This window comes from Ciconia boyciana, chromosome 3 (genome assembly GCF_034638445.1).
Source record: "Ciconia boyciana chromosome 3, ASM3463844v1, whole genome shotgun sequence".
Classification (NCBI taxonomy): domain Eukaryota; kingdom Metazoa; phylum Chordata; class Aves; order Ciconiiformes; family Ciconiidae; genus Ciconia; species Ciconia boyciana.
In genome coordinates this window covers 66,455,000-66,579,214 of record NC_132936.1, presented here as the reverse complement: position 1 = coordinate 66,579,214, position 124,215 = coordinate 66,455,000, and the positions used below count along the sequence as shown (strand labels likewise).

At 38.6% G+C, this 124,215-nt stretch overlaps 3 protein-coding genes across 19 annotated transcripts; 1 reads left to right on the top strand and 2 right to left on the bottom strand.

Moving 5' to 3' along the window:
- Positions 1-4,194: 4,194 nt before the first annotated feature.
- Positions 4,195-29,240, bottom strand: ABRACL (ABRA C-terminal like). 5 transcript variants are annotated; one of them, XM_072855969.1, is made up of 6 exons: positions 28,650-29,240; positions 27,377-27,508; positions 16,108-16,211; positions 11,483-11,546; positions 8,193-8,259; positions 4,195-4,785 (listed from the first exon to the last, which is right to left on the bottom strand). In XM_072855969.1, exons 4-6 carry the CDS (start codon positions 11,528-11,530, stop codon positions 4,601-4,603), a joined length of 300 nt encoding a protein of 99 aa, XP_072712070.1. In that variant the 5' UTR covers positions 11,531-11,546; positions 16,108-16,211; positions 27,377-27,508; positions 28,650-29,240; the 3' UTR covers positions 4,195-4,600. The 5 variants fall into 5 exon arrangements, with proteins under 5 accessions (XP_072712070.1, XP_072712073.1, XP_072712072.1 ...); XM_072855972.1 differs by lacking the exon at positions 11,483-11,546; XM_072855971.1 differs by lacking the exons at positions 11,483-11,546; positions 16,108-16,211; positions 27,377-27,508; positions 28,650-29,240 and adding an exon at positions 10,711-10,878.
- A 359-nt stretch (positions 29,241-29,599) lies between these two features.
- Positions 29,600-100,495, top strand: REPS1 (RALBP1 associated Eps domain containing 1). Of its 11 annotated transcripts, none has more exons than XM_072855963.1 (20): positions 29,600-29,961; positions 47,047-47,170; positions 51,549-51,745; positions 61,060-61,213; positions 67,787-67,914; positions 68,399-68,561; positions 68,871-68,934; positions 69,804-69,958; positions 75,225-75,343; positions 79,995-80,075; positions 83,180-83,267; positions 84,119-84,220; positions 88,342-88,414; positions 90,642-90,760; positions 91,516-91,580; positions 92,708-92,893; positions 94,352-94,447; positions 95,086-95,234; positions 95,888-95,993; positions 97,092-100,495. In XM_072855963.1, exons 1-20 carry the CDS (start codon positions 29,809-29,811, stop codon positions 97,158-97,160), a joined length of 2,391 nt encoding a protein of 796 aa, XP_072712064.1. In that variant the 5' UTR covers positions 29,600-29,808; the 3' UTR covers positions 97,161-100,495. The 11 variants fall into 11 exon arrangements, with proteins under 11 accessions (XP_072712064.1, XP_072712063.1, XP_072712065.1 ...); XM_072855962.1 differs by having other exon boundaries at positions 75,222-75,343; positions 79,998-80,075; XM_072855964.1 differs by having other exon boundaries at positions 75,222-75,343; positions 88,345-88,414.
- Positions 100,496-115,413: 14,918 nt separating this feature from the next.
- On the bottom strand, positions 115,414-123,097 carry CCDC28A (coiled-coil domain containing 28A). Of its 3 annotated transcripts, none has more exons than XM_072855954.1 (6): positions 122,993-123,097; positions 121,928-122,122; positions 119,059-119,222; positions 117,908-118,062; positions 117,237-117,259; positions 115,414-115,947 (listed from the first exon to the last, which is right to left on the bottom strand). In XM_072855954.1, exons 2-6 carry the CDS (start codon positions 122,083-122,085, stop codon positions 115,893-115,895), a joined length of 555 nt encoding a protein of 184 aa, XP_072712055.1. In that variant the 5' UTR covers positions 122,086-122,122; positions 122,993-123,097; the 3' UTR covers positions 115,414-115,892. The 3 variants fall into 3 exon arrangements, with proteins under 3 accessions (XP_072712055.1, XP_072712056.1, XP_072712057.1); XM_072855955.1 differs by lacking the exon at positions 122,993-123,097 and adding an exon at positions 122,602-122,798; XM_072855956.1 differs by having other exon boundaries at positions 115,933-115,947; positions 117,237-117,324.
- Between the last annotated feature and the right edge of the window lie 1,118 nt (positions 123,098-124,215).

Sequence of the window (124,215 nt, the reverse complement as noted above, 5' to 3'; positions counted from 1 at the left end):
GTCGCTCAGGTGCTCTGGCGGAGATAAGCATAATCTGCGACGACATCTAGGCTACATCGCAAGATAATGCTTCTTCTGGTGCGTTATCCAAAATAGCTGCCAGGAGACTAGCTTCAGCTGCTTAAATATGCAACTACAGTGCATTTATGGCTAAAGCTGTACTGAGGGTGGCAGAACTAAGCTGAACTGCCACCCTCAGGAAAACTTTATTAGAACAATTTCACATTAAGCAGTTTATGTAACTAGATCTTAAATACACCAGCTTTCTAGAAACACTGTCAGGCATTTACCCTTAACTAACCCATTCAGCTTTTTTTTTTTTTAAAAAGGAGTACCTGGAAATATTGACCATACAGATTCCTTGAAATCATTCCATTGGAGCAAGTCTTCAACCTGCTATTGATTTTCTTGGAGAATGCCATTTCGGATCAAAACGCTGAAGATATCTTGCCTTGAAAATCAAATCCTTAGGACATCTAAGTTGGTATGCGTGCTGGACCTTTGAGGAAAAGCAGACTTTTGTTATTTAGTGTCACCTGTAACATTAACAGTCTTGACTTGGATCCTGTCTGCATGTACTGAAAAGCACTAAGCAGTTCTTTTGTCCTTGTCTTTTTCTCTGGTACATAATAAATGCACCAAAGGGGACAGTTTGGGTCTTTTTCATAAGCTTAATGGCCAGTTTCCAAAGTAAAAATTGAGTGGTCTGTAGGGAAACAGAAGAAAAACAATATTTTGGCATATATCATCATCTTTTAGGTTGCAAAACAAAGTATGTCCTACTGACTTTTGTCCTGAAAGGTATTCAGGCTTAAATATGTCACTGGGTCACCAAACTGATATTCTTCAATCTAGCCAGATAACCTGTTCCAAATAGCTGTCAGAGCACTGAAACATATTTTTTGGTCTAGGGGGTTCATTTTCCTTCAAATTGCTTTGGTCATATTTAGTTCTACCCTTCGTGGCTGGCTTTGGAATGAATCGCTTTCTTATACACCAGAAAAAAAGATCCATTACAGACCAAACGTCCCATATTTGCTTGAGAAGGACACGAACAAGAACATGAATTTTGCAAAATTATTGACTTTGCCAGCTTCCAAAAGAAATGCATGTGGGGCTTTTTTGCTTTTTTTAAGTCCTTGAAACCATGATTCCAACCATGCAACTTCAAGACAGAGGATTTTCAGGCAACACTGAACAGGAATTATGTTGCAGGATGTAGACCAAACCTTTAGGACTATTCTTTTATACTAGGTGGAGGCGATAGAAAGATATCATTAATGGTTAGTGTTTTGATATGGAGCCATAAGGCCAGTCCTGTGGCATTCGTTGGTTCATGCTGCATCACCTTAGCAAAGGCTCTGCAGCTGTTCAAACATGCTTCATAGTCACTTTGTGCTGCTGGAGTAGAAGAGAATCTCAGCCTATTTCTGAAACATCCAACTGTTTTTAAATAAAACTGCTAAGTATCAGTGGCAATATAATCAGTTTTCAGCATGTAAGAACTTCCTGCTCCTCTTACTCTTGTTCTTTCATTCAAGTGTTTTTTGTGACAAACTAAGTAAAGATAACCAACTCTACACAGATATGAATGGCAAAAGTGACATTGCTGTCAGTGAGAGAAATCCCTTGAAGTGGAAAGAACACCTCCAGCAAAGCTTTGGAGGGGAGATGAGAAACGAGCAAAACACAACATGCATTTTCAAAATTCATTCCAATATGAGGCAGGCATGGAAAAGATAATATCACATACATTTCAACCCTTCCTTTGCTCAAGTTCCCAGCAAAAACCTATGCTCACAAGAGAAATAGCTGTGAAGTTTAAGATGGTACCACCCCTCGCCAGAGGTTACGCAAACCTGCGCCTCGGCGCCTTCACAGCTTAGTCAAAACTGCTTTGAAAAGCACATTTATCTCCAGTCACTGGATTTTGCATGGAAACAGCTGAGGTGAGTGCATACACTCCACTCCATCAGTTTCTCTAACAGTCCCTACTGAAGACATACAGTGGTAACATCTTAAATTGTACCAGCTAGATTTGCCTGGAGCTCATCTAACCTCTTCTTCAGGGTTCCACCATGCTCTCAGAGCTTACGTAGATGGAGACTGAATTAGCTACGCTACTCTTTCACTGATTTCCCAGTGAAATCGCTCTACTGACCACTCTTTTATGCTGTTGTCCAAGATCTCTGTATCTTCCTACTTCCCAACAGTCAGGAGAATGACTTGCTATTTTGAAATCACTGGTGCTCCTGGCTGACCTACAAACTTCCTTCAGACCATGGCTGGTAGGGTCATGAACCCACCACAGGGGACTGCTGATTGTCCTACTGTTTACAAAAATAGGTAATGCCTTCCCCATAGTTAGCTTTTCTATTATTGTGTCAAGTGCTCCAGGAACTACATCTTGTGTCCAGGCCATTTGCTGCGGTAGTTATTTCCTTAACAGAGGCGTGGTCCCACGCATGTGAAGCAATGTTAGTATTTGCTTTTGTCTGGAAAAAAAAATTTTAGAAAAAGTCATCAGCGCTTGTATATAACCTGAAGTGAAGAAGCGTACACATTTCTGGGGCCAGTAGACACATTAAGCACTGCACTGAGGGCAAGTTCTTGGATATACATCCTTGTTCATGTTGTTCCTCTTTGCTTTCAGAAACAGAGGGAAAACGAATCTCAACTCCCCCAGGCAGCACACAGTCACACTCTCCTCTGGTTGTTACAAATTTGTTTTAGCTCCAAGTTTCTCTCTCTCTTTCTACACGCTATTCCCAGAAGCCCTGAATACATTTATTAGCATTGGTAAGAGGATAAATCCAAAATGAGACATAAAGGTCTCTTCATAGTCCCATCTCAGCTCCAACCCAGCACTGAGCCTTAAATTTACTGGTACCTAAATTTTCAAGATGGAGGCGCCTTCAGTGCTTTAAAGAGCTGTTGTGAACATGCACAGAGAACTATATCCTGGCTGGGGCAGGCTGGTGCCCTCCCGTACCAAAACTGGCATCTCAAACAATCACAAAGGGCTTGGTATCTGTCAGCATACTCAGGCTATCCTGTGAACCCAGACAATGACTCAGGCTGTCAACAAAATAGAGGCAGAGGAAAACACAACTGTGTTGGTTGTAGAGACCAACAGAGACAGCTCTGGTAACGCAGAGCTGTCTGGTCTGACCCCCAATGCAGAAGGCTTGGCCTCAGTCCTCCTTCTTTCCACCTGTGGGGCACAGGGGTGCAGGCACTTGTCAGCTCAGGTCTGGAAGCAGAATAGCTGCGTTAGAGTGACAGGGCACTGGAGCCAGTCAGCTGTGCCGGGCTCCTACTCTGCTTCCGAGCTCCAGCTGGCTTGGACCCAAACAGCTCAAGTTTCGCTGCATATCACTTCCCTGCTCTCCAGATTCTGGGGCCAGCACAGGCAGAGGCAGCCCAGATCTGTTTGCACACAGGATTCGAGTTGTTTTCCTGTTGCGCGAAGCAGAGCAAACAAAGATGAAAGGGACAGCAGCTGGAATTACACAGCTTTGTAGAGATTCCATAACCATGCATGCATTTCCTGTATCTGGAAATAAGAAGACACTTTTCAAGCATTTTGCACTTGTAAAAGGCTGCTAAGTAGAGGGAAATTCACCCATCCTGCAACTTTAAGATCTGCAGCTGCAGAGCGGAAGCACAGAGCAGTAAGCAGTTTGCTTACCCACTGCTGCTTTCCCCATGCAGCAACTTTTTCTCCCTACTGGAAGGAGCATTTTTGCCAGCTAAGAAGAATTAGCAGTAAGCTAGAAAACAATCAAAAGGGCTTTTTTTTCCTCCCCTCCCATTTTTTTGCCTAGAGCGATTTAGAGAAAGTATGATTACTGTGGCAAAAATAATCACAACCTGAGGCTGCTGTACTACCTTCTGGTTAACACTGCATGAAAGCATTCAGGGAACTTCTCACCCACTTCCTTCAAAAGTCTAGAGGACAAAAAAACCGAAAGCATATTACACTGCCAGAGATGAATGCGGTACATCTATCATTCATGGCTTTCTGTGCACAATCTGGTCACTCTGAAGGACGGTCATTCTTCAACTGAATCATGCTGCAAAGTTATTCCTATCTTACTGGTGTGTTTTCTGTACAGTTACTTAACTATGTTCCTCACAGGAATTCATTTTGCTTTCATTTCAGGTTGCAAATAAAAAGAGAAACAACAGAAATAAGAATTATAAAAATTTAAGCATGTGTTTTTATTTTATACTTTCATGGCACATTTTGATTTGTAAACATTAAATTACCAACCAGTCCCCTTCTTCATATGTTGAAAATAACCACCAAACATTTGAGAGCATTACCTGAGATTTTTTTTAAAAAAAAAAAAAGAGAGGGAAAAAAAGAGAGAGAGAGAGAGAGAGAGAGATTTCTGGCATCTTTTACCTTACTCACATACAGTACCATTTTAGGAAGAATTACAAACAGGAATGTTTTCCAAAACAGGACAGTTTCCTTTTGACTATAAAGATATAGAAAATACATCAAAACACCTTAGAATGATCAGCCTTACTCAGAGGATGTTGCAAGTCACTGTCTCAAACAATTCTATTAATGCATAGTTGAAACACTGCATCAGTCCTGCAGTAGCATGATATCAACGTTGTCATGAACACCTTGTAAAAGTAGCTCCCCTTGGTAAGTGACAATCTTCCGTCGTTTTGCAGCCTTAAGAGTTCCCACTAGGGCTTCAAAGAGGTTGGCACACTTTTCATCAGCAAAGAGCACACCAAATTTCACGCTCACTTGTCCATCAGCATCTAAATCAAAGATATAACATGAAAACATGCAGATTTTCTTTCAGTTAGGAGATTACTGGGGAAAGAAAGTGACACGCAGTCAGAACGCTGAAAGTAAACCCCATGGTGTTTCCCAATGTATTGGAGAACATATTATGAATGCTGATGATAAATAGCAGGCAAAAATCCTGCCTGGTATGACTTTCCCTTTTTTCCAGAGACTCATATCAAGGACCACATATCTGCTATGTTTATTTTTACTGACGACTTTCTGAAACCTATGATCAGCACAGGCTACTGAACCTCTTCAAAGCATAAGGAGGAAATTAGTTTTAAATAATTAAAATATTTTTTCAAATATTTTTTTTTTCACTTATTAATATTTAAGGTTCACATTGAAAAAGGTGCAATGTGAATTCATTTCTCACACAAAGCAAGAATTTTAAAAATATATGTTAAGGTTAGCTAGGTTACTCCTAAAAGGCTGATGCAGTCATACAAATTGCAAGATGTACGTATCCATTTAGGCTTTGAAAAACTAATGGAACTGAACTAAATTGCATTAGAACTGAAATATATGAGCAGGTAGCACATCCACAAATTGCATAAATATTTATGAAGAAAGAGGAGTTTTAGCAATGAAAAACAATCTTCAGAGAAAAGGCTACCTTCTAAGCAAGTTTAAGGAAGGCTGGGACTACACCTATAACTCCTTTTAGTTTCAGTTTTTAGGATTAGTTTTAGGCATACAGATCAATTCCTTGCAAATAATACTATGATGAACAGAACTGAAGTGTATGAATGAGGCTGTCTTGGGCATAGTGATCACAAAATGATAAGAATTTTTGATTCTTGGAGAAGTAAGGAGGGGGGTCAGCAGAACTGCTACCTTGGACTTCTGGAGGGTAGACTTTGGCCTGTTTAGGAGACTGGTTGACAGAGTCCCTTGGGGAGCAGTCCTGAAGGGTAAAGGAGTCCAGGAAGGCTGGACATTCTTCAAGAAGGAAATCTTAAAGGCACAGGAGCAGGCTGTCCCCATGTGCCAAAAGACAAGCCAGCGGGGAAGAAGACTGGCCTGGCTGAACTGAGAGCTTTGGCTGGAAGTCAGGAAAAAAAGGAGATTTTATGACCTTTGGAAGAAAGGGCAGACAACTCAGGAGGACTACAAGGATGTAATGAGGTTACACAAGGAGAAAATTAGAAGGGCCAAAGCCCAACTAGAACTTGATCTGGCTACTGCCGTAAAAGACAACAAAAAAAATGTTTCTATAAATACATTAGCAACAAAAGGAGGGCTGAGGAGAATCTCCATCCTTTATTGGATGTGGGGGGGAAACATAGTGACAAAGGATGAGGAAAAGGCTGAGGTACTAAATGCCTTCTTTGCCTCAGTCTTTAACAGTAAGACCAGTTGTTCTCCAGGTACCCAGCTCCTTGAGCTGGAATACAGGGACGGGTAGCAGAATAAAGCCCCCATAATCTACGGCGAAATGGTTAGCAATGTATTACACCACTCAGACATACACAAGTCTATGGAGCCAGATGGGATCCACCCAAGGGTACTGAGGGAGATGGCAGAAGTGCTCACCAAGCCGCTTTCAATCCTTTGTCAGCAGTCCTGGCTAACCTGGGGAGGTCCCGGTTGACTGGAATTTAGCAAATGTGACGCCCATCTACAAGAAGGGCTGGAAGGAGGACCCAGGGAACTACAGGCCTGTCAGTCTGACCTTGGTGCCAGGGAAGGTTATGGAGAGATCATCCTGAGTGCCATCACGCGGCACGTACAGGACAACCAGGGGATCAGGCCCAGCCAGCATGGGTTTATGAAATACAGGTCCTGCTTGACTAACCTGATCTCCTTCTATGACAAGGTGACCCGCTTAGTGGATGAGGGAAAGGCTGTAGATGTTATCTACCTGGACTTTAGTAAAGCCTTTGACACCGTTTCCCACAGCATTCTCCTGGAGAAACTGGCTACTCATAGCCTGGATGGGCGTACGCTTCGCTGGGTAAAAAACAGGCTGGATGGCCAGGCCCAAAGTGTTGTAGTGAATGGAGTTAAATCCAGTTGGTGGCCAGTCACAAGTGGTGTTCCCCACTGTTTAATATCTTTATCAATGATCTGGATAAGGGGATTGACTACACCCTCAGATGGCCAGGCCCAAAGTGTTGTAGTGAATGGAGTTAAATCCAGTTGGTGGCCAGTCACAAGTGGTGTTCCCCACTGTTTAATATCTTTATCAATGATCTGGATAAGGGGATTGACTACACCCTCAGTAAGTCTGCAGACGACACCAAGTTGGGCCCGAGTGTTGATCTGCTCAAGGGTAGGAAGGCTCTGCAGAGGGATCTGGACAGGCTGGATCCATGGGCTGAGGCCAATTGTATGAGGTTCAACAAGGCTAAGTGCCAGGTCCTGCACTTGGGTCACAACAACGCCATGCAACGATACAGGCTTGGGGAAGAGTGGCTCAAAAGCTCCCTGGTGGAAAAGGACCTGGGGCTGTTGGTCGATAGCCAGCTGAATGTGAGCCGGCAGTGTGCCTAGGTGGCCAAGAAGACACTGAGCTGCTGTGTCCAAGAAGGGCAACGAAGCTGGTGAAGGGTCTGGAGCACAAGTCTTATGAGGAGTGGCCGAGGGAACTGGGGGTTGTTTAGCCTGGAGAAAAGGAGGCTGAGGGGAGACCTTATTGCTCTCTACAACTACCTGAAAGGAGGTTGTGTAGAGGTGGGGGTCGGTCTGTTCTCCCAAGTAACAAGCAACAGGACAAGAGGAAATGGCCTCAAGTTGTGCCAGGGGAGGTTTAGATTGGATATTAGGAAGAATTTATTCACCAGAATGTTTGTCAAGCATTGGAACAGGCTGCCCAGGGAAGTGGTTCAGTCACCATCCCTGGAGATATTTAAAAGACGTGTAGATGTGGTGCTTAGGGACATGGTTTAGTGGTGGACTTGGCAGTGCTACGTTAACAGCTGGACTTGATGATCTTAAAGGTCTTTTCCAACCTAAACAATTCTATGATTCTATGAATTCTGAAGTTCAGAAGTTACCAAAGAAGGAGTGGAAGGAAAAAGTGCAACTTTTTTCTTTGATGACTGTAGCAAGTATTGGAAGTCTAAAAAAAAGAGTAATTTTGCAGTTGATTTTAGTGGGAGCGGGATTTCAAGCCTACACCCTCTGTGCTGCAGAGGCTTAAACATTTAACTTCATAACAGAACTATGTTAAAGGATGGGATACAGGGAGTATTATACAGTCCAACATTAAGGATATATGCAAGTTTGCAGGTTACCCGAGCCCGCTTAATTAAATTTGCCAAGTTCATAGGTTGATATAACGTGACTACACCTGTATGACATGTATGTCATATACATACATGTATGTATAACATGACTACATCTGTACGGTCAGAGATATTACGATACTTACTTTTGGTTCCCAGCCGCCGAATCTCCTCAACTAAGAGGCTAATTTCATGTTCCACATTCATTGTGGTCTAAAAAGTAAAATAAATTTTGACAAAGTTATTAGGAGACCTGTGAATCCTTTGTGCCGTCCTGGCCTGTTCTCAGTTCATCAGGAATGTCACAGCACTTTGTGAATCCCAGTAGCCTGGAGACACAGGGCTACAGGATAATCTGAGATTTCAGTCTTGAACGGATAAAGAGCCTCCACACCTCCACATTTGAGGGGAAGTGAACAGAAACTACAACCTCACTACACTCTAAACACAAATATAAGGAGCTAATTTCAAAATATGAAAAATGTGGGAAGGTTGGTGCAGGGGGGCGGTTGTTTGTTTTAAAGAATGAGCTTAGGCTGCCACAGAATCAGAGCATCCTGGTAACATCACAAGTCATCAGGGGCTTTGCAACTTTCTATCCATGCCCTCAATAAAAATGGAACATCTTCCTTTAAATTCCACTTTGGGATATGGTATAATAGTAGATTTGTTTTTTTTTAAACCACACCACAGCTTTCCACTTATCCTGGCAACATACTGCAGACATCCAGTTGGTTACAGCAGGTCTATGCACGCAGTGCCTGACAGGACAGCAGCTACCGCACGCCTGCTACTGAGAGCAGAACTGAATCAGAGACAAACTATGCAAGTGTCCTGAGAAGGCCAACATTTATTTCCATTCATAGTGATCCCAAGGAACTGCTACACCGCCAAACATATCCTGTGCGCCTCTTTGTTGTGAAACACAGCAATTTTCACCAATCTGCACCAATGCCTTGCAACAGTTTAGCCATATGCAACTTAGTAGATGGCAACGCTACAGTCACATAAAACACTATTTGGCTACAAAGCATCCCTGGTTAATAAACGCAGGCACCTGAAAGGTGTTTTTGGATCTATGTGGCATCAACATAGATCAAAGTGGCATCAACACCATGAAACCTTTAGATGTGAAACTCCTTAAGTGAAAACCGGCATCAAGGTAAGCACAAGAAACTGGGCCCCACGGACAAAGCAAAGTGTCAAATGCAGCTTCCGCAGACGCTAACAGTGCAGCCTGGAACAAAAGCTATAGAGAGAGTTTCTGGAGCTGAGCACTGTCTGAAAGAGGCTCAGTGAGCCTGAGATAGTCTCTATTGTTCAAGAAACCAGGATTTCTGCACAGATCTGGTAAGTAAACGGAGTTAAAAAAATTGACATCTGCATACATGACAGACTCTTCCTAAGAGAAAAGCTTCCCCTCCTTTCTTTTTTTATTGAGTTAAAATAGCAAGAGTGACATAGTTCCACCTCCTGACCCCTCATGATTTATCCAAGAGGCAAAAAAACTTTGCAAGAGTCTGATTTTCAGATCCTGAATTCACTTGCAAAAATCTGTCTTTTTAACACGCAAAACTGAGCAAGCTTAGCATCAGCATGGGTTTCAGGCAAAGCCCCACGCAAACCACAGTTTCATCCCTAACGCAGACTAACACGTAAGATTGCAACAGGATGCGCTGCGGTGGTACCACCTCTGCAAGGCTGCCTTAAAAGGGCACAGCAACAGGACTGCAGAATTTTAATTGCCTTAGAGGAATTCTACAGACTTTTAGGTTTTGTTTAACTGAGCACTAAATATATTGTTACAAGCCACCAAGGAAAATATGACCCATCTACCAAAAAGCTTACGCTATCATTATTAATTTGTCAAACTGCCAATTTTAATATCCATCATTGCAACGGCGTAACTAGCTTCTCTTTAAAAATGTTCTTTTAACTTTAAAGGCGTTTTTACTTTAACTCCTTAAATTCGCGTTAATTTAAAATTCTTTTCCCTCATACACTGTCAATTTCAATAGCCACATTTAAAATTTTTAAAAAAATAAATCTACATTATTATGCAACACTTTTGAGATCCGAGAACTGTGGCTGTGTAAGCAGTAAGGAAGAAGGGATTCTAGGTATTTTAAGAACACTTAATATTTACTTTATATTGTCATATACTCAGCACACCAACTATCAAAAGTGCATGCCAACTATTAAACTCTAATATTTCTGATGCCAATACAATGCTGGAAGCCAGCATGATTTTTCCGTACGTACTACGAAAACTAAACTCCTCTCTATTTGCTGGAAATTCACCTAACTGCTATTTAGCACAAATACATCTTCGTAACCGACGGCACCGACCTCTCCCATTGCAGATACTGCAAATACCTGAGAAGATGGCTCCTCGGCGGGCCCGCGTTTGGAGCCAGAGCGCGGTCCCCTTCCCACCGAGGCACGCCCCGCCTCCCCGGGCTCTGCCGGGGCACGGCCGGGCCGGGGCTCCCACCGCCGCCTGCGCACGGCTCACCGGGAAACGCCCCCCCCGGGCGAGGGGCAGCCGCACCCGCCCGCCGCTGCCGGCGGCTGCCCGGGCAGCGCCTCTCTCCCCCCGGAGCGGCGGGAAGGACGGCTCCCCCCGCCGCGGCACCCCGCTCCCGCTCCCGCTCCCGCACTCACCCGCTGCCGTCGACCACTCTGGCCGCGAGGGGCCGCCGCCGGCGGGAGCCGCGTGAAGCAGCGCGGGGGCGACGGGGCGGGCGGCGGAAGGCGGGGGCAGCGCGAGGGGGCGGGGGCGGTGAGACGGCCTCCGCCCGGGCCTCGCCCCGCCCGGCCGCCGCGGGGGCCAGGCCCCCTCCCGGCGCTGAGCTGCCGGCCGCCCCGGTGCGGCGGCCGCGGCCATTTTGGGTTCTGCCGTTGCTAGCTGCTGCGGGAGTCGCCCTGCCCGCCGGGATCCCGCCCCCGTGACATGCGAGGCTGCCGGGCGGCAGCGGCCGGCGGGCACCCCGCCTCTGGCGCCGGGCCTGGCTCTCCCTCGGCCTCTCGCAAGGGCCTGGCCCTGCGTTCCCAGCTGAAGGACCGTGTCGTTCTCCCCCATGTGAGGACCTCACTCTTTTCCACATCAGCGACTCCCAACTTTGTGCCATCTACAGACTTCCCCAGCGCACCTCGTTCTTTTCGGGACAAAGGCATTCGTGAGTTTGTCGGTAAAATGCCTTCCAAGGCCAGCCCTTCAGCAACCCCCTCTTCAGTAAGCCAGCTCAACATAATACACTATGTTGCTTCAGTCACTTTCTGTTACCGTACCATGCCTCATACTCTCCATCTCCGCTGGCTTCCCCAGGTGCCACACCATGCCCCATTCTCTTCTTATGCCTCCCCCATTTGTTTTCTCCTAGAAAAACAGTTGTCTTTCCAGAGAAAGTGAATGAGCTAGGCTAACATCATTTACCTTAGATAAAGTCAGTTGCAGTTTATCCAATTTTTCATTCAGCAGCATGTCCTTGCACTCTACACTGTGGAGAGAATGCAGTTTAATTTTTTCAGTCTTGTATCTTCGTATTAGCTACTGCTGTTGTCTCTCTTGCTTCCTCTTCACCTCACAGAAATGTTTACATCTTCTCTCAAGGACACTGGCATTAAAACTGAGAGCTGCATTAACTCCTACAAAGCAATGAGGCTGCCGCCAACTTGCTAGTCAGAGGCAAGGCTCACACCAAATGTCTCCAGAAAATTCTCACTGCAGTTCACGGCTGTCTCTCCCACCTCCTTACCAGGCATGACTGGCCATAAAGCAGAGTTGGTATGAGAAGCTATTTCCAGCCCTTGCAATTCACATTTTCATGCATTAGCTTCTGAAGGTGAGGCTGAGATACTGTCTCCGACTGTGAGCTGTGCCAGTTAGGTCTGGTCCTTTACTACATTCTCCCATCCCTGGTGTGAGGATGAATAAATAGCTAACGGCACCTTAAACCACTACAGCGAGCTCTGCTAGGGCTTGTTTGGCAGACCCTGAGCTAGATAAATTAATTTGCACAGTGGACATGATGCCAAGATCACATTTTTATCACTCCAGGGACATATAACTGGAGTCCAAGCCCTTTGCTTTTCCGAGGGATTTTTTTGATGATGGTGTTTTTATTAAAAGATTAACTTTTCCTTAGAATAATCGCTATTTATCAGTAACAGACCCTTTGGTTAGTCAAAAAAACCCCATGCTGCTTTCTGCTCAAGGAGCTATATATTCAGCAGGTGATAGCACATCAAAACAGTTTTGAACAGATTAGCTGTTTTTAACATCAGTAAGGGGTGCTCTTTTCAAAAAACAAACCCTGTTAGGATTTGTTAGGAAAACAAGTTAAGATTGAAAGGACTACATTCCTAAGTTGATAATGAAATTAATGAAATCTAAATCTATCTGAATTTAATCAAAAGACAGTGGAGAATTCTCAGAAAAATGTAGTATCTGAACAGCATTGATGCTCTGGGATATGATGGCGTATGTGCTTATATTAAGGCATACTGCTTTTCCTAAGATCTTTGTTTAGTTGGCCAACATAATGCTAAATACTACAGTCAAAAGGATAGACTTTTAAGGAAAATCTGAAATAAACCTTTTAAAAGAGAATCTAATTAGTATGTTAGCAAACATGGCAAACATGGCAAATATTCCAGTTATTTAGCAGTATAGAATAAAAGTGCTTATCTTCATTTTTATTAACAACATGCTTTCAGTTGTATCATGCACATACTCTAGATTTCTTAATCATGAGAACACCATTACATTTGCACAAATAACATAGGCCTTTGCTTTGCATAATGTGATTGTTATTATGGATAATTTATGTTTGATCGAGTAATAGTTTGGGACTTTTCAGACCAAAGGTATTATTATTATTGTGATGAAATCTATGTTAGAAATTCTTTTCTAAGTCTGTTTTGAATCATAGCCCCTAATTTATAAGAAGCAGATCAACTATACATCTGAGAAAGATGAACAAAAATCTGCAATTCCTTATTTTCTTTTAACCCTTTTTTTGAGGAAGTACAATTTTTTTTTTTTAAATTCTGTCTTTTGAAAAGGAAGTGTTACTGTATGTATAGTATTGGTCCCCAGGTACACATCAGGAGATTATCGAAACACAGGATACTTTCATTACTATTTCTTTCACGGCCTTTCCTTGTCATGTAATGTTAAAATAATTCTAGGTAAGTAAGTAATCAAAACCATGTTACCACGACAATTAAGGGAACAGTGATGCTGCTAAAGTATGAAAATGAGCTGGTCAGCAGCAGGACTGGCTGATTATGTCCTTACAGGGGCAGCAGCAGAGAGCAGGAAATGTGAAAATTATGGAGATGGTGGTTTTCAGTTGTTCTGCTTCTACAAAATGATACTTTTAAAATAAAAAAGAAGTGCAAAATTGTCCTTTACAAGCTCAGAGGACAGACATAGAAATATTGCTCATACATATTTCATATCACTGGTTAAGGTCATCATTGGACTCATAATTCATTATGCATTTCAGCTGCATTTACTAAGAGTACTCCCCAAAAGTAATGAGATTCTGCCTTAAAACAGACTTTTCTAATTTGACCTTCCTTGGCATCTCACTGTATTGTTACTGTCCCCCCAGATGCACAGTTTTACATGAAGGCAGCCAAACAGAGGAATTATGCAACGCAAGATTTAAAAAAAATAGCTTGAGAACACCACAGCAGATGTACTGGATCTGATCAAACAATCAATCTAGCCCAACATTTTGCCTCCAGCAGTGACCAAGAGCAGGCATTTGGCAAACAGTATAATCAATGAAAACTATTGGTTGATCCCCTGGTTTCTCTCCTGGCTCCTGGCACTTACTGGAGCAAGTAATTATCCCATCTCCTGCTTTCTCCATTGCGTTCGTGCCTATAGCTCTCCCATCACTTATCTTATTTTCAAGCTGAAGAGCCCTAGTTTTCTTTAATCCCATGTAAAATTAATGCCTGTCCATGTTGGTCATCCTTCTTGTTCTTTATAATTTTTCAAATAATTCCACGTTCTTTTCTGGGATTGAATTAGTAGAACTGTCAGCATTATTCAGCATGTGGGTATAGTATATACAAAGACATAATGATGTTTTCTGTTTTGTTCTCACTCCTAATAATTCCCAACATTTTACTTGCCTTTTTGAAAAGTGCTGAGCACTATCCATAGTGGTTTCAAAAACTACTTCTGAAGTGGTAGTAATTAATTGTTCTGTTACAGACAATTAGGATTATTTTCCCCCCAGTATATTACTTTGCATTTTTCAGTACCGTTGGCTGGTTTACTGTGTGATTTGAAACAGCATCGCACAAACTTTGTCACCTCTTTTCCCATGTCATCAACGACAGCTTTGGACAACACAGGTCCAAACAGAGATGGTACTAAGAGCACACTAGTAACCTCTCTCCCTCATGGAAGTTGACCATCAGCTCTACCTCTTTGTCTCCTCCTACCTTTCAGCTGTTTATTGATTCTGAATGGAGCCTGTCTTCTTACGCCACGAGAAATTAGTTTTCTAAAAGTATTTAATGTTTACAGTAAACATGTTGTAAACATATCTGTTGTAACAGGTTTCTCCAGAGACAGGTGTGTAGCAGCACGGGCCAAGCCTGGAAAATGTAGGAGAAAGTTACAAGCCCATTTGCTAGGTAATAGCCATTTTTTCTGTTTTCCAGCATATAATAACTAAATATTCTCACTTTACTAGTATATCTTGATAACCAATGCTGTTCTTGTTTTGTACAATCCTGTTCTCTTGAATTTTTTTTGCATTAGATGTGCTTGTGAATAGGCAGACATATGCGCCACATGTGCATACACACAGTTTTCTGTTGAGATCCTCCCCAGCTAAAAACCATTAGAACTGCCACCGTGATTTGCAGATTTCACTGCTAGAAGAGGTCATCTTATCTGTCTTCTTACATAGTCCAGGTCTTACTTTGTTCTTTCAACACATTTTTGTTTTACTTGTTGATTTAGTAGAGACATGAATTCCTGCCACATGTGCCTGTGTCCCATCCCTTTGGCTTTAACACCAGCAACTTACACCTGCGCAACGTGCCAGAGATTCTCCTTACTGTCTCCAAAGCTGGACAGAAACTACAGTGCTGTGATTCAACCAGGAGTGTGCGTATGTGTCTTGTCTTAGCTCAGCCCCATCATGTATCTGTGCCGCCAGCCTGGTGTGAGTCACTTGTCAACATGGGTGTGCCGTATTATGCAACCTACTGTAGGGTTATGACTCAACATGAAGCTGTAAAGCCACCTCAGCCCAGGCTAAAACAGGTCTTTAAAAATATGTCTTTGCATCATTTCAAGATTTCAAGTGGTAGAGGATCTACTACATTACTTATTCCTGCGGACTTTGTAACACCACAGAAAAAGTTAGGTATCTTTTCCTAGAACAAGACAGGGCCCTTGGCTTCAATGAGAAAGAAAAACCCACAGCAAGTCAATGCTGTTATAGAAATCTGAGGGGAGTAAGCAATATTCAGAGAGTATGGTTGTTAGAGATAGTCAAAAGAACAACTCTTGTTTGAGACAAGCCAATCAACCAGGAAAATAGCACTCTATTCTTTTACGAACTCCATATCCAAAGCATGTCCATCATTCTTGGTGCAATCATTAGTCTTACTTGGCCACTCTCTCTGGTCTTAAGTCAGCAGTTGTTTCAAGGGAGAAAATTATTTTACCAAAATGAAAAGCACAGTGATGCTTTGGAAAACTTTCCAAGAACTTTCCTGTAAAGCCATGTTTTAAAATATTAATTGTATGGGCTCTTAGCTTTAATTTTCCTATAATGACCAAAAAAGCCCAAACCAAAACCAAAACAGAACAACAAAAAAACCCACTTTCTCTTCTCTCTCAGTGAGTTGAAAAAGTAACCTAGCAAAACATATGCATTTCTTTTAATGTAAAAGCAAACATGACAGACCAGCCTCAGAACAAGAGAGACTACAAATACAAACACACTGATGACAGTCTTGGCATTTGAACGAGCACTTCCATTGAGGTAAATGGAGTGATTCACTTACGCTGTTACTCACCTGTGTCTGTCCAGGAGAGGGGACTTATTTCAGAAATGGCCTCAGGGTATCATACCCTTCTTGTTATCCACTAGGTGCCTCAAACGATGTAATGCTGCTTCTTCCTAAATGAAGCATGTAAATCTTTACTACAGTTGAATAGAAAAGAGGAGTACTTAAAATCTTGATGTAAATCACCAGAATGACTTGCTCTACCCATAACCCAAGAGTAAACCTCTGTATTGAATGACAGAAAGATGCTGTATCAGTACAGGCTAAAAGACTGGGCCCATAATGTTAGTCATACAGCACGCCCTGTAAAAAGAACTACAGGATGACCCTAATCACATGTCTGAGAGTAGTTTCTTGAAAACTGTAAGACTGAACTAAAAACCTCCCTAAATACACGCAGTCAGAATTAGTAGGGGGTGTATTTTGAGATTGGGTGATGCTTTTCTACACAAGAGGATGTGAGGTAAAGAGGATGTGCGGTAACATCTTGAGGGAGCAGAAGACAGGTTACAAAACGAAAAATAAATATATAAATAGCTGATTGTATTTAATGTGTTTTATTGGTGTTCTTTGCTATAACAGCTGAATATTTCAGAGAGAGGAACATGAAGACTAATTACTTTCTCAGATTCCTGGTATCAAAAAATCTTTTGTAGCAAGGAAACAGCAGTACATCTCCTGATCTCCAGACAGCATGGTAACAGCTGAATCATCCAGACCCTCTGTCCTCTTGTTTGATATGCACCTCCCCTTCTCCCTTTCCCTCTACACATATACATACACATACTGACATTTTGGGGACTTTTTCAGAAAACCAAAAATACTGGCTTTGCATAAAGATGTCAAATAATGGTAGCAGAGATGACAGTTACATTAATATAGAATTACTATTCACATCCACATCAAATACAGCTCTAGGTGTAATATCTTTATTTATTAGTTTCATATAAATGTCCTTCCTAAAGCTCAGCCATTTATAATGACTCATGACAGAAGTACATCAAATCTTTTCCTGAAGGAAAACTTATTGAAATGGAACTGTGGATTGACATTTGTCAGAATGCATTTACTTAACATATGAAATCTTGTCACGGCAAAAGTCATTACAATAAATTTTTTGTTAGTGAAATGTCAAGACCTCCTGCTGGTCATGCAAGCATGGTTCACAGAAGTTTACAGTTGGCTAAAAAACATAAGAAAACTTTCTTTATCACTGGATTAATGACAGTTAATAATCATTTAATGCAACAATCCTGTTTATAAGCATTTTTAGGGATAGATCTGTAATTTTGCTAGTCTACATTCCAGGTTCTCTGCCCAAATACTGTGCTTAAGGTGCACATTGGGTCATTTGAATCTGATAATCTTTGCAATTACACTGAATTTATACTATATTTTGAAGTCAAGTACAGGAGCACTTTATTGGTTCCTGCATATGGGGAAATGTATTTTTAGGGTCAAATTTATATATAAACTACCTTTTAAGAATTCTTTTTTGGATTCAAGATGCAATGCCAGCTTTAAAATCCAAATTAAGTTCAAATTCATAACTGATCAAACTTTATTAATTTCACTGGCACTGCAGCCACAAGTCTTTTGATCCTAAATCATTTGATTTCCTGCTGTTTGAAACTGCAACACAGAACAATGATCAGACTCCCAACACAGCTTCCCATAGAGCACTGCTAATGGTCTCACCTATTGACCCAGTAGCCTAGGAGGAATTTCTGTCATGGTGTAGAAGGTCAAACTGTATGCTGATTTCAAATAGTAGACAAATATCTACCAGGGAAGTACTATGTGAACATAAAATTAATTTATGCTTTTAAACACACCATATGGTTTGATGACAAATGATGTGCCAGTTTTCTCCTTCATCTAACACCTAAGGTTTATGAATTTTCATGAATTTTTCATCTGCAAAGTTAATTGTGATTGTGAATCCCAAACTTCTGGGATAAGTCTTACCCTTTTTTATTTTTCCTCGAGGAAATTTTGTCCAAGCATCTCTGACATGTTGGAGAAGCTTAGATTTAAAAACATAATTAAGAAAATTAAGTATAACCATCTTCTCGTTTGGTTCATAGTTATCCTATGTAATTGTGTTACACATATATAAATAATATTTGCTTCAGAAGGTGTTGTGACATAGTATTTTGAAGCCAATATTATTTGTTCTCTGTCACACCAATAGCACAAATGAATCTCACTTCCCTTATGTTTACTGAAGGAAAGCACAAAAGCTGTCTTGCACACAGACAAGTGTTTTCTTTGTGAACTGTTACAGAAACTTCCCAATGCACTTCCTCGAATCCAAGTCTTCCTTACACAAGTTTAGACCAGCTTCAACTTCCTTCTTCTATTAGGAACCAGCGTATTACTCCATTTGAAAAAGTTCATCTCCATTCTGAATTTAATGGAAGCTCATAAAATAATATTAGATTACATGAAAGTATGCTTTTGATGGTCTGCAAATTTGTCAGAAACAAGTCGGGGATGGGCCTGATGATCCCAGAATTTATGTATTGCTCTAAAACCCATAAATAACTGTGTAATTACAGTGCTAACAGGAAACAGAAATGGGAGGGACAGTTTTATTTTTTTCTTTAGGCAATCAGTTGCATCGTAAATTGGGTAAAGTAAGTCAATGTAGGATGAGGAACTTCCCAGCTCCATAAACAAGGCATGCATGTCCATCAGAGGGAAAAGGTACAGGTGGGCACAGGTACACTATTTGGGATAAGGTACAGAGGAAATAGTAGCTGTCTTCCTCAGGAGTACATTCAGGAGAGGTGTGGGTCTTCAAATGGAGATAAAAAACAAAACAAGGACTTATTCTCAGTTATTTTACACAGTGACATAGCTGGAGCTGCAAGAGGACAGCTGACAGAAGTCCTCTGGCCGGAGGAAAACTGGAGAAACAGTCCCTAAAACAGAGGCAACTGATCATTAGGTCACTCAGTGGATCAGTTCTGTCTAGTATTAGGGAGAAATGCAAAGCCAAAGACTCCAGCCAGCCAACTTCCACTCTTTCCTCCTATTGAATCATTTTACTTGCCAGGGGAAGCAAAGAAGAAAAGAGATATGATGGGAAGATGTAATGAGACATTTTTGTTTTTCCTTAAAAGGGTGGGTTGTGAGCCTTCATGCTCTGATCTTTTAGAAGACTTCCCTTGACCTCAGTTGGCATTTTCTTAATGCAGAAGAAAGACTGGCCATGATGAACACTGTTTAAAATGGCTGGCATTGCACTAGGATGTACATCAGCCATGGAAAACTGTTTATCTGCAGATCCTACCAAAGCAGGACTGCTGTGAACTGCGTAGAGAACAATTAACAATCTCCCTGAAAACTCAGCAGGTGTTTAAGAAATCATTGGGTAAAGTGCAGTGGCTAAAATTTTGGGTAGGAGTTGAAAGATCCCTAATTTTCAGTCGGGCTTTTAAATTGTATTACCTGTGCATACACCTTACATCAGTATTCATCTCACCAGACTTTAGCTACCTGAAAGTAAGGCATCTGTTTTAAGTTAGTTACTTGACTAACTCTCTGCATGTATACATAGTTATGTCTCTACAGTAAAGAAGAGAGATAAAGACCTCACCTTCCAAAAAGCACTGGTATAGAGAGAGCTTCAATAAGTAGGTCAGAGATGACAACTCACTTTTAGATAGCTAAGGACACATGGAACAAATAATAGTTCTTTGGTCACAACTGTAGGCTAAGAGACATATAAACTAAAGTACCAAGGCTGTATTGTTGACCGCATTCTATCAATTAACCAAAGATTCTCTAAGCAAACACACAAATTATCCACGGTACTAACAGCTTCTCACAACAGCAAATAGTCATCAATAAAGACTTGGTACGTTGGTTAATTGGTTACTACAGATCAGAATGTTACCATCACAGAGGCAAACAGAAGGTGGAAAGACTAGTATCTCACACCAGAAAAATGCAGGCGTTTTTTCGTTCACTTACTTTCTAAGGAATACACATCCTTTATTTCATTACTGGGAAATAGAGTTCGTATGTGTTCCCAAGCTAAAAACTGACTGCACAGACTATTTTTCTCACAGGTCAGATGTGAGGAAACAGAGCCATTTCACTTCCTTCAAAATCTCTATATAAAGAGAAGAGGAAAATGGGACCAGACCTATTGTTCTTAGTTTCCTGCCTCCTTTTTCACTATGCCTCATTCAAAAAAGCAAGGGTCTGCCACTTTGAGTTCATCATCTCTATTTAGTGTATTTGGATATCTAATAATATATAAATGGCTCTTGTACTACACAGACAATATCAGAAAAGCCTTTATTTGATAAAAAGGTTGTACGTCAAAGGTAGCTGCTGCCTCTGTTTTTCTTTCATATAAAATATAGTAGCTCTCCATTCAAAGTGTTCTCTCTCTTCCAAGAGAATAAGATCAAACTATACAAATAAATAACCTGCCCACAAAATCCCAATAAACTATTTTTGGGTTTCTTTTTTTTCAGCTGTTTTTCCTAAGTCTTCAGTCCTTTGAATGGCTGGAGTATGATGATCAAATATAAACAAGAGAAAGGTCTGAGTTATGAAGTACATTTGGCCCACTCTTGGCTACACTAGTCCCAGGCTTTTTGCCAGGGTTGCAACAATTCCCACTGGAATGAACTGGGAAGTGGTACAAGAAGTTTCTGCTCTCACTCAGCGATGAGCTGTAACTAGAGATTGGGGGAAGCAAGCATGAGACCACTGTACGCTCCCAGCAGGCCCTGCTTTGCAATCCAGTGCTATTTCTTCTCTATGTACGAGATCCTCCACAAAGGAATTGCAGTGATCGTGCCCGAGGCTTGTCCTCTCTCAGTCTCTCAGCCATTTGTAAGACACCTATAGAAACAAGCACTACCCACACATCTCCCAAAGCTGGCCATGAAGAAACCTACTAGTACATCGCTCTCTGGGTTGGGAGAGGAAGAGGAGGGTGAGATAGCCTGCTACTTTCTAGCACCTGTTCAAGCTAGGAAATCTAGGCTGCCACCTTAGCCAGGTAACAGCAGTGCTTGGATTCCTGCAAAGAATCAGCATTGCCTTTTATCACAACCATTGTTGGATCTATTGGGGAGTACAGAAGAGATAGTAATTTGGGACATAACCTTTCAGTCAGAGGGGTGACTATACATCCTAATCCCTTCCTGATGAAATTATTTTCTCTGTAAGAGAGCCAAACTGCTCTTAGCCTGAAAGAAAAGGCGCAAGGGATGAGTAATGATGCAAAGAGCTGCTTTTCTTCACCTTTTATTTCACCCTCCAGTAAAAGAGATACACGCTTCATGCTCTCAGAGTATTCTCTCTCCTCTGTCACAGACACAAATCCTGGCAAAGGACTTTGGCAGGAAGCACACACAAGGGCACACACAAGTTAACAGTTACGTGAAAAAAATGTGTGGATAGTAAAAGACGCAATTGTCTCTCTGTATTTATGCACGTATATTCATTCCATCCTGCCAGTTTCTGATATGCTCATTTTATGATTCATTTCAAGAACTGTAAGATCTAAACCTTTTTCTAGAAGGCACAGGGAGAAATAACGTACTTGGCAATGATTCCACTTAAATTCAGAGAGCCATAGCACTATGTAGGCTTAGCACCCATTCTACCAAATATAGTCCCTCTAAAATGACTGGAACAGAACATGATGTTTCAAAAATAAAGAAATGTAATTTCTGTAGAACATTTGAATGTGTGTTAATTAAGTATATTTCCACTCTGCTCAAATAATAGGTTCAGTTCAAATAGCATTTATTGATTTTACATTACAGGACTGTCATTAGCATTTGCTAACTGAGTCAAGTTCAGCAGGAAGTTATGATGGTAAGAGCTTTGCTTCAGGAATTATTTATACACTAACAGGAAAACTACATCCTTCTTCTCTGACATCTTGAGTGTCTTAATGCAAACAGAAGAAGTTGCAGTTCTGTGTATGTTGTATATATCTTACTGTCAAACTCAAAATACAGGGTTTTTGTGAATAGGAATGCTAGTGCAATGAAAATACTGCCATATTTCAAAATCAATTTCTGCTCCCAAGTACACTAATGTAAATGCAAAGTTATACTCAATGTGTTGGAGTTATTCTAGCTTTACAACAATATACATAAGTTGGTGACATGGAGGTGAGGTCAATGACTTAAAGGCAAGTGGGGGTTTGGCTGTGGGGGTCAGGGCCAGCTGTGAGCCGGCTCCTGGCGGTAGCCACAGCCAGGGATAACCTCATCCCATGGGAGCTGCCTTCATCTGAGGCTCCGCTGTGGAGCCTGGCTGGAGCTCCAGCCCCACGGCATTGCAGCCCTGCCTGTCCCTGGCCGTGGGCCCCAGGTCCAGACCTCCCGGCCCTGCCCGGTGCCCTGGCTGGGGGTGGCGGGATGGGACTTCTGTCGGCAAAGATGGCCACTGCCTGTCTTGTCATCATGCTCGGCTCCCAGCTTCCCTTGCTAATCCCTGACAATAAATGTGGATAAAGAGATGTAATTGAAAATAGATCTTCAAAATAAGTCAAGATGTTCAGAAGAAAAAAAAGGAAGAAAAAGATAAGATGGGACAGAAATAAATAACATAAAAATTAGAAAGTGTGAAGAAATGAGAGTCTGTAAAACATATTAAAGCAAACCTATAGAGAGAGAGAGACCTTTAATTACTAGACTCCTTCCTACAGCCACCACAGATGGAGCATACAGCATTCTTAATATCCCTCCTATAACTGACTCAAACATCAGAGAAATGTTATTATAAGTGCAGTTTTTAACAAAAGAAGCAGATCTGAAAGTGCGTTGGGGTGTTTTTGATCTAGAGGACTTTAAGAAAAAGAAATAAACTAGATTACTGCTATCTTAAACAAATATAAGACACAGAACGAGTTCTAAATTTTATTTATCTTAACATATCAAGAGCAGCCCACATCACCATGGAGAAAAAGGAAGGGATTAAAATCCTTGGGAAACTGATCTTAATGGAAAACAGCTAAAAGAACAGGCTGAGTCAAATTCTGACCAAGAGGCAGAATCACACTGTGAAATAACAAACTGGTGAATCCAGAATAAAGAAGGTACCAAAGCACAAGGAAAAGGTGAGTTGGAGTACAAATCCCAAGACGATCAATATTGTGGAGGACTGTATTGCTAGTGTGAGGAACAAATATGTAGAAATAAAGGTTAAAGGGGGAAATGAAAATCCTTGAGTAACTGATTATAACTGAAAACTGTTAAGGAAAAAAATAGTAAGATGGAAACTAAAATATAAATGAAATGGAAAAGGAAAGATACATTTATATATAAAGCTAAAAGCAGAGAATAGGAAAAGGAAGGAGGGGTGAGTATGTGTGTAATATGGGAAAGAGATGTGAAATTTTGCTTTCAGCACTTCTTCCCACCTCGTAACCAATTTCTGACAAATTCAGTAATGTGCCAGAAGTTTCCTGAAGTAGCCATTAACAACCCTCCCAGATGGAGATCATTATTCAGTGGAATAATGATCCATTAGGAAGGGATAACATCCTCTTCCATCAGCAAGTTACAGTGCACTTCCACATTCAGGGAGCAAGAGGAAAGAGTAAAAAGTACGAGAACAATGAGAACTGCTCAAGAATCCGGGGAGACGGAAGCTAAGTAAATAAAGGCAGTGAAGGAGGTATAAGACTGTTTTCAGACTAGCTGGGGCTTCAGTAATGTAGATTTTAGGGCTTCAAAACAAAGAAAGATATTGAGGGACTACAAAGGTAACCCAAATAATTAAGAAAAAGTAATTTGAATATAATCTTATCATACTTAAAGGCAGTTGTTATCAATATATAATTTTATGAAGAATTATGTATGTCAGATAGTGCCAAAAAGTACAAAGACAAGTTGAACTATCTTACCCGTCCTGACTCTACAAAATTATAGAGGATATATTTATAAAAGAGGATGTAGACACTATCATGAATAATCTGTAAGTAAATATGGCAGCAAGACCAGGTGGATTTATAGTCAAATGTTGAAAGGCTCTAAAAGGAGTTTTAATTTCTGGAAGAAGAGATTTATTTGATAGTGTCATGCAAGCAGGAGACATCCTCTCCTTTTGGAAGAAACAAGGATAGTTTTAAAATCTAAAGGGAGGTGGGATTTGACCAGCTGCTCAGGCTTTTGAGGTGCTGAGGTAAATATGAAAAGTCACTCTCTCTTCAATCCATTCTCTAAAGGAATTCCTCTCTGGAACCTACCAAACATATATAGCTGTGCTGGGGTGAAGGTAGGTGTCCCCCACCTTTTCAGATGTGGAGATGAAATCTCATGTAGAAATGTGCCAAAATCATAAAGGAGTAAAGGTTTCTCCTTTCCAGTATCTTCCACTTTGATTGTTTTAATTGAAAAAGTTTTTCTTTAGAGGCTTTCATTTGACTGCTTACTCCTTTCATTCAATTGACGTATTTGGATGAAAGAGAAAAGGGGGCAATTTTTTAAATACGTGCAACTTTTACAAGGACCATGATAGATATATACAAATTAAAAGCTTAAAGGAGAGACAGGGGAAAACTGAGCAGGCACAATGGTGAATGATATGGAAAAGGCATTATTCATTCTCTATTGAGGAAATTTACACAGAGAAAGATTATTAAATACTCCACAGATAGTAGATGTCTCCAGCCAGGATCCCATACATATTTCAGTGGTGACACAACATGCTAGGGAGGCTACTGAGAAAGAAATTATTATTTTCCCTTACAGGATGTGCTTGCACAGAGGTGCAGGAGGGACCAGAATGACCACATTGTGGTGAGTAACGACATTGCTTTAGATCCACCATTTGCTTGCTGAATGCTCCTTGCAAAGGTGCTCTCCTTGTACAGAAGGAAAAAATGACACCCCTCTCATTGTTACTGTCTGCTACATGGCTCTGTGTGGAAAGGATTTTTTCATCCACCGTGGAAAATCTCATAGCCCTAAATGTGGGACGCCCTTTCGATGGAGAAACGATCCCAGCAGGACTGGTAGAGCAGAGGGTAGGTTCTTTGAAATATGGATGCCATTTTGTAGAAGATAAAATCAGCAGCAGGTGAAACCTGACCATATGACTAAACTGATGTTTTTCAAAATTGCAAGAATGTAAACATCGAGGTTGGAAAGAGGTTGTAAACTGTAACACACAGAACACACATGCATAAATTTACAAAAGTATGGGTACAAACATCTGTAAAGTGGCTATATTTGCATTAAAATTTGTTTCTATACAAAGGAAATAAGGTTGCTTTTACAAAAGCAGAACAGGGACTTCTTTCATTTGTAAGTGTTAACACCATTCTCAAAATATTCTTCTGTCTGGGGATAAAGTACCCTACCTCCAAAGGTATCATCTTTTTTGAAAAGATCAGGCAGTAACAATAAAACAGCTCTAAAGTCCGAGACAGCAGGTTTTTTTAAACATCTCCTATTTGTTTCTAGCCTTAATCTACTTGTCTTTCCACTAAAGAATCAGGATAGAACAAGTTCCTGTAACTCCTGATGAGCTGCAAGTAAAGGAGTATATTGACAGGGATTGTAAAACCTGCTCCACAGCATTAACCATGCAGAAGAATTTAGAAAGGCAATGACAAATAACCTCAGGGCCATTTTTCTAAACTTGGGGAACCAGGTGCAAGACGGAAACTGGACCCAAATATATACTTTATAAGGCTGAAAGTTATTTGAAGGTGCTTTAATAAAAAAAATTAAAATCTGAGCATATAACTTACTTTAGTGCAAATAACATAGTACATGAGACCCACTAACTGTAATAAGAACTCAGAGATTCAGAGGCCCATCAAAAGCAGGTAGACCCTAGACATGGCACTCCAATGACACTTGATGAAGACTAGATCCTGCATATGTGTCTGAGTTACGTTTATTTTTAGAAATTAGTCTCAGCATGTGTAACAACTAGTTTTTAGAAACCAATAGTAATTTCTCAGATGATAAAAGATACTGAAACCTGAGCAGGGTTTTAACTGGAATTTCCCTTAAATGAATAAAACGTTATTTTTTGTTTTAGTAGCAATGGACATACATATTTCTGGTCACATATCAAGTTGTAAAAGTATTCCTTTTCTAAAAAAAATAATGTTTTATTGATGTATAATTTGGCTCTGATTCTAAGAGTTGTTATGGGCAGCAAAATAACTTTGTGCTTCCTTCCATCTGGGTCATTAGACTTGGCCTTCCTATGACGATGGTGATTTTCTCTGATCTCTTAAAAGGATGACTGCTTTGATATCAATATATGTCATCTAACAGTTGCTTCACAGAAAATAAAACACAGTAAAATTAGGTACCATGTGGAGAATAGCTTAACTCTTAGCTATCCAGAGCTCCGAATTCTAAGAAGATACATTAAAAAGAGAGAATAAAAGGTACAATATCTAAAAAGCCAAGAAAAGTTCCTCTTCGTGCTCTGTTTAGAATCATAATTGAAGGCAGTTAAATCAAGTTTTTCATGTACCAAAGGCTGAATCTACTATATCAAAAGTGTATCACTAATGATACACTTTGGTGGGTATTTTGCCATAAACCTTCTTCTTTCTGTATCTAACATGAGCTCTGGGAAATGCTGTGATAGAGATATTTCCAAAGCAAAAGAACTAAAAACAGAAATATGGTTTCATTGTTTGGGTCAGTTGCACTGAAAAGTGCAAATACGGAAAAGTTAATGTATTTTACAAACACGCAGGAATACTATTTTCCTCAGTTCATCCTGTAGCAAACAGCATATTCTCCAGCCAAACAAAACAAATCCTCATTGAGAATCCACTGAAAAGATTTATTTTTTTTATCTCAGTAGATGCTAAGTCTGGCCTGATGGAAACAGGTGATGTTCTGAATAGCAGATCCCTCCTCAGCCTGGAGGTTTGCAAGGGGCCGATCGCAAGGGAAGGGAGATCCCATAGCCAAACACAGAAACATTGTACCGGGACTCTCTGAGGCAAAGATGCTTCTCCCACATGTAGATCTTGAGAATTAGAAATGTATTTGCTACATGTCATGTCATTCTTACTCCTTCTGCTCAGTCTTTGAACTAGCACAAAGCAAGAAGGTAAGTTTATGGTATAGGAGTTGGAAATGAGACTCAACAACCTGTTTTCCAAATAGCTACCCGAACAGCTTCAGAGTGGTGCTATACACAGTGAAAAGCCCAGCATATTCCCCCAAAGCATTCAACTCTCCAGTAAGCAATGACATGACATTTTCACATGACACATCATGGTTTTACTGAAATATACAGTTATTAAACTTACTTCAGAGTTGTCTGGTGTTTGGACATGTGGGAGTAGTCCATACTAGGGAACCTCCTCCCTGGATTGTTCTTTGTGTCTTGTACAAACTGTTGCAGCTAAGTGATTCCCATTAATGTCAAAAGAGTGCTCCCGCTGCAAAAATGCAAATAATAAAATAGCAACTCAATTAAAATAATAAGATGTTCAGATTACTTTTAGACATAAAACCTATAATTATTTTGACAATAAAAGTATTCTGGGGTCCTTACACTAACTTATGAAGAACTTTATAGCTACAGATATATACATATATTAGTCTTCCAAACTCCAGTGCCCGAACTAGCATACAATCACTGAACCTGTAAGAAGCAAAGGCACTCGAACCCAATCATTTGCTAATAAGTGATTTAAAAACCTCTTTACAAATGGCTCTGTATAACTAACAGAATTGCAGTATGCAATTTAGCTGTGGAGGAAAGGTTGCATTCATTTTACTTGCAGAGATACTGATGCGACAATAGCTCCAATTAAGTGACCTACAATGCTAAGTTGGCCTTATCTAAGTCTATAAAATCATAATAACTAGATATAACATAAAAAAGTTAATTATTCCTTCAGTATAGCCTATTTTGAGGAGCTTTAACTAACTGAGAAACGTGATCAATCTGTGTGGTTTCATCATTAATATCATTTGGGGTTGCAAAAGCTTGATAATGGTACATTTCTGGGAAGAACCTTTTGTCTGTTATTTTAACTGTAAGCTAACATATCAGTGGTCTTCCGAAACTTTAGTTAGCAGCAAAAGAATATACTGTGTATTTCAAATAGCAGGGAAGATGAATCTCTCCTTTAAGTTGAGAACATAACTATCTTAGGAGGGCAGAAAGGATGAGGTGCTTAAGGGAAGTAGAGCAGTTGGCAACAGCAATCTGGAAAGAGAAAAATTGGAAGAGTTGTGAAGGAAGGTGGGAGTGGAAATAAGGAAGAAGGATAAATTAAAAATGAGACGATGCCCCTAAGTATGAAGTACTGGACTGCTACCTCAGCAGGATTTAAATCAGATCAGGTAGTCAAAAGGCTCTAGCAGGAGACCATGGCATTCTGCATAGGCCCTTTGCTCTGTCAGGGATGTCAGACTCCCTCCAGAAGCCAAAGTAGCTTGGAGGGAACTTTGTTAGTGTACTGCAGCGAGAGCATAGCTTTACCCAGGGAATCACACAGAATCGAGGAAAACACAGCCGAGAGAGACATGCAGAGCGAGAGCCGTGGCTGAAGAGATTAAGTGAGCTCTTGCCTATTCCTTCTTGCAAGACTGATGTTCGGAGTTACTATCCAGGCCACTTCTTGTGTGTGACGTGGTGTCGCCGCATAAGGTACCGACGGTGGAAAGAGACAGCATCAGTCATTTACAGCAGGGCCTACGTAGCCGAATGGGTAGCTCTTCACCAGTTACCAGGAGAACCTGCACTCGTGATGACGCCGTGTGCCCCGAGCCCCTGGAAGGCAGGCGCAGGAGGCCGCTCGGCACCGCCTCAGCCTCTCACGAGACCCGCTGAGCCTCGCCGGACCGGGACGGCTGCGTGAGCAGGGCTGCCGTGCATCCCCGCGTGATTTACCGGGGCCCGTCCTCGGGGCCTGTGCAGCCGGCGGCCGAGGCCCCTGCGGTGGCGGAGGTTGCTGCGCGCAGTCACGGCCAAGCCAGAGAGCGAGACGCCAACGCCGCTGTCTCGGGGAAAGCGGGGGTTCCCCCGCGGGGAGCCGAGCGCCTGCGCCCCAGCGCTGCGGGCCCGGCACCCCACAGGCAGCCCGAGGGGTCCCTGAGGAGAGCTCCCAGCGCGGGGCCGCCGCGGCCCGGCCCGCCTCCCCGGCCCGCCACACCCCTAGGGGGCGCTGCCGCGCGGCCGCACCGCACATCCGGGCCCCGGGAAGGGGGCGGCCACCACTCCCCCTCACCCCCTCCCGGGGGGGGCCGCCGATGGTGTCGGCACCGCGACGCGGGAAGGGGGCGGGCCCGCCGGCGGCGGGGAACGCTGTTGGCCCTTTTCCCCGCTAGCCCCGCCCCCCGGGCCTGGCGCTTCCGCCGCCGCTCGCGCGGAGGGGGCCGGCTCCCCGCGGAGCGGCGGGGACGGCGGCGCGCGGCGCTGGGCGCTCTCCCTCTCCGGGACGCGCGCTCGCCGGGCGGTCGGCGCAGGCGCGGGGGAAAGCGCGCAGGCGCGCTGCGGTGTGGGCGGGAGGGCGGGGCGGGTGGGCGGTTGGTGGGGGGAAGGTGTGAGCAGCCGCTCGCGCGCGGCGGTTGGCTGGGGCGCGCGGCGGCGTTCCCCCTCCCCCCTCGCGACGGGCCGGGCGGCGCGAGGCAGCCCCGCGCGCTCTCCGCTGCCCCCCCGCCGGCCGGGCTGCCGCCGTTGGATGCGGGGCGGCGGCGGCGGCAGCGCCGCGCGGAGCCGGGGTGTAAGATGGAGGGCCTGACGCTGAGCGAGGCGGAGCAGCGCTACTACTGCGATCTGTTCTCCTACTGCGACACCGAGAGCACCAAGAAGGTGGCGTCCAACGGGCGGGTCCTGGAGCTGTTCCGCGCCGCGCAGCTGCCCAACGACGTGGTCATGCAGGTAACCGTTGCGGGGCCCCGGGGGGCGGCGGGCCCGGGCACCGCCCCGCCGTTACAGCCCGCGGGGAGACAGCCCCGTCCGGTGCTGCCGCCCCTCCCCTCCGCCGCGCTCGGCTCAGCCCTCGCTCCCTTGCCCGCCCGGCAGCCCTTCGGCGGGGGTCGCCCCGCCGGCGGTGGCGGGCCAGGGCGGGGAGGCCGGAGCGGGACCCGCCAGCGGACCCGGCAGCTATTGTCCGGCCACCTGAGCCCGGGCAGGAGGGAAAGGCTGAGCCTCTTTTGGCGGAGAGGGAAGGGCGGGGGGTGCAGCGAGTTGCTGCGCTGAGCATGTCTGTAGCAGGCCCCCGCTTATGTACTTGTGGGGCCTCTGACTACGAGGCTAGGAAGGGGCCGTTGATAATCTCTGCTGGCGATGTCCAGCAACTGGTAGGAAAGTGTCTTGTTTGCTTCGTGTCGGCAGAGGCCATCCAAAGCATGAAAATCCCAAAGCATTTTGGGGATGTGAGGGAGATTTGTCCCACAGTCTGCTGATGAAGAGCAACACAGATGGAAATCTGGGTTTGTATCTTTGGGTGCTACTGACACTAATCCACTTCACCTAAGCCCTGCAGTCTGTTTTGGACATCAGTTCCCGGCAGGTATTAACTTACCTGTCGTCATCAAAACATTTCTAACAACGAAAAATGCAGTGCTAAGAATGACACGGGCCCATACTTGCAATATGTATGTGTACTGTTTTAGCACTTATTTCCTTGCCCAGGTTACATCTAAAAGGTGTAGCAGTATTACAGAGATACCGACATAGAAAATGGAAAGTCTGCTCTCATGTGCCTTGTTTAATTATTTGAGGAAAGTATTCCCAGTGAACCATTCTTATGAACAGCTGCTTGTAATGATTTGCTGCTTCTGCAGTTTCCTCTGGCATTGTTCAATGCTTTAAACTTTATGTAGTGTTTTGAGCTGCTGTGGGTAAAAGTGTATCTGAAAAGTCATGCTGCCTTTTATGCAGTTTCATCCTCAGCCTAGAGAGATAAGCAGCCCTTTTAACAAAGCATTAAAGTTACTGTAGCTGGAAATACAGAACACGAATTTCAGCATTCTGCAATTTAGTACCAGATTCAGGAGAGTACTTATGCTTAACTAGAGTTACTGTTGATGTGTTTTGGGCTCCTAAGAGCAACTTGGTTAGTTAAAATGAGTTTAAGATGCAAAAAAGTGGCAGAGTGCTGAATAAGAAATGCTTCGTACTGGTAAAACTAGTAATCTCTTATTTGATGACTTGCTAGACTGGACTTAATGGTAAGAGAGTCTGCATGCTCGCTATTATGAGTGAGGTTCTCAAGGGCCACCCACTGCTTCTTTTTGTGTGTGGCCAACCAATTTCAGAAGAATCATCCCAGGAAAGTGAATGTTTACATGTTTGTTGTATTTAAAATCTATTTTCCATAAAACTTGTCTGCATCATTGTAAAGATAAAGTAGGCTAGTGTTAGAGATTTTGTTTTATGCAGGGATTTAGTGCAAGAACTTGGAAAGACTTGGAATTTTGAAGACAAGTGGCCACAGATTATATCCTTATCTGTTGCAGAGGAGGTAAAATATTTTCTTGCATAGTAGATCACATCTGAAGAAGAGAAACTACTCAGACATCATTCCATGGGTTCTAAATAAATTAACTCAAGAAGCAGACCTGGCTTATCACTGTAGTGATCTCAAGGAAAACCTTGCAGTTAAAACGGCAAACAAGATATTAGATTGCATGAGGAATGAGACAGTAAATAATACAAAGAAAGTCAAAATGCCCTTAGCAGTTTGACCCATTAGGAATATCTTGTGCAGTCACTGTTGGTCACCTGTAAAGTACCTTGTACTTGTGAGGGAGAGAATCTAGTTGTCTAATGATTTTATATTCTCTTTGAAATAGGGCTGTACCTTAGGTTAACACAGGCGTGAATACATTGTATGGGGGTTCTTCCAAGGGAAATTGCATTTGATGTTTCGGAAGCCGTGACTATGTAACTAAAACCTCAAGATGATATAGTTTAAGAAATAAGGAAACCCTGTGAAGGAGATGGAATTTTCTTTTGACCACATGGTGCTGTGTTCTTACCTGTTCATTTGAAGCACCTGATGCTTGCGGGGAAAGGAACTTGATTCAGTTACCCAATTCTTATATAATCCTGGAATGCAAGTGTAGTACTAATCATGTGAATGCTAAGTACCTTTGTAGGTGTGCAAAACATAGTACAAAATTACCGCTCTTCCAACTCACAGGGACCCAGTAGTCCTGAGGAACTACCTCAAAGTTTTTCCTCTTCAGTAGTATAGGTCTGTAGATACCTTTGAATAATGCAGAATTGATTCTGTTGGAAATGAAATCTGTGACAGTTGCATTTTTAGACCCATAACTTGTTTTGCTTGCAAATCTGTTGTTTAAAGGCTGGATACACATGTAACCTTTCCTGCAAAGAGTTATGTTTATGTGAGATTTCTCTCTTGCAACAGGAAAAGTTAATACAGGTGGCTAATTGCTCCTAATCATTCTCATTTCTGCCTCTGAGGGACACAGTCAGCTGCCTATTAAATGGGAATAAATGAACATATAGAAGACTGTCAGTTACAACAGTTATGATTTCTGTATACAAATCATATGCTCACAAAGCAACAAAACCCTGGAAAAGCTATATGTCCACTTAATACACATCTACAAAAGGACAGCCTTATTACCAGAACAAAAATACCACAAACTGTGTTACAACTGTAACTGCACATGTGAGAACACCAGCCATTATTAACCCATATTTCTGCTTTTTTGTGCACATCCTTGAAATTAGTATTAACGTAGAAGATTTGCATAAAACAGTGAATAAAAGTATGTGTCTTGGGATAACGAGTCCAACTGCTTCACAACAGTTACATGAGTCTTTAAATTGCTCTCAGGGTATGGTTTCACATTGCAGCTAAACCAATCTAATGGTGAGTTGCCACTGAAGGACGTGGTTCAGTCTTCCCCCTTCCCCCAGCCATGTGCTCCTGCTGCTTCTTCTGCTTGCAAAGGCGCTAGTGCCTGTCCGATGCTGTTGTATGCTGGCATCAGGGGCTATGCAGGGAGAAAATTAATCACAGTTTTTTGTTGATTTTAACTCTGTATCGGCTAACAGTGGGGTTGGATGAATGTCAGTGCTGGCACAAGGAAGGAGGCAGGAAAACCATTTGCTGATGGAGGGGGAGAGGAGAACTTTCCTCTTTCTACAGTGATTGTGTATTTCCGTTGTGACCTAGCATGGGTTTCATGGCAGCTTAAACCACTAGAAACTGGAGCTGCCTTATGCTGGCACTGACATTCATTTGAACAGGCAGTGAGCTGGTTAAGGGAGCTTGTTCAGCCAAAGTTAGGGGGTTTTGTCAAGTTATTTTTCACTTGACTCAGGTGCCTGAGCTCATGGCTCAGTTGCATGTGCATCGGTGTTTGTATTAGCAAGTAATATGACATAACACAGGTGATGCTGTATATGTATTTCAGAAGCTTTCCTTTGATCGAGTTTTGGCCTGGTCCTGTGGGCTGAATGTTAGCTGGGATTCATTAGGTGCACTCATAGAGTGTACCTTCTACGTTAGCTTCATACAAAACAAATCTAGTTGCCTATTCTGGAGTGGCTGCACAGTATGCACCAGAGCAGTGAGGGTGATCAGGAAATTGGTTTCAAAAGCACATTTCACATCTGACCTAAAATGCTAATGTAGGTATGCTATTAAAGTCAGTGCTTAGTGCCTCTGTACTGGTGGTGAAGTTGCTTGTAAAAGCTACAGTCAGCCAAAAAATGTATTGTGAAGTTCCTTACTCATGCATGGCATTAATAGCTGTCCCATTTGTTCAATTTGTAGAATTCTTATTTAGGTGATTTAATCACAGAAAGTTTTATAAACTTGCACTCTTTTCTTTGATTATGAGTCATAGAAATGTCACAAGGCAAGAAGCAAATCAGTTGTGCATATGATACTCATTTGAAATTAATGAGTCGGGGCATCTTGCTTTAAAGTACATTACTATAAAACAACAAATATGCTAGTACTTGCATGTACTTTCTCTAAAACAAATGAATTGTCATCTTCGGTGTTGGCAACGTACAGCAACGTTACCTGACTTCTAATTTAGTGTTAGAAAGTCTTTGAAATGTGTCCTGGTTTTGGCTAGGATAGAGTTAATTTTCTTCCTAGTAGCTGGTATAGTGCTGTGTTTTGGATTTAGTATGAGAATAATGTGATAACACACTGTTGTTTTAGTTGTTGCTAAGCAGTGCTTATACTAAGTCAAGGACTTTTCAGCTTCCCATACTCTGCCAGCGAGGAGGTACACAAGAAGCTGGGAGGCAGCACAGCCAGGACAGCTGACCCACACTGGCCAAAGGGATATTCCATACCATACGATGTCACGCTCAGTATAGAAACTGGGGGGAGTTGTCCAGGGGGCAGCTATCGCTGCCTGGGGACAGGCTGGGCATCAGTTGGTGGTGAGCAGCTGCATCACTTGTTTGTTGTCCCTGTTGTCCCTGTCCCCCGGCCCCCAGGTTTTGTTTCTCGTAGTTTTCCTTTTTGTTACAATTTATTATTGTTATATTATTATTAGATTTTATTTCAATTATGAAACTGTTCTTATCTCAACCCACGAGTTTTCTTACTTTTGCTCTTCAGATTCTCTCCCCCATCCCACCGGGGGTGGGGGGAGGGGGAGGGTGAGCGAGTGGCTGCGTGGGGCTTGGTTGCTGACTGGGGCTAAACCATGACAAAATGACAGATAAATCATACAATTATGCCCAGTTTCTTCAATTACAGTATGCTTGCATTAGCCCATTTAAAACCGAGTGTAAAGCCTATTTTTGGCTCTTGTTAGCCGATTTCAAGCTTTTTTTAATTTCTGAGGAGTCTTTACAGACAGATTGGTTTTGATTCTTCTTGTGTCATTGATGAAAAAAGTTAGTCTCTCTGTCAGAGTTTGCTGACAGAGCAACTCTGTCTACCTCAACTCTCTGCCAGAGTTTGCTGCCTTTCCATCAAAAGTTCTAAGAAAGTGCATACCTGTGATGCAGCTGCTTCATTGTAAAGTCCAGGCTCTTAGCATAAAGCCTCATTCATCAGCTGCAGTTTCTGCACTGTGCAGAAAAACAGCTAAGGTACAGGCACATGCTGCCTTCTCTTGTTCTTGGGGTGATAGCTTTTGGCAAACGTAAGGAACGGAGAACATGGAATGGTAGTTTCCTCAGATGCCAGAGCTCTTGTGTGGCACGTGGTGCAATTATAATTGGAATTATAATCCGTAGGCAGAACATGGCAAAACGAAACTGCAGGTTCTTGGTTTAAAATGTTGGCCTCTTTGTTGGAGAATGGATGTAGAGAGAAAGGGATCTAAGAAAATAAAAACTTGTTCACAGTGATTTTATTGTTGCAGTTAGTGTTTCAGTGAATTTTCCTACACAAAGACTACCTATTTATCAAATCAGTAGAATTTACTAAATGCCAGCTGCAAATGGAAGCTGAGCCAGGGCATGCTTAGGATTACCAGTGTGGTGGAGACACATAGCAGACTCAACCTCGTTCTGGTTAATTTGCTGAATTTATTATCTTTTCAGAACTGGTGGGGTAAGAAGTTAGAATACCTTATACAGTGCAAATCCCATGCCTTCCTTTCAGCGATTTGGAGTATATGTAAAAAAGCATAGCACTTTCAGATCTTTAAAAAAAAAAGTACACTGTGTAAAAAGCTTTCCTCTCCTAATACTGACCTTTACCTAATCTGCAAACAAGCCCAATTTTTCAAAATAAATAACTTATTGAATCCAACCCAGACATTTTGGGTTTATATTTTTTATTTTAAAGCTTACAGCTTTTCTATATGACATTTTAAAATAAAATTAGTGTAGATTTCTTCTGAGGCAATATGCACAACAGGTCATTATTAAGGCATTCTTCCAGTGTAGAAATGTATAACTACAGCATTTTTCTTACTAATTCTTAATATTTTTTTAGGCTGAGCACCATAAAGTTGATGAGTCTGTAGCCTTTTAGGATTATAATCATATGTAATTTATATATAATATTTATATATTTAAAGGATGTTTGTACATACGTTATGCTGTATCTCAGTTCTCATTTAGGAAACAAGAATTGTTAGAAATCTGTTGTAAATACAAACAGTGCCTGGATCCGCAGTTAAGAATATCCAATTTGTGATTTTTGTATTTTTTTTTCCCCTCAAATGTTCTTGTAATAGTGTATTTTTCTTTCCTGTCAGCTGAGCAGTAGGTTAGTTTTGTTTCTCTGTAATGATGAGATATATAAGCAGTCTACTTTCTGTTAGTGCCAGAAATGGTTCTTAGTCTGCTTTGTATCCTGTGAACTGTGCTCTGAGTTTTCTACACAATTCTGGTAAAAATATTTACTTTAATGACATTACCTTCACAGAGACTATCATGGGCTGCAAATTGTTTTCTCTTTACAGTTAATTAGTTTGAGTAGTCTCATATCTCAGCAGCGTTTAGTCAGAGAATAATCATTGTTTTTGGAAGGAAAAGCAGGAAGTTAATGGCAAAACTTTAGGAGTGTAGGTTAGGTCTATTAGACTTATATTTGTTTTCAGCTGATTTCTCAGTGTAATTGACTGGCATTCATACTGTGTAGTCACTTATATAGTAAATAATTCCTTCATAATTCCCTATGCCAGCACAGCACTCAGCTAATTGCAAGTATCACAGCTCAGCTTTGTTTGAAAACAGTTTATTTTTTTCTTTTTAAATGTGCTGTCAGATGACAGCTGGGATGATTAATATCCATTCTGACATGACTGGATAGAATTCTAAAATTATTCAGAAATATCAGGGCCTTTGGCAAATGCAGCTGTCTTAGGACCAAGTTAGCTGTAGAAAATCATGTATTGTAAACTTGATCTTTTTCCTGTAAAGGTGATTCTTTTGTATTAAAAGTCATGAGCACTTCACCCACTGTCTGTGAAAAATTGCAAACACGCCTTCATCTTAGTCTAATCTTCAATAAATATTGCTGCAGGTACTGTGAAATTATAGGATTTTGCTGGCAGTCTCTCTGACTTTTCAATTATATTTGCTAGCTTTCAAAATATTAGTCCTTACAGAAAAGTTTCACATCTATTAGGTCATAAATATTTGCCCTTTAGATTAGTCCTTCTTGTAGAATTCCTAGACTTCAAATTGGAGTTCTGCTCTTTGCTTAAATGAGTTTGAAGTCAGAAGTGAGTGTGGAAGCAATATGTTGACTATTAGATTTTTCTCGCTGGAGTTCCAGTAACGATTAGTGTAAGAATATATTTCCCACTTGTTCTTTTTCCTTTACCATTTCTTCAGACCATAGGGATATTATTAAGCCAGCAGTGTCATTCTTTGTAAACTAACTTACTGAGTTGGTGACCATGTTTGTGACTTGCTTGTTTTTCCAACTGGAGTTGGTGTCTAAAGAGTTAAATTATCCCCTGCACTTGTTATACAAAAAATACATTATAACTTAGGCATGCCTGTCTGTGTATAGGAACTGTGTTTTGATAGGTTGAAGGACTTGGAAAAGATGACAGTCTGACCTGAATTTCTGGAATGATTGGCTTCTGACTTCTAAAATGCTCCTGAAGTATAGTAACAGAGCAATTAGTAGACTCAGTTTCAAATACATCTTTCAACTTCAGTAATCCCAGAAAAGAGTGACCGGGACTGAGCTGTGTAAAATTTAGCATTAGGTGCTAACTTACTCCTGCTTCAGACTATTAGTTGCGAATTTTGTAGCAAAGTCCGTTCTTACCGCAGTAGTGTGTACGACTTGTTTTTTCCAAATTAAAATGTCTTAAATAATTTAAGACCTAGTGTTAGCAGCTCTCTTCTGAGTCTCAAATGTAGCTCTGTAAACGTGCAGTTTTTAGAATTTTAACTGACGTTTGTTTAAACTTTGATAGACACATTAAGACTTGTAAAAGCCTTATTGGGAGAAGGAGAGCCGTGCAAAGCTAAGTAACTAATTAGCACCCATCAGATTGATGCTCGGAGGAAAACAGATTGAGATGGGAAAGCAGTGTAAAGTAATGGGCGCAGTAGCTTCAGGTAGACTGGTATGGAAGTGCTCAGGAATAACAACACCAGATCTGAGCCATCCTGTTTGGCTAGGCCACAGCCCGACCACTAATTCTGGGATCAGAGAATGCCTTAATCTTCATTTTACATTAGCAAAAAGCCGGAAGCTTGTGTTCATTCTTTGAGGCTTTTCTGTCTTACCTTTGTTCTGGCGTAGTGATGAAAGGTGATGTGTCGAGAAAATATTAAAATCAAAAAAGTAAGAAAATAATTATTAGCGAGGAATATCGATCACTGGAATGCTTCAGTTATAAAGGAGGTCTGAAAGGAATCAAAATGTCTGTAGAAATGCTGCTTTCTTCAGCATTTAGCACTTATGTTGAGTATTTTTCCTGCAAAATTTCTACTGAATGCTGCATGGCCGGAGCATCCACAGTTAGAACATCCATGTGACGTCCCTTGCACTATTTGTTATTGGAGTAATAAGTTGAAATACTAAATATATTATTGCTGTAAAATATAATCTATATTGCTGAGATGCTTTCTTGGTGCTTATATGGATACTTTGGCTGCTACCGTTTGTTCCAGAAAATACAATCACTTGAGTGCTTTTTTTAGAATCATCCTGGAGTCTCAAATCATTACAGATTGACTCAAGCATTGGGAGTTGTTGGTAAAGTGTGTTTCTTCATCTCCTATTGTTTGAACTCTTCATGGCACCACCAGGAGAAAGGAGACACCCTTGTTTTGAGGGCAATTCTTAGCAGCCTGATACATGACTATATTTTTCCCTTCTAAGGACGGTTTCTTTGGGCAAGGCAAAGAAGTTGGAGTTGCAAGTGCTCTTGATGTGACATTCTGTTCAGTTGCCTCATTTCAACCTTTTCCGCTCCTCTTAAATGCAAAGCATACAACTTTCTTGAGGCTGCAGCCTTACAAGAAGTTTAGAGTCAAATGAACAAACTATTGCTACCAGCCACATGTTCCCGTGTACCTTGTAGCTGCTGAGGTGTTCATTGGTTATACAGTAAACAGATTCAGTTTAATAAAAGAGCAGATAACTAACACAGCAGCTTTTTGCTGGCTTACTGAGTGGAGTCATCATACTGTGTGATCAGAGATGAGCAACAGTTAGTGCTCAGGAATTGGGAACTGTGCAGCTGAGAGCAGAGGAGGGAGGAGCTACTTAGGTTAAGCAGTAATGTAAAATTGCATAGGAAGAGGAGACAGGTAAGTGGAATATCTCCTTTTTTTAAAAGAACCTCTCTTTATGCATCAAGAATTAAAAATGGTTCTTGTAGGTCCCCAGGCTGTCTTGCTGCTTCAGATTTTTTTTTATTTCCAGTTCTTCTTGCTGCTTTAGTACCATTACTGCTCGTAAGGTACCTTTCATGTGAGCACCTACTCTGCCAGAAGAACAGCAGTAGAGAGAATCTTGATGCAAGCAAAGAGCAGCTCTGCCTTGAGGCCTTCCAGCTATGACTTTTTACTTGGGATGATAGTAGTTGCTTTCTAAGTGAGTGTTCATCTGGCTGTCTGGATTTTCCTTTGGTGCTATTGAACATGTCATAAAGGAATATGCTTGCTTATTCTGTCCTCTTTTTGAGGGTATTTGGCAATAATTTGAGTTATAGTCGAGTAGGACAGTCTATGGCTCTAGATCTTTGGAGAAATGGCCCCTCTAAATCAGTATCTTGAACTTTTTTGTAGTTGTATGTAGGGTGCATCTGCCTCATCTTTGTGGATTGATTGGTGGTGGTTACCATGTACTACCAAATCAAGAAGGGTACCACTGACCTCTAGAGAGCTGTGGAGCTCTGCATAAGAGGCTCTGCAGGTAAGATTCATGTGTATGGCTTGTAACAGCTTTTGCAGGAGCTGTTAGCAAGACCGCAAGCTTTGATTGCAAATGGAAAAATCAAAGCTACCGCATTGGGAAGTGTCTTTGATAAGTGAGGCTAATTCACCATGAACATACTTGCTACCAGGAGCCATAGAAGATGCTGCAGACAACTTAAGGAATGGGTTGAAGTCAGGAATGACCTTAAAATATAACTGGTTCAAAAAGTACTACAGTAGGTGGAAATTCTGTGGGGGTTTTGTGTGTGCATGTGTGTAGTGTTCAACTTATTCACTTGTTAAGATATGTATTTATTATGTGCATCTGCCATAAATCAGAGTTTTAAATTTTCAGTGCTCTTTGTCTGCTGCTTTTCTATTAACAGTGAAAGCACGACTGCACATCTGCCAACCCTTACTTAGGGAGTGGACATCCTTGTAAAACGGATCCCCAAAGTACAGGGGCAGAATCATTCCTCTTAGGCTTAAAATACTGGGTCATTTTTTGACCAGCTAATTAACTTCTTTATTTCTGATGTGATTAATTCTGAAATATCATCTGATTGAAACATATGTATGTTTGAACCTGAAATGACCTGTGGAGTGGGAAAATTTAGTTCTAAGAATCTATAGAGAATTAATTGTCAGAGCTAATGAGTAGTTTTTTCTTCCTGTTGGTATTTTAGCAGTGTGCTTCTACTGTGGATACGTGCTGTATGAAAATCAAGGGCGGAGAAGTATTAGGAGAGGCTCAGACGGTAGGAGACTCTAAATAGTTCATTGCCAGAGAGCATGTGTTGCCTTGGAAGTCCTCCAATACTGTTGGTTGTATTTCTTTAAAGGCCTGTGTTCTGAAGCCAGGTTTGTGGCATTGACTGAGATCCATCTTCATGGAACAGTCAGTAAGACTTAAAAGGTTTAAGACCTTACTATTCGTTATGCAACAAAGTACAACAATGTCCCAAATATACCCTGTGCCTGGGAATTCTTAGTATCAACTAATTAAGTATATTTACTACTATGCTTCTTAAGTACCTAATAAGATGAATGTATGTATTAGAGGTAATATTATACTTGCTGTTCAGCACATGAACATTGCCTGCTTCAGACTTATTGAATTAAATGTAGCGGTTCTTGATATCCTTCATAAATGCATTTTGCAAATGATCTTCGGATAGGTTTAAGACTGTTTAAATGTTTGTCATATACTGCTAATAGTGCTGAAACAGAATTCAGAGCCATACTTGGACTGTTTCTTTTAGTGGCATTTCTTTTTGTCCTGTCTCCAGGGTTGTTTTTTTGTGTGTGCCACCATGTGCCAAGGTTTGTGGAGCCTTGCAGAGAACTAGGTCAGAGACTCGACTTGGTTAAAAATAACTCATCAAAAGAAGGATCTTTGTCAGTTCTCTGTCTTGCTCCTGCTATGCAGTGCTGTCAACAACTGTTGCATCTGAAAAGGCTACCTGTCAAGTGAGATTTTTCTGAAGAAAAGTTAAAAATTATTGATGAATAACTAATCAGTGTTGCTTTGTCCAGTTGATGGTAGGTGAGAGACTGTAGTTAGAAAAATGTGTCAGGCTGTGGTCTGCAATTAGTGAGACAGATTGAGATAAATGAAGTGACAGGAGTTGATCTATTGAACAGTGGCTGCAGAATAACAAGATTGGAAGGTAACAAATTGTGAGGAAAGAAATGTCTTCAATCTAGAAAAAAGCACAAAGGAGGTTTTCATAGGTCTTCGGTATGTAGTGATGGTCAGGGTTTTTTCTGCTACAATAGCAATGGTTAGGAAATGTTGGTTTTTTTTTTTTCAACTTCCCTTATACATCCCCAGATTACATCACACTGTAGAGATGTGGTTAATTTTTGTTGTAGCTGAGGTGAGTGGATTACATGACTTCAGCAGAGTACCTTTGTAGGACAGCATATTCTGATAACCAATTTGAGGCTGTATTCCAATAAACTTTTAATTTGGAAAACATCCTGTCATATCTGTTTAAGGTTGTGAAGAGATTTAGAATTCTCGTCAATGAATTGCTGTATAAAGGATACAGAAATAACATTGTTGACATGATAAAGTTTTTCATTTTAAACTGTGAATCAAAATCAATCTGTAATCATAGTTACATTTTTATTAAATAACCTAAAACTGAATGCAGGTTATTCTTTTTAATTTTTTAGTTTTTTTATCTGAAGTAAACTGTTAGCTTTTTTTAATGTATTGCTTGCTTTTCATTAAAAGGTTATTGTCAATATGCACAGTAAAACTCAAAAATCATGTACTAAATACTGAAACACAAGTATATTCATATGGTCTGGTTTAACTTAAGTTTGTATGAAATATTGTAAAATGAATGCAAGAACTTGTTTTGCACCTCTGGTCCATGGTTTATATGATATTGTTCCTGGTGATTATTTAATTTAAACATAACAGAAAACTTTCTTACTGTAAGGGTGATTGAACACTGGAAGAGGTTGCTCAGAGAGGTTGTAGAGTCTCCCTCCTTGGATATACTCAAAATCCAACTGGGCACAGTCCTAAGCAACCTGTTGTAGCTGAGCCTGCTTTGAGCAGGGGGAGTGGAGTGGATGATCTCCAGAAGACCTTTCCAAGCTCAACTGTTCTGTGATTCTACGTAGGGTTTTTTGTGTTTATTAATTAAAAAAAAAAAGTCTTACACCAACAATACAAACATGAAAATTCCTGCCAAGTCACAGTAGGACTACTAGAATACCTCAAATTAAGAATGTGTTAATAAAATCAGGACCAAAACATATATTCTGAATACCAGTTCTTTCTTGCTTCGTATCAATAAGTGATTTTTTTTTTTAATGGATAGATTTGTGTTAATGTCCTAGTTCAGATGAGGTGATACAAAAGGTCCTCCTTTGAGTTTGTTCACTCCCCCCTCCTGTCAGCATACATGATGTGTGTTGTAACTTCTAGCCTTCAAAAGTTGCCTTAAAGTCTTGCCTCTTACCACCCACTGGTATGGAACAGGAGGTACTTTAGTAACTCTCTCCAAGTAGATTAAATATTTTTCTTTACGATGTAGGTGGCATGCATGTTGCTTCATTTATTGTTTTACCATTGAAGTCATCCCTGCTTAAATACTGTTGTACTTTTGCATGAATAATGTTTACAGGTAATGAGCTTGATTTGCCTTGTAGAAGAACCTGGGTGTAGGGGGACTGTGATACTCTGGAAGACTCTTCCAGAGAGGTTTTCTGAGTTCTGGAAAGTGCGTTTCACAACATTTGATAGAGATGTGATTGGTTCCACTTCACCTGGAATTTTTAAAGGTTCTCAAGTCTTAAGTTGTTTTGGTTCACAAACCTTTCCAAGTTAAGGACCTCTTATTTGAAACCTATAAGAGTTCTAGAAGATACGTGTTTGAAATGGTGCCATTTGTCAGCATACTCCTTCCTATGCATGTCTGATCTGTGCCAACTCCTGATATTGTTGCTGCTGCTGTTACTTCTTTGCAGTATGATGACTGAGTGTGCAATTTCATAATCTACAGCTACTGCACTGAGGTTTTTTTCTTTTGTATCAACAGCTTCCAGCAATTCTGGAGCTTCACAGAGTTGTTGGCCTTAATTGGGTTAATTGCAGTAGTGTGACCTCAGGATCTTCATATCTAAGGAGATGAAAAAAGTAATGGAACATTTTGTCTTGAAGATGGCTCTGCATTGCTTTAAGAGTTTAAGGAAATTCCTTATCCTCTCTCTTCCTAAGAAGATGAAAGGCCTAAACATAAATCTCAGAGAACCAATCCCTTGATTATTTTTTAAATTATTGTTCCCCACCCCCCCACCCATCAGTATAGCTTATTACCTGTTGAATGTTTAAATCCTCATTCAAGGAGATTATAGGTAGGCTGTTTTGAATATGTTCAAGTATGCTGTCAGTCAGCAGAGGAGTCTCCACTAGATGTTTGCATTTAGTGATTTTACTCAACCTGCAGTCATGTTTCTGATTGGGTTATGTTCTGTGTTTGAAATAAAGGACTCCTTTAGCTAGCTGTGGGTGGATTTGGCAGCTACTTGTTCAGCAGCATAAGGGCATTCTTTTTTTGTTGGTGTGGTGTGGGGTTTTTTTGTATCCTTAGCTTTTTTCTTTTCTTGATGCATACATCTGGTGTATTTTCTACATTTATATCTATTTACTTTGAATCGATGCTTGTCTTTCCTTTCTAATACTTAGCTTAATTATTAATTCAGTTTCTAACTGAAGTGTTTTTCAATCTGGCAGTACTGACTAGCTCCAAACAAGATAATTTCTAGTCCGGCACTGACTTAGAAATTACCCAAAGCTATTACTGCCTAATGATTCCGTAGGCTCCAAATGCCTGTATCATTGCTTCCTTTTGTAAGAAGCTTTTCCAGAGTCTGCTTAGTTATTCATCTGTCAATGCTAGGCCACTGGATCCACAAGCTTTTTCTGTGTTAGGTGTAGTCAAGTACATGAAAGTTCATCAGTGTTCCAGGATACAGTGCTTTAAAAAAAGGAATTGCTCTTGCTGTCGCACTGGCTTCGATTGCTAGCTGTCTCTTGAATCCCCACTCTTTAGTTCTGCCAGTTATTTAAACTTGGTGTACTTATTTCTGGCATTAGGTTGGGTACAGGCAATTTATTTTGGGTGTTGATGCCTCGAAGTTTTAATTGTTTGAATTGTCACATGTCAATTTAGAGTCACTTCTTTCCTTGTGGCACTTTTTGTAGTCCAACTAACCTATTGAAACTATTGTATTCAACTGTACTGAATTATTTTCTTTTACTTAATGAGCTTTAGAAGATGCCCTGACTTCTGTCCAGACATCATGCTGCAGAAATACTATAATGGGAAAATACAAATAACACAAGTACTGTAGGACAATGTAGGAAGTGTAATGCAGACATAGCCAAGTGATGTAATGCAGCTAGCTTCTGTCCAGCAGGATTTGAGCTGCATGCACAGCCCTGGACCTACTGATCCTCTTGGGACTTCTTTGGGACTAAGTGTTTGTCAACTTCCCACACCTTCCTGTAACAGGTTTTACAATAGCTTATTTTCATGATGTCCTAGAATCCTGGTGCATGGTAAGGAAATACCCAAGCAGCTTTTTGTTGATCCATAGCTAGCTCAGATGTAGTTAACAAACCCATCCGTTTGATTGTATGGAGTTACCAAAGTCTATTTCCTGTTTCAGCAGTGCTGAAGCATACAGGCTAACTCCTCGTGGATCATGTGGTTCAGCTGCTGCTATGTGAAATGTAGTTGACTCTTTCAGTTGGAACATGCCTTCAAGCAGGGCTCCTCTGCCCTTCAGAACTCTGTCCTCTGAAAGCTGGGAAATCTTTCAGGACAGCTTTCTCTAAGCCCAGTAACAGTCCATCCCAGTAGTTAGGAAAATGAGCAGATATGTCAAGAGACCAGATTTGCCAAACAAGGAATTTATGACTGAGCTCTGGTGGGAAGGGTGAGGAGAGAAATTAGTGCCCATGGATGTAGATGAGGCTCAGATTCTCAGTGCCTTCTCTGCATTGATCTTCACAGACAAGGTCTCATGGGCCTTTGTGCCTGGAGATGGGATTGAAGGAGGAGAGAAGCTAGTAGTAGTACAAGAAGGTTGATGGATCTCTTGAGAAATAGCAAGTTCATGGGATTAGATGGGATGCTTCTGAAGGTGCTGAGAGAGCTAGCTAATGTCATTGCAAGTCAGCTTTCTTTGAATAGTTGTGGAGATCAGGTGTGGGCATCAATGACTGGAGAAAGACATGTTGCAGCCGTCTTCAGGAAGGGCAGGAAGGCTGATTTGGGGAACTGCAGACTGGTCAGCTGCACTGGTCCCTGAGAAATTGTGGAGCAAGTCTGCTTGGAAGCCTTTTCTAGGCATATGAAGGTGAAAACAGTAATTAGGGCTAGCAAGCATGGATTTACCAAGGGTACTTGTCAACCAGATTGTCTGCTGTGATGGAAAGACTTTAACTGTGGTTGAGGAGAGAAAAGCAGTGATGTCATGTACTTTGACTGCAACAAGGCTTTCACCATGGTGTACAAGAGAATCTTTGTCTCATTTGGAACATTACAGTCTAGATGAGACTGCTAGGTAGATAAAAAGACAGTCTGGATCATTGAGCTTGGAGAGTCTGATTTAGGACTTGTCGTGCTTAGTATCTTATCAGTGACCTGGCACAAGCAGGACTGCACCCTCAGCAAGTTTGCAGGTCTTCAGTGTGGAGGGGTGTGCAGTCACTATGTTTGAATACAAGGCTGCTGTCTGGAGGAACCAAAATTTCTCAAAATTCGTAACAAAAGACAAACCCAACTTTCTGTTCTATAGAAGACCAGGGGAAGAAAAGGGAATAAAATAACACCAATTCTTTGTTCTATTTCTTAAAAGAAACAGCATCTGTGGCATCAAGCTGAAGTTCTGCATTCTCCTTCAGTGCTGAAATCCACTCATATGTGTGGATACTTCTTTGTGTTCTGAATTAATGCTTTAGAGGTTTCAAGTTAGAGTTTTTAAAAGGTGAACTATAGCAAGCCTATATCAGAAAAGGCTGGAAGGTATCATTTGCAATTGCCTAGCTTTTTTACTTTTTATAAATTCTAACCTCATTATTGAAATTCTTCTGGGAGAAACTTGGTGGCAGATGATTTCTCTAACTTGGTCAGTAGCACACTGTTCAATTTTGTCTGAGAATTATTTGAAAATCTTTATTTTGTGTTTCTGGATTACATCTGACGATATAATACTAAAAATGTTGAATGCTATTCCTTTTCTGTCACAGTTACCAAAGACAGACAGACAATATAGCTGTTAATGGAATAGCTAGGGGTTTTTTTGGGGTGGGGTGTGTGTTTGGTTTCTCTTTTTTAAGAAAGTTGACCCCAAATACTCTCTCTTACTCTATCTCACATCAACTGTGTAGAACTTCTAAAGTCTAGGTGAAAGAAAAGGTGGATGATTGGGAAAAACTTAAGTTTTAGACTTGGTGCTTTTGCTGGTTGTGAGGAATCACATACTCTGAGTCATGTCACATAATATTTAGAGATTGTATATAGGAAGTTAAGAGCATTTAATGCAAGGCATGTTCCTCTTAAATGTTTGAAACTGCCTCTGTAGAGCAGTTCGTGTTTTAAGTTTGTATAAGAGTTTTAACAATGTGTTTTGTTTCAGATTATGGAGCTCTGTGGTGCAACAAGACTTGGCTATTTTGGAAGAAGTCAATTTTACATTGCTTTGAAACTTGTTGCTGTGGCCCAATCTGGTCTCCCTCTAAGAGTGGAAAGCTTAAATACAGGTAAATCACAGGACTGGGGGGGAATTTAGTCGCTAAGCAGAATTATTGTACTTGGCTCATGGATTCTTGTACAGTAGCCTTGTAAATTAGTGTGATATGTCTTTTTATACATGTTGCTAACTTAAAAAAAATTGCAGAGAGACTGTGAGGGAGTGTATTCTTATTATGCAATAAATATGAGGTGAAATACCTTGCTCTTATTGAATAAGTATTGTGTTCATCGTGGGGTAAATGAACTACTACTACTGACTATTGTGTAGGTACAAGTTCATTCTATAGATTACTAATGTGAGAACTTGTGTGCTCTATCCTCTGAATAAAGTACTAATAGGACTAATGTGAATTGGAAGGAAGAGAAGAATGCAACATTTGCAGGCTTTTGTAGTTGCTGAGTTAATGAAGCCTTGATTGCAACAAATGAAAGGTCATATTTTCTGAAGTCACATTCCTTCGCACTTGGCTTCACTGTTTTTCTCACTTCTTAGCGCAAATATGAAGATTAGTGGTTTAAGATTTTTTCTAGTGAAAAACCTGAAAGATATTTGAAGTGTCAGCCAAAACACCTGTTATCCTGCTTTTCAAAGGTCAGCTGTGATGTGGGTAGTGAAATAGGAACAGGAGAAAGACTCACTCTAGGAAGATGGTTCAGAACAGCAGAAGCAGCTTTGATAGGAGGCTCTACTGTAGCCTTCTGAGTGACATAAATGGATCCATGTCAATGTTGCTCTGTGAGATTAAAAGAGACTTACAAAGATGAAGTAGTGAGTTTTAAGCCACTGTAGCCCTTTGCAGCATAGTATACCACTCAAAACTTAGAGATATCTTTGGAGCACAGCTTTGCATTAAGGTGACTTCCCTGGTAGATTTTATGTCTGTAGAATACATGTTCCAATTAATTTATTAAATTAATTAAAAGAAGTGGTAATTAAAGCTAGTAATTAAAAGAAAGCTTGGGAGTTTTTTTGTGTCTAAAGGATAGAGATTAAACAGAGTAGTTAAGGAGACTGTTAAAAACAATCTGATAGGACTGAAGTATTTGACAGCTATAAAAAAGAAAAGAATCATCATGTATACTTTTACAGTTATGTTTATTGTAGACTCGTACAAACAGCATATACTGGTTTCACGGGTTTTTTGTAGCTTTTTGGAAAAGTGCGTAGTTTCAGTCAACATTTTGCTAGTATTCAAGTTCTTTTCTGCTTATCAGCCACCCTATGTTTATAAACCATTTCCCTAGTTTTTCTGATGAGTGTTCCCAAATCTAAACCTTCAGCAAGTTGTAGCAGAATGCCCTAGAATCAGAAAGTTGGAAAAGGGACCTTCGACTCTTAATAGCCAATAGAACTGGGACCTGATGATAACAATTGTAGGTTTTCTCATCAAATGCCCATTGAAGAAGGCAAAGGCTAAAATCTGTGTATGTAGGTTTTTCCAGGGTTTTTGTATGCTTGGTTTTATTTTAATGCAAGTTACCTTAACTGGAAGGAGCTTTTCTATTTAAAAAAAAAAAAAGGAAGACATTTGAAAGAAGGAATTGAAATGAAGGTACAGAATTAATTCCAAAATATAAAATATGTTGCTGTAAAATTAGCAGCCATTGGAACTTTTATAATGGAATACATTTCCTTGATTCATGACAATACTAGAAATACTTGTAATGGTTTCTGGACTTCTAGGAATAATTTTCTGTAACTGGTTCCAAACCTACTAAATACAAGAAGTACAATTGACAGAACATTTATTTTTACCCTGACTGTTTTTAGCTTTGGTTGTCTGTTGCCTTGGTTGCAGTGGTTCCAGTCCTGTCTATGAAGTTCCTGCTCCTAGGATGATTCAAGTGTTGTTGTAGCAGCTACTAAACAGCTAAAATACAGCAGGCTGAAGACTCATAAAATGATTCTGAGCTTGGGTTACCTTCCTTTGAAAACTGGGGTTCAGCAGCCTGGCCAGCTGGGTTCTGCCCACAGTCCATCTCCAAGAGGTCTTGAAGAGGAACTGTTAGAGCCATCCCAAACTAAACCGTATACTCTTTCTCTCTTCAAAGTAAAACATTTAAAATTAGTTAAAGCTTATATTTTAGGACATCTACTTTTTAGCTCTGCATTCTATGCATGTTTTATTCAATGATTGTCTTAATGTTATTCACTCTTTTATCTTGGTATTTTCTCTCCCCTCCTCGTTTCTTTTGCTCTTTGATTCGCTGTGTGTCTCAAGTAGACAGGAAGGTTGCTTTATGTGAGTTGCTGAGTGGAGACTACAGTCAAATTCTGACTACTAAGTCCATCTAACACAAGTGTCATCCAGTTGATTCTTAGTAACTAAGTGCTTTTTTGATTACTCAGGTGTGCAGTTTAGTAAAAATACTGGCTTTAGTTGTTATACTATAAGCCTCTAAATCTGTTGTTCCTTTGTTGTCTCAGAAAATTTTCCTTCCAGGAAGCTAAAAATTGAGAAATTAATAAGCAGTGTCTATTTCAAAGTAATGTTTATTTTCTAAGTATGGAATACAGTTTTTGGTGGAAGAAAATGTTAACAAGGATGTGGGCATTAAAGTACAGACAACTTTCTAATTTATTCAATATCAAGATGTAATTCCATTCATAACAGCTACTGCATTTATAATTGGGGGATTTCTGAATGGTAACAAATGTCGTAGTGTTAAAATGAGTTTTTTCTGCTGTTATGGGGAAAAGACAGAAAGGAGAGAGGTAAAAATGGCAGATTTCAATTGGCTATGTAGAAACTTAGTACAGCAAAACAAACCTATATTTACTTAGTCTTGTTTTTAAAGAATACAATAGAGTATTTTGTGTTCCTTCTGAGCCCTCTCTATTAGTTTGTGAAATAGTGCTAGATATCTCACACCAAAGCCTCATGTTGGAGCAACCAATTGCATAGACTTCCCCTGTGTCAGTTGATGTTCTAGTGGTCTGTACTATCCCCTGTTTTGCAAGCATACAAATTTTCATTTGCGTGCAATGACTTTTTCACTTTTTGGCTGGCTGTAGTTCACTGTTTAGCTACATGAGTAACTTTCCTAGTGCAACATGGGGTACAATGCTAATGTGAAAATGGGCATCTAGGAATGAGGAAGGTATCAGGAATTGCTTTAACAGTGTTTCCACGTGATGTGTAACCACAAATTTAGCAAAGAGGCTGTGTTGCATGCTCCTTCCCTGTGATGAAAGCTGTTTGGCACATTGAGTCGTGCTTAGTGACAGAGGCGTAAATCAAGAATTTATATTCTTACTGGAGTGTTGTTCTTTAGTACTGGATGGATACATAAAGTTGTCTATAATTGTTGAATACTATGGATTCAAATTACACTCTTCAAATACAAATCAGTTTAATGTTTATAACAAACATAAAACTGTTTTAAGTAATTGATTCTATGCAATTTCATCTCATATTTTAATACAGTTGTTAGTACCACTGACTCATTTTCAATACCAAAAGTAATCGATGTAAGCGGTCAACAAGAGAAATTAAATTTGAGCCATGCTTGTAAATTTGGTTTGTGTTGGAAAAATAATTTCCAAGCAAGCTGTACAGAAAATTTGCAATTTATTTTTATTCACAGTGGACCAGTAAGAAAGTTGTGGTTGGGATTCAGAAAAATAGTAGAAATCTTGCAGAGAAAAACTGAAGACTTATATAGCCTAATTTTTACATCAGACTACTCTGAACTGTGGTACATAAAGCTAAGGACCTCTTAGTATTTTGTAGAAACTTTGCTTTATAGATGTTTGTAACAAAGTGAGGTGATACTGGAAAGTTCCCAGTTGTATCCCAGTAAAACAGCTAATTTAGCTTCTATTGTAGAAAGGTGTACACAGATGTGTTTAAGCAATAGTTGCAGTTTTTGCAATAAGATTAGCTTATATTATCTGTTGTAAATATAAACATGACATCAGCTCACTAAAAGATGATGTTGAATATACTGCAGTATTTTAGCATTTGTTCTGCTAATGAACCATTCTGTATGAAGACTCTAATTTTATATATGTGCTAGAAATGATAGATAAATTTTTAAAATCACACTTCAACAATTGAATGTTGGCAAAACTAAGAAAAAATTAGCTAAATCCAGATTATCTGATTGTTACTGCATTTAATGCAGAGTTGTAGTGCAAAACTGTTATGGAGCTATGCGAAGTCCTCTTTGTATACCAAAACCAGAACTTGGCTAGCAGAATTGTCAAGTATAATGCAGAAAGGGTATTTGCTTTTTTCTAACTGGCAGATGTTGGCTTGACTGTAGCGGCAGTCTTGGTGTTTAAGTAATTGAGGCACGTGTGAAATTTTAACTACAAATCTAAATTTTAACTACAGCATCATGCTTCTGTATAGTAAGTGGCCTGCTTTCTCTTTTTAACAGTAAAGGACCTCCCTCTTCCCAGATTCGTGGTGTCAAAGAATGAACAAGAATCAAGACACACAGCCTTGTATTCTTCAGATGCTGATAACCCAGCTTCATATTCAGGTGTGATTCCTCCTCCACCTGGCAGGATACAAGTCAAAAAAGGCTCTGTGAGCCATGATGCAGTTCAGCAACGTACATCAACTGATCAACAGGTAAATTAACTTAAAAGGTTAAATGTGACTCTCAACCACTACTTTGCTGCATAGGTGTCATTTTTATAGGGCCTCTAAGCTTTGTTGCTTTCAATATAGTTTCTTTTTTTAAAAAAATCATACTGGTATGTATTATACAAGGCCACATATGCTTCTGAAATACTTGCATGTAGGAGACACTTTTTTAAGAAGTCTTTATAATCTGTGTTTAAAACATTGGTGGTAATGGACAAAGGATTGAGACAGAAAAGAAAATCAATGTGTAAGAGATGATAGCAAATATCAAGTTGTAATCATTATGATGTTAACACCTCATTTATTAGATAGTTCACATTGGCTTCCTGGTCCAATGTTCCTGTTCCAGTGGAACAGTGGTACCGAATGCCATGGAAGACTGGGTTTCTAGTCCTTCAACATGCTCCAATACCTTCAAATATGAAATATTTTATTTAGAAACATTTTTTAAAGTCTCACAGTTACTTTTCTCTGCCTCACGTTTTATTGTTCAGCTATTTAATTGTTAAGTAGAGACAATGAGAACCAGAAATAAGACAGAAGTTTTCACATAGCTTTTTATTATGTTCTAATAATGAGAAAACAGATTTCCTTTTGCTCACTGGTTCTTTCATCTTCAGCTACAGGATATCTGAATAAATGAAAACTGTAAAGGTTTACAACTCTGTGCCTCCTCATAATTCCTTGGTTTTTATAGTCTTTACACTCTCTTCCCATGGGCAAATCTTTTCTCATTGTCTTTTCTACAGGCAAGAACACTGAGTGCAAATACTACATTTTGCTGGGTGTATGTATGTCTGTGCATAACTGTTGAATGACCTGTTTTCTTCCCCATGGTATGCTCTTTCCTGGGCTTGTTTTGTAAAGAATCAAGAAACTTGCAAACATTCCTTAATCTCTCTGGGAACCAAGGAATCACTCATAAACATTTATTAATCTCTCTGGGAATAGCCCCGACTGATCCAATATAAAGAAAAAGCAAATTAGCAGAGGCCATCTGTAATCGGTGTTTGGCTGCCACTTCCTTTCTCTCAAACTGGAGATGAGGACTGTAATGAAAGGAGGGATAGCAGTAGATCTGAACATAGCTTGTTGTTGTCTAGTTTTGGGTAGATGAGTTTGAGAGAGCTCCCAAGTGCTTGATGAAGAAATCAGCAGTCGCAGATCTCCTTGATCTGATGATGGAGTTTTAGCTTGGTTGAAATAGTGTTTTGTATGCTTCCAACATGGGGTTGAGTTTATTTAGTGAACAGCTGTAATTTGATACAGAAATCTGTACTGGTGTAACTTTAAAATAACAAAAAAAGAAATCTGGTGTTTGAAGCCTGCAAGTTCTGGATAAAGAAGCCACATATTCAGAAAGATGAATAAGCATCCAAATTTCATTTCTTCATCTTGGCTGATAGAAGCAGCTTGGTGTATCTCTTTCACACAAGCCTGTATGGGATCGTCAGAATAAAGAAACTCTGTGTATAAGTCCCTTGAGAGATCTGGCCCAGAAAACAGGCTTGGAGCAAGTGTAACAGACAACACAGCATTGAGTCCAGCAGTTTTAAGCTGTATTCATGGTCTAGAACATCAGGGAAGTATTGTCTGATTTTACACCCTATTGTAAAACTGAATTTTCTGTGGCTGATTCTACATTTCTGACTGTACAATGAATCCGTTCAAGCAGCCTTCTTGTCCCAGTCTAGTATTTATTGATTCGGACACCGTGTTAGAAACAAGCTGAGAATTTGAATCCCCTTAGGCTGAGAAAAGGGCTTGAACCCAGGTTTCTCTCTTAACCACATAAATACTCTAATTGGGTTATTTTCCAAAAGATGGATACAGCTTTTAGCCATGTTTTTGTAGAAATTGCTGATCCAGTTGTCTTCACCTGGAGATACCGCTCAGATTTATAAAATCTAGAAAGAGGTTCAGGCTGTGAATCCTCATTATACGCCACCTCTTTCAGTGATAAGGATGAGAAGAGCTGAAGCCTGAGAAGTAAATTACAGCATGTCATTTTCCTAGGGAACACTGTTCTTTCTGGAGGAATTTAAGTGTCAAAGTTAAGCTTGGATGTTTCACTCTTAGAGCTTGTCATGTAGCTGTTAGGTACTCCATTAGTGAGTTTGTGGGTTTTTTGCCTTTTTTTTTTTTTTTCCTTAAACTGTTTACTGGCTTTGATAATATGCCTGGCACTTCATTTCGTAAAATACTCTGGCTGAAATATTTGTATGAAATCATAAGATATCTTAATCTTCATGTTTAAAAACTGGCTTCATTCATGTGCAGCTTTCCATATTGGTGAGATTTGTCATGCATAGGTTAAGATCTTATAATTACAAATAATTTATGTAAAAGAATTTAACTTAGAGTATTGTCTACTGAAATGTCCTAGCTAAAACTATTTCTTTATCAATGCATTATTTTGGCAGTTCTCCTCAAGGAGCTTCACTCAGAGGCAGGGCGTCAGGAAATGGCAATCAGGTTGTGCTTCCAAAGAGTAGCTATAAATGAGGTAATCTTTTAAAGTAAGCGTGAGCTAAGTTCAGTAACATCCTTTTTATATCTCTAGCCATTTTTGTGGCAGCATTTTTAGTTTATAATGGCTAAGTATTATGTAAATATAGCACTGGCCAGAAGTTTATATCTTTTTAATATTGTTAGTGTTAATAGAAGATGACTGAAGTCAATGCCCAGCTGTCATGGAAGATGCAGAACTGATTCTAGGAGTCAAGCCAAATAATGAAAGATGCCTTTACTCACTAGACGGCATGTTGACTGCACATCCTAGTGGAGATAAAACATTGGGGGAAATTTTTTTTTTTCTGCTGGCATTTCTTCTTCCTAAATAATAGAGGCTAAGTAGATTTGAAAATTTCTGACGATTTGACATCTATACAAGCACTTTTGTTGACATATATACACCGTGGTTAACATACATACATATCTGTATGCCTTAGTAGTAGCCGGTGTGCCACTAAAAAGGTTAATTTAGGCCAGTCTTGAGAATCTAGATTCTGTTGAGTTTTTGTGCTTTTTTTTAAAAGAAATCCTCCTAGTAGAATTAGGAGCTGTCATTGTAGATGGAAGCTTTTTTGGCCTTAGTTTTAAAGGAATAAAACAAATTTACTGAAAACAGTTTCCTAGAAGAAGCAGCAATGTTGAGATTAGGAAGTATTTTCTGTCTTCTGAAACTAGCTTACAAGTGACTAAATGTTCTCAATATCAGTCTCTTAGATATTGCCTGTGGATGTTTTGTGGTTTGTTGTTAAAGCCAAAAAGCAAATATTTTTTTCCAGTGTCTTTAAGTGTGATCCAGGTGTTCATCAGGTACTGCTTCAGGATACTTCCACCTGGCTTGCCACCTTTTCCAGAAAAGGGGGGCAGCTAGCTTCAGTAGATGTTGAGGCTCTAACACCTGAAAAACATGTATGTGGCAAATGCTCATAGGCTGAACCTTGCTATATATCCAGGTGAAAATAAAAAGTACTCATCTGCCTATGTCTGCATTAAGCATAATACTGGCACTCTAGATTATATTGATTTCTTGCCACCCCAGTGCAGCCTTAGGAGGGAAAGCTCAAATTTGGCATCTGTAGCAGTCAAAATTTGATCATTTCAACTTTTTTTAACTACATGAGTTGTGTGACTTTCTTTTAAGGTTTTGCCAGTAGTCCATTTCTGTTTGCTTCTGTTCTGTAGATTGAACAGGTAATTCCAGGTGAAATATATCTGGTATTAAATAAATTGTTTAAGAGCACAGAGCTGGAAAAGATCTCTTGTGTCATTGAGTCTAACCCCCTATTATCTTGAGAAATTGTATTAGATAATGAGTTTTTAAAAAATAATCAGGGTTCTCTCTTGAAATCAGAACCTTGTCTCCACACTGGCCATATTGGGGAAAGCTATTCCTTGGTAGGAATATAGTGGAATATTTGTGGGAATACCCACTTAACTTTACTTAGATCAGGTAATACCCGTTCTTTTAGCAGCTTTGTCCTTAGTATTTGCTGCAGAACACCACCAGTATTTACTAGAAAACCATTGTATTCCCCCTTACATTTGTTTTGCTTGACAAAACAATCCATAGTCTGTTTCATGTCATAAGGTAGTTACCAGTAATCCTCATAATCCTTCTCTGCCTTTGATCCAATTTGAATTTGTTCTTATTCAAAATATTCTACTAGATTCGTATTTCTCGTTCCAAACGAGATCTCACCAGTATTAATACTATTTTGTAGGGTACGTCCCTACTTCTGCTTGATATATCTCACCTCATACACCTTAGCAGCTGTGAATAAAGCAAATCTGTCATAATTGACATGTTGTAGTGGTCTGATAGTTGACCTGTGCATCCAGTCTTCTGTTTTCAGCTGATTGATTCTCATTATGCACTTCGCTATTCATTTCCACTATGCAACAAACTGTATTTTATATTTTAAAACTTGATGGTTTACTGTTATCTATGTCCTGAAAGGAATCCATCTGTCTGATGCCTTCTTACATTTGTTGTCAGAATTCATCAGCACGCTACTTAGTGTGCATAAGCAGTTACCTGAAGTATCAAACTAGGTCATTCCCCAAATCAGTCATTCAGGAGCATTATTAGAAACTTCCCTTCAATCCCATAGTTCCCATTCTAATACAGTCCAGCTTTGCTCCTTCTGTAGCCAGTTCTTTTGCACCTTACATTCTTGTATTAATCTCGACATTGCTGGAATTATCTTGTGTGGCACCCTACTGAAGTATGCTGAGGTTCAGGTTAAATGTAGCACAGTTCCTTTGTCTAGAAAATCACTAAAATAATATCAGCCAACTTAAGTAAAATTTCCCATGCTGTGATTTATTCCTTTTTCTGTTTGTCTCTGTTTTTAATTATTATTTTCTTCAAAACCCAGTCTGAAACCTTTCAAACTGTTGAGGTTGGACTAACAAGTTTGTAATTGGCTGAACCACACCCCCCTCTCTAAAAATGTGTAGTACTGCATGTGGAGAAGTTCACATTGAACCTTGGACTATTTTATTCTTCAGTATGAATGCTAGTTGATTACAAAAACATGGGTTCTGCAATGCAGTTACCATCTCTAGCGTAATCTTGCTTCATGATGGATCTGTTCCCTGACTCTTATGCAGGCTGTGTGGTATCAGGACCTGGATCACAACACTCTCAGAGCTACCCTTCTGGCCATGTCTGGCTTCATTGTCTCTGGAATTCTCCTTAGGAGGCTTTCTTCTGGCTTTCTCCTGGTGTGAGATCCAGGAAAAGGTTTATAATCTCATTTGACTCATGTATGCTTGCAATGCTCTTTTGAGATTGAGATCCCTCCGGAGTTGCTTTGGCACAGTATTGTGTTGCCTTACGCCAGTTTGTTTGGCTTATCTTCACTAAGGCTCTTCTTTTAGAGCCATATATTATATCACCTTTTTTAATGAACCATGCTATTTTTAGTAACTGCTTGTCAGTCCAAAAAAGTCCAAGTTCTGAGTCCTTCATAGGGTCTTGGTTTCGTAATTCCAGTTTGACAAAAATAATACTTTTTTACAACTTTTTTAATGTTATTTTTTTAAAATTAAGAGGATTGCTTAATTTTTGCCTGTTAGCTATAGCCTTATTTTTTGCGTAGTTGTTGATAAGAATGTTCTCAGCAGTTTGATTTAACTATTTTAACATTTTCATTTTAATAACTATTTATGTCAACATGCTTTTATTTAGATCTGTTTTCTGGAATAATGTAAAGAGGAAAAATAAGTCTTAAGATAGTAAAAACCAGAACATTGTAATTGCTGTGAACATTGTTTTTACTGAGGTTTGTTTGGAGAGAAATTAAAAGCTAGAGTTTTAAATGTTTAAACATAATTGCACTGAAAGTGCTGAAACAGTTTATCTAAATAAGATTTTGATAATAGCTGGTCTAATAAATGATGCATCAACTACGGTATGCAGATGGTGAGTAAAATTGTCAAAGGTCCCAAAGAGTTTAGGTGGGTAACTTCTGTTAAAATTGGTGAAATTCAAGATTGCTGGGTTATCAGTAACCCAAATTAGGCAAACTGTTGTTGTTACATGTTAGGATTTTGAAGAGCAATTAAGTTAGGTTCTGTACCCTAATACTGTCAGAAAAATCTGATCCTGGATATTTCAAGCTTTCAAAATTAGTGTATTTTATTAATAAATCAGACAGATGAAAGTGAATGACCCAACTTCCTCAGCTGCAACATACGCTCTCATAAACTCTAAAAACACTCTCAGTTTATGAGAGCTTATACTGCCTCTGCTTACTAAAATGTGAAGCTCAGTGCAAAATTGGAGTGGAAACTTTGTACGACAAGCCATGTTTTCTAGGCATGAGTATATGAAAATGACAACTTCTTACCCACTGCGAAGGCAGATACATAGTTGATGTTAACCTGTATATAAGGAGTGAATGAACCTGTATGTAATTACAGTTTCAATAAATCCCTAGTCGTAGTGTTTTCCCATGACTGCTTTTGAATCTGAGTCAATGTTTCTACAGTCCTGCCTCCTCCCTAGTCTTTTCTGGCTTGCATCTTCTTTACACTTGCATCGAGCCATCAGTATTTTGGCTAAGCCATTTTAGGTATTATATACACACACAGAGACACACATATATTTGTGTGTGTGTATATAAATATATACATATTTTTAAAAAATATGTATAATTTAGTTTAGCTCTCCTAAGCTTCTAGTAAGGTAGATCAATGAATGTAATGAGTGGTGTATGAGAGTGACTGGGATTGCACAGGGGAAAGATGATGCCACAGTAATGCCATCTAAATTTGGTTTAAACTGTTGTGGGAATGCGTGACCTGTAATGACGGTAAAGTTGAAGATGTGGCTTGTCCCTCTTCCAGAAGCTTTTTGACATCAGAGTTGGTGACATGCTTTTGCTGTTTCAATAATTTCGGAGTCTGTAAGTTGAAGCTCCAAATCAATTGTGGGAAGTCTGTAAATGTTCAAAATTCTAATATAATGTTGACTGAAACATTGGGAACAAAGTAAATTATTTGTTATGCTTGTACTTCTGATGATCTGATTACCATTATTACATGCTTTTCAGAATCACATGAACCACATGTAAAATAAACATTTAGAAGAATTGAAGTTGAGGATCATATTTACAATTTATTCCTGTATCTTGAGCATAAGCCCAAATGTAAGATGGAGGCTTACTGAATAGTGACAGTTGTCAGCTTCATTAGGGCAAGGCTGCTTCCTGAGAACTATGTGTCAAGAGCTTTAATGTTCACATGCAGTTACTAGAAATAGTGAATCATATGTTTGTCTGCCTCAGGTTTTCTTCTGTGTCTTTCTGGACCATCTGACTTACCAGAGTAAGAGTACTAGAGTAAATTAATAGTGTCTGTGACCAAGCATAGCTTTCCCTAGGTTTATTCATGGTATTTTGTCTAAAAATTCAAACATCCTTCAAATCTTATTTGATAAAAGATGGCTTGTAAAAAAGGCAATAGAAGAGGAAGCTTTTAATTTGATTTCAGTGATGCATCATCATGGTTCTCCTAGCACCTGTTGCACTACGGTAAACAGACTAACCATTCAACCTCAGTTCTAGCTTCCAGCCTGCAAGTAGTACTCTGGATACCTTCCCTCCTTCCCCTCTTGCTCCCATGTACCTGTAAGGGTAAGAATGTACTGTCATCTAAGATAAATTTCTTGTCAAGTAAGATGCTAAGAGGAGGAATCTTCAGGCAAATTTCAGAAAGGCATGTAACTGCAACAAAAAGATCTTGAACTGGTGGAGGTACTGTGGAAAAACAGTGACTTTGACTGTGCAATCAGCTGGTCCCTGAATTAAAAGTTGAAATGAATTAGTATTGCTCCCAGCCACTTTGTAATACTCTTTGCCAATACATATGGGCATCATTTAAATGCTTTGAATGGAAAGTTCAAAATCTTGTGGCCTAGGAACTTATTTAAAGAAATCTGACTCAGTGGTCAGAACTTCCAGAAAATACCTCAGTTGCAGAATGAACCAGGCTGGCCTTATATCCCAGGAAATATGAAAATTGAAGGGGAAAAAAACCCGAAAGTTTACATCAATGCGTTAGAAAGTAACCAGTCATCATGGCTCTAAAACTTTTTTGCTACAATGCATGTAGTTTTAGTATGTACCTTGCTTGAAGAAACGCTTGTTTATGGCACTTTCTCATTGACTTTTAGACTTTTGCAGATGTAATATGGATTAAAAAGCATAATGACCTTTGAATATTCAGCAAAGTAAACCAGTTCACTTTTGGGAATCATGTGGAAGCCTACAGTCAGTCTGGCTGTTGGTACTTGATAGTATGTTAACAGTTGTTAACACAGAGTACCAAACTTTTTTTTGTCTACTGCTGAAACAGATTTTGAGATTTTTAGCTTTGTTTTATACTTTTCAGGAAACTCAGAGTTCAAGCTTTGCTTTCTTGTACTTGGTTTCACTAATACAGTTTAGTTCAAATTTGGAGATCTGGCAAACAGGAATTTCAAAAGATCTAGATATAGGGAGGAAATTACTTTCTACTATATAAATATGTTACTTTGTACAGTGTAAATAATTTTTCCTTCATATTTTATTTGAAATGGAATAATCTGGTAGTCTGAATGTCTCATGAGACAGATAGAAATTGTACGTGTGATTCTCTGTTTTACTACCTGTTCAGGGAGAATATAGTACAATATGGGATTAAAGAGAAGCTTGAGCCTTAACATCAGGGCAAAACTACCTTGTAATTTGTACAGCAGAGAAGTATATCCTAGATGGCATCATTCTTTGAAAATATTATATCTATGGTTTTGCATATTTAAAAAAAAATGTGGCCTGTCTAGTGATTTTTTTTTTCCCAATGTTTAATTCTGGTTTGGTTTTTAAGTGAAAGTAACTGATTGTGAATCACTTGATGAAAATTAGGTATGATGATAAGTTGTACAGTAAGTAATCTTTTCTTTTGAGACCTGGGTTCAAATGTAACTTTTATCACAAGTGAAAGTGAGTCTTGTAATCTAGTTTCCTTTGTAGCTAAGTCATTTAACTTGGCATTGCTGTTGTCGTAAGAATGCCAAGTTAAAAATATATTAGATGAGGTTGTTTGAAGTGAATGTGTCCAGTGCCAGTCATACTGTACCTGACTTCTCCTGTTCCCTCATTTTAATAAGTACTAAAACTTTCAGTCTCTAAAATGAGACTTTAACTGCAGTGATGGTTTTTCCTGGAAATAATGGTTTTAGATAGGCTTTTATGTATTTAGTTATTTAGTAAAAAACTTAAAAGGTTCCTTTGTTTTATTAGGAGTCCACATCTCCAGTTGTTTCACCACAGCAATCCCCACCAACCTCTCCACATACATGGAGGAAGCACAACCGCCATCCCAGCGGAGGGAATAATGAACGACCTCTTGCTGGACCTGGGCCTTTTTGGGCTCCATTTAGCGAAGCACAACCAGGTATAAATGTCTTCTGTTATGCTTCAGCTGTAACACAAAGTTGTGGAATTCTTAAATAAGTATATTAAATGAGTTTAGGGCAGTTTAACTTTGTATTTTCCAATCCTGGAAACTTTCTTGCAGATTCAAATGTTCATGTTGATGGCAGCACTGTGGAATCTGTGGTCTGCACATGGCAGATCCATTTCTTAGTGTGGTATGGGAAATGCTTAGAGTTTGGAGGGAGGGAAAGAGAGTGTGAAAGTTTCCCAGTGGAAAGTTTTCTAATACAAAACTGACATCCTATTGAAACGGATGCAATTGCAATTGTGCAGGAACTGTCAGTATACCCAAACATGTGGGGAGCTCAAGGGAAAGCAACAGATAATGTATTGTTTGTTTGAATTATGTTTCTGGTAGATTAGATGAATTGTCAGAACAACTAATTCTCTTAACGTTTTTTTGCTTTCTTTAAAGTTTACATAAACATAACTTAAGCTACTGTATCTCTGATCTGTCACGGTAGAACCACTTGTTTCAGTACAGCTTTTCATCCTTTATTGTTCTTCATTTAATATGAAGACCATCCCTGTTGTTGTATCACTGTGCTCAGATTTAAAAAGCTTTCCCCCTTAATATCTCATATTTCAAAAAGTTCTGGTTTCTTTTCTGATATCTGGTAGACTTAATAAATTTGGGAACAGCGGAGCAATTCTAGTTCAAGTTCTGTTTTTTATGATACTGCTAAATAATATGTTGCATTTTGTAGGCTGTAGTTTTAGATTGAACTGTGGTTGGTTGGTTTATTTCAGTTGTGATATTTCAAAATTGATCTGTTACCTTTCAATTTATGGTCATTCTGTAGTTATAAGCATCCATCGAGGACCCAGGGATCCCGTTGTTAGAATTGGCTGGATAAGGGAATAAAACTTATTTTAGAAGTGAAACAGGCTGTATGCAGAGGTTTATGCCAGTGTCCTGAATGTTGTTTGCTAGTAAGTGCCAGTCAATTTAGAATAAAAAAAAAAAGATTACTAGTCTGCTCATTGCATATATAATCACTTCTAAGGGTTCAGTCCAGGCATTGTGATTTTTCAGCAGTCAATTTCTTGACTTTTTTCTTGCATAGTTTAGCTGATTTTTCTTTTCTTGCAAGCTGAAATACAAGTTTGTCTGGTAGCTGATTGCTAACTTGTGAAGTTTTCCTAACTTATGAAGTCAAGGACTCGAGAAAAGTATGCAAACTGTTCCTACTGTTGAAGAGTTCAATATTGTCCTCTTAAAATTAAAGTTGTAATACCGTGTTAATATTTCAGTTTGGCAATACTTTGCCTGTGATGTCTAATGGATAAATTTTTCAGTAGCAGTCTGAAAATATTTCTGAACTAGCTCAGTATTTGTCGATTTTATATTCCATACTGAAACACATTCATAGTGTGTTTAAAGTAATTTGGAAATACTGTTATAGAAGGATTGTCTGTTCTGCCAATGCTAAGGATAGACTGGATTTTCATGTATTAGTTTAACAAAAATTGTCATCCTGATTCGCTGTGGGTGATTCTTTTGCACTGCAGATGATTCCTTTGAATCTCATCTGTTGTACACAGTTCGTCATTTTTTCCCTGTCTTGAGCCTACTTTTTAAGAACAGTATTTTGTAGAAAAATGACGTTCTGCTGACACTTAGGTAGAACCAGATAGACTGTTGGTTACTTTTCTTAAAATCAGCACTGCAAGCTGATCTTGATTCCAATGCAAGATGTTCTTGAGAAATCAGGTAATTTGCAAGTATGTGGCATTATTTCAGTAGGATTTAAGGCAGGACTATGCCATTTCACTTGTGATCCAAGAAAAATAAGAACCCAGGTCTCTGTGTTTGTATTTCACGTTATGTGAAACATTGTTTGAGGGTGATGGAGTTGTCAACTGAAAGCATGGAACCTCAACTGTGGAAATGTTTCTGATGGGTCTAGTAATAAACAGTTTGTTGCCCTAAGCCACAAGGACAAAAATCAAAACATAATTTTTTTTGTTTGGAGAAAGATGTGTTTAAACAGGAAGATCCTGACTTACGCACAGTAAATACACTCCATTGCATCATCATACTCCCACATGAACAAAATTAAATAGTGCTTTCTGTATGAAATTGGACTGTAGGATATTTATTATATAATGACTCAATTATTGTTTTTAAAAATATCACACCTTGTCTTATATCAAGTCTTAATCATTACTTATAACTGTAGTTCTCAATTTCTTGAGGAAGTAAACCTGTTCTCATCTCAACAGAGCAAAAGAATTGGAATTTTACAAATTTTTTGACACTGTGTTGTTCAGTAATTTAGTGATGCTTCATAAGTAGCTGGACTCTGAGGCACTGGTCATGACTAGGTCAGTGTGCTTACACATATGAAATCAGAAGCCAAGGCTTGACCATCTTTCTTCAAGCCTTTTTGTAAAGAGAGCCCCAAAGGGTGCATGTATTTAATATCAGGAATTAAAAGTTCAGTGACATTGATTACCTGTGTAGAATGAAATTTATTGTTAGATGAGGTCTCATCCTTAAGTGTCGGAGTCAATTCTATTAAATCCCGAGTCTCAAGTCTTCCAGGTGTCTTGGATTAACAGTTTAAGATAAAGCTGTTCAAAAATCATGTTGTTTTTTCTCAGTTCTGGCTTGCATCTGTGATCTGGACCAGTCTTCATAGAATAATACAGTGGATGACTGAACCCCTTGTAGGAAACAGAATTCTATACGAGATGAGCCTCCCGTTCCTGTGGTTACAAGAGAGAAAAAAAAACCTTCATACTTTTACCTTTTCAGCTGATTTTTCACTACAGCTTCAGCTGCTAGAAGGGTGCTGACTGTGACAAACTTGGGAGAAAGAACCCCTTCCCCACTTCAAATGATAGTTGAGTGGCATGTCAGCATAGGGGCTAGAAATTTTTTTTTATTACTTTGTAGTCTGTTTGGACTGGAAGCAAAGCAGAGCATTTATGTTGGTAGTATCCAAATAATGATTTCAAACTAGTAAAAAAATCTGAGGTCTTCTGTTCAGTCATAGGTCCTCTGTTAGCTTTCTTTGGCATTACATCAAAGTTCTGTTTTGATGTCTGAATATGTATGAGAACTTGCAGCCCTAAGCCACACTTCTTTCTTTTCCTTGTTGGGAGAGATTTTGCTGCAGTTCATGAAATCAAGAACCAGAAAACTTCATGGGCAGAAGTGGAACATGTCTACTGAACTAACAGTTCACTTGTATCTTTAGAGTCCTAAGATATTTTCTGTGCTTGCAGGGGACTGAACAGTCCTTTGTCTCCTAGTTACTGCTTCAATAACTGTTGATAATTGGCCTTGTTACAAGTTAAGGATTATTCTTACCTGGATGTGATTATTAAGGGAGGGGAAGAGCTCTACTTTTTTTTATCGTATTGCCAAAATTGTACTCACCTTATGGTTTTGTTTCATCACAAATTGGTGGTAAGGCGAGTTCTTGCTAGTTTACAAAGTTAGTTGAAAATTTAATTCTCTGTAAGTAAAGCCACATTTGTATAGTCATTGAAAAGTACAAGCTACTCAGATGTTATCTAGATAGACCATTTCTTACACTTAGATTTGTAGCTTGAAGTGAGGGGTTAACTTTTCTCCAACAGGAAATGAGATAATTTTCCACAAGTTATCAATGTGTTGGTAAGATGTTCAAGCTAGAGGAGAAGGATGTAGAGCAGCCACAGGAATTCAAGTTAGGTCTTCGTACTAAACATAGTGCATTAGACTTCACCAGCTAGCTCAAATCTGATAATTGGTCTTAGGCCTACTCTCCGTTCAAAGTGCTGTTAATGATGTTCTCACTGATGAAAATGCACAGAGACCATTGAAGGTTGTTATAATACCATAAAATTGGTATACTGATTGTTCAAAATAAAAAAATACATTGATTGTTCTGAGTCTTCTCTGTGGTCCAGTTTTCTTCCACCTTCCCTTCTACCTCAGTGTTCCCAGTCTGGTTTTGTAGTTTGAGAAGAAAGTGAGGGGTGACTATCTCTAATTCAAATGTCAAATAGATGTAGTTTTAATGATTGAGAATTGAGTTACTGGCTGGTGGCAGTCCATGAGTATGTGTATAGATCCAGGTGTCCACAGTTACTAGTAAAGTAATCTTTTTCTAGTGTTCTCCAGCATTCCCATCCTGTGTCCTAAAATGTTGCATTGCAGAGTGAATAACAGGAACAGTAAAGTAGGAGTATGCTTGTTTGGATGATTTGAACAGGGGAGAAAGGGAACAGTTCTTGTAATACCTGTAAAGTACTTGGAAAGTATGACAATTTGGTGCTACTGGCATCTCCATTGCTGTCAAAGTACTGCTTTGGAAGAGGTGCTGTGCTAAGTGGGGTATAAATTGAACTGTACTAAGACAAGTTGTTGGGAGAAGTAAAGGTGGAGCAAACATATGTAAGGTTAGTGGTGATAGTGTCAGTGTCTGAGGGGCAGAGAAGGGGAGAGCCATTGTATCAAAAGTAAAATTTGAGCGTGGCATATCCATAGGAGAGACAGGAAGGACTTGTCTGAATCTTACTATCTGTTAGCCCTGTACTGAGAGTCCAGCTGGAGAGAGACTGAGCGTTTCTGCACGTTTCTTTCTAGTGTTTTAGTTACACCAACTACTGAAGAATAACCCCAATGCAAAAAGCATTGCCAAACTCATTGCCTTTATTCTTTATTCTCAGCATTTTTGGATAAAGTCACTATAGAAGCTCCAGGCCACATCAGGAGCTTCCAGAAGTGAAGGACAAATTTGGGAACAAAAGGAGTGGTTAAATAGTGGCTTTTTATCCCAGTAAAGCTAACTGGGAAAAAAAAAAACAAACAAAAACCAACAAAAACCCAAACCAAAAACAAAACAAAAATCCCCTTGGTATTATTCTCATATTTTGATGAAATTCAGAAATAATGTAACCTCTCAATTTTGTATATTTGACTTATCTCCTCCTTCAAAAATCTCTCTCCCCGGAGATCTCAATTTTTACTGCATTATGTAATGCAAGATTAAATGTGTTGCGCAGCATTATGGCTATTGTACATAGGAGAAGAGCAAAGATAAACCCATTCTAAGCATTTCTCTCATTACTTTCTCCTAGGAAAAGGGTCACTTATGGAATGAAAGAGCAATTGCATCCTGCCAGATACTAAATAGTAATTTTGTATACTAACAATGTTACTGTCGCTGTAGATGTTAGCCCTCAATGTGCCTCACTGATTTTCAGATTTCCTTCACACTGTTTACTGCAGATTATGTACTAGTAGTGTCATCAGTCTCTCCAAGAACCTGCAATTGTTGACATTTGTCAGCTTCCTAAATAGAGTACCTATATAAAAATGGATTTCTCATAGCAATATTTTTTAGTCAACATCTTGACAATAAATTCTGGGGGTTTATTGCTTCAATTTAGATTTTAGTAGCAGGATTAAAATTATGACATTAGTGTCATATTTCTAGTTTGTGGGTTGGGTGGAGGGCTTACAGAAACTCACAAGAAGTTGACCTGCCTTTTAAAAGGAAATCTACTTCTACATATGAGGCAGAAATTCCTATCTAAGTATGACTTTAACATATTTCAAGAGAAAGCATTTAGTTCTGCACGAAGAGTAGATTAAAGTAATCAGTTTCACAACTGCTGTTTATATTTAAGGAGTTCAGTACTTCTTTTAGGAGTGAAGGAGTAGAATGGATTCCTGGGATTTTTCTAGACTTGTTCCAGCTGGTTTGTTTTCCCTCTGATCAGAGTTCCTTAAATTTTTAATCTGCAACTGCAATTTAAGAGAATTTTTAGGGTTTTGTACATAGAGCAGGAGGTGGCCAAATCTTTTTATAGTTGCTTCATCGTTATTTTAATGTTAATACATCGGCACTACTTCAGAAGTAGATTATAACAAGGCACTGGGTGAATCTCAATTATTGTGTTCCAGATAGTTAATACCTAGCAGATGTCAGCACTCTATATGGATGCCTTTTATTGTTCTTGGACTGTTTTTAAGCAACTGTGTTAAGTTAGTCTAGAAATAATTTAGAAAAAAAATTTATGCCAAAAAGCCTGATTCTTAAGGGGAATTTCCAAGGCTTTGTTCTTTGAATGCCAAACTAAAACCTAAAAAAGAAAAAAATTTAACAATAATGATTAATAAAGTTGCATGCTAATATCATATGCCACTTGTAAATAGCTGTTTGTCCATACAAATGTTGCCCATTTCAATTAAGTGAAAATGTGGAGTATTAACTAACTAATTCAAAACCCATTAAATGGGTAAAACCCAAGTTACATTTTACACGTTGCAATAAGCTCGTTTGTCACTTCTGTCTTTTTAGTACAGATTTAAGCTGACCTAATGTAAAAATCTACAGGAGTGAGTTGTCAAAAGGTGAACTTTGTCACCTTGGTGCAGTTTGGTTTTCATTTTCTTCACCATTCTGCAAGTGTGTATCTCCCTGACAGGAGCATGTTTCAGGACTTTTTTTTTTGACTGCTTTCATACCCATAGTTCTTACTGAGTTTTCAAGGTTGTCTTTTGAAAAGGAAATATTTCTTCTACTTTCAGGCTCATCTACTTCTAGTGATCCCATATGGTCTGGCCATTCACCACCACCCCATCAAGAAAATTGGGTCAGTTTTGCAGATACCCCACCAACCAGTGCTCTTTTAGCCATGCATCCTGCTTCTGTCCAGGTGTGACACTTTATTGGTATTTGATTTGCTTCATTCAGATTGATGTGGCAATCCTTTATTTTTTTCCTCTTTTTTAATAATTTTCATTGCAGATGTTTACTGTGTATCTGTGCTGTAGTCTGCTCAGTGCTATTTACCCAACAGATACGTGTTTCATTGAGTTGACTTAATTTGGAATGATTAACTGAAAGCTACTAATGTAAAAAATGTGAACAATTGTGACTTTAGAACATTTGTGTTTAGCTTTTTTGCATATGTGCCATACTTTTTTTTTCTGCTTGCATACCTGCAGTCATTTGTATCCATATGTATCAGTGTGCAAAAATACCCTGTCATTATCCTGTAGATGCAATCTGCTGATAGTTTCCTGCAGTTTTTAAACTACTGCGAGATTTAACTATGCTTTATTTTTTGAAGGCAAGAAGTTGAGAATTCATAGAAGCATTTTAGGTAGATAATACTGAGGAAAAATATTTCATTTCAGGACCAGACAACAGTACGAACTGTAGCATCAGCTACAACAACAAATGAAATTCGTAGGCAATCAAGTAGTTATGATGACCCCTGGAAAATAACTGATGAACAAAGGCAGTATTATGTTAATCAGTTTAAAACCATTCAACCTGATCTAAATGGATTTATACCAGGTAAGTTACTCTTTAAAAAATACAATTGTGGGTGCAGCAGTTCTGTTACAAAGACTTTGTTGTTTACTTAGGTTTGCATACTATTTTGAAGAAAGTTCTGCATTTTGCTGATAATGTTCTAGTAAAGTCCAGTGTAATTCAAGAAAGGACTTGAAACTAATTTGCCTTTTTCCTTCGTTTAACCCTAGTAATTAGTGCCATTTTTCCCAAAACCTTTGCTAAATAGCTCATCTCCTTTACCATAACTCTTAAGTCTTGTAATGATTTAACTTGCTTTACATATTAAAAATTCTTGTTGTAATTTTTCAGGATCTGCAGCTAAAGAATTTTTCACTAAGTCAAAACTACCTATTCTTGAACTTTCTCATATTTGGTAAGTGTGATGTGTCTTTATTCGGGATAATTATTTAGGAAGATGACAGCTGTCTGGCAGTCATCTAATAACCTTCTTACTAGAAGGTGTTATTAAGTGAAATTTCACTAGTACTCTAATATGTTCCGTCCTACTCACATTTATGCCAATATTATTTCACTGGGCTTTAATGGGTCTAGGCTGACACTATTTACAAGGCATTTTGAGCTTTTGAAGAAATTTCAAACACTTCAGAGTAAGAACTAATTTATTAGCGGTTTTTATTGTTAAAGATGCATTTAAATTTAAATAATTAATTCCTTACCGATATTTATTTATTCAAGTCAAGTAAGTTTAAATGAAATGTACAGATGCAAGTATTTTAAAGTGCACTTAGTGGGACTTGATGACAAATTTAGCTTTGACTTGGTGCAAAGCTTGTATTTCATTGTATTCTAGAATTGGTACTGCATCATTGCATGCTATCATTAAATGGCTTACTTTGGCAGATTTGGTCTTTCTTTCAGTGTAATGATTTCTAATTCGTGTATTTTCCCATTTAAAATCATGCTGCCTCAGCACTATTGTTTCTTTAGTATACTTTGCCAAAAATCTGAGGCCAATAATACTGTGTACTACTGTCTTAAATGAGTTAAAAACCTGGAGAGATAAAAGTGGGTTTAAATGATCTTTAAGCTCTAAGAAATGTTATTAATGAAGGCTCATCTTCTTTGAAGAATAAAGCATGTAGTGCTAACATGAAGTGTTTAATAAGGTAAAATGAACTATAAACTGCATTCTTTGATCTTCCAAGTAGAGCAACAGAAGTATGTCTTTTGGAAATAAAATAACCTTAAGAGATTGTATTTATACTAAGTTTTCCTTTTTAGGGAACTGTCAGATTTTGATAAAGATGGTGCACTGACATTGGACGAGTTCTGTGCTGCATTTCATCTAGTAGTTGCTAGGAAGAATGGGTATGACTTGCCAGAAAAGTTACCTGAAAGTTTAATGCCCAAACTGATTGATTTGGAAGACTCAACGGGTAAGACATGCTTCAACACAAATTTCGTTATTTTCAAATGACGGTATAGTTAAGGTTACAGTGTATCAGCAGATATTTATAGGTTTGTATGAGCATAACGGATTAGTCAGTATGAAGTAAAGCAATGTGCAATTTTTAGACATCTTAATCATTGCTCAGAGCTAATCTGAGCACATAGGTATTTCTGTACAGGGAGATTTTCTGTTCACCCTCATTTCTGAAAATGAGTTTATAAGTCTTGAAGGTACTTAGAAAATATTCCCAGATTCAATGCTAGAGGTAGGACTGTATAGTTTAAAAGTACAGGATCGGTAGCACTGATTTTTCCTTATTTTATTTTATTTTATTCTACTCCTGACTTGACAGCAGGATTTATCCTCTGTTGCTTTGGCACCTAGTCTTTCTTTGCATAGTCCCTTACCATTGGGCGCTCCCAGATAAACCATTGAATGTATGAGTTCTGCTTGTTAATACGCACCAAAAACTCAGTCCCATAACTGAAAAGCAAACTACTGTTCTGTGTAAAAGTGGTATTTAAAAACAGGATGCTTGTAGCCATCTTTCTTTTTTATTTTAAAACAGATAAAGGAAACAATATTTTAAAACTGCTTTAGAATACTTTTTAACAAGCAGACTTTTGCTTGGAACCCAGTTATACTCTGGGTTCACAAGTGTTATGGTTTCCTAGAATTTTATTTCTTTTTACTAAATACTTCAAAGGCGATCTCTTCATAGTGTGTTTGTAGGATGTCAAAGACTTTCATCTGACAATTATTGATGAGTCCTTAAACTAGATACTGTGGCTCTTACTACCTCTGCTTTAATAATTAAACCATTTTTTGTGGGAGTAGCTTGGCTCCTCAAAGAACCTTTCCAACAGCAGTCAGCCACAACTGGTATTTTCAGTATGAGTAAGCATTTTACTGTGAAGACATTCATAAGAAATATCTACAATTCATTGAGCGACTACCTAGCAAGTGTCTAAAACCTACCCATTCTGTCTATTTTTGTGTTAAGGTGATGGCCAAGCAAAAATCTTTATAAGAAATGGAATAAAATTTATGTGTATAAAACATTGATAGTTTTTTTTTAAAAAAAAAAAAACCCAACAACTATATCAGTACCTGATCTTCTACTGCCTTGATTGGTAGTAGATGCCAAGGCTTTTATCGTTTAACTGAAGTTGTCTGGAAACTTTATAAATTGGACATTAAACCAAAAAGTGTTATGTGTATGTTTGTTGTTCTTATTTTACAGGCAACTTTGTTAATATAAAACTTTGTGACTTATTTTCATGAGGTACAAAGTGGTCTTTAAATTTGAGGAAAAACTACTTTTAAAAGTAGTTAAAAAAAAAAAAAATCCCTCTGGTAATGAAGGGAAGTTACCCTGTTCTAAGTGAATGTTAAAAGGTTACCATGCTGTGTAAGCTGTGCTTAAAAAAAAATAAAGTTCTGGTTGATACTTGATTCTGCTGTTAATACCTACAATGAAAAGTGACAGTTCTTGCAAACTTGTTGAGTTTTATCCAATTAACTATATATTTTTTTTTAATTTGGGCCACCAGTATTGGAAATAGCAAATCTTTTCTAGCACCTAACATGATTTATCACCAAAACTTGTATGTTGAATAAAAGACTTTAGGAGAAGTTACTGACTTGACTATAGTTTTACTTGTAGTTACAACAGTCCAAATCTCCAGTATACATTTACTATTTTAATCTAAATTAAAAGTTACTCATAGGTCTATGTGCAGACTAACGTGCATGTTAAATTACATGGGCTCAACTTCAGGACTGTAAATCAGCCTAGAAAGATCAACCTGTTAAATTTCTGTAATAATTTTTTCTTTTTAGTTCCCATAAAAGCTGTATTTCAATAAAGCTTGCTTCCAGCAGCATTCTCAGAAATAGAAACTGTAAAGTATGGCACCAGAGTGTCTTTTTGAATGCACTTTTTTCATGGGATACAACTTTCTCAGAGAAGGAAATTGTTGGTGCTCGTCTTCTGCTGACTGAAGCCTCAGTGTGAATAACATATTTTCAAACTGTTCAAGAAGGTGAATTACTTGAATGTCTTTTTAAGCCAATGTGCAAGATGGTTAACAACTATTTCAAAAGTGTTAACAATACCCGTATTAATTCTGTCCTTTTGTTAGAAACTTTCCCCTTGATCTTCCACGCTTCTGCTCTGTGCTTGAAACTTGCTGTCTCCTTCCATTTTGAGTTTTGAACTAGTGCCCAGCAGACAGAAAAGTAACAGAGGGCTCCCTGCACCCTATGTCTCTCTTCAGACAGATGGAGGGAAGCACTCTTGTGATCTACTCTGGCAGCCTCTCCCTCGTCAGCCCCTGTGAATCTATTATGTGACCAACTGCAGGTGTCCCAGATCCATTAACATATTGGTCTTGTCTTGCATCTGGTTTCGTGGCCAGGGATACGCATTTCTCTCACATGACATAGACCTATTGTATAATAAAGCATTTATATAGTTGGTCATTTTTCCGGTATAGCACTATGCCCCTACAGAATTTTAATAGAAAAAAATGTTGAATGAGGTGCTAATATCTTTCTGCTGACTAGGAAGAGAAATGAGCTGTTTTAAGTTCTTAGAATACTGTGGTAATTCTACGATACATTTGAATGGGTTTAGTATTTTGAATGGGATTGTATACTTCAAAGAATTATTTGGATTGCAACAGCTCCACTTAAGTCTTAACATTGTGTTGTGGTATTTGTAGATAGATAATGTCAGCTCTTCAGAATGAGCAAGATCTGTCTGCATAAGAACAGCCTGTAGAAGAAAACGGCAGTGAATGAAAATGGGAGCATGGAGTCAGGCAGTTGTACAAATACTTCTCTAAGTGCTTATACATTTTATTTTATGAATTGAGTACTGTTGATAGCATCTGCATCTGTCTTGGCAGAATTTATGATCTGCAGCTGAGAAGAGTGCTAGTCTCACTTCCTGTTATGTAAATAAACGTGAATATTTTCCTTTAAACTCATTATCTCAGTTAGTAAAAGCTACCAACACTTTACAAAACTCAAAGCAAGTTTTCTTTTCTGTGAATTTGTTTTTTGTTTGGGCTGCTGCAACAATGCCATTTCTTTGTAAGAAAAAGAATGTGCCATGCTCTGTCTTGCACAACTTAATTACTTTAACCCCTGAAGTTTTCCATAGGTGTCATATGCATGTTTCTTGTAGATAGTTGCAAAATTCCTTGAACTACAGGTAGCTGTGTAGTCTATCCCCAGCAGTTTTCAGCCTTATCTTTTGACCTTGTGTTTAACGCTAAGAGTTAGTTTGGTTATCTGGTGCACCATCGTTGAAATGAGAATTTTGAGTGTCTTTTTAACTCACTAGAAAATTTTTATTCATATTACACTTCAGAGCAATTGATAAGCAATATGCATTCCCAAAACATTATCACTGGCATATTTTGAACTTAGTATATTATTTTGTGTACAATGACTACAGCATGTCATCTTGACTACTTGGTGACATCGTTGCACCTGTAAATATCAGTTTGATGTAGCCTAATTTTTGTTGCTAGATGCTTTTTGCCTGAAGCAGGTATTAGATGCAGTTTCTGTCTTGAATAATTTGTGAAGCCATTTTCCTCTAAAGAGTAGTACAAGATGCTAGGTGCTGGGCACTATTTTGGGAATGTTGAGTCTCAGCCTGATGCCTGGCTATTTACAGGAAGTTTACAAGACCTTTGAAATTTTGATGAGTTACTGGTTTCTGTGTGTGGTTTTTTTCATGTCAGTAGCACCTCAGCCTCCCCTGGCCTCAAGATGGGACAATTGATTTCTTTCTGGACTTCAATGTTTTGGCTATTCTTTTTAGACTGTGCCTCTTGCTGTACCCAACAGCACTTCGGAGACAATAATGGATTGTTGTTGGTTTTCAAAGGTGCAGTTGGTCACCACTGACTATTCAAGTGTTTCCAGTTCAAAGCTTTTGTTGGTGCCAGTTTTACACCACCACACACGCATCCTTCCTCCACTCCCACAAGCCACACAGCTCAATTTGACACCAGATTTGTTATGAGTTTCTTTTGAATGGAAGACAGCAGACAGAATATTGATTTGTCATAGCAGAAGAGCACGCTGCAGACTTCAGCACTTCAGGAGCCTCCTTTTTATAAATTTTAATCAATTTTTGGTACAGTGTATCACATTCTTGTGGCAGTTTTCTTCAATCACATATCTATCAAGCAGTCCTTTTAAATGGTAATTTAATTAAGCCGTCTTTCCTCTTGTGTAGTATTTTGGCTTGTTCAGAGTTTTAATTCTTTGGACTACAAACATCTTGTTAATATGTCTAGCTACTTATCAGTCACTCTTTCAACTGTTCCTGTTACTTAGATTATACGTTTGTACACTGAACTTCAGTTTTTTGAGGCTTTCAAGGTATTGCTTTAGCTTGTATTGTGGTATCTAGCAAAATAGAAGACACTGTAAGCAGTATTTTGCTGTGTTATGCAGAATGCTTAATCTACTGTTCAGATTTACTTTACCTGATTCTCTTATAGTTTGAACAGAACAAAAATAAGTGTGCTGCATCATGACAATTTCTACAACTCTGAAGGAGTGTTTCTGCAAGGGACTGTACTTGCTGAAAGCTCAGAGAAAACTGAAATAACAGTAGCGATGTACAGTTGCAGTGTGACAGCTGCTAGACTTGTTCAATTTGCAAAATATAGTGAATGGAAACACCCTTGTTTTAGTAAGAAGGCTTAAAACTTAAAATATTCTTTGGGGAATAATCTAAGGGAATGGTGTTCTTCATCTCTCTTTTCATATTTTTGGTTTGTGTTTGCATTGAGATACTGGTTTTGCTTTACCCTTTCATATAAGGAAGTATTTTATTCTGCAATATAAACTTCTCCGTGCTGGATTTGATGTAATAAACATTAGTGTGAAGTTATTTTCTCATAATGTAAGGAAAAATTATATTTATTTCTACATGTAATCAAAATCTAAAAATGCTATTTAAAATCCAGAGTACAGGGAGATAGTATGGTACAGTCTCGTCTTCAAAGTCCAATTTTCAGAAAGATCCTCAAAATAAGAGTAGCACCTGATAAATAGTATATTTGATTAGAATGAGTGTTTTTTGTCTGCTGCTAAGTATTTACTTGGAAAAGATGAAACCAAAGGGTACTTTGCGCTTTCCATAAGATGTGAGCAGCTCTTCTGAGAATAAACTGAATGCAATTCATGATTTTGGTTTATAGTGATTCCTGTCATTTCAGAAGTTGGGGAACAGACTGGTGAGGTAGGTTACTCCAGCTCTCCAGCAGAAGCACCTCCAAGCAAGTCTCCATCAATGCCATCCCTAAACCAGACCTGGCCAGAATTGAATCAGAGCAGTGAGGTTAGCACTTTTATTTAAGAGTTATTTCATTGCCAGTCAATAACTAAATTGTGTATGCATCCATAATTCATCATAAGTGGATTGTTGATCACAAATTGTGGAAAAGTTAGCAGGACAATAGACACAGGAAGGTTCTACACATGTTAAATTGTAAAAAAAGGTAATGTTTTCCTTCTGATTTTTCTGTCTCAATGTGAGATGAGCTACTATTTAAAATGTCATTAATGGTAATTAAGCTTTATATTAATCACAAAATTATCTCCTAGCATTTATTTGGAAAGTTTAATTCATTCCTGATTTTTTCATTTAGGGTGGTGTTTTGGTTGGGTTTTTTTGTTACCTCTAAAGGGCTATTATAGCCAACACTTTTGCAAGACTTCAGAATAAATTTCTGACGGATCTGGACATTTAGACTTATTTCTGGAGGTTAATTTACCCTGAAATATAAAATATCTCAGCAGTAACGTAGAGAAATCATAGCTCTGGGTTTGTTTCAGAAGCAAAGACTCCAAGTTGAATCTGAAGCCAACCACTGGCTAACTTTATTTAAATTTTAAATTTTTGCTGTTACATACTGCTGCTTTTATCATCCTTTACCATACATATTTGCTATATAAGCAGTCTTATGTAGTAAAGCTGTATTTTGTCAGAATTTGAAACTGAAGTTACCAAACAGGATTTTGTTTTTTCCCCACAAATGTCCATTGTTTAAAAAGCTTGTAAGGGATTGATTCCTAGAGTTTTTCTTGTTGCTCTGTTTTAACATTTTTGCCTTTGACTTAGAGTGAACCAATGTTTTATTCTAAGAGCTACTTCAGAGACTCAAATGAGTTCCTGACCGCAGCCATACTACAAAGATGATGTAGGTGTATTTTTTGGGGGGGGGGGGGAGTGAAAAGTATTGAAATTATTTTTTGAAAACTCTTTTCATTTAATAATCTGAGACTCTCAAGAAGAATCTAAAACTTGTTTTAAAATCTAAGAGAGTTCTTTCAGTAGTTGAGTATTATCTTACCTGCTTCTCTTACTGAAGGAGCTTTTTGTAGCTGGCTTCTTTCTTCATTAGACTTCAAGTTGAACAGAAGATTGGTAGTAAAAGATTTAGACAAACCAAAGGAGAGTCAGTATGAAAGAGAAAATAAGCAAATTTTTAGGATTAAAGTTAGGAGCAGAGGAAATTTTCTTCCTGTCTCAGGAGGAAGGACTTTGTAAAGTCTGCTGTTCCTCTTAAGGGCAAATGCTAGCCTCACAGTGATGTCCTTACCAAATAAAAAATGTAGGAAATGATTTAGTGATTCTTAGTTCTATTTGACAGAGTGACAGACTGCTGATAGGAAAGTAGGTTTTAGGAGGGAGGTGAGCAGATGTTCAGTTGTTGCTAAAAAGCTGTAAATGTCTGCAACTGTGTTAAAATTTGCATTGATATATTCCCTCATGTTTGCAATAAAGATTTAATAAGCTAATCATTTGGTAAGCTGCATCATAATTGAACAGATTCCTTCAGTGTCCAATGCAACTCAAACCAATTGAATAGGGTAATTACAGTAGTGGAACAAAGTTAATGACAACTGTCAGCCAAAATCTTGTTTTACAAAACTGACTTTGTCCATTCAGATGTGGGTTTTTTTTCTGAAAATCTCCTAAAACTTTAAGAGGTTTGGAAAAGTTCTCACACTAAATATACTACCATATACTAACTATACTAAAATAAGAGTTGAACATTTAATAAATGTTAAGAGTTTTTTGTTCTAACATAAAGGAATTTCTGATTTTTCAGCTATATTGCTGTGCATGCTTCTTGCTCCCTCAGCATTTTCTTTTCAGCATGAGTCAGGTCAAAGTCCTCAAGGTTTTAATGCCATGAAAAAATTTCTGGTATTACTGAAGGCACCAGTCTAATTGTTTACTCTTTGAACCTCTTATAACTGCTATCAACGAATTAATTGCTTGAAAAAGCTATGCATCTTTGGATCATCTCTGCCTTTCCAGGCAGTTTCATCCCTGTTAGTTTCAAAACTGTTGGTTACTCTGTTCTGTCTAGCTCATAGTTGATTTTTAGACTCCAGTTGCCAGGCTCAGTTACTGTAAGCTCATAAGTATGAACCAAAGCATCAATCTCAAACTTCAGAATGAAGAGCACCATGAAAATCCACCTAACTCTGGATACTACATACTTCACATTCTCATCTCCTCACTCCTCACTTTTCTCACTTCTTTCTCACTTCAGACATCTTTTCCATACAGTCTCAAGGCTGAGAACTAAGTTCTGAGAGCTTAAAAAAAAATGCCTACTAAATTTTTGTTGAAAATCATCTAGTGTCATACAGTCATATTAGCTTTGACACAGATATGGAGATTTGCTTTTGAGTTTGCAACTGTTACACCTTGTTTCAAATGTCTTGGTGTTCTTTTAGTAACTGTTCAGGTTGCTGTGAGTTTTAGTTTCTAGTAATTAACCTTTTGAAAGTATTTTTGCAACATTTTTGCAAGTCTAGAAGTATTTTCCTTTCAGCTAGTAGGAGTTTTGTTCTAGCAAATCAGTTGTATTGTCAGTGCTCTTAAACCTTGCACAGAGTTTGAGATGCAGTCCAGTACATTGTTAATATATGTAACTTTCTATTAACCAGGGAATTAGCAGTAACTAGCTTCTGGTAGTATTTCAGGATAGAGCACAAATGGCATATTCCCCAGAGCAGCCAGGAGGTGTTGGTGTTCATTTGTCTGTGCCCAGCTAGGGAGCCTGAGGACAAGTAATAAATGTCCTGCAGTTTGGCTTCAGAGGACTAGAACAGGAGGTGAATTCAGCATCCATCTCTAAAAAATATTTTAGCATTGATCTTAACTATAACATAGATGCTGTATGTCTTTATGGAAGTTTTGAAAAATTTAGAAGCAATGTTTCTGTAATCAAATGGTCTGTTTGCCAGTCTCACTGTTAACTTTGAAGTCACTGGTCAAATCAAGTTTGAAAGAGTAATGGTAGTCCTAAAATAATTATTAATGCATGTTTCATGAAAATGAGCAGCTGTGTAAATACAAGAGGCCAAATCAGGGGAAAGGCTGGCAGAACTTAGCCGTTAAGTTTCTGACTTAGTACAAGCTGGCTCACTCAACAGGTTTGCATAGCTCCAAACTACTTGCAATGCTGCCTCTTTATGAAGGGGTGGAGTGACACAGAGACGAACTGTTTAATATAGGGAGTGGGACAGAGCAGTTAGGAAGGGAAACATTACATCCTTATGAAAAAGTTTTTGTTAGATTCTGTCCACAAAGGGGGTAGTTTTGTGTGTTTAAAAAAAAAAAACAAAACCCCAAACCAACAACAACAAAAAAAAAAACCAGAAAAAAAAACACCCCAAAAAATCCATATGAACAGCATCCCATAATCTTTGCCTTAATTTAAAGTTTGAAATGAGGAGATAAGACTCTGTCTCTACAGGGAGTGGCACCATGCATGAAAGCACTTACAAATTTAGTTAATCTTTTTCTGAATTTAATTTCAGCTGATTGAAAACTGTTATTTAGGAATTTCCATAAAGAGTTATTTCTGAAATAACCGTTTTAGACTAGGTTCCCGTACAGGCCATTCACTGAATATAGCTCGGTGTAGAGGAGCACATGAGATTAGGTTGACTAACACCATATAGTTTGTTGTATATCTTCTGGAATCATTTACATTGATTTGCCTATAGAGATGGGACAATAATATTGATTTATTTTCACAACTATACTAACATAATCTTTGTCAAATTTTCTGAGCACTAAAGATCTTGTATTTGTAATTTTTGTTGTAGTGTTTGAAATTTGGTTAATATTTACTTGTTATTTTACCAAAATAGAACAAGTTAGCATATCTATTGTGATTTGTAATCTTGTTTCTGGATCACAGACTAATTTTATGTACTTTGGTACTTTGTTGATCCAGTTGTGGCTGTAGCTTGACTTACTAAGCATGAGCACTCTTGACAACAGTGTATTGATACAGCATGCCTATATCTTATAGAATTGTTCAGAGATTGACTTATTTGCTTTTAGCAATCAACAGTATGTTTGAATTTAATTCTTTGCCTTGTCAGTGATTTAGACTTGTAAAATTACTCTTTTACAGCATAGAATCACTTCTCGGGGGTTGCACTGGCAAGCTGAACTGGTGTAATTGGAGTACTCTGCTCAGCGTTCATTTGTCTGGGATTTTGTAAGAAAATCGGCATTTACAAAATATGTTTGAAACTCGGCAGCTGCAAAGCTGAGGAACCTTTCTGTGGATTTTATAATTACAAATACACACAACATGTGGCACTGATATTATCTTTACAGTATTTGAATGGCTTAACCAGTTTTTTTACTTGTATGATTTTCATTGGCAAACATGAACTCTGAAGGTACTTCCATGTTGACTGTGCACCTGTACCTTCATTATGAAATGTAAATGTAGAGATTAATATTGACAGATTACAAACTTGGTTGCACAACAATCTCAGACTGAAATAGAAATACTTAATGTGTGTTAGTGTGCTTTCCAAGTCAAGTACTGTCCAGTGCAAATATAGTACTTTCCAGTGCAACCTCCGAACTACTATGCTAAATCTCCTCAGTGATCTTTTACTCCCATCTTTCTCATCATGCTGACTTCTCTCCTCTGTCTGTTCAGCAGTGGGAGACATTTAGCGAACGCTCTTCAAGCTCACAAACTCTGACCCAATTTGATTCTAACATTGCACCAGCTGATCCTGTAAGTCAATCACTTAGCTTGCTTGTTTGAAATTAATTTTATTAACACTGAATTTCCATTCATTGTATTTAGCTGTTATGCATGATTCCATGGACTGCTTTTTGGGGAATGGTGGCAGGCTTCTTAATTTTTTTGCTTATTTTAGGGATATAAATTTTCTAGTACTGCTCATGTTTAAGATCTGAGTGCAAAGAACGTTCTTTTCCCCTTGATTTTGATGTAATACAACATTGCTATCAAACCCTGTATTACACAAAGTATTTAAACATAATGGTTTTTTGAAAATATTTATAAGTTAACACAAGGGCCCCTGCTAGTGATAAACCAGTCCCGTTTTAGATTTTGTCCTCAATATTGTTTTGTTTTTTTCAAGTTGCAGAGCTTGATTTGCACAAACTCTTACGAGCTGACAATGCCAGCTTCACTGAAAAAACTACTGGGCTTTAATGGGTGTGGTATTTCATACTCCTAATGTTTTCACTAAGTTACTTATTAATAAGGCTTTTAGTATTTCTCCAGCTAAACCTCTGCTGTTCTAATGCTCTACTCAGTGAGGAGTGCTCTGAAGGCTTATGTAGTTAAATGTCTTGCCAAGTTTGGGAGCCAGAAATTCACTACAGTGTTTCAAGTTCTGCTGGTTTTAAACTTCACAGCATGTGACATTGAAGCAGTTCTGAAATGCATTAAAATTACTTCAGTATTTAGCTGCTGCTTTCATCCTGCTTTTCTTACAGATTTAATTACCACTGTTAGCGTCCACTTTAATTACCAATTTAATTAATTAGTGTGCACTTGATTATATAACAGAATATAATAGATGTACATAATACACATATAACTGCTTTTAGCATTAAACAGGTCACTTCTGAAAAGATATAATACATAAATATACATATATTTTTAAATACATCAGTGCTCCACTCTGAGTTAACACTGCTATTTATGTGGAAATAGTATTTCTAGATGCTGGAAGCTAGAATTCAAAGTGCAGGGTTCCCTGTGCTCAGAATTGCCCTTAGTAAACATTCAAAACAAATGAAAATGTCATACTTAAAGTGAAAACCACCCCTTTTTCATCTGAGAGAGACTTTTTTGGTTTAAATGTACTGTATTTTTATGTTTTAATTAAGTAAACATGATGCAAATCAGCTTATAGTTGTTTCTTACTGTGTATAATTGCTTGACATAGAGAGCTATCACTGTCTTGTTTCCACAATAAGATAGTAATTTATTTTTACACATAATTAGTAAATGACAGAAATCTGAAGTTTGATGTTTTTTCCATATGTTGATAATCTAAAAAGTGGAACAGTGATAATTATGGAAGACTCATATATAGCCATATATATGTTTGTGTGTGTATGCATGTGTGTATAAACATAAATTCAATAGAAATACAAAAAATACACTGGGAGATCACATTCTTGAGTCATTTTCTTACAATGCTTGTAGTTGAGAAAAATTTTAAAGAATGGTGAGCATCTTTGCTTGCTAAGGTAACAGACTTTGGGAATAGATACTTCAGAGTGTTTATTTTCATATGAAAATAAGAACAAATGACAGGAAATTTTCAGTGTCAGTGTGCAGACTTCTTATTTTAGCAGTCTCAGTAGTGATGCATAGGACTGATTTGTTGAACAACTGCTTTCCCAAAGGAGAGAATTGGCTTTTTCGAGCAGTTGTTAATAACTAACTAGAGTAAATTCAAAGACTACTTCTTTTCTGTTGTTGTTGGAAAAGCAGCTGCTTTGGCTGTAAAAGATAAGCGGAAGGAGTTAAACAGTACATTCATCCACAGGTATAGGAACATAATTTGCCTATTATAAGTGAAAGTTGGTAACATGTTAAGTTGCTTTGTGTAAAATTAGATTCATGATCTGAATTAATACATTATATAACAATCCATTTAACTATTTGAGACATGATTTTTGTAGTAGCTGCACATTAGATTACAGCAGGGGACTGATGTAGCTACAGCAAGAGTGATCTTTGCATGATAATCCCATTACGGGGGGGGGGGGGGGGGGGAAGTGCAACATATTTTAAAGTGATAACTATTCGTAAGAGCCTGATGCGACAAGAGTGTTTGAGCTGTGACTAGAAAGTGGTTTTAAAAAGCTTATATTTGCAACAAGAGTAGTGCAAGTCAGTTTAAACAGTTTTAGAAAATATTAATGTAAATGTATTATGCTTGGTGAAATTGATCTACTTGAGTAGTCAGAACAGATTTCTGATACAAGGGTAGCTTTGAAACTTCTTATTTCTAGGGACAGAATATAATATGGAAAACTCTTTTTTGTGCTGTCATTGAACTACCCATTCATATATTCTGAATATAGGTGACAGTAAAAAAACCTCAAACAGCTATGTCCATATTTTTAGGTTCCTTGTGAACAAACATAAAAGTCTTGAGATTTTTTTTAAGCTATCCACACTCAGTCTCCAAACTAAATGGAAAGGACTGTCTATAAAGTACATTAAAATGGGAGTCTGTTGTCTGAACTACAAAGAAATTTGTAAGTGTAAGGTCAACATCTATCTAAAGTTATATTCCGTAGGGTTTATTATACTAAAGTTTAGAAGTTTTTACTATTTTAAAGGTTTCTGAAACCATTTGTTTTAAACTACTATAAAGTACCTATTTTATAAAGAATTACTCATACTATTTAAAGAGGCCATAACTTTCTGAGGCATCGTAAGTAAAGCTGAGGAGTGGGGTTTTGAAGTTGGGGGGTTTGTTTTTTGGTTTTTTGTTTGTTGGTTTTTTGTTCTTTTGAAGATGCGCTTGACTGACAGAAATCTGGTATGCCAAAAATGGTGGAAAGCTGGTAAAATTCAGGTCCTATTTACAATACAGTAATCTATAGAAACATTTCTAGTGCACTTTTAAAGTAGTATGCTAAGGTTACACCTTATAAATAGTTAGAGAAACTTCAGCTTATAGAGCTTTGGTTTTATGGGTATATTCAATTCCCTGGAACTGTGTAAAAAAATTATATTTATGAAATTTTGTTTAGAAATGGCATTTTGCCATGGTGTCGGAGACTCTTAATAGAACAATTTAAAACTAAATTAACATCACTTAACTCTCATCTCCTCCACAGGACACTGCAATTGTGCACCCAGTTCCCATAAGAATGACTCCAAGCAAAATCCACATGCAGGAAATGGAGCTTAAAAGAACTGGAAGTGGTAGGCTATTTTCTCTTGCTAATGAGGGAAGTTTTGTAAAATTAGAATTGGCTTTGCTTCCTTAAAAGTGCTGACTTCTTCTCCTTAGATGAATATATCTGCACTTGTAACCAGCATAATTAATGAGATTCTCTGAATTAAGAATCAGAGTACTGTTCAGATAGGTGCAGGGCCTTTTGCTAGGGTGAGGATTTCACCACGTACAGGAGATCATTGCTTGGAGTAGTTCAGGAGCATCATGATGTAAATTTGATTTGGGCCTCCAAGGGAATGTCTAGGTTTCCTTATTAAATACTGAAGGATACTGTGAAGATGGAGAACATAGCCTGCATTGATAAAGGTTGTTCTACTGTGGTCAGAAATACCAAGTTTATCATTTTGAAACTTGACAGCATTTGGGAGTATTGGCAGGCCTTTTTATTTTTTTTCTTTTTTTAATACTCGGGTCAAAAATAAGCAAGGTAGTTTGATAACTTTCCTTGAGGAACAGTGGAGTTTCAATTTACATGTGTGTCCCAATATGCCAATATTTCCTAAAGTCATGTAACTCATGCGCAATCTTCAGCATATGAGAATAAACAAGTATTCACAACACATTTCTTTTAAAATTCCCTTAGCCTTGTAAATAGGTAAAGATTCCTAACTCTCTTAACACTGAGAAACAGAAGTAACTCTATTACAATGTAAAACTTCAAAGTTAAATTAATTCATACACCAAAAGGGTTAAAATATAACAATTTGTCTTGAGTGCGGCACTTCAGATAAGGGCAGAAAACTAATGTAAAGCTTTGGCATCAGAAGTAAAGGCTAGTTTGAATACATTTGTTCATTAGGCTTGTTTTTCCATCTAGATCATGCTAACCCTACTAGCCCACTACTTGTGAAACCACCTGATCTCCCAGAAGAAAACAAAATTAGTTCATCTGTAAAATTTACAGCTGGAAATACAGTTAGTAAGTATGAAAGTACTTTCTGATCTCATTTTTTATGTAATGCAAAATTTAGATCTGATATATTCTTCAGTGAATGAAAACCTGGTAGATAACAGCAGTTCTGAAATGAGATAAACTTATCCCAAGAATAGAGACATTTCTGATATTAAGTATATATTAGAAGCAGTAATTAAGAAAGTTCTGCTGGTATTACTGGAGATGTTTTCCTGCCATATGTGTTCAAAAAAAGTTCATTTTTGTCAGCTCTCTTCCATCTTCCTATTTTCTCTTTTAATCTTAGGATGGGAAATGGAAATTATGGAAAGTGGAATTGACTAAGAAGCATTTGATTCTGCTTCCTCAGAACCATGTAACAACATGTTTTCTGAAGAGTGAAAACTTGTTGACCACAAAATTTTCAGGCACTTAGCTGGTTTAGCTACTAAGAAAATGTGATAAACTTCTAGATTTCTTTTTTAGGTACAGCTTTCCAAGTGTTTTATTTGCTTCTAATAGCCTTTTTGATTTTCAGTATCTCCCGTGTCCAAAACATTTTGCATTATTTTGGTTTGATTAGTCTACTTCTCTAATATAAAGAGAGGTCCCAGATTATATGTAGCCTGAATGAATCTCTGGAGTCTGTTTCTGAGAATTTTTTTGTCATGTTCAAGCTGGGAACTTTTCTTCAGTAAAAATAAGGTTTGAAGAACTCATTACTTTTGAGTCCTTTGCTGTGCAGTACTAAGACAGAAGTATTTTGGTTGATTTGTAGCACAGGAGTAATTTAGAAGCTGCCTCTTTGCTATGTGTTTTGTTTTCCTCATGAACACTGTTTCAGTGGCACTGTTTGTTCTGAGCAACATCTTGAGCCTGTCTGTCTTTTCAAGCAGAGCTCTGTTTTTACTAGGTAGTCTTTTGATGCAAAAGAAAGAATGAACAAACGTGGTCTTTTAGTGGGGAAACTACTACTATATGCAGGATCTAAGTTTGGAGAGCCCTTCTGTACTCCTTTTTCATTATCCAAGTATAGCTTAACCTTTGATAAAGAGCCTGTAACTGTAATTATACCAAGTAGTATTCTTCCCTCAGAGGAAGAATGTAGTGAAATAAAACAAACCTCATTGCAGTGTAACATAAAGCCACCCCGTAGCACCTCACACTGTAGTTATCGTGAGTCGCCCATCCTTTTTCTGAAGAAATGGTTCTTGTCAATATTGTAAATGATTTGGATTGTTAACACCTTTCAGGTGAATCCTGAAGAAATTGTTTAATACAAGCTAACTCTAGAAAATTAATTTCTGATGCTTAAAAAACCACTATACATCTAACAGGATTTTTTTTTGTGCAGAATTGCTGTCTTGGTAATTACATTTCTTAATGATCTTCAGTGTCATACTTTAATAGTGTATCTGAGCACCTTCTGTGCTAAATCAGTGACAATGTCTATAGTGTGCTTCCTTGAGTTATTGGGCTGGACTCATTTTTCAGTGTTTGCTCTAGTGTTTTCTAAGTGTTTTTTATATTGCTGTTTTGGAAGTGCAGTTTCATAAATGGATATTCTTAAGAACATTTCTTCTAGAATATTTTGTTCATAGGTTCACATGCTTTTTTCTGCATTGTACAGAAGAGTACAGATTTCTTAGTGTTTTATTGATCAAAATTTAGATGCAGGTTAATTATTTTACTACTTATAGTCTACCGTTCATGGATCAATATATTAAAATAGTATTTGGACTGAGAACCAATGGAGATTTATAAGCATCATCTTGATGTTGAGAAATTAGCATTTTGTCTTTATTTTCCATGCTTTACATCAACAGCAGTTCAGCTTGGAACTTAAGAATTTGTAAATAGCAGCTCAGACCAAAGCCAGGAAGCAGGGACAAACTTTTCCATTGCATGAGATAAGAAAGAAGTCAGTAGGCATAAGCACTGCACAATTGTCTTTCTGTGCAAGCTGTGTGATTTGGAACAAAGGAGGGAAGATCTATAACCTCAGAAAGCGATAACTGGACAAGTTAATCAATAGTTCTTCTGATTGCTGGACACCCACAGTGTTGAAATGTTATTATGCAAGTAAAAATAAAAGCAGCAAAAATAACTGCTGTTTTCCCAGATTGTTTTAACTTTAAAGCAACATGCTATTTCCATATGTCATTAAGGACAACTTTGTGAATATGTTATTTTAAACTCTTGCTAAATGATGTAAACAAGATCATGAATACTGCAATCATAAGGTAAGGTTAATCTAAATTACCTTCCTTCATAATGAAATACAAAGCTGGAGACTAATTTGTATAACTAACATTGAAAAGTCGAAACCTCCCTTGAGGACAAAAATAACATTGCAAAAGTGTCTATATCCTTCATAACAGGAACTTTACCTGACTATCATGTTTACGTTACTGGAAATACTGAAAAAGGATTCTGTTAGTTTTACAATTGTGTTCAAACTCATGAGTTTGGATTAGCCAATACTGGTGCAGTATGAAGATTACATTTGCTAAGTTACCATCCTTTGCATTATATAACCATTGAAATTGTTTACTGTCCAAATGTCTTTGAAATTGTTTTAGAAATACTTCTTCTATTATCATTGTAAACCCAGTAGTTTTGTACTGAAATTATGTAAAAATTTCTGGTCCAGAAGGACTTACTTTTTCCTCTTTAGAAGTGTGATTACATGAATTCTTGTTTGACTAGGTTATATTACATCCTGAATGGCTTGAGAAATACACCCATTACTAGAGGTGTTTGGATTGGAGAGAGATAATTTCATTCACTGTATAACCTACTTCTGCTTAAACCTTAATTTTCTCACTTGATCCTTGAAAACTTAAATGTCATCTCATGGTAGCCATTTCTGTTTCTTTTTTTAAAGAATGTGTATGTAGATATCATTTTTAAATTCTCTGTAGACCTCATTGAATAGACACACCTGTAAACCTGCAAAATTACTTCTAATCTGAAATTAACTTGAAATAAGGTATTCCTCAGCTGACTGCACATGGTAAAGGTCTCAAGCCAACTTCACTAGATAGCTGCACCCAGCTTCACTAGGTAGCTGCAGTTTTAAGGAGGAGGGGGGGGGGAAGTACAGGTAAGAATGTGCCTTGCTGAACAGGAAAGTAATCTCTGCAGGATTCTCGTCTCTGGGTCCTGGTTGATGTGTCTTAACACTTATGAAAACTTTGGTGTCCTAGGAGGTTAAAGTAATCCTTTGAGACTGGGTAATTCACAAAAAAATCTTGATGTTCTTGAGTAGAATTTTCCTCTTTACTGATAACTAATCTGGTGAGTTTCATTGCTCCAGTGACTTTCCACCTTGAATTGTGCTTTACCAGGTACTCTGGAATCATCCCTTGTGATAAATTATTCTGAGAGCCATTTTTCTGTCTACATTCATTCCACACAAATCTTGTCATTTTGGTGAGACTCCTCATTTCTGGGGAAAAAGCCTCAAGCTTTGCATAGCTTTTAAGGGTAAGGGTGTCCTTAAGGAAACTGTCTACGTGATGCTGTAATAGCATCTTTCGTTTTTATAGGTTGCCTTAACCAAATGCTGAAAGCTTTTAAAAAGACTTAGTCCAAAACAGAGCTGACTGCCAGCCTTGAAGGTACAGAATTTACAGTAGTAGCAAAGCTACTGAGTTCATCTGTGTACTGTACGTATCTTTTTCCTTTTTGTGACTTCCAAGGCTGGTGACAATCCTTCAGCACTTCTAAAATCAAGCATGTCCTACTTCTTGCACTTTTTTTTTCTTGGATGTCCCTTACTCTTGTTGACTAGATTGTTGACGTGATAGAATGTCAAGTGTTTAAAAATTACTGCTTATGAAACTTTTACATTTTGTATTTTAAATACAACATTATTGTCATTGTTTATTCTTCAGTACATCCCAGTAGTAACCAACAACTCGTAGTATTGGGTGAGGGGAGTTGGTTTGTATTGGATCCTTCAGTTATTCAGACTCAAGGATTTTGAATCCTGCCCAGATGATACCTTACAGGGAAGCAATACAAGGACATAAACCTTTTTTAAAAAAAAAAAAAAGGATATTTGAAATTTTATATTGCCTATATGTGTTAGGGTATATTAATGATGCAAAACAAATATGAAACTTTGTACTTTCTCTTACCAGCAGATGGTTACAGCAGTTCGGACTCTTATACTTCAGATCCAGAGCAAATTGGAAGCACTGTAACGCGGCAACGGTCAGTAGAGTAGCAACTGAAAAAATTAAATAAAAGGTGTTTAGAGAAGCCTATTTTGAGCTTCTGGTTGTTCTGACAACTAGCTTGTAAAATTATGGCTGAAGAGATTCTTAACTTTAACACTTGGGAACCTGGAGGCAGTCTGTTTCTAATGCATTAACAATGTATGCTGTTCCTGTTAATATGTAAAGTGAAAATTCAAAAAATAAAGTAGTCGAAAAAGTTGTTTGGGATTGGCCAATCAAATGAAACTCCACGTTCAGTCAGAAATCTGATAAAGACTTTCTCCTTAAACACAAAGGGATGTATGCACAGATCATGATGTTACTTGAAACCAATTTTTTGTATTTTTAAAAATATCCATTAGGTATTAATGGAGAAGGACCATGTGACTTTGTAGCATAAAAGAAGAATAAAACACAAATTAGAAATATCACGGCAGTAACTCAATCTCTTTTAATAATGGGTTTTTATAAAATTAAGGGCAGTCATAGGCCCACCATAAATTAAGGGACTGGAGGAAGCTATGCAAGCAGATAACCAACAACTGCATCGTTTGACATAAGAGAATGTGCTGTACTAGCTGGTGCTAATTGTTGCCATTAAATCTGCCTGAATAGGATTAAAAACCAGCTACACCATTAACCATCTTACAATCAGTTTCAGAGGTAAGTTGCAAAACAAAAATAATTAGGGTGACTTCAATAGCAAAGAAAGATTTGCAATTACCTTTCAGTACAGCAGCTTGGAAACTCCTTTCCTCCATTGTTACTTAATGACAAATCTGATTGTCCTGCTTCTATGTATGTTTTTGCACTATCAACATGATGGTTTCAACATGTTATTTTCATCTCTGTTTTTGGGTTGGGTTCTCTTGCTGAACTTGTGTAGATGAGTCAAGCTTTCTGATGAGTTGCCGCTTTATGGCACAGATAGCTCCTGTCCAGATCGGGCAATTCTGGCCGTGTCCACCCAGGAAATTTTTCTCACACTTCCTCTTTTACTTCCTTTCACTGGTATCTCTTCTACCAATTGCAACTTTATCTATAGAGATGACGTTGTCCTTAACCCTATGATTAGTCCAGAATACTTTTTGTATTTTCAGAAAGCAAAAACTGACAAGGCTATGTCAGATAATGATACTTCAGGAGTGTCCTTAAACCACTTTCTCCCTTTTTTATCCTACTTGTGCCTTTTATACTAGACTAGCTAGAGGGATGACCCTAGGAGTCAGTGTAATTAGATTTGTATTTCATCACCTGGAGGGTTACGCACTGTTACAGAAGCATTGTCCTGGAGAGTATACTAAGGAAGCAGATTTTTCTATTGTGATAACTCATTTTTCTCTCTGGACTTACACATTCAGGAATTTCAGGTTTTGTGTGAAACTTGGGTATCTCTTACCTTTCCTAGTTTTATATCTTGAATAAAACAGTAGCCTTACTCATGTCAATGATTCAGTAAATCTGTCTTGCTCAAACTGGACTAGTTAAGAAGTTTCTGCAAGCTGTTTTTAAAGGGAACTTGTACAAAAATTTTGTATACAATAAATCCCACTTAAATGGCACTTAGTGCAGTACTTCATCCTTCTATCCTTTCTGCATGTGTGCTTGATGAACTTACAACAGGTATCCACTAGATGGTGATCCTACCTAAGAATGAGTTAAGATTTCTGAAGATGCTACAGAGTATATAGATCTGGAAAATTTCAGGCAGAGAATTAAATAGCTACCTTGTACACTGAGATATATCCTTAAGCTTGATATACCTGGAGGCAGGTCCAACAGAAACTTAATATTCTTCTTCAGTGACATTGAACTTAACCCATTTAAAACCTAATCAGGATGTTGACTACATCTTACATACTTTGCAAATTATAGTGACTACCATCTGGATGGAATTACCATATTTAGGATTCTCTGTTCCTGAACTATGATTGTTTGGGATGTGTATCAAGCTGTTGGTTTCCCAAAGATAAATTATTTGTGGTAATATAAGAATAATTTGGATAATGGAAATTTAAGTAAATAAAAATATGAAAACAATTGTGAAATCAAAGAATAACAGAAGTTTAAAACTGATTTTACAGTCTTCAAAATCAATGGCAATTGGGCTCTTTTCCATCTGTCAAACTTAATTTTTTTAATTGCATACTTTTGAATTTTAGTTCTGTTGTAGCTGCCTAAAATCACTTATGTTTTGCATATAACAAGCTTATGTTTTGCAGATCACATTCAGGAACATCTCCAGATAACACTGCGCCACCGCCACCCCCTCCAAGGCCTCACCCTTCTCATTCTCGATCATCATCTTTAGATATGAACAGATCCTTTTCAGTTACGCCAGGTAGATATACTGTGTGCCTAGTGTATATGATTTTTCAGCACATATATTCCTGAAGCAGACAATTTTTTTTTCTCTGAATAAAGATTTAGAGTGTGTTTTTAAAACACTGCTTCTGAATGAAAAAGCTGAAAATGTTGTCACTCTTCCTGTTTGTATTAAAATTTGTACCCCACTTTGCTTAGATAATTTAGAAGTAAATTCTGAATGCTGGCATTATAGTCCTTTAGATTAACATGGGAAGCAAAGTCAGGAAGTATAATTTTGGTAGTGTACCCACATGCAATGAATTGCATCTGCCAGTAAATTTTCAAGAGGAGGTCTTTTGCTATCAGGTGTATTAGACACAGGTGTTAAGTATTTCACTTCAGAGGAAATGATTAAAGGTCACTTCTGATGCTTTGCTTAAGGGTTTTTATTGTATTTCTGACTTGTCAGTACTTTTCAATTCAGGATCACGAAGTATGAGAAAATGTTAAGAGTGTATAATGAGGGTAAAAAAAAAAGACTAAGATCAGAAAAATATGACCGTGTCTGTACTGTGAACTGGAACAAAGGACAAGATCCATGTTCTGATTCCTTGTTTTATCTGCTTGGACATTTGAAAGGAGATGACGTTACAATTACGGTCCTCAACGTGATAGGTTAATATGTAGGCAAAATGCAGGATTTTTTTCACGTTGACAAGTCAAAAAATTAGATAGCACTGTAATGTGAAGAGTAACAAATCTTGGCCAAATGCGATGCCTCTTTTACAGGACAGCAACAGGCTGGAGTTGTTGCCTATCCCCCTGCAGTGCCTCCAAGACCACAGCCTTCACAGGTGATGTTGTCACTTTTGAAAAATCATACTCTAACTTGGTGCATAATTTTTATCTAACTCTGAATTTTAACTTATCTCTAAAATGAGTAGTATTGCTTGGTATTTTTTGAAACCTCCAGGATGTGAATCGTGGCAAAACCTAGACTATAGCCAAATGTTAGCCTTTCCTGAATAAAGAATTGTTTCTGGTGGAACCATGGGAAGGAATTAAAGTAGAGATTGAGGAGGAATGAGTGGCTCTGGAGCTCTGAGTTGTAGGAAAGAGAGGAAAGTTACACTTTCACATTTCTTTAGCTGTCCTTGTATAGCTAATAGGGCATAACACAGACTGTGAGAGCAATCTTTCAAAGTTTTGCAAAATAAGTGTTTGTCTTCCGTCCGTGTCTGGCACAGGGTGTAGTTTTACATAACATGCCTGCTGCCAAAAGGAGTGATCCCACTTCTTCCTTTGTCATAGACTTAGTGATCTTTGGAGTCCTGGTCTGAGTCAGTTCAGTTAGCTGATTGGGTAGAAAACAAATCCTGGAAAAGTTGTTTTTTCTTTGTCTCAACCAGCTGAATCCTTCAACTGCTGTGCAGATCTGACACAGGACAGATAAAATTGCTTTTCAGTTGTTTTTCAGCAGCAGCTACTTGTTAGAATCTGAGTTACCAGCAATTGAAGTCAGTCAATGGATCTAGAAATCATCTGCAAGGAAAGAGGGTACAGTGTGATCACATAAGCATGTTTCCTTATGGAACTAGACTAAAAATCTGTATCAAGCCTGACAGAGCCAAGCTGGACTGTGTTACAGCAGAAACATCTACTGTCCGATGAGTCTAGATAGTCCTACAGTGCATACATCTTTGGTCTCATTCTCTGAATAATAGCACATTTGATTGAACTTCCTTTTCTCTTAATATTTCTCTATTTTTATAAACACAGAGTGGTGTGTCTGTGTCTTGGATGAGATGTACTTTGTCCTACTGACAGGGCATAAATTTTTGTCCACTAAAAAGGAAAATAATCTTTAACGTTCTGTCACAAACTGTTGTTTGGCATTAACATAGTTATTTGGCTTAACATAGTTATTCAAATAACTATGTTAAGAACAATGTCACTAAAAATTTTTGTTATTTTGTTGCAGGGTGCAGGTCCTCATGTGCATCGCCCAGTAGATGCTGAAGGCCTAATAGCTCATACTGGTACCTCACCTCAACAAATACCAGAACAGCCAAATTTTGCAGACTTCAGCCAGTTTGAGGCATTTGCTGTTTCAGGTGTAAACAAAGAGGAGGAAGATGAAATTGAAACACACTCAGAAGTCTTGCAGGTGAGCAGAAGTGAAGATCTTCTCAATTGCTTAATACCACCAACAGTTATGAGACTCTGTTAAAGCCTACTTCTGCTGTTTGAACTCAGTGGGGTTTTTATGGTGTCCCAATCCATTGCTAGAAAGCAATTACACTAGACACTGCTACACTCATTTAGTAACTGCCAAACAGCTAAGCAGAAGAATTTCTTTTCTCAGTTCTTGATTGTAATTTAAAAGATTTCGTACTTATTAGCGTATATGTGCACAAACTAATTGTGTTGGCGCATTTAAGACTTAGCACAGACAAAACTTTTCTTCTGCTCACTCTTGCCAGCCTTCCAAATGACTTACTGGTAAGTTTTAAAGTAGTCTGTCTTAATAAATGAGATGACTGTCAAGTATCGTAAACATCTGCTAAAACTCCAGTAATTTGGTTTTGTTCAAAGCTGTTGGACAAACACCTAAAGTGAATAGAGCTGTGGCATCCTTCTATAATAGATCGTTAGAGATGTTTACAAAACCTTGTTTCCTACTACAAACATAGGACAAGTCCTTTGTAAGTTTGGAAGCCTCAGGGTTTATTCCTATTAATGTCATAATGGCTTACTGCTATTACATGAATTACTTCATGTTTTCCTTTCATAACTTGTAGCCTTCATCCAGACTGTAAGTTCTCTGGGGCACTTCTGCATCCTCAGTTGCAAAAGTACCTGTGGTGCTTTAAAGTTCTCCCAACTATCAGCAGCATGTTTTTGCTTCCCTTAATCAGGAAGGTTAATGAGGTAGAACCATTTGAGCGCTCTCCATGTACCTCATTGCAAAATCAGCTATGTTAGCTTAAGCTGCCACTGAAAACTGCTTAAGTTAAGCTTGCTGATTGTTTCGCATTGAAGCAGATGGGGAACAGTTGCATTGTGTTCCATTGGGGGGATTAACCTTTGGCAGTAACAAATAGATAATGGTGGTAATATAATAGCAGAAACAGCTGTATCAGTTTATCATCAGGCTACAGCCTCTGTTGTACTATACAGTGCTTCATAACATTGGGGATTTGACTTTGTTTAGAGGTCTTCCAACATCCAGAGTACAATGCTTGAGAGCAGACTACTTTCAAGTAACTATTTTGTCTTTTTTTCATAGTGATTTTAGATTCTGTATTGAATCTTAATTTCTGTATCAAAAGACAGGTCTGACTATTGATTCTGGAAGTACAGCTTTTTACTATGTGCCTCTTCTGTAAGCTGCTCTCAGGCCAAAACAATGTTTGTGACCAAGATAGTTTTAGATGGTTTTGCTCCAAAGCAGGTATTGTTGTTGTATTCCAGCCTGTGCTTCTAAAGGAGACTTGAACTGGAATTTTAGGTGTAAACCGTATTCATGTATCAGAAACACAGCATACTTCTATTTATTCCAACTGTTGCTGAATGAAATATTTGTTAAGAAGTAGTTTTCTAAATATAGTTTATATCCCTTTAGGTTGAAAAGCCCTCAGATTCTGCAAGTTCTCTTAGAGTTGCCAAAGCAGATGGAAGAGTTGAAGACAAAGCACCTGCTAATGTCCCCGCTAGTGCGGTATGCAAAGTACACTTGGAAGGAGAGTGCGGTTGTCTGATGTATATGAAATTATACAACTGTTTTGATTTGCAGCAGCAACTTTATACACTTCCACTTGAACCCAGTTTTCTTAGGTCCAATATGTGCTTGAAATAGGCACGTGTATAGTGAATTTTTGCATCAGGTGTTCATGATTAGCTTTATTCTCAAGATAGCAGAAAATTAAGATACTTGTAAGTGTTCAAATTTTTGAAACACAGCAAAACTTTTCATGCAGAACTTGGTTAACAGTAGCTTTTTTTTTGTTCCAGACACATAATTACTGGGGGGAGAGCATTCTCTGAGATGTTGTGTATTTGCAATTGTCAGTTGTACCACGGTGTTTCTCCTTGCACAGTTCTTTGTCAGTGTGTAGCAACTTACTGCCCTGTCACCAAGGGGTAGGATTTAGTACTTAGGTTTTTTTCCACAGAGATATTCCATATGAGAATGCAGCTAGATGTCCATCAGAAAATATCTGATAGGTTGTAAATTCAGTTAGCTCAGGAACTGGTTTTAAGAATATGTAACACAAACAAATTACCAGGTTATTTTATTACATTTTACCAAGTAAAATGCAGTTTGTGAGAATTAATAGGCTGTGCTTTCCTCCTCAGGGTAAAGGCACTACCCCACTCGCTCCACCACCAAAGCCTATTCGCAGAAGATTAAAATCAGAAGATGAGCTAAGACCTGAAGCTGAGGAACATACACAGAAAACAGGTGTCATAGCTGCTGTTCTTGCTTCACAGCCATCTATTCCTAGGTAACCCAAGAAGTGTATAAATACATCTGTTACTGGAAAGTTTACATTTAAACAGAATACACGCTTTCAGTTCTAGGCGTTGCAAACCATTTCAATGTGTTTGAATTAGATTAATTTAATTAGAATTAATTAGAATTAGATTAATTAGATTAGTTTAAAGGTTATTGGTTTTTAAACAAGATCATCCCATAGCCTCTACTATTGAGACACCTTTTAGAGATCTTGAATTTTGGAGTGTGAACTCTTTTAACTTCTGCAAGTATGTTGGAAATAAGTGGTGGAAGTATTAAGATGTAGTGTTTGATTTAAACAATGATCGCTATGAACAGTCCAAAATGTATAGTCTTTGTGTCCTAGCATGAAAGTAGACTATTACATTAGTCACTTTGAGGTAAATGAACGTAGTACGGTGTGTTGGGACTTCAGAAAATCAATTAAAATGTGCTTCTTGCTGTTTCATGGAAACCAAGTATATGTGGCTTCCATGCAAACAAACAAGGTTAATTGAGCCAGGCAGAAGAGGGAAAACTAACAGTGTAACAAGTTTAAAAAATTGGAAAAGAGGATTCTGCTCATTTAAAAAAGAGAGACTATAAATGAGATACTCAGCTAAGCAACGAAATGACTTATTACAATACTTCTAATATTCTCAGATCAGTGGGGAAAGACAAGAAGGCAATTCAGGCATCAATCAGACGTAACAAGGAAACCAACACTGTTTTGGCCAGATTGAATAGTGAACTACAGCAGCAACTAAAGGTAATTCCATAGTCTTCGTCTGTTTAAGAGAAAAGCCTGAGAAGGCAAGATGTTAGTGATGCACAGTAACAGGCATCTCTGCAAACCAATGTTATATGTAGTACAGGATATTGATATAGAATATTTAGTTGTTTTTATAGATCATAGAATATACCTAATTGTGACAAGCTTTGTGAAATTCCAGAGGACGCTTTTACTACTACAAAACATGTTTTTCAATGTATTGATCTTTTCAGCTACACTAAAAATAAAAAAACAGAAATCTTAACTTAGTATTAATAATTTGGGGCATCTGTTGTGGTCATCAGATGCTTTAAAAGCAGTATTGAGAAGAACAGCTGAAGTGGCCTCCTTTCTGAAGGAAAAAGCAAACCTCAAAGTCTTAATAAATTTATAAATTTATTTTTAAACAAATATAATAATCTAGAGTACAAAACTTGCAGCTTAATAACAACAATAGTCATCTGTTTATCTACGTCAGATATTATTGTTTTGGATTTATCTGTAGGCACCATCTTAACATCCTTCTCTTGCCATCTTTCTTACCTTAAGATATCTAATTTTAATTATCAAGTTAAAAAAAAAATCTTAAATGTAAACATGAATTAATGTTGTACTGTCTAGACTGGAAGATAGGACACTTTAAAAACTATCAAGCCTGAATTTCACTTGTTACTGTTTGAGAGTCAAGGTGTGTAAAATTCACATAAGAGGAAAAACTGGGGAAAAAAAATTATGACTTTCAAATCCTTTAGATCCTGAGATGACAGCTTTTACCCCCTTAACATTTTAGACTTCATTTGAAAATATTATAGTTGGGTTTGCAGCTGGTTACAGCTTCATGGTTTTGGGTGATTTGAAAGGAATGAAGAAACACTAAATGGCTTCACCTTTGAGCAAAGTATTGATTTTCATTTATGAGTAATTACTAGCTAGCCAATCTTCTATTCAGATTATGGGAAGAGTTCTCTAGATTCTAGAAAAGACCTGGACATTAGTTCTCAAAACTGAAGCTGACACTTACCAGTTTTGATTGCATGAGGAAACTTTTAATATTCATTCTCTGTGGACAGTCAGTAGAAAATCTTTCTTTTGTAGGATGTTCTTGAAGAGAGAATCTCCCTGGAAGTCCAACTGGAACAACTTCGACCCTTCTCTCACCTCTAAGCCTACTGCCGTTAACTGTGAATTTACTAATTTTGAAAGGGGTATTGGTCTCAAAGCCTATTTAAAGATCCATGCATCTAGCTCAGTGCACTGTATTCTACATTAAATGTTGTGGTTCTGTTTTGTCAATTTGTCCACTTTTGTATTTAAGTATTTTAATTTCAGTACAGAGAAAAAAAAAAACTTTTTCCTTGAATGTGACACTGCCTCTCACATCATTTTCTGTGGGCATCTGTGATCGTTGTTGGACTTGAGTTTGCAGAGTTTGTCACCAAAATTTCCAACTGGAATTTTTTTAGTGGTTTTCCATTGAAACATCTTTGCAGAAGAGGATTGCTAATCAGTTGACTTTAAGCACATAAACTCTTATTTCGCTATGGCATTTATTTTATTGTGCCAGAAAACAGAAAAAACTAGTAGTCTGTCATCAGCCAGTGTTACTTCCCAAGCTGCCGTTCACAAGTCTAGAAAGCCTGCCTCTTTGCAATAAACCAACTTATTCAAGAGTTCTTGCAGGCTGTTTGCCATATCAACTGGATTTGATGTTGTGTTTTTGTTGCATACATTGTAGAGTATGTAACCACAGATTGCCAGGTGTTCACATTTTATCCATTCATGATCCTGATTCAGCCGCATGCATATAAAGATTTATGGTACAATTGGTAGTCTATCAAACAGACCTTTTTCAGTCCTCCCTTTTGTGAAAAGAGTTGGGTGTAAATCCTTGACACATTAATTACACATTACCTAAGCACCACCTGTAATTGCATGTTTCGCACATTACCTTTTAATAACAGATCACATCCACCAGTCTTCACTATAACAAATTGTATTGTCAAGTAATGTGTCAATACCTCTATAAACTTCTAATTCCCAGCAAAAAAAAAAAAAAAAAAAATTAAAAACAAAAAATGAACAGTTTGCTTCTTAGGAATTCTGGGGTACCTTCTGTCATCTTGTTTCCAGGCCTTATTTCTCTGGCATATAGACAGGCTTCACTATTAACAGAGTTCCCTGAGTGTATCCTGCTATTCAGGTTGATGTACTGTATTAGGATTTGTTGTATATTGTATGATACACACCTTTTGATCTCATATGTAAATTTGCATTAATTGCTGACTAACAGCAGATATTCTATTTAATGGCTTCTTCTGGCTGTGGGATCATAGATGTTTAACTGCATGGATGTATCTCTGCAGAATCAGAACTAGCAACTGTGTGATTTTTACACCAATAAAACAGCACAATATTTTAATTTTGTTGATTCATCTTTACCTGGGAATTGAAACTCATTCAAATAGCGGGGAGGGTTTTATTACAGGTCTGCAGGGAATTTTTTGTAATTTTGTGGCATGTAAGAGAAACAGTTGATCATAATCCCTTCACCATCTTCTTCCCTCATTTTTTAGCTGTTGGTCAGAAGTGATCAAATTCTCTTGGTAATCTGTGGCTATACTCCTTTTGTATCCTCCTATAAGCAAATTTAATGTAGTTGTAACTTCTAAAAAGTGAATGCTAGTACTGACTTGGGTCAAAGAAATACATAGTTCTTTAGTCTTCATTTCTGGTTTGATTTCCTTGAAGAATACCTTTCAAAATTAAAACTAAATTAATTGCCTGTTAGCAGTCTTTATCCTCACTGTCTCACTTCTATGCTTAAATAAAATTCTGTTAACATCTGCTTCCCTTAAAAAAGGATAGCTCAAGTCAGATTTTTCCACTGGATATGCTGTTTGTTAAGGTGAAAAAGAAGTATTTCTCTTTTTGGTTATCATCTACAGATTGGATAATTATAGTTAATTTTTATTACTATAACTACTCCAACATTTTTTCCAAATGGCATGGAAGTGATGCAGAGGGCTTATGTATATAATCCAAAGCAAGATACCCTGGTATGAAAGACACAAATGTCATAGTTGCATGAAAAGAAGATACTTTCTATTTGCATGTTAATGGATTAAGAAATGATAGCTAAATGGGCACAAAGGTTACATATAAACTACATTTCAACTATGTCTTGCCAATTAGTAGATAAAGTGCAAGACTTTGACTTTAAAAAGTAAGATATAACCAGAGAAATGAAGGAGGGGGAAAAAAAAAACAAAAACAAAAAACCCACCCCAAACAAAAAACCCAAAACAAAACCCAAAAAGAAACTAAAAAACTTTGACGTTTATGGACTAGTCACTTCTATTACAGCTGCCAAGAAGCAAGAGCAGTGTTTAAAAAAGTGGGTCACTTACTGTAGTCAAAGAATGTTGATTTCAAACCAACTGTATCTTGTCCATAGTTTATTTTAAAGTTAAAAATACATTTTTAAAATAGGACTATTTTCATATTAATATTTAAGTATTAAGCCTATGTTTATAGCAGCAGGATTCTTAAATCAGAATTTAACATTTTAAGCTTAAATGTAAAAAGCCTTTTACATTCCAATGTGACATGTACATATGAATTTCTGTAACATCCATATCTTTCTAGCAGAATGACAAGTTAGAAGAGTGAGGAACTTAGGCAATCTGAACATTTTTGTGTCTTGTCAACAAGTCTATTTTTAAGAATTTTTGTGGGTTACTTTTAATGCATCATTCAGTACGTTTTAAACCAGTTTTTCATGATCAGAAGAACTTCTAACTGAAAAAATCACTTATGTCTTAAGAACATCACTGCCAATGATGTTCAGAAGTTACCTCGCTTAGTAATGTAACGCAACTTTAATCCCTTAAAATTATTTCCCTGTCTTCTCCATTTGTTTGATCTTGATCCAGCTACTTGATGCATTCTTTTTATGAACTTAGATTGTAAGCTCTTTGGGGCAAGGAATTGTGTACTGTAAAAGAGGTGTGCTCTCTATATTGCAGGTATATATGTAGACTACTAAATAGTTTGGAGTGTGCTTCATGGACCCAGCTAGAATGGATGGACAGCAGCATGCATTTCTGAAACACCTGCAAAATGCTTTTCTTTGGACTTTGTGATTGGCGGAGTGTCTCTTTTCTTGTTTGATTTGCATTTCCTTTGTTTCCCCTACTAATGTGCCTCTTTCTTCATTCCACCTTCTTTGGAGTTGCTTTTTTCTCCATTCATTGCCTGTCTTTGGACTGCAGAGAAGATTTCCAAACTGCAAAGGTAAAAAGCTGAAAAGCCACTTTTTTTGAGCAGTATTTTAAGTCTACCCAATGTAAGCTAGTATTTTCAATTTTTTTTGTACTTCACGTGCCCCTCATTTTACTTGCAATTGTATAGTACATGAACTAGAGGATCTCTTATTACTGAAAATGTCTTATGTGGGATAAACAAAGTTAAGGTTATAAAAACTTAAAACTAAAAATAAATCTGCGACATTGTTTCTTGTGTGAGATGTCTCTGTCCGTTATGGATGGGGTGTGCTGTGTTTCCGGTCTACGTTTAGGGCAAAGTTGAGTTACTCTCCTGGGTTCAGCTATGCACAGAGTTTGTCTCTAAATGCAACTTTACGGATGACCTAGTATGATTTACTTTTTCCTGAAAGGAAAAAAAAAAATATATCACTGTCTCCAGACTCATTCTAGTCTTAGTTTCTAGTAGAGTGTAGTTTCATGAAATAGTAATACGTTACAAAAACATGTTACTCCCAAGTGAGTAATAACAATGCAATCCTTACTCTGTGTGGAAGATTAAAAAATAACTTATGTATTTAAACATATTTGCATGCTTAAATTGCTTAAATACTTTACAAAGTGGTCTGTGTGCCGTTGAGTATTCAGTTATACTCCCCAGAGTTCCATTTTTTGAGACATACAACTTAATTTCATAAGCAGAATTCCAGCATGTTTTGCCATGCATATTGACGTACTAATTTATAATACAGCTCTCTAGAAGAAAACACATGAAAACAAAGGACTTCATTCTCTAATAACAAAAAATTTGTAACTGTTATGTTCTCTTAATAGTCTTTGAAAACAACTAGCTAGCAGTTGTGTAGGAACAATGTTAAAAATGTCTATATACTAATAACCAAATGAGACTATATAGTGTTGTCCTGATAATTAGTACCAAAGCAAAATATAAACCTTTTTTTCACAGGAGTCTGAGGCAACTGTTAGTACTATTTGTCACACTTCGACAGCATACTGTAGCACAGAAAGCTACATGAATTTTCTTCCATCCCTGGTAGAATATGTTCTTGACACTTTCACTCTTATAGATATTAAGAATGCATCTAATCTGGAAGCAGTTGAAATTACTCTGTTGTTTTGACTGGTCTTGATTATGAGTGACCTAGGAAATGAATAAAACATAAATAGTGAAAGCAATTTAAACAGACATTCAGTGGTGTATTGATGAAAAAACAAATTCTAGCAATACTGCTGTTGAACCTTACATGACTGGAGTATTTGTTTCCCACTCTACTGAGGAGCTCACAGAAACAGAGATACATCTTACTCTACAATGCATGTGAACTGATATATCCCATATAGCAGCAATGGTGGCTTTTGCTTTCTGTCATCTAGCTTCAGAAGTCTAACTATTTCTCTCTTTGGCTCAAATAAGCCTGCATTTAAATTGACAGAAGAGGGTACGGTCCATGGGGTAGAACAAGTTAAATGTAAGAAACAGCACTTTGAATCGGGAACTCCTCTGCAAGGAGCCTGTTGTCTTTGCTATCCATTCAAAAGGCAAATGAGAAAGACTAGCATTTGAAAGAACAGTTGCATATTGAGAAAGGAGGCACTAAAATCAGTGATTTGCCCTGACATGCAGTTGGGGGAGCAGGGAGTGGAATAAGCATTACAACAGTTGCTGTAAACTGTAAACACTTGTGTATGTGAACACTTGTTAGGGGCTTCTGAAGGTCTAGCATACATGATTGGCTGTGTCAGACTTAACAAAAAGGTATGTATAGTAGGTGGTTTCAGCAATATATGACTTCTCAGCAGACATTGAAATACTTTTGGGAACCCCTGTGGTATCTTAGGAGTGTGTTTCATTAAACTGCTGTGAAATTCAGCGCTCTGTAATAACTGCTCTTGTGCCTTATTTTGCAGATCTTGAACTGATACAAAGCTTGAGTTCAGTCTAAGTATGAAAATACAGTATGTATTTCAAGAAAAAGATTATGAAAGGAATTTTTAGGAAGTTGTAATTCAATGTATTCTATCAGAAAATGCAGAAGTGATGTGCCTCCAACTTTAACTTGTGTCTTTTGTTATGTATCCCTGCCTTTGGAAGAAGAGTGCTGCAATTTACGGCAAACCCTTCTAGAGCTTGAATCCCATTGTCTTTCACTGCCCTCATGAAGGAATTTAGTCACTTCCTTTCTGATCAGAAGGAACCAAGAGGTCACAGAACAATCAATAAATCCTTTTGCTGTAGAAGGGTACTTAAAAGGAATATATTCCTTGGTTTGCTCTGCGCTTTGTCTTTGGGGATAAAGTAGTGTTGAAGCAAGAAAATTCCCATGGAAAAGCAGTATTAATTCACATGTCATTTTATCAAAATTAAGAGGCTGATCATTTTGATGGATTTTATAGTTTCCGCCAAGTTGCTTGTATAGGTGGACTCGCTAACCAAGAAACATGCTAAAATTGATAATCTCTTAGGACTTGACATACCAAAAGTATCAAATGTTATCTTATGGTTTTTTTATCCTTTTCTCCTGTAGCCTTTTCAAACAATGGAATCCTTTGAAGTTTTAAACTTCCTTTTTGCAAATAGCTGTGCATGTAGAATAGTAGGAAAATTTTTGTTCTACTTGTGGAAAAAAATGTTATCCATTTATTTAAGTGGGGTTACATTTAAACTGTCACAACTCAAGACTGTCCTGATCTGAATTAATACAAAGTGAGTACTGCCAAAATTTGAACTGAAAATAGATATGATGTTGATTCCAAGATAGAATTTTGGGTTTAAAATTTTGATAAAGATGGTATTATGATGTATTATTTTATGTATTATTTTGTTTGTGTCCTCACACTTTAAAGCCAACAGTAAGGATAAGAGAAAAATGGGGTCAAATAGATTGAATGCTGGATCCAAAGGAAGCTTGCAACTGTGTGTATCAGTAGCTATAGGTGTAGTGCTATTGTCCGACTCAGGTACTTGATACTATGTGCTTAATTGTAAGTCTGAATACATACTTACCTAGTCTGTTTAAATTAGGTAGGAATAGGGTTGAGATTTGCAGTGATAGGCTCTTGCATAGTAGCATATGATTTTATGCTGCATCCACATGTTTGGATGATCAAGCTGGTAATTTCAAAATGAACTGGGTGAGCCTTTCAGTGAATTATGTGAATTTCCATGTACTCCTCACTTGGGCGTATAAATTTACCAATAGACATGTGAAATTGTGCATGCATGCAGCTTTCTTTCTAAGTCTGTATTTTAAGTGCATTCCTGACACCTTAAGGTGAAAGTACAGCCTGATGCAAACTTGTAGTAGTACAGTCCATCTAGTTGCTGTGAAATTGCATCAAGTTAATAGTCTTAATATAGAATTCATTCTTGTTTCATCTGGATTTACAATCTGCTTGTAGTTGTCTTTAGAAAATTTCAGTCTTGACATGGGATCCTGTGGAATCAAACCTTCGTTCAAACTAACTCTTCTATCAAACAAGCTGTGAGAAGTTCCTTTTCATTTCCAGCATGATAAATGTGGACTTCCATTGTTGATCTCAACTTTACCCTGCAAACTACTGAGTCTGCAGGATAAAGCATGTTGCTGGAGAAGTTTGTACGTGTTTGAAGGGGTAGACTGAACTTAATTCGCTTAAGGTCTGGGCTGACTTTGCTCTGGAAATGTTTCTGTCAGAATATATAAGATCTGCCTAGATTTCAAATGAGAACAAAATAGTTATCCTGTAAAATATAAGCCCAGTTAACTGGGCTTTTTAAACTTTTAAAAACTAATTTTACTAATTTAAAAAGATTTCCAGCCTACTTTCTCTTTCTAGACTGATGCTTGGCATATGTTTGTAGTATTAAGACTAATTATCCTTTTTCATTCTTGAGTTAGGAGCTAACCCAGTGACATGTTTCTGGTTTTGTTGTTAAGATCCTCAGGATCTCTACAAATTCAATACACTTTATAAATGAACAGCTCTGATCTCAAACCTTGTTTGATTTGGTAGCCTATTTGGCCCCTTGCTACTGTTCTGAAAGTATTAAGATGCTTATAACTTTTAGCCTGTATAAAGTAAGAAAGACTTTTTCTCAACTAGGTTGCATATTCTTTCTTGTAAAACTAGTGAAAGTTGAAGTAGGTCTGCCAAGGTTACATTTGGAACCAGCTGAATTGCCAACTTTTAAAACTAAAATAAGAAATGCTTACTTTTTTCTTGTAGTTTCTCTGGGGTTTTTTATTTTACATTACATTAGATTGAAAATCCTGATAGAAATTGAAACAATTTTTATTTGTGGCAATGGTAGTCTCAATGGTTTTAACCTGGAATGCTGATTTTCATTTTCTTCTAACATACCCCTATTTTCTTTCACAGGGGCACTGCAATTTTAAGGGTTCCATATAAATGTTTCTTGTATTGGCACATGCTTAACTGTTAGACTGTATTTGCTCTAGTACTTTGAAATTTTCAGTCTTTTCAGTATTTTGGCCTTTGGCTTAGTGCTGCAATACTGCATTGATCAGGGTGGTCAGATTATTTGCAAATTACTCCTTTTCTTTCATTTGCTCTGGTCCCATTCTTCCAGTTTGTGGGAAAACTTAGTTTGTTCTCGGTGGTTTCATGTTCTGGTTTTTGTTGTTTTAATACTATTAAAGACTTATATGTTGGGAGGTCTCATACTAATCTTGGTATTTCTAAACAGGAGGGGGGAAAATTATGATCTGTTACAATTATTAACTTTTTTAAAATTCAAACTTTAGATCTAATGTCAGCCATTAGAAATGTCATAGGGAGTTTTTTTAACTTAAAGAGATTTACAGCTCTCATGGAAGTGTGCCACAAGTCTCTGTGTAGAGTCTTATTTCAGCAAAGTTCAGTGCTAATATGGAAATCTGCCACGTCAGGTCTCATTGCAGAATCAGAGCCGCAGTCATTTCGGATACATCAGAGCTCTTGACTTGTGGTTTTTTGCTGCTACAGATTGTCGTTAAAGAAAAGAAAAACAGCCACCTTCCAGGGATAGGGGTGTGAAAAGCCAGCAGTGGGAGCAAAATGGGAGTGTCCGCTCCTAGCTCAGTCCAGTGCCCCAGGCAGCATTCAGTCACTTGAGATGACGGATACCATCTCAGCAGCTCTTTTGAGCAGATTCTTGCTTGCCTGTCTTAGTTGCTAGGGCACACTTAGTCACTTGTAAGATCGTGGTATCAGAGAAGATCGCTTGAACATTCACATGACTTCGGATGCTGCTTTCCATGGAATAAAATAAACCACCTTCACAATTTCCAGTGTTTGCACATAGCTCTTCTCACTTGTGAGCAGCTCCCTGGCAAGCTTGATTCATATGTCTGCTGTGTCTTCACCCTAAAATCCGAGTTAGATGTTTCAGACAGTAACTTTAAAATAGAAGGTCTGTGACTGGGGGAGGTTTAGAACAGCACAGTAAGGGGATAAAATAGAGAATTGCTTTACACAGTTTGAGAAGAAAAAGATTTTTTTTTAACACTTGCATAATTGTAAAAACAGAAGGGTCATGGCCTCATAATTGAAAAGTTGTCCTGCAGTTATTCAGACACAATTATCCCTTTAATGCAGAGAACCTGAAAAAAACTTGTGTTTTTACTAAGAAAATACAGGGCAACACGTCAAATCAACAACCTAAACTCGATTTTAAAACTGCAGAGCAGCCCTGGCCATCAGTGAAATATTTTTATTAAAACATTTTAAATTTTGCTCTAGGATAGAGGAGAAGTTGTAGTGAAAATGTCATGTTAATGGTGTTTGAAGAAAGGTGTATTTTCTGTATTCCTGCATGGAGCAGGACTTTTCACTCTGAGGCTGAATAAAATTTTGGTGCTGTTAACTCAGTAGTGTTAAATTTCTGTAGTGTTAGGGACTAACAGCTGAAATGCAGCACCACCTCAAGTTTCACTTTGTTCTGATGATGAAACATCATGATGATGAAACAACAAAATTATTTTAAAAACATCTTCCCCTCCCCCCCCCCAATATCTATAGGTGTGTTTTCTTTTGATCAGAGGACAAGAACAACAGGGAATTGAATTCAAGGCAATGATTCTTTGTTGTTAAAAGTACACAAATCAAAATTATGTATTCATTGAGGCATTCAGCTCTGAATTCTGCTTACCAATTCTGGTTTTCCAAAATAAAACTGATCTCTAGGCACCTGCTTTGCAAAAAGTAGCACTTGCTACAGAAATACTGGTATGTGCATTTCTATGTCTATTTTCCTGGTCACTTTCATCTTCTAGCACTTATATAGTAAGCTGTAGTTTAAAAATATACAGAAAACAATGTAAAATAATTTCACTCCTTGTAACTATATCTAGTGATTTACATGTTCTTATTCATCCTGCGGTTAGCCCTGTGATTCAGAGGTATCTTATTTTCTGTGATATGTTTGAGAATTAAATAGAAACCTTTTTGCATTTCAGTAGGAAATACATTGTTTAAAGTATTTACTTGCATAAGCTTTTAAAATTGTTCATTGGTCTAGCTACTATAGTTTCCATCATCCTTTTTGACTGGCAGAAGTCTTAAATATGTACATGTTACAATGATTATGATTAGAAAGATTCTGGTAAAAGCTTTTAAAGTAAGTATTAGCAATGCTGTCAAACCTACAACAGTAACAAACTCCTGAGAAAATGCTTTTAAAGGCTCTACATCCCCAGCCGTAAGAGTCTGAATTCATCCTGCATGACAGATTGTAGTTACAAGCAGCAAACTTGGCTCATACATCTTCATGCCTCCTTTTCTTGTAAGAGCCCAATGGCAATCTGTGTTTCTCTTTGGCATGGCTCCAATCTGAGCAGTGTTTTTCTGACAGAGGTGTGAATGTACTTTGAGAACGTGCGGTGAGCTGTGAAACTGATTTGACCTAAAACAGACATTGAAGCTAAATCCCAAGAACTGACAGGTAGGTGGATTAACTGACCAGCTAGCCTCTGGGTACACGTTGTACTGAAGAGAGTGCACTACATCCGCAGGCATGCGCCAAGTCACGCTCCATGCAGGGATAATTTCTGAGCGCTGTATATAATAATTGTGTAGCAGGGAAAAAAGCAAATACTGTTTTTCTTTATTAGCCGACAATAAGGAGACCGCTTTATCCACGAACGAGTCAGTGTGATATTTAGTTGGATTAATCATTCAGTCCTTATCCCAGTACTGTACATAGTCACTTCTGCGTGTTGTTTATGTTGAAGAGTTCATAAAACTGAGCTGTGCTCATCCACTTTCGTTAGCTGTTTGCATGTGTTAAAAGCGCTTGATGAGGCTTTAACAACTTGCAGATTCTTAGTCAAAACTAAAAGGAAATGAGCTAAGTTTTAAGTAAGAGCTAAGCTATTCTTTTCAAAAAATGTTCCATATTAATAGTCAGACTGTTTATTTTGGGACTTTGAAAACTAAAGCATTTCAAGCAATTGTTTGACTAGTCAAAAACAGACAATGCAAGAACTGTTTTATAAACCTTGTTTTGGGTCAAAATTAAAAATCAAGTTAAAAATTATCAAAACTAAACTGACTCTTTAGAGAACCAAGCAGCATTATAGGGATCTGCAGTTATTCCAGAATCTGAGATCTGCTTAAACAAATTGTAAAGTACACTGTTATTACAGGAAATCAATATTTATTGTATTAAATGTGGCTGGCCTTAATTCCTTAGTAAGCGTTATGCACTGTGTCACTGTTTTTCAAAACCTAGCTGAGAAGGATAATTAGGAGAAGTATTAATTTAAAACTGATTTTCTTGGCTGTAGGTCATGAACTGCAGCTTTCATTTTTATTGTTCTTCAGGATCCAGACATCATGCATTTAGTCTGAGAACAAGACCATCAATCAGTGGATATGCCTGGAGTATGCTGTTCATTGGGGAGATGCCTTTTTGAATGTTTAATCATGTTGGGAGTTTTAAAAGGAAAAATCTGAGTTTGCTGGCACACTAATTCAGGCTCAGTTTTACTTAAGGCCTCTTGTACAGAAAAATTGTGAGAATTGCCAGTTGAGAATCCTTTGCTCTCTTCTTGTCTCCCAGCTTGGCAGTATAGGCTCTAGTGCTACTCTGGCTGAGTGTTGATCTTTGTACTTGGTCAGTCTTTTGTAGACTGACCTTCTGACCAGAAGAAAAAACTCTGTAAACAATAGCAGACAGTCTCTGCAAGTAGTTTCTGTATTCAGCAGCTCCTTATCACAAGACACTGCTAATAAGGGTTCCAGTCTAGGGAGAAGAAAAGAGGAATGCCTTGGTATCAGAGCCAGGGACAATCATCTAACTAAACATTGCGTAAATATATATAGCACAACAAAGTTGTTAATGTGAGAACAGATATTGAAATAACTAAGCTATTGTTTCTTCCAGGTCATTCACGACTTCCCAGCAGCAGGCAGGTGTTTAGCCATTTCCAGGAAAGCAGGGACTTGGCACACGTAGCAGTTGCTTGGGAAGACGAATGCCATAACCACAAACATCCCCCCTTTCCTGCTGCTCAGGTCAGGAATATCCCTGTGGTCAGTTGGGGTCAGCTCCCCTGGCTGTGTCCTCTCCCAGCCTTTCACCCGTCCCCAGCCTACTCACTGGGGTGAGTGGCGGGGGGGAAGCCTTTGTCACCTACTCTATAGATTTTTCCATTGCATCGCTGTAGTGGCACCGCTTTCATGTGCACATGGTTTCTGTGTCTGCACTAGCAATGGGAAGTCGTGCCACTACAGCGATGCAATGTAAAATCTAGAGTAGGTGACACCAAAGCATGATGTATGGGCTCTGTAAGGGACTCTAGCAATGGCATTGCTGGGTTCCTTCCTTCTAGCATATTCATGCTGTAAAAAAAGCATTTATTTTATGAAGTTAACCTACTGAAGTGAGCTGGAGATTAGAGACAACAATTTCCCTGATGCTGTCATGCTAGAGAGGGAGCTGTTTTAAAGTTTGCCTCTTTTTAATATTTTTCAAATTCTGCATAAAGACAGTGCTTACCAGTCTAAACGGATATCCATGTGAAACAGGTGTGATGATCATGTTGAAGAGTTGGATAGTAACAAGGAACAACTTCCATTCCTTACTCTATTTGAGGGTGTCCCATTTTTACACACCTTTCAAAATCACATGGTACATTCCTAATTTAGTAGTGAAACTTGAAAAATGAAACTTGAGGATTTTGAAAATACGTGCTGTAGAGTTGTTTTCCAAGCAAATGCCCGATAGAGTCAATGCTTTAAAAATCTCCCACTGCTAAACCCTGCTGCTATTTGTTAGACTTTTTCATTAGGGAGAATAAGTGAAGAGTCAGTAGCACCCTAATGTGCAAGGTTACAGCCCTGCCAGGCTGGGTTTTTTTCCCAGCATGCACAATTTTGGAGGCTTGAGAATGTTTCTGAAAGCCTACCCAGAGAGCCTTTGGGGTGGTTCTTTTACTCCCGATCCAGTTCACGAGCAGTTCTTTGGCTAAATATGTTTACAGAAGTAATAGTGTGTTCTATTGTAACACGTTTTTAATTTGCTGTTGAAGACCCAACTTTTCTGGCAGAAAAACCAACTTCATTACCTAATAATGTGGGATTGCAGATTTATAAATTTAGGCAGTTCAGCCACTCTATTTTTATACCATGTCTTAGTGGGTTTGATGGCAGAGAAAACCTTTTCCAGTGCTGTTGTCATGGGGAGCAGGGAGTTTAAAAACATGCTTTTGATGTTTGTAAAGTACAAATTGCTGGTAATAATTTTCCTTGTAAATCCACACTTGGCACACTTTTATCTTCTCCCAAGGGGCTACAACTTTCAAATGTGTGTGACAAAAATTAAGAAATGGCTATCAAGTTTTCCATTTCAGACTAGCAACCTCTTGAGTGCTAGGCTGCTTTGAGGGGACAGCTGTTTTTTGTTTGTATCCCTTTCTGAATCCGTGGCTGTAGGTTTAAATTAGATCTGCTGAGGTAGTTTCATGAGCTTCTGAGAACAATTGTTTCGGGCCAGTCTGGAACTTAGAAGTCTGGTACTTCCAGACATTGCCTTGCCTTAGAAACCAAGTCTGCCAACTTCAGATTTCAGTCACATTCTTAGGATAAAACCCTCATGGTTTCCATTAAATTAAAGACGTTGCATTTTACAGTGTGTCCACTGCAAGTACTTCTGGCACAGAAGACAACAATCCCTACTGCATCAGAAGGCAAAGATGTGTCAGCTAGGTAATTAGTTTGAAGAGAGAAGTTGAGCTCCTCCATCAAGCTTTTGTGCACCAAAAGCCAAATCATGTGAGCGCAGATATTTGCATTTTTGATGCTGTTTCTTATGTGCAGTATACTGTTACCCTTATTAACCATTGCATTCTGAGAGTTGCTTTATATTTTGTGTTGAAATTACCTCCAGTAGTTTGAACATCTGGAGCATTGTTTTTTAGAGAGTGATACAGTCAGTTTCTCTGCTGCCAGATTAACATAGATAGATCCTTTGTTTTCTTCAAAAGCAATGCTGAAAGGATGTGATTCGGAGGAGTACTTTTTTCCTGCAAGCTTTTAACGATTGTAAATAAATTATATGATATGGTATAGCAACAGTAGCACATTCTCAAGAGCAGAGAAGCAAACATGCAACTAGCATGAAGTCTTTCTAGGTTGGTACCTACAAATTAAAGCGTGCCAGTTGATCTGTAGCTCGTTTGCATTCGCTTAACAATCGGTAGCCTGTCACAACACCATGCTATGAGCCAGCTGAAGCCTAGAACTGTATTTAGATTGCTCTGCTTTATTGATGCAGGTCTAATAAATATATCTTCTCTGCCTTTGCAGCGCAGTTGTTACGTGGGGCCTGCTCTGATGTCTTCTTGTTCCTGCTATCAAATGTTTTACACTGCATGCTGGTTGGTACTTCAGCATGGCTGGTATGTACTCATTCATACTAAATATTCTGGGGTTTTTTAGTGAGTGAAGAGGGCTGTGATAAATAAAGCCTGTGTTTTGTGATGACGACAGTAAGATTGCACAAGGCATAGATCACTGACAGTGAATTTAATTATTTGTAATTAAAAGGGAATGAATGTCCAGTATTGCTGGCTAAAACGTGCTCTGTGTTAGTAATCCTGAACAGTCTCTGAACTCAGAACTCAGTGTTTGAATATGGACAGAACTGATTAACATATGTGACATCTGATATGAGGTGCCAGATTCGATGGCATGAGGAGTGATGAAATGCAAGTGCATTTAGAAGAAACGACTCAAACATGCAGTAAGCCTTGTTGCATCCTCGTGTGGTTTGGGATAGTCTAGTCCAAATGTGGCTGCCGTCTTCATTTTTAAGAAGTGAGCTCTGTGCCCAGCTTCCCTGTGACTGGTAAGCTCTGAGCAACTCCTTTCTAGAAAAAAGTACCCTCAAAGCACCTGTTACACCTACAATAGCTGGTATTTACACAAGGGAATAGTTGGGGAAATTATCCCCATTAAAACAGGAGGTTTGATTTCTCATAAGAAGCTTGAGACTTTATGTGGACAAAGCATCCCCGCATCTGCTCCTGTCCTAGGGCAGGAGTTGGGTTTTATTGCCTTTTATGGGAAATGTGTAACTTCCTTCATTTTTTTTATGTGAGAGTAGAACTTGTGCAAAAATCATGAACCTGTGTTCATGAAATTAAAAAAAAAAGATATACTCAATTCTCTGTCTGCTTTGGGAAGCTGAAGAGAGTGAGGTAGCACTTTTAAATTTCTGTAATGAATAGAACTAAAAGTACAAATACATTTTCAAGAGCTGAAGCATATGAAAAATGCTAGGCATCATAGACTGATGCTTCAGAATCCCTGTATGTACTGCGTTAAAGGTGAAATACCTTGAATTGCAATGTAACCATGATGGATCGGGATCAATGGGGATGCTGAACAGGCACTAACAATCAATATCCAATATAAAGTACAAAGAATGCAATGTAGTTGTGAAATCTCAGTATGTTGTGTGTGGTTTATAAGGCTTTAATATGCCATGGAACTCCACAGTAAATACTCCGATTTCTTGCTGAGTGAACTAAATTTATAGATGGTCATGATCCAAATTTAATCAGGCTTGCCTTTTTTTTTTTTTTTTACTTTGCCCTTATGCCTTTGCTCCTTGTACCTTTGTGTTACTATAGTTGTAAAACACAATCTGCTGAACACAGTCAGGTCAGTAGGCCTTGATAAATTTATGTTTCTGTTCCTTTACACAAATGAGAATGTCAAGACACAGCTCAGCATGGATATGTTAGCATGTGTATACATTTGTCATTTTAATAAACTTATAGGGAAAAATAATCAGTCCATACCTGTTTATGTTAAAACTTATTTTTAGAGTTCAGCATATTTTCTAAACAAAAGATATCTGCCTTAATGATTTGTCTTGATATTTTCGAAGAAAGAGGCAGTTTATTTAATACCACTGACTCTCATCTCATAGAATCATAGAACGGTTTGGATTGGAAGGGACCTTTAAAGGTCATCTAGTCCAACCCCCCTGCAGTGAGCATCTTCAACTAGATCAGGTTGCTCAGAGCCCCATCCAACCTGACCTTGAATGTTTCCAGGGATGGGGCATCCACAACTTCTCTGGGCAACCTGTTCCAGTGTTTCACCACCCTCATTGTAAAACATTTCTTCCTTATATCTAGTCTATATCTACCCTCTTTTAGTTTAAAACCATTACTCCTTGTCCTGTCACAACAGGCCCTGCTGAAAAATCTGTCCCTATCTTTCCTATAGGCCCCCTTTAAGTACTGGAAGGCTGCTATAAGGTCTCCCTGGAGCCTTCTCTTCTCCAGGCTGAACAACCCCAACTCTCTCAGCCTATCCTTGTAGGAGAGGTGCTCCAGCCCTCAGATCATTTTCATGGCCTTGCTCTGGACCCGCTCCAATAGGTCCATGTCCTTCTTGTGCTGAGGGCTCCAGAGCTGGATGCAGTACTCCAGGTGAGGTCTCACCAGAGCAGAGTAGAGGGGCAGAATCACCTCCCTCAACCTGCTGGCCACATCTCTTCCCCATCTCTTCCAAATCCTCTTCTCTAAGACACCTTCCTTTCCTACTAGCTCTTCTTCCTGATTTTTATTTTCTTTTTTGGTTCATTGAGGTTCCACAGATGTGTTTCAGAGTGAGGTAATCTAGATCAGTGATGCAGGAAAGAATGTCTTATTTCAAACACTGTATCCATTTATCAGTGCGAGTTTAGGCCAGGAAACATTCAATGTTAATACACTTTGCTCTCCATAAACAACTCTTCAGGAAACAAGATAACAGAAAAGGAGCTTGTTTTATGCAGCCACTTATGTTCTTCTAAAATTACAAAAGACTGTCCACAAAGATGTTACAGCTTTTTCTTTTCCTGCAAGAGCCTAGAAATGCAATTAGTTTATTACCACCTAAAAAGAAGCTCACATCTTGCTACAAAATTTTCTTGTATGAATCCAAAAGGTAACGAGCATAGCCATTAATGGATTGTGTAAAAGATGCAAATGTGTACCCAGGAGGAGATAAGAGAATTTTAATTCCTCAATTATTTGCAATCAGTGCATTCTTTGTGACTTACAATTGCCTGTGGGCTTAAGGTGGTTGAAGGAAAAGGTGCTAATTCTTGTATAATTCTAAACAGCTACTCGAGAAAGGTATTTGTTTGTCCATATATCGAATTACACCTGTGTTATGTACTTGCATAAATTGCTACAGAAATTTAGAGATCAAGACATCCAACAGACCACACATTTGTAAATTATTTGAAATGTGTTTGAAGTCATAAGCCTGAGCAGAGTTAGATGACAGAGCCCCAAAAGGAAAAAGAATTCTCTTTATTGTAGAATAGCTTAAATATGAAAACCTACTGGTTGAAAGTGTGTTTTGGGACCAGTATGCATTGCAGTGCTGCAATATACTGCACTGGCAACAAGTCGCTAGTGAGGGTACAGCTCTCCTCCTGAATCAAAATGAGCTGCAAGAATGTCATTTTACGTGTATAAATGCAGCTCTACTAGTGACTTTTGCCACTGTAACTAGCATCACACCTTTACACACCTTGAGGCATGAAGCTAAAGCATGCTGCTCTTTTGCTTGATGTTCAGAAGTCTGCCCAGAAACAAGGCTGTAGTGCTGACAGTGAGAAGTTACTGTGCAGAAAAGGATAATTGCCCAAGTATTGGTTCAAGAGCAGGTGTGAGGGGGAACTTGGCTTCATTTTGTGAGGAGCATGTTGTATCCTAGTTCTCCTAAGCTGACTTTGGATTTCACATCACAGTTACATACCCAGCAGCAGGCTGGGACTTGCAGGTAACTTTACCAGCATGCAAAACTCCTAGAGGATTTCAACAACAAAGGAGATCAATCATGTAAAGAACAAGAACATGCTAAAGGAAAAGCCCAACTGGGATCCCTACTGGTTCATTAGTCATTGAGATTTGCCTGATAGGTGAGGCAGGGAATAATGGTGTTTGATGCTGAATTTGTAGCCAGAGCATGCTGTGGTGTTTAAATGATCCTTCTATCCCCAGCTGCCGAGTGCAGACCTGGCACTACGTGTGATTCTGAAAGGAGCTGGAGCTAATGGAATCCACAAGTACATCTTGCGGCTGAAGAGGCATCTTCTCCAAAGATGCCAAACAGCAGGCATCTTTTGTTCCTTGGCCACATGCCCACTTTGGGCTGATGAAAACTTTGCTCTCAAGTAGAAGGATAAAGATTTCATTCCTTGTGCAGTAAGTATATACAATATAGAATCTGAATGTGTTACCTAAAAACTGAATATAAAATAAATCTAGAACCAAAGGCATAGTTTGATGGACCAGGATAGAAATTTTGGCTCTAAAACCAGCCTGATTTTACACTAATAGAGAATTTTTTCTCTGACTATGAACACAAAGATGATACCAATTAATACCAGACTATTGATAACATAGGAATGACTACAAAATTGCATATACTGGATTTATTGAACAATAACTGTTTACCCAATTTTGGAATGTCACAATACTTAAATTATGGGGACTGCTAGCATGCATGCTAGTTCTAATTTAGTGACATTTTATAATTATTCACAGTAATGAAAAAAGTAAACTCTGCAAACATTCTGACCATGCAAGAACTCATATCTTCTTAATGCAGCTGAACAGATAGCAACTTCTCTAAATGAAACGTCAGATATTTAACATGTTTTACTTTATTAACAATAAATTAATCTGTGGCATCACTGATCAACAAAACACTAAAGATACAGTGTGCAGATTGTCTACATGCTGATCAGAAAGGCAACATCATCGCTACCTTCATAAAAGTTGGAGAAATGCTAATGAACTTATATACATATCATTTTCAACCATATGAACACCACTGAGCAGAAGAAATGTACTTCCACGTTTCCCCAATTTTTCAGTGAAGTAAGGCAATAATAGAAAGCAGAGCATCACAACCACCTACTTAAAACTCTAGATACTGAGTCCTGACATAATGCAGTGCCCAAAGAGGAATGTGCAAAAATAAACACCTGGATTTGCTCTTTGATTCTTTGTTGTGTAAAATTTAAAAAAAAAACAAACCAACAACTATTCCAGCTTCCACTGTCAGGAAAAACAAAAGAAAAGCTTCTGGGAGAATCCAAATTGACAAAGCTGTTCTTTCATCCCGTGGCACTATTTGGAATGTCTTGAGCATCTGCTAAATGTAGTTTTTGGCTGAAGCAAACCATTAAGGAATAACATCTTCACACATAGATAAGGTATAAACAAGATAGCAGTGTTACACAAAACTATGCTCAGTCCTGTGACTATGCACCAGTCCAGATAAATTCAGTTCTATTAAGTCCTGTGCTAGTTCTCAACCAGTAGATTAATCTTCCTCAAAGAGACTTAAGCATTACATACCTCCAGAATTAGCTGGTGGATCAGGGGGGATGGCAGATTATTTTTATCACTATTATTATCACGTTCCACTTGTGTTCTTTAAGACCTAGCCTTAAACAGCTTTCCAAAGACAGAGAGAATGTATATACCAGTGCAGTATCTTAAGTCCGAAACCAGAGTCCCACCTTCCTCGATGCATACAAAGTGTGTAACATCAGAAATAACTAGACTGCAGTATAAACTGAATGCAACACTCCTCAACTGTGTCCTTAGCTCATCAAAAGCATGATGTAAAAGACAAGCTAAGATATTCAGCTTTATCTTCTTCTAGGTGACAGGATGAGAGGAAACGGCCTCAAGTTGCACTAGGGGAGGTTTAGATGATTGGTTATGAGGAAAAATTTCTTCACTGAAAGGGCTGTCAAGCATAGGACAGGCTGCCCAGGGAAATGGTTGAGTCACCATCCCTGGAGGTATTTAAAAGAAGTGCCAATGTGGTGCTTAGGGACATGGTTTAGTGGTGGACTTGGCAGTGCTAGATTAACAGTTAGACTTGATGATCTCAAAGGTCTTTTCCAACCTAAATAATTCTATGATTTGTTAAATTACCAAAGCTCTGCTGAAGTATTTGACTCAACTGTAGGTCTCACCCTAGAAATAAAAAATTAGGTCAGTCCACTATTCACAGTAAAGTCAGTGATAAGCTGCATATATTTCTAGAGAAAACTAAAAGGTAATAGGATTCATTTATCAATGGGACAGAACACTTCTGAGTACAACAGAAGGAATATTATTATGTATGTTTGTTCCAGAATGTCTCAGCAAGAAGCATGTAGAAAGACCCTGCTTCTGACAGGCTTTGCTGTCTACTGTCACCACATTGTCTAAAGTGTACAATCATATGAAAAAACAGCCTGTAATTAGAAGTGTTAAGATCCAGTCATTTATGTATTCGAATAACCTAAAATCCATGCTGTATTACAGTACTAATTTAAAATAAAAGGACTTCATTGAAGCTATTTGACTCCTGTAAAGACACCAGTTACTGGGGAAATATACTGTAATTTGATTACTGTTAACAATAATTATAATGCAAAACAGGCATTTAAGGAAAAGGATACATAGATGAATTCAGTTCTTCTAGCTGCAATATAAATGTAGAAAGTATCAGAAACAGCATTTGTTGGTCAAATAAATGCAACAATTATGCTGATATGATGAAATAAATACATTAAAACAATGAAGAAAATCAGTAATAGTTTCAGCTGAAATGTATTATTTGATTACAAAAAGCAAAGCAAACCTGCACTGAATTCTACACCAACAGAGCTAAGTCCCAAATTAAGTTTCAATCTGCTGATCTCAGGAAACTTAAAGAAATTTTAACAGTTTTGTTTTTTATGGAAATACACTAGAGAAAGGAGAAACTGAAAGTGTAGAATATACAGATCTAAATTCCTCATTATGTGTGGTCTTCCCCAGATGTGGGAGGATGGACCACAGGGAAAATGGTCATAATTCCCTGGTACATTGGCTGTCTCTAAACAGGCCTACATCCTCAGACAGTTTACAGCTAGACTGCTCCACTCACCAGAACAAGCAGCAGCCTATAGAAAAAAGAAAAAAAGGTACAGTGTTTTCTCAAAACCAAGATGAGGGTAGGGCTTATGTCTTGGTTCATTACAGTACTGTGTTCTCCTCAACTATAAATCACTGCCCACCCAGTAGTGGTGGTTTCGTGAGCCGAGTTCTGTGGGCAAAGTTCTGTGTGTTCTGCCTTCCCAGTACTTACATCCGATAGCAGCCTATCCAGATTGGAGTCACTAGCTAGTTTTCTTTTATCTTCAGGGAGTTCTTCCAGCTCCCCATAGAGCTCTAGATTGAGGCGAGCAAGTTTCTCCTGCATACTCCGCACATGCTCCATCTGCTCTATGGAACATTCATTTCCTAAAAGGATGAGCAACAGCTTTAGATAAAGAAACCTGAGAGAGCAAATGAAGGTGCGAAGATGCAGCTTTTTACATCAGAGAAGAGGAATTTAAACAGCAAATTTACAAGTTAATTTGCTTTCTCAGTGATTTCTCCCTGTTTCACTACTGAAATTTCTGTCATCCTGTCTGGTGTTACGTTGTGCTGAGCTTACGATAACTACCGAATGTACTAACTGGTTTTTAGAATATACATGGTTTTTTTGTACTCCTGAATTTCTCCTATTTAGGAAGGCCCTGGTTTTTAACTTTAAATACGATCACAATAACCCTTCTTTCTAATTTTGATTAATCTTGGGGTTTCTTTCTTGTAACTGATGCTTTCTATAATACAGACTTTTCAGGTTCTCTTGTAAAATCGGTGTGGAATTAATGTGGCATGCTGACCTCACACTAAACTTGCAAAAGCACATATGAATCTTTCTACTCAGTGCAGGGAAAAAAAGGAAGCAGAAGAGTGTCATGTTTTTTCTGAAACCTCCATCAGCTGTGAAGTATTAAGAATAGTAAGATGCTAAGACAGAAGAGTAAGCTGGGTGAAACACAACTTGCATTGGATTCCATAAAAGTTGTTACCAATAGTCTAAAGTGTTAACATGCAGCAAAAACAGGTGCTAAATACAGTTACTTCTTATTGTTCCTATACTATCTATCATAAATAAGTGGCTTTAAACTTGGTATCTTAAATCTATAAGCCAAGGTACTGCCTTTGGTAAGCCATGCTGGAAGGAACAAAGAAATGGCATTTGAATAATCTCACACCAAAGACAACCTTACAACAGGACTATAATTTAAAAATGCAGTAAGACCTATTAATTATGTTAAACTTAATTTCATATGGCAGAATCCAATATGACAAACTGGCAGTCTGTCCATACAGCACACTTGTTTGCAAATGTTACCATTGTATAGCTATAAAAAACAACTATTGTATACAAACAATTCATGCACTTACCAAATGCCTGAAGTTTGCCAGAGTGGAAGTCATTCAGGAGGCTCAGAAGTCCCCTTTCCATTTCCTGGACATCTGATACATCTGTGAGAAAAGAATGCTGGATTGGTGCTGCCTGTGCCCCTTTTGCTTCGCCTCCTGGAGGTTTGGCTTTCTCTTTTATTACACTGAAAAAAATAAATAATTAAACAAAATAAAAAAGATTACTTCCTGCTTTTGCTGATAATCTGAAGTGTAAGATAAGTGTACATCTGGGCTTTGACAATGAAATGGAAAATATATAATACATATTTCAGTCACTCCTTTTAAGTTAAAAAATGGATCACCAGTTTGTCTTAATAAAGAACAACATCACTATCTTGTCAGTTTGATACTGCAAAATGAAGGATTACAACAATCTGCCTTCCTATTAATAGTGGGAAACAGCAATGGAGCACATGTATGTAACAGCCATCTTAATAATCTGAGGACCATTACCCAACAATGACACATGGCGGGTGGGGCACTATCTACATAAAATCACCCGAAAAGCATCTGCAAACTCTCTTTAAGCCAGAGAGAAAAACCCTCAGCAATCATATGCTCCTGTTGTCGCAAACACCTATAGGCTGCAAGCAGTGTGGAAAACAACTCGTTATAACCTATACAGGAAGGTGACCTTGCCTCCAGGTAAATTTTCCTAGAGCTGCTGCTTCCCACCTTCAAGTAACATCCCAATTTTGTAAAACTCACCATCAAAAGCATCTCCCGGTCCTCTAACACATACTAAATGGAACTAGTCCATGCCTGAACAAATGTTGAATGTGCTGAGAATTCTCTGCAACAAAACCATCAAAATTCCTGGATCCATACATTTTTCTCTAGACATAAAATTTATTCAGAGCACCATGTGCCCATAGAAACCACACGAATGAAAATGAATAAGCATTATAAATGCAAATGAACATGCAATCAATATGAAGCTAAACACTCAGTTACCAGTAAGAAGTAGCATATTCCATCTCTGACCCAGAGACAGACAGGCTGCATCCTAACCTAATACAATTCAGGTAAGGGGCTGTTTTCATCCCTGATTTGCCCATCCATGTGTGCACACAGCCTTCCTCTCACACTGGCATGGCTGCTTCTGCAGCCTCATGGAGAGTCTGTTCAGAATGATTCAGTGAAAAATTCTGAGCCTAAAAATTAAAATTCAGAATACTATGGAATATTAAAAAAAAAATCACAGGCTTAGTAAAGAGGTTTTATTTAATTAGTGAAGATAATAGGGTTTACAGCATAGTAAGCTCCACCCTTCCCTTGAATACTCCCGTGCTCTGCAAGCCATAAATTCTCTCTCTCCTATGCGAAATAATAATTCTTTTTCCAGCCTAACAGCTTCCATAGTCTATAAACATCGTATAGACTACATAGTCTATATGCTGGAACAACTAACGGTCCAATAATTATAATATCTGGTTCAACTCAGAGCAACACATCTCAATTTAGATTTAACTTTGGCTATTTCGGCTTCAATTTCAGACTTCAAGAAAGGTTTGTATGCCAGAAAAGTCACTGATTTTTTTTCCAGCTGTATCTGAAGTTTAATACAATATATTACTGCTCCTGGAAAACTTATTTCATTAGATTCTTGTAGATGAGGTGAAAATGAATTGAATACTCCTACTCCACCATTGTAAGAGTAGTTCATCCTCCCATTGTTATGTCAATTACCAGTTGGAGAGTTTGAGAAATTGTCTGTATTATCACTGCTTGGTAAGCGTCACTTCACAATTGAGCAAGAATGTCCTTTTCCAAAACTTAAAACAAAAAGGACATTTTCCTCTCTAGCCAATATTGTGGGCTACAAGAAATTAATTTCTAGTACATTCCAGAATAGTGTTGAGTCTTAATAAACTGTACAGTCAGCTGCAGGCACCACTACTTTATAGTACATCAGTATTATTATTATTTCCCTCAAAATAAGAACACATTTTCCCTGAAAAAAAAAAGTATAGACTTTACATCGCAGAAATGCGTTATGTCTCCATCAGGCCAATACTGGGTCCTTTAAACAGACTATCTGTGCCAAAGAGGACAGTTCAGTATTTAATCTTCAGCTAATACTTACAGATTAATAAACTCTGCTGCCTCTCTCTAGCTAACATTCCACTTTAAAATCCCTCTTCACTCGTTTATCTACTGTATCTGCCATGGCCAAGAAATATATTTTCTAACATGCAGGAAAATTAACATTCTCAAACTGAAATAGATGCATCATCAATAACACACAAACTATTCCAAAATGGTACTTTCTGAAGAGCTGAATGCCCCTCTCTGCTCGTGAGTATGGCCTGGGAGCTACCGCTGCTCCCACTGATGGGTCCCCAAACAAGAAACACATGGAAATTCCAGGTGTAGCTCATCCTGTTCAATTTACATCCTTCATTTCCTGCCCTACTTGTGAGTTCCAACCTTGCAGTCGTAATATTTTCTTTGTTCCTCACAGCTGTACATCTGGGGCTCTGCTATCTCCCATACGATGCCCACATTTGCCATATTTGATCACCCGACTCTTGTCTTTCACCAGCCACATCGGGCTATCATCTCTTCAGCTAAATTATTATCAGTGTGAGTCTACAGCACTGTGTAACATTTTACAAAGCTTAAAAGAGTAGTATAGAGCACCTTCTTTTTCTGAAAAATAACCATTATATTGCATTAAACACAAATCGCTTTGCTAAAATAGACATGTCATCAAAAATTTTCACGAGTCTGAAGCTTGCTCTTTTCATTCTGCCCCAGCCAGTCTAAACACCCCTTAGACTGTCTGAGCATTGGCAGGTTTTTGGCTCTCACTTCCACTGAGCTTGCAAGGTGCTCCCAAGCTTACCGTTTTAACTTTGGCTTTTGTACTGCAGGCTGTGGTGCAGGATTTGAAAAGGCTGTACTTTTACTGACTGGCACTGAGTTTTTCTTGGAGTTAGTAACCTGAGCAGGGTGACTGGTAGATGATTTGGGGCTCCTCCTCTTGATTTTCCTTTCTTCCATTTCTTCCAATTTACTGCATCTAGACTAACTTCTTCTCCTCCAAAGTGAAGACAAAAAAGTAAGAAACATAGGGGAAAAACAGGTCACAGTGCATGGAAATAGTTTTATAGTTTCTTCAAAGATGAGAAGTTACTCATTTCTTCAAACAAGAGACTCCAGTTTTCAGGAGAAGCTGCCCAGGCCTGCCTGATCAGCAAAACAAGCAGGAATTAAAATCTTCTGCATCAGCTTCAGCTGACAGGTACCTCAAAATGATCTCGAGCTTTGCGTCCCATGGATTATTGCTAGAAAACACGGTGACTACTCAAGTCCACACCAATCAGGTACTGGGAAACGATGGTGGCATGAGGATGCTGTGATTCATCCTTGCCAAACAACCTCCTCTAAAGGGAGAGGCCTTGTCAAAACTCAGCTGATGCCGAGTTATTATTGCGATTACATATGCTATTGATGGGTGCTACCCAATAATATATACGCTATATTGCTGCTATTAGATGTGCTGTTACTGGGTGCTACCTCATAATGCTCTCGCCTGGGGGAACGCCTCCTCTGAAAGGCACCGTCCGGCGGAAGCGGCAGCGGGTACTGCAGGCACAGCGATGCCAACCCGGGACGCCATCGCTGACCCGCTGCGGGCCGCCTCCCCGCCGCTGCCCGCTCCGGACCCACCGCCACCACCTCTCGGAGTAACGACCCCTGCCCTGCGGCACAGACAGCCGCTACCACATGTCGCCATTTTATCAGCACGGAGACTTGTGACGCTGCCCGTCACGCTTCCTCCCGCCTCACTCCCGGAGTACGGCCACCCTCCGCCAACCGCCGCCCTCTCCCCCCACGGCGAACGTTAAACGGCCGCCGAAGCGCAGGCCCCGCCCCCGGCCAGGCCCGCCCCCCGGCCGCCAGCTACCTGTGGGGAGGCCCCGCCCCCGGAGCGGCGCGCGGACCCCCGGCCTCGCCGGCCCTCACCCCTCCCCCGGGGCAGCGGCAGCTCCGCCCACGCGCAGGTCACATGACTGCCATGTGGGGCGGAGCGGCCCGGCCCGCCCTGCGAGATGCATTGTGGGAGTCCCGCGCCCTCCTGGCGACGGTACTCCCGCGGCGGGCAGGGCGACTACCACTCCCACAATCCCCCGCGGCAAGCGGCGGCCGGCTCGGGGCGGGCGCAGGCCACCGAACTCGGCGCGGGGAGGGGCCGAGCGCTTCCCTGCGCATGCGTGAGGACCGGGCTGCTCCCCGCCCTCCGCGTGCAGGGGCGGGGCCGTGCCGGGTGGAGCCGGGGCAGCCGTTAACGGCTGAAAGGGGCGGTGCCGCCAGCCGCCTTCTGCAGCGCCGCGAGGGACAGGCGGGGGGGGCACGGGTCTCTGTGGGCCCAGCTGGTTCCGAGTGGACAGCTGTCTCTGCCCTCAATGTCTCCACAGGGGCGGGAGCCCTCCGCCGCGGGCAGCACCGCCGCCTTGGAGCCCTCCGGTGTGTACATGCGTGTCAGACTCGTCACGGAGGCATCGCTGACCGTGCTAGAAATGCTGGTGACACAACACATTCCATCGCTCTAAAATGTGAAGAACGGAAGGAGAGCAGAATGGTTAGAAAAGGGGTTGTCGCCTCCTCGGCAGTAGTGCATGTCATGCCCCAGAGGACTTTTGGAGCTCTGTCTCTGTCACCTACAGAGAGAGAGAAGCTCGAACGTCAATGTTCTTTGTAGGTTTGAAGCTTTAGTTCGGTGCGAGGCAGATTCTCGCCAGTGACGGGCCCTGTACTCGAGATGGCAGCACCACCTCGCACTCCGGAGCTCTCCGAGCCTTGGCGGCTCGTTGCCTTTCCCTTGGCGGCTGTAGAGCTCTCCGGTCAGAGGTAGCAGGGGTAGGTAACGGGTCTGGTGAACAAGGAGGACCCACTCCTCTGTCATACAGCTTCATCCCCACGACAGGCGTTCCCGGGGGGGTTATTGATCCAGGGTAAATGAGGACCCTGCCGCCACGTTTAGTTTGATGCAGCTCTCTGTCTTATCCGACCTTGATTCCAGTCTTGAGTAGCTGGCTCGCGCCAACTTAATTGTCAAGGCAGGCAACATTAGCAGGGTGTGCCTACCTAGCCTTAGTAATTAATAAGTTCAGTCCCCCAAAAAGTCTG

Coding starts and splice junctions, on each gene's coding strand:
- ABRACL (XM_072855969.1), bottom strand. CDS start 11,530: ATGCTGCTGAATGAAAAATTGGATAAACTGCAACTGACTTTATCTAAG. Junction 8,260..11,482: donor TGCAACTGACTTTATCTAAG/GTAAATGATGTT, acceptor TTTACTTTTTAG/ACCACAATGAATGTGGAACA. Junction 4,786..8,192: donor TCGGCGGCTGGGAACCAAAA/GTAAGTATCGTA, acceptor TCTTTGATTTAG/ATGCTGATGGACAAGTGAGC.
- CCDC28A (XM_072855954.1), bottom strand. CDS start 122,085: ATGGAAGAAAGGAAAATCAAGAGGAGGAGCCCCAAATCATCTACCAGT. Junction 119,223..121,927: donor CAAAAGCCAAAGTTAAAACG/GTAAGCTTGGGA, acceptor TATTTTTTTCAG/TGTAATAAAAGAGAAAGCCA. Junction 115,948..117,236: donor GAAGAACTGAATTCATCTAT/GTATCCTTTTCC, acceptor GGTTTGCTTCAG/CCAAAAACTACATTTAGCAG.
- REPS1 (XM_072855957.1), top strand. CDS start 29,809: ATGGAGGGCCTGACGCTGAGCGAGGCGGAGCAGCGCTACTACTGCGAT. Junction 68,562..68,870: donor TCTAAATGGATTTATACCAG/GTAAGTTACTCT, acceptor GTAATTTTTCAG/GATCTGCAGCTAAAGAATTT. Junction 68,935..69,803: donor CTTGAACTTTCTCATATTTG/GTAAGTGTGATG, acceptor TTTCCTTTTTAG/GGAACTGTCAGATTTTGATA.